The sequence below is a fragment of the Malania oleifera genome, chromosome 13 (genome assembly GCF_029873635.1).
Source record: "Malania oleifera isolate guangnan ecotype guangnan chromosome 13, ASM2987363v1, whole genome shotgun sequence".
Classification (NCBI taxonomy): domain Eukaryota; kingdom Viridiplantae; phylum Streptophyta; class Magnoliopsida; order Santalales; family Ximeniaceae; genus Malania; species Malania oleifera.
Genome location: NC_080429.1, coordinates 391,407 through 509,232, shown reverse-complemented (window position 1 = coordinate 509,232; position 117,826 = coordinate 391,407). Strand labels below are relative to the sequence as shown.

At 36.4% G+C, this 117,826-nt stretch overlaps 3 protein-coding genes across 15 annotated transcripts; 1 reads left to right on the top strand and 2 right to left on the bottom strand.

The window, feature by feature from the left end:
* The first annotated feature begins 48,951 nt into the window (after positions 1 to 48,951).
* LOC131146096 (DNA-binding protein BIN4) lies at positions 48,952 to 91,307 on the top strand. Of its 12 annotated transcripts, none has more exons than XM_058095397.1 (15): positions 49,034 to 49,049; positions 49,200 to 49,246; positions 49,416 to 49,524; positions 50,719 to 50,825; positions 51,849 to 52,146; positions 52,369 to 52,427; positions 71,222 to 71,336; positions 73,544 to 73,605; positions 73,695 to 73,748; positions 79,761 to 79,878; positions 80,850 to 80,896; positions 81,048 to 81,074; positions 81,173 to 81,248; positions 90,580 to 90,719; positions 90,829 to 91,307. In XM_058095397.1, the coding sequence occupies exons 3-15, from the start codon at positions 49,509 to 49,511 to the stop codon at positions 90,928 to 90,930; spliced, it is 1,221 nt and encodes a 406-aa protein (XP_057951380.1). In that variant the 5' UTR covers positions 49,034 to 49,049; positions 49,200 to 49,246; positions 49,416 to 49,508; the 3' UTR covers positions 90,931 to 91,307. The 12 variants fall into 12 exon arrangements, with proteins under 12 accessions (XP_057951384.1, XP_057951383.1, XP_057951392.1 ...); XM_058095398.1 differs by having other exon boundaries at positions 49,035 to 49,049; positions 51,849 to 52,137; XM_058095401.1 differs by lacking the exon at positions 49,416 to 49,524 and having other exon boundaries at positions 48,952 to 49,049; positions 51,849 to 52,137.
* A 4,958-nt stretch (positions 91,308 to 96,265) lies between these two features.
* LOC131146094 (pathogenesis-related thaumatin-like protein 3.5) lies at positions 96,266 to 98,136 on the bottom strand. The gene is made up of 3 exons (XM_058095395.1): positions 97,397 to 98,136; positions 96,967 to 97,240; positions 96,266 to 96,799 (listed from the first exon to the last, which is right to left on the bottom strand). The coding sequence occupies exons 1-3, from the start codon at positions 97,932 to 97,934 to the stop codon at positions 96,658 to 96,660; spliced, it is 954 nt and encodes a 317-aa protein (XP_057951378.1). The 5' UTR covers positions 97,935 to 98,136; the 3' UTR covers positions 96,266 to 96,657.
* An 882-nt stretch (positions 98,137 to 99,018) lies between these two features.
* Positions 99,019 to 101,010, bottom strand: LOC131146095 (uncharacterized). Of its 2 annotated transcripts, XR_009134220.1 has the most exons (3): positions 100,475 to 100,936; positions 99,394 to 99,531; positions 99,019 to 99,250 (listed from the first exon to the last, which is right to left on the bottom strand). XR_009134220.1 is itself a non-coding variant. In XM_058095396.1 (2 exons), exon 1 carries the CDS (start codon positions 100,934 to 100,936, stop codon positions 100,496 to 100,498), a length of 441 nt encoding a protein of 146 aa, XP_057951379.1. In that variant the 5' UTR covers positions 100,937 to 101,010; the 3' UTR covers positions 99,019 to 99,531; positions 100,475 to 100,495. The 2 variants fall into 2 exon arrangements, 1 of the variants encoding a protein (XP_057951379.1); XM_058095396.1 differs by having other exon boundaries at positions 99,019 to 99,531; positions 100,475 to 101,010.
* Between the last annotated feature and the right edge of the window lie 16,816 nt (positions 101,011 to 117,826).

Genomic DNA, 117,826 nt, shown 5'->3' with positions numbered 1-117,826 from the left:
ATCATAAACTACAATCATGCAGCGAAAATAAATAAACAATTTCAATTTAAATATCAGAATCTATTTATAAACTCTAAAAAAATAACTGCATTTATCTCTTTATATTACAACCCAGTATTTAAAAACATAAATTGTTCTCACAGTCACCCCAAAATTTACCAAAAATACTACCCTACTCGGAGCTCTAAGCTCGATCACCAGATGGACCTAAAAATATAATCATTTGTTAGGGTGAGACACAACTCAATAAGGAAGAATAAACCATAACAGTGTGTGACAGAGAGTTTAATAAATACAAAATATAATCATTTGTTATTCAATATCAATAGAGGAAGCACATACATATTACACTCACACATGCATAATTATTTATAGTGATAGTTCCTGAGAATATGGAAGATTACCTGCCCATACAAGTAGCTTCCCTCTATTCTAATACCAATACCAGGGCACTCACCTTACTCAGTAAGCCCTCGAGTTATGTATATAGGTAAAGTCTTCGAGAATAGGGAAGATTACCCGCCCATACAAGTAATTTCCCTCACCTCTAGTACCAGACTAAAAATTTACCAGGGCACTCGCCTTTCTCAGCAAACCCTATGGCGGAGAGTTTTACTTTATCATAAATATTTATGTAATTGAGTTCACACACATCCATTATAAACCATTTCACTGAGATCTATGTGTACACATAATTACAAACATCCACATAGAAAATACCGTCCACACATGACTCATATCCACACAGGAAATACCGTCTACGCAGGACTCACATCCACACAGGATTCTATACAAGTTCTTCCCCGCCAACCATTATTGTCATACTTTCACAATGACCTATTCATAGTATATCAGTAAAACAACCTCCTTAGGCCTGCCAATGTTATATCCCAAAATATAATGACAATATAATGAACTTCTTAGGCCTGCCAATGTTGTATCGTGATTATATCTAGGCAACATAACGAACTCCTTAGGCCTGCCAACGTTATTGTGATACACACGAATAACCATTCGCGCACATTAAAGTATTCATCACACAGTAATCACAAGTAGTCAGTATTCGCAACCAATCTATGTTCACAAATAAACAGTAACCACAATCAGCCAATATTCACAAGCAGTCAGTATTTATCACCAATCAGTATTCACAACAGTTAGTATTCGCAACCAGTTAAATTATGAAAGTTATATTCATGTCACACAATTTTTCCCATATATGATATATAATCGAAAATCATTATTTTCCAAATGCCTAATGTGAAGACCCGAAAATTATAATAATTAAATAATAGAGAAGAAGGAGAAATTTAAAAGGGCAAAACAGGATTTGTCGACGAATGCCTTGGTTTAGTCGACGAACTCCCTAAAGGATTCGTGGATGAAGTTCAGTGTTCGTCTACGAAGAGGTACCGAGAGGGGGTGTTTCGGACCCATTGATTAGTCGACGAAATCCTTACCTTCGTCGACGAACTCCCTTCTTCACTTCGTCGACAAAGTCGCGTGTCTTATCCACGAAGCCACATGTCAAATGGTTTATAAATACGCAAAAAATCATATTTTGGCGAGAAAATATTTATTTCATGGTTTCTCTCTCTAAAATTTTGGCTGCTCTGACTTCTCTCTACAAATCCGGCCTCGTTTCTCCTCGGTTCGACGATTAGAAGCTACCACGTTAATCCTGGGGAGATTCTCTACAACTTAACATGAGCAAAATTTCAATTTGAGAAGTTTGGGCACCATCCCAAAATCAGGGTAAGTAGATTATTTCAGGGTTATTTCGTTTGTAGGTTTTTCTGAACCCATATTTAGTAGTAGATGTTGTTATACTGGTGTTTGGGATGACTTATGTGGGTGTTGTGAATTCAGGGTTTTGGGGTTGTGATACCCCATGGAAGAAAGGCTTAAAAGATTTAAATGTTACTACCCATATCAATAAGGTGCACCTTTCTTTTCGGGAGCCTTCCCATAAGAACTCCATGGTTAAGCGTGCTTGGTTTAGAGTAATCTTGGGATGGGTGATCTTTTAGGAAGTTTTCTCAAGAAGTGTGTGAGTGAGAACAAAACACACTGAAAAGGACACGTGTTGGTGTTTGATAAGGCCCGCCCCCTATTGTCTGGTCTTGGTGGAGGAGAAGAGACGCAGTGCTCCCTAGTAGACCCGAGTCGAGGCGTTACAAAATGGTATCAGAGTCATTACCCATATAGAAGTGTGATGAGATTCACATCACGTGAGTTTGGAAATATGGGTTCGCAACGAGGACTTTGCGTTCTATAAGTGGGGGAGAATGTGATACCCCATGAAAGAAAATCTTAAAAGGATTAGATGTTACTACTCATATCAACAACGTGCACCTTTCTTTTCGGGAGCCTTTGCATAAGAACTCCACGGTTAAGCGTGCTTGTCTTGGAGTAATCTTGGAATGGGTAACCTTCTGGGAAGTTTTCTTAGGAAGTGTGTGAGTGAGAACAAAACACACTGAAAAGGACACGTGTTGGCCCGTGGGGCCAGTCATTAGTCCAATAAGGCCTGCCCCCTATTGTCTAGTCGAGGTGGAAGAGGAGAGACGCAGTGCTCCCTCGCAGTCCCAGGTTGGGGTGTTACAGGGGCTTTTACTGTAGGGAACCTAGTGGGTGTTCCCAGGAATCTAGGTAAGATGATGAATAGTTTATAATTTAGGTAATGTAGGTATAGAAATTATTCTGAGAATTCACTTATTTGACAAGAATATATATATATATATATATATATATATATATGTGTGTGTGTGTGTGTGTATGTGTGTGTGTGTGTGTGTGTTTGTGTGTGTGTGTGTATAATTTCAGGATTATGGAATTATAAATGCTGTGGACGTGAGTTAGAATTAGTAGACGAGCTTATATTGTCAGGTAAGGGAAATATGCTATGCTAGTAATTTTGGAAATGTTATCAGAAAATATGTGTGTTACAGGGAAAAATTCTATAGGATATAAATTACTTTTATTATCAGGAAAATCCAGATTTCAGTAAATGGGTTTAATTTTTATTTAATTGTGTAGCATGAGTAATTATCAGATTCAGCATGAAATTTATTAAGTTTACAGATATCATGTTTTACAATATATATATATATACAGACATATTTTTACAATTTACGTTCAGATAGATATTTTACAGTACTTTCAGATATACCATGATATTCAGATTTTACAGATTATTCAGATTATACAGCATATTCAAATCAATTATTACAATGTTATGGTTATTTCAGATATATCAGAATCATGGTAAAACAACAAGATAATATATATAATAATATTATATAGTATCAGACCCTGATGAATCATATCAGTTATTAGTAGGGTATGGTATCGTAGCTATTTCAGATCAGAGTGCAACCACATATCTCAGATAATATGTGGATTTCCGTCAATCGAGCCTATGAAGGGATTGCAAGCTCCCCAGAAGTTTGGGTTGAGGAGGTCGGTTTGACGAGGTAGTCAGTACCGTGTCTTTGAGGGATTGCAGTTGGCCGATCTGATGATTGGTAGAGTTTCAGTTGACTTACCTGGTAGGCCAACCAATGTTAAGTCCCGCCTATGAGCCGCACAACCCTGTCATGGGGGGTTAAATCATAACTTATAGTTTTTCAGGGTAATTATCACAGTTATTGATATGTATACAGATTTACAGATTAACAGCAGATATATTATAATACTAGAAGTATGAATAAATAGAAAACTCAGATATTACAGTTGTATTTTAAACTATATAGGTGTGAGTTGTATTGCATATTGTTTTACCAACTAACCCAGTTTCAATAAATTATCAGTATATTATTTATGTGAACTCAATTGCCACACACTAGTAATAACATATTTCATCTTATTGAGCGTTGTTTTAGCCCAGTGATTTAACATTTTTCAGGTGATCCAGTTAGACGAGCAGATCAGGCTTGTAGGTAGAGAGGTCGTCTACACTACCCTATCTGTAGGGTAAGTGTTATCAGAGGGTTGTATTTTTGAGTAGCGTTCAGGAGTTTTTGGGTAGAAGATGTTGGGATGATGTGTAATTATGAATGTATGTTTTAGGAAAATACTGTATTCTGGTATTGTAAACATGGATGGATAATTTTATGTTTTTCGTTGCATAGGTATGTTATTTTGTGAACAGGATTTTCCTCAGTGCCCTCCTGGGCCCTGAAATGTTATAGCAGATAATAAAGGGGTATTATAGTATTTTATTTTGTAGTATATTTTATGAAAAAAAATGGTATGAATTTCTGGGTCGTTACACCTAAACTGTTCAAAAAATCATACCTAAGTATATAAATTTGTATAATCGAATTTAACTAACTTCTAATAGAGCACACTTTTTTTAAGTGCTTTCATGTGATAAAACTAACTATATTACGCCTTCATTTTTTTCTTTGAACCAAGTGCAGACAATGAATGACTTACTGAAGGTATAGTGCAAAAATAGCTACTTGTCCAACTTCAAAGGTAAGAATCTAATAACCTTTAACGTGAACCACAATAACAACTCACTTTGATTAACTTTTTCCGAAGAAGAGTTATTGAAGATGGATAATAGTAATACAAACCTAGCATTTGCTTCAATTTTACCACAAATAGAATTATCTTATGTGGCTTAATTTCGCAACAAACTAAAATTGAGGCAACTGGACCAAAAAAATCAAAATATGTGGAGTTCCCATGAAAATTTCCTTTCTTTTATGCGACAGATTTAGATGGAACCACTTCAGGTTTCAGGCATGTGTAAGTTGGTTGCTAAGCTCAAAAATGCTAAAGTTGCTTTAAATAGGTGGAATGTAGAGGTCTTTGGCCAGATGAACCTTATTATCAAGGATTTAGACAATCGAATGATAGACCTAGAGGAGCATTTACAAAGGGGATATAATCAAGAGGTGGAGACGGAGTTCCTGATTACAAAATGTGAACTGGATTATTAGGAAAAGAATGGAGGAAGTCTGTGTTTCTCAGCTTGCGAAGAAGTGAGGGTTGGTGGAGGGTGATCAAATTTTCAAATTTTTTTATACGATTATTAATCAAAAATGAAATTCTTCAATGATTAATTCCATGGTCTTGGAGGATGGTACGTTTCTGGCGTCCCTTGAGAAGATTCATGAAGGTGCGGTTAAGCATTTTCTCTTTAAACAGTCGACTAGAGCATTACCTGATTTGAGTAAGCTTATTTCTATGGAGATCTCGGATGAAGAAAATGAGTGTTTGGTCAAAGAACCTTCGGAAATGGAGTTGAAAACAAATCTAAATTTTATCCCAAAAGATAGTAGTTTAGGACTCGATGGTTTTGGTTCAGGATTTTACAAATCTTGTTGGGACTTTGCTAAAGAGGATTTGTTGGAAGCCATCAAGGAATTTTTTAGTGGAGCGCCTCTCCCCAGATTTTCACTTCTTTTTATTTTGTTCTTATCCCTAGGGTGAAGGATCCTAGAAGCTTTGAAAAGTTTAGAGCAATTAGCATGTGTTCTGTCGCCTACAAAAATTTTTCAAAGATTATTATAGGTCGATTGACGCGAGGCTTGAATAGAATTTTCTCTCCGGAGCAAGGGGCTTTTCTCCTTGGTAGAAGTATCTTTGAAAATATTACTTTAGCGTAGGAAATGGTTCACTCAATTAACAGAAAAAGCAAATGGAGAAATGTAGTATTAAAAGTGGATATGGCAAAAGCTTATGATTGGGTTGACCAGAGATTTTTGATTTGGATCTTGGAGGGTTTTGACTTTTCTAAACAAGTTTGTAACTTAATAGCAGAATGTGTTAAGACCCCATGGTTTTCGATCATGATGAATGGTACGTATAGGGGGTTTTTCAAGTCCCAACGGGGCCTTCGGTAAGGTGATCCACTATTTCCATATTTATTTATTTTGAAAGAAGAGATTCCTTTTAGACTATTAAAAAAACAATTGAGGAAAGCAGGATTGGAAATTTTTATCTTTCTAGGGGAGCTCCTTTAATCTCTCATTTATTATATGTGGATGACTTGCTTTGTAAAGCTCTAGAAAATTATATACATGGAAGTGTAAAAAAAAAAAAAGTAAATATTAAATATTAAATAATTATTATTAAACTGAATTAATTAAATAAATTATATATATATATATATATATATATATAACATATATCTTATCTCGTGAAGCTTCTTTAAGCTTCAGGAGAATTGAAGATTGAGATTGGGAAAGAAATTTTCCCCCAAGCCGTGGCTACCCTCTCTCTCATCAAGCTTTCTCTCTCCTTCGTCTCTCTCTCTCTCTCTAGATTTCATGGCAGTCTCTCGGCCAAATCGAAAAAAGAACACCACTACAAGATCCCGACTTTAAGTCTTAGCAAGTTAATTGGAGCGAATTTTAGGTTTGGGCTTCCTAGGCACCACTCCTGGGATAAGGTAAGGGGAATAAATTATGTCAATTATTTTAGAAATTCACCCATTTAAAACATGGTATATAATTACTAGAATATTGTATATGGTTTTCTGAGTAATTTTATGGATATGAAAATTATGGTTTATTCATTAAATTGCAGCATTTGATTAAATTAGATTTCTGGGAATATTTTGGAATTAAGTTAAACTGTAGGGATTTGATTAAATTAGATTTTTGGGAATATTTTGGAATTATATTAAATTGCAGGGATTTGATTATATTGGTGTTTTTAAATATGTTAGAAATTAAATTTAAATATGGAAAGTGGATCATACCCGCATTTTTTTTTAGAATTTAACTGGTTAATGGGAGCGTGTGATGTAGTGACCCGAAGAATAATGGTATTTAAATAATAAAGAGGGAGAGAAATGGAAACAGAAACAGAAGGAGGCAGCCGACTTGCGTTCGTCGATGACGTTGCATTTTGAAGGTGAGGGTCCCAAGAAATTTTTCAAGTCTTGTCGACAAACACAGGGGTTTCATCGACGAGGGTTCTTCAAGATCTCGTCAACGAGGTTCAGTCTCGTTGACGAGAAGATGCCGAGAGAGGATTTTTGGAAGTCTAAAATTCGTCGCTAAGGGTGTAGGTTCGTCGACGAACTTTCTACAGGACTCGTCGACGAGGTGACGTGACTTGTTGATAAATCCCGCAGTATAAATAGTGTTTAACTCGGTTTTCTCGCAGAAAAATCGACCGAATTCACTCTTTCTCTCTCTCCCACGGCTCCACCTCCATCTCTCTTCGATTTCAGCCCCGTCGTTCTCCGAATCGAAGATCTGAGGCCACCAGGATGGTCTTGGGGAAGTTCTCTCCAAGTTTGTTAGAGCTGATCTGTAATGACCCGAAAAAAAATGGTATTTAAATAATAAAGAGAGAGGGAAATGGAAACAGAAATAGAAAGAGGCAGTAGGCTTCATCAACGAACGTGAAGCGTTCGACGACGACATTACACTTTAAAGATAATAACCCGAAAGATTTTTCCACAAGGCCTCGTCGACGAACACAGGAAATTCATCGACGATCGCATAAGGGGACCTCGTCAACAAAGTTACGTCTCGTCGACAAGAAGATACTAAGAAGGGTTTTTGGGACAGTTTGAAATTTGTCGACGAGGGAGGAAGTTCGTCGACGAAATTATTAAAGGACTTGTCGACGAGGTGACATGTCTCATCGATGAATCTAGCTCTATAAATAGTGAAAACCCGGATTTTTGATGAAATTTCAGCACAAGAAACCCTCTATTTCTCTCTCTACGCCCCTCCCCCTTTCTCTATTTGATTCCAGGTTCGTTTCATGCCGGATCGACGATCTAAAGCCACCACGACACTCTTGGAGAAGTTCTCTGCAAGTTTACTGGAGCTGATCATTGGTGGAATTGGTTTGGATTTCGTCCCAATCTCAAGGTAAGGCATTTTATTCGGTATTTGTCTTTCCCTTAGTTATAAGAAATACAATACACGAAGAAATACTGATGTTTTGTTCTAGGGGATTTGATTTTTAGGGTGTTGAGTGGAGAACCCTGCGGGTATAGGGCTAGAGTACAGTAGAGACTTTTCAGAGATAAGGTAAGGGAAATATGCTATGCTAGGAATATTTATAATGTTATCAGAGATTTTGCACATATGTATATACCAGTTTGTTACCTAGTTTTACAGAATATGAGTTTTAAATGCTTGTGTGGCTTGAGTAGATATTTATATGATGAAGAACTTATACAGTTTTTACAATATATCATACTATACAGTTTACACAGATATAGACAGTATATTACAGATATTTTATCCAAAACAGTATATTATAGTTTTACTCAGATCAGTATGTTATAGTTTTATACAGATCAGTATATCACAGATATTTATCCAGAATAGTATATTACAGTCTTACTCAGATCGGTATATATATTACAGCTTTATACAGAATAGTATATACAGTATTTATAGTTTGTCATGTTTCCAATTACCATAACATACAAAGTATACAGACGGAGTATATAGACAAAGTATAAAGACAAATATATAGAGATAGCATCAAGATGCAACTGATACAGAATATAGAGATTACAGAGTTTATAGTACATAAAGATAGCGTTATGGTAATTTTGGAAACATAATGAAAACAATAAAAGAATATATTTGTATATATATAGTATCAGATCCCTGAGAAAGATTACAGACAGATACAGTACAGATAAAGAATACAGAACACGATACCATTGCTAGATATAGATAGAATGCAACCACATATCTCAGATAGTGTGTGGGTACCGTCGACCGTGCTTAGAGAGTATGCAGCTCCCTAGTTTGCTGGGTGGAGGGGGCCGGTTTGACGAGGTAGCAGCCAGTCCCGAGCCTAGGAGTGGATGCAGTTTGGCCGAACTAAGGTAGTGTAGAGTATATTGACTTATCTGAAGGGTCGACCAGATTAAGTCCCGCCTACGGGCCGCACAACCCTGTCATGAGAGATCAAATCATGACATATAAAGTTCCAGGGATAAAGCACAGTTATGCATATGTATACAGTTTTACAATATATGATGAGTATAGTATGATATTAGCAGTATAAAAAGTAAAAAATACAGATGATACAGTTATATTTTAAATTGCGAAAAGAAAGATATGTTTTACAGATTTACTATTGTATTATAGTTCAGTTGTTATTTAAACAGTATTCCTAACTTAGTTGCCACACACTAGTAATAGCATATTTCCAAATATAAATCATATATATAAATATATTTATTTTTCCTGAAACCAGATGCTATATATATATACATACATTTTCTCAAAACAAAACTAGCTTAGTTTATCCCCTTACCTGATTCCTGAAAAGCCCCTAAGAAAATCTTCCCCGTACCCACAAGGTTCTCAACTCAATACCCTGAAAATGAAAACTCGCAGAATTAAAGTTTAGTATTTTCGTACCTACAACATTTTCTATAACTACCACTAAGTCAAATTCAACTTAAAAAGTCTTACCTCAACTTAGGGATGATTCCCAACGTTCCCAATCAACACCCTGGAACTGAAAATTTTCAGTATTAAAGTTCAGTATTTTTACGCGTATATCACTTTTTTCAACTGTCAAAAATCCAAATATTGATATAAAGCCTTACCTTGGATTTGGGATGAAATCCAACTTCGTTTTCCTGACGATCCGCTCCGGCAGACTTATAGAGAACTTCGCCAGGAGCGTCGTGGTGGCTTCGGTTTGTCGATCCGACGTAAAACTAGCCCGGAATCGAAGAGAGAGAGTCGTAGGAGAGAGAGAGAGAGAAGAGAGAGAGTGAGAGAAGAGAGAAAGCACGCCCACCAAAATCCAAAATTTGATTTCCAAAGCTTCTTAAAGAAGCTTGTGCTAGTTTATAAATATATATAATAATAAACCTTAAGTAAAGTAAAGTAGAGTAAAGTAAAACTTCTTTAAGAAGCTTTCATACTTTATATATATATATATACACACACACACACACACACACACATATATATATATATATATATATATATATATACATGCTTTAATATTTATATATATATATATTTGTTCCTTATCATACTGTTCATTTTACTTGTTAATTTAATTAATTAATTTTATTTTATTATTATTTTTTAAAAATTTTATTTTTTTCCCGGTTACTACATTCCTCCCCCCTTAAAAGAATTTCGTCCTCGAAATTTACTGTTTCCGTAACCCGCCATCCTTTAATTAGGAAAAAGGGTCTACTCATTTTATTACCTACCCTCACTTATGGCGGAGGAATACCGTGGTTACATTTCGAGTCTTGAAAGATTACATATACAAAAGAAAACCATTCTCCCAAAACTAAAGTACTACATTATTCAACCATTACATGTACTTGCAACAGAAAACTACTTAACTATTTACATTTATTCACTCAGACTTCTTGAAATAAATGCGGATACCTCTGCTTCATCTGCTCCTCAGACTCCCAAGAAGCCTCTTCTACTGCATGATTCCTCCACAAGACTTTTACTTGAGGAATCGTCCTGTTACGTAGCTCTTGCACTTTCTTATCCAGAATCTGTACTGGTACCTCCTCATATCCCAGTGAATCACTAAGCTCCAACTCATCATAATTGATGACATGAGAAGGGTCTGGGACATATTTCCTCAACATAGCAACATGAAATACATTGTGAATCCAGGACAATACAGGTGGCAAAGCTAGCCTGTAGGCTACCGGTCCCACTTTATCTAGAATCTCAAATGGACCGATAAACCTAGGACTAAGTTTACCCTTCCTCCCAAATCGCATAACCCCTTTCATCGGAGCTATCTTCAAAAATACGTGATCACCTACGTCAAACTCTAAATTCCTGCTGCGATGGTCGACATAACTCTTCTGTCGGCTCTGAGCTGCACTGATCCTATCCCTGATAAGACGAACTTTATCACACGCCTGCTGAACCAGCTCTGGTCCCACTACTCAACGCTCACCCACTTCATCCCAGAACAAAGGAGAACGACATCTCCTACCGTACAAAGCCTCAAATGGTGCCATGCCAATGCTAGACTGATAACTGTTATTATACACAAATTCTACTAATGGCATGAACTGAGTCCAACTACCCCCAAAGTCTAGTACACACGCTCTGAGCATGTCCTCTAATATCTGTATCGTCCTCTCAGTCTGCCCGTCTGACTGAGGATGGAATGCCGTACTAAACGATAACTGAGACCCCAGAGCCTCCTGCAGACTCCTCCAAAATCGTGATGTGAATCGTGGGTCTCGATCCGACACAATAGATACAGGCACCCCATGAGAACGTACTATCTCCTGAATGTAAATCTCCGCTAAACAGCTGAGGGAGTAGCTGATCTTGATGGGAATAAAGTGGGCGGTCTTCATCAATCGATCAACAATCACCCAGATGGCATTATGACCATGTAACGCCGTCGGCAGTCCTGACACAAAGTCCATCGATATGTGATCCCACTTCCACTCCGGGATGAATAACGGCTGCAACTACCCTGTCGGTCTCTGGTGCTCAGCCTTTACCTGCTAGCACGTCAAACACTGCGCTACATACTCGGCAATCTCTCTCTTCATACCACTCCACCTGTATGACTCTCGCAGATCTCTGTACATCTTCGTACTACCGGGATGAACTGTATACAAAGATCTGTGAGCCTCCTCTAGAATAGTCTTCCTGATCTCAGTATCGGCAGGAACACATAATCTGGAACGGAACCACAAAGCTCCGTCATCTGCGATACTGAACTCCTCCCCCTGCCCACTCTGTACTTTGTCTATCACCTCCACTAGCTCTGGATCTTCCTTCTGGGCAGCTTTAATTCTCTTCTGCAGGGTAGGCTGTACCACTAGGCTGGCAATACATACTGGGAGATCACTCTCCACCAACTCTATGCCGAGTCTTTCCAGATCCATTCTGATCGGATGCTGGATCCCCATAGCCGTCAACACTGGCTGCCTGGATTTCCTACTCAACGCATCAGCTACCACGTTTGCTTTCCCTGGGTGATAACTGATGGTACAATCAAAATCCTTAATCAGCTCCAACCACCTTCTCTGCCTCATACTCAGTTCTTTCTGCGTAAAGAAATACCTCAAACTTTTATGGTCGGAGAAGATCTCACACTGCTCACCGTACAGGTAATGCCTCCAAATCTTCAGTGCGTGTACCACTGCAGCCAACTCAAGATCATGGGTAGGGTAGTTCTTCTCATATTCTTTCAACTGCCTGGATGCATACGCCACTACCCTGCCATGTTGCATTAATACACAGTCAAGTCCCTTCAAGGACGCATCACTGTAAATGGTATACCCTTCACCCCCACATGGGATGATCAACACTGGTGCTGTGACTAGTCTCTGCTTCAACTTTTGAAAACTTTGCTCACAGCTATCATCCCACTCAAATCTGACATTCTTCCTCGTCAGTCGTGTTAAAGGCCCTGACAAAGCTGAGAATTCCTCAACAAAACGACGGTAATAGCCTGCTAGCCCCAAGAAACTCCTGATCTCGTGGACATTTCTTGGTCTAACCTAATTCACTACAGCCTCAATCTTGCTAGGATCCACAGAAATACCGCCTCCAGATACAACATGCCCCAAGAACACGACCTTCTCTAGCCAAAATTCACATTTACTGAACTTCGCGTACAACTTCTTTTCCCGAAGTGTCTGCAAAACCTGCCTCAAGTGCGTCTCATGCTCCTCATAGTTCCTAGAATAGACCAGTACATCATCAATAAAAACAACAACAAACTGGTCTAGGTATTGGTGGAAGACTCTATTCATCAAGTCCATAAATACCGCAGGAGCATTCGTCAAACCAAACGGCATCACTAGAAACTCGTAATGCCCATACCTAGTCCTGAAGGCCGTCTTTGAGACGTCTTCTGCTTTCACCTTCACTTGATGGTAGCCAGATCTGAGGTCAATCTTTGAATACACCCGTGTACCCTGGAGCTGGTCAAACAAATCATCGATACGGGGTAGAGGATACCTATTCTTGATTGTCACTTTATTTATCTCCCTATAGTCTATACACATCCTCATAGTCCCGTCTTTCTTTTTCACAAATAAAACTAGAGCTCCCCACGGAGATACACTGGGCAATATGAAGCCCTTATCTAGCAAATCTTGCAACTGATTCTTCAATTCTGCTAACTCCACTGGCGCCATTCGATAAGGTACTTTAGAAATCGGCGTTGTACCGGGAGGAAGATCAATAGAGAAATCCACCTCACAATCGGGTGGCAAGCCTGGTAACTCATCTGGAAAAAAATCCACAAACTCCTTCACTACAGGCGTGCTAGCAAGTTTCGACTCATTCTTTGACATCTCTCTCACAACCGCTACAAACCCCTGACAACCACTCAGCAGTAGTCTCCTGGCCTGAATAGCTGAAACTAGCTGAGGCGGGGATTGTACATGCGACCCTACAAACTTGAATTCTGCTTCCCTTGGGGGTCTAAATATCACCTCTCGTGCACGACAATCTATGCTGGCAACATTAGCTGCTAGCCAATCCATGCCAAATATAACGTCAAACCCATGCATGTCTAACACTATCAAATCAGCAGAAAATGTTTTCCCCTGAATCTTTACTGGGCAGTCGCGGAGTACCCTACCACACCTCACTACCGACCCAGTTGGTGTAGATACTAACAGTTCAACATCTAATGATTGTGTTTCAGCCTCATATAATTTAATACACCCCAAGGACACAAACGAGTGTGTAGCTCCTGAATCAAATAATGCAATAACTTTAAAAGAAAGCATAATGACCATACCTATCACCACGTCACCTGACGCCTCAGCCTCACCCGGCGTCAGAGTAAACACCCTAGCTGGAGCCGTATTCCTCTGCTGGCCCCCTCGTGGTGCCTGATAACCTCCCCAGTATGGTCTAGGAGCTGGAACTGCATCTGGTGGAGTAGGACAGTCTCGTACCATGTGCCCCGATCTACCGCAGCGATAGCACATCGGAGCTGCATCTGGCGGGGTAGGACAATCTCACACTATATGTCCCGATCTCCTGCAGCGGTAGCACACTACACCACTAGCTCGACACTCTCCCCAGTGCCTCCTACCACAAGTCTAACAAACTGGAGGACCCTGCCCTGTCTGCACCTTGCATCCTCCCGTCTCCTGTCTCCGCCCTCTACCATGATTACCTCTCCTCCACTAACCCAGCCTGTGACCCTGCTGGTAGCTCGTAGATGCAGATCTCTTCCTCTGTCCCTGCTCATCCGCATCAAGACGCTCACCAATCTCTGCCAAGGCCGCCCTGTCGACCAACTCAGCGAAGTCCTGGATCCGCAGCACCACCACCTGCCTAAATATACTCCGCCTCAAGCCTCTCTCAAACTACCTCGCCTTCTTCACCTCATCAGGAACAATGTATGGGGCGAATCAAGAGAGCTCGATAAAACGTGCTGCATACTGCTGGACGGATAGCTGTCCCTGCTTCAGACTCAGGAACTCTTCTACCTTAGCCTCCCTCACAGTAGCTGGAAAATATCTATCAAAGAATAGATCTTTAAACCGGTTCCATGTCATAGCTATTGGAGTCACCCTCTACTACTCTAATAGTCTCACCGCAGTCCACCACCTCTCAGCCTCTCCTGTCAATTTATAGGTGGCAAAGAGGATCCTCTGTTCCTCAGTACATTGCAGCACAGCCAAGATTTTCTCAATCTTCTGCATCCAGTTCTCAGCGGCTACAGGATCAACTCCACTTGAGAACGCCAGAGGATTCTTCTTCGTAAATTTCTCTATAGTGCACCCATGGCCTGTAGATGGACCACTCTGCTCCCTCGAGCTCCTAGCAATCTCAGCCATAACTTGCTGAGCCACGCTACGTAATACCGCATCAGAGTCGGTCCTAGCGCACCTGATGGTCCTGCTCCATCACTGCCACTCGCATGGGCACTATGTCCTTCTAGATCCATCTTGGAAAATAGTAGTTGCAATTCAGTAATCCTATCCTCATAATTTACCCACCTATCCTCACCACTCATCTCAACATTTCTAACTTACTATTAATCCCCAGTCCTACATTCTAGGAACACAACCCGACAATAGCTTACTATGGTTTTCCTGAAATCGTCACCCCAGGAAAAACACCGAAACTACCATGGAAGTCCTGCCTCTAGACTGTAGAACAAAACCTCAAAATATTTCCTAAACTCTGGTATTGTTCCTGCTGCACTCTAAAGTCTACAGAACCTAGCAACCTAGGCTCTGATACCAACTATAACGACCTGCCCCTTTTTCACATATATATATTTTTTTATATAAATAAATTATCATCACATCATACATTCCAGCTCAGCAGGTCACAATCAACCTGGGCCCGTGGGCACCAGGGATATAACAAAACATACAGCAGAAGCCTACGCAGCAAAAAGTATAAAATCATATACATCTCATCATAATGTGCATAACACATACCAGAGTCACTACAATTACTATCTCACAGTATATACATCTCAAAAATGAAATCTAGGGACAATCCCCACAAAACCTAACTGTCCCTACCAAAAACTTACCCTTCCAAAGAGGGCAAACAATTGATCTAGATCAGCGGGGCTTTTCCCGCTGTCTTATTAGGGGCTCCTGAAAAGTTAATAAGATTTAGGGGTGAGACACCTCTCAGTAAGGGAAATAAAGTAATATCAGTGTGTGGCAATATGAGTATTCTGTGTTCTACATATACCATACATAACATATTCAATATTGTTTATCAAATCTGGGAAAACATATGCATATCAAAACGTGACAGAACATACTGCATTTTCATAAACATTTCTCGTCTCATATCATAATAATAATAACATAAAAACAATCCTGGTAGGTTAGCTGGCTGTTGTCATGTATTACCCCCACATGACTGGGTTGTGTGGCCCGAAAGCGGGACCTGACAATGGTTGGCCGACCACTACCAAGTCAAACAGTAGTCTGTAGGTCCGATGGGTCTACCCAAACTGGTCCGTACACCAGGGGCGATAACAGCACACTTCTTGAAAATAACCACATCGACCATCCAATCTCACACCACTCCGTACAGCGGCGTTAACACAGATATCATGATCACGAGGACCATGGACACATAGCAACGGTACCGTGCAAGTGCTAGCCTAGACCAAGCCAACCAGGTTCTGATATCATATACATATACAAAAACCGTGATATATAAATATCTCATATCATTTATTTTCACATCAATCATATCATTTCACATATATACGTGTATCATAAAAATCATCGGCCCGTGCGCCGGTATTACACATTTTAACATAGCACGGCCCGTACGCCGACAAATCACATAGCACAGCCCGTACGCTGGCAAACCACATAGCACGGCCCGTACGTCGGCAAATCACATAGCACAACCCGTACGCTGGAAAATCACATAGCACAGCCCGTACGCTGGCAAATCACATAGCACAGCCCCTACGCTGGCAAATCACATAGCACGGCCTGTACGCCGGCAAATCTCATCCACATAGCACGGCCCATATGCCGACAAATCACATATACATATAAAAATATCTCGGTCCGTACGCCGGTTTTCCATCATAGAAATCCATATCATCCCCATGCCAAAAAAAAATAGTATTTCATAACATTTTTATACTCATGCCACACTAAACAAATTTTCTACGTATTCAACATATCATCATTTAAGCAGTATTTTCCAAATATAAATCATATATATAAATATATTTATTTTTCCTGAAACCAGATGCTATATATATATATACATACATTTTCTCAAAACAAAACTAGCTTAGTTTATCCCCTTACCTGATTCCTGAAAAGCCCCTAAGAAAATCTTCCCCGTACCCATAAGGTTCTCAACTCAATACCCTGAAAATGAAAACTCGCAGAATTAAAGTTTAGTATTTTCGTACGTACAACATTTTCTATAACTACCACTAAGTCAAATTCGACTTAAAAAGTCTTACCTCAACTTAGGGATGATTCCCAACGTTCCCAATCATTACCCTGGAACTGAAAATTTCCAGTATTAAAATTCAGTATTTTTACACGTATATCACTTTCTTCAACTGTCAAAAATCCAAATATTGAATATAAAGCCGTACCTTTGATTTGGGATGAAATCCAACTTCGTTTCCCTGACGATCCGCTCCGGCAGACTTATAGAGAACTTCTCCAGGAGCGTCGTGGTGGCTTCGGTTTGTCGATCCGGCGTAAAACTAGCCCGTAATTGAAGAGAGAGAGTCGTAGGAGAGAGAGAGAGAGAAGAGAGAGAGTGAGAGAAGAGAGAAAGCACGCCCACCAAAATCCAAAATTTGATTTCCAAAGCTTCTTAAAGAAGCTTGTGCTAGTTTATAAATATATATAATAATAAACCTTAAGTAAAGTAAAGTAAAGTAAAGCTTCTTTAAGAAGCTTTCATACTTTATATATATATATATATACACACACACACACACACACACACACACACACACACACACACACATATATATATATATATATATACATGCTTTAATATTTATATATATATATATATTTGTTCCTTATCATACTGTTCATTTTACTTGTTAATTTAATTAATTAATTTTATTTTATTATTTTTTTTTAAATTTTATTTTTTTCCCGGTTACTACACCATGAGTTTAACATTTTTCAAGTGAGCCAGCTGGGCGAGCAGATCAGGTTCGTGGATAAAGAGTATATTGATTACCCTGGTTTTGAGGGTAAGTTTGTGTAGGGTTTTGTATTTTGGGATAGGTATTTTGAAGAGAGATGTATTATATAGTTATGGTTTAGAAATATAGATTTCTGGTATTGTATGATATGTATGGATGTATGGATTACGTTTTTGCAGCATAGGTATGATTTTATATTCAGATTTACCCCGGTGCCTTCCGAAGCTCGAGTTTCATTGCAAGGGGTATCAGAGTAGTTCATATATATATATATATATATATATATATATATATATATATATATATATATAAGAGGTTGTTATAGGATCGTCTGTGGGGCGAAGTTGGATTTCATCCCAAATTCAGGATAAGGTTTTTTAAGAAAAATTTGGTTTAGTAGCAGTTGTAGGAAATGTAGTAGACGTAAAAATAAGGATGTTTTGTTCTGGGATTTATGGTTTTCAGGGTGTTAAGTGGAGAACCTTGAGGGTATAGGACCTGCTACAGTAAGGAGATTTTAGCAAAAATCAGGTAAGGGAAATATGATATGCTAGGTGATTCTAGTATGTTTCAGTATAAATTATACATTTTTACCAGATTATTGTTCACAGCAAAAATTTACACAGTTTATCAAGTATGTTAAATATGTTTTAAAAATTACTGTGTGACTTGAGAATATAGATATAGTACAAAAATATGTTTTACAGTATTTTCCTGAGTTATATTTTACAGAATATACAGACAGTGGATATGTTTTATAGTAATTACAGAATACCATGATTATATAGTTGATACAGATACAGATTACAGTACCATGACATACAGTTTTACAGTTTATTTCAAAAAATACAATTGATACAGATACAGTTTATCACAGCGTCATGGCTTATATAGTTATTATAGAATCATGGTAAAATAGATTGTTGTATATAGAGATGCATTATATAGTATCAGACCCCATTGGACCATACAGTTTACAGAGCACGGTACCGTAGCTACATACAGTATAGAGTGCAATCGCCTATTCAGATAATACGTGGTATAACAGTCGATCGTATAGAGCCCACGAGTGGACAAGCTCCCCATCAGATATGGGCTGAGGAGGGCTGATCAAACTGATGGAGTATAGTGGTTTATCCTGGTCGGCCAGCCAGGGTAGATCCTGCCTATGAGCCGCACAACCCTGTCATGAGGGGTTAAATCATGACACACAATTATCCACAAGGAAGATTTCAATTACTATTATGTTTATATAGATTTACAGAGACAAAAAAAATACATAAATATATTGGAGTATTTTGAGTAGAAACCTAAAGTATAGATATGTTAAGCAACAGGGAAAAGATGATGGTTTATATTACTGGTATTGTATTTACAGATTCAGTGATACATGATTATATAGTAATAGATTTCCATAGTATTGTAACTTATTTGCCACACACTAGCGATAACATATTTCGTCTTACTGAGTGTTGGCTCATCCCATTACTTTAACATTTTTCAGGTGATCCAGATAGGCGAGCAAATCAGGTTCGCAAATAGAGAGATTTCTTGATAGCCCTGGTTTTAGGGTGAGTTTTGTATTTTTGGGATTGGTGTTACTGGAGAGAGTTATTTTATATGACTATGGTCTGAATGTATTGAACTTTGGTATTATATAGCATGTATGGATGTATGGTTTATGTTTTCACTGTGTTGGTATGAATATTGTATACAAGCCTGAGTTTCGTAGCAGAGGGTATCAAAACAGTTAATATATATATATATATATATATGATATGAAGGAAAAAAAATGATGATATAAATTTTGAGGTCGTTACATATGAGCCTAGGAATGTTAGGATAGTAATTATCCTGGGGTTCAGCTGATTAAATTAGGATATGTGAATACAAGATTTGTGCGAACGCTATAGGCACTGCTTTAGGATCCCTACAGGCATTTTTCTAAGAATCAGGTAAGGGGAATTTCTCTGCAGGCATTTCTCTAAGGTTATGTCACAAATTTTTAGAAATATTATATAAATATTTTTCGGATTATATATGCACGTGGAAAATGATATTTCAGCAAAATCTATATTATTTTGGGAAGATAAAATGTTATAATTTATTAGATAAAATTTGTGTGGCATTAGGATAATTTTTATGGCTTGGTTGCGTATGATGATTTTACCAGTGATGATATGATGACTATAATGCCGAGTATGATATATTGATTTATACTGGAATTGAAAATGATGGTTTTATACTGAGATGTGTTTTAATTGGTTGTTGATTTATATTGAACCTGGGAATGATGGTTTTATATGAGATGTGATTTGACTAGCCGTTTATGGATTTATGAAAATGAGATTTTGATACTGTTGTTATGAAAACCACAATATAACATTGGCAGGATATAAGGCGTTCGTTATATTGTTGGATATGAAAATGACAATGTAACGTTGGCAGGATATGAGGATTTCGTTATATTGTTTAATTTTATGAATTTTATGGAAACCACAATATAACATTGGCAGGTTATGAGGAGTTCATTATACTATTGGTTATGAATTTGTAATATAACATTGGCAGGTAATGAGGAGTTCGTTATATTGTTCGTTATATGTATATACCAATATAACGTTGACAGGATATTAGGAGTTCGTTATATTGATATTATATAACACTATGTAAATTGCAATATATATATATATATATATATATGAATTAAGAACCCTGGTGGACTATTGATGTATAGAGCATAGTACCGTAACTACAGAATTAAAGGAGTGAGTGCAACCATATTGATTTGGTATGGTAGTGTTGGTGATTGACAGTCGATTTGGGCCTGCGGAGAGATGTTGACTGTCCTGGGTCCGGACCAGTTGCGGTAGGTCAATCGTACTATAGGCATATCTTGAAGTTGACTAAACCTGGTGGTGGCGAGCCTTGGTTAAATCCAGCCTTCGGGCCGCACAATTCTATCATGAGGGGAAGTATAACGTTAGATAGGAAAACCCTAAAGGGGAAGTTCTTTATGAATATGAGTTGGTTTATTTACATGGAGGCATTTTATTGAAAATGAACATGTTTTGAGAAAAGCAAGTGTTATCAATATATATATATATATATATATGCATGCGTGAGTACAGTTTTATACATTTTCTTAGTTGAAATTAATGATTTAATGGATGTGTTCGATTATATTAAAACTCTTGCTGTCACACACTGATAATAACATATCCCGTCTTACTGAGAGGTGTCTCACCTCGATATTTAATCTTATATTTCAGGACCTCGGGAGGATCGAGCTTAGCGCTCCAGGGCAGGGCGTAGTTAGTATATTGAAAGTAAGTGCTAGTGAGTTTTGTTTTGTACGTAGTGATGTTCTGTACACCTAGGATTGTGGTAACTGTTGACCCTATGGGTCATACCCTATTTTGATTATGACAAATACTCAGGTATTTACTGATTGTCAAGTTGATGTGCAGGTTTATCTTGGCAGTTTCCTATGATGGCACTCGGAGACCCGGAGGAAAACAAAGACTCTAAAGACCCTTGATATAATTGATTTGTTGTAATTTATATTCAGGTCTGTAATATTTAAGTAGGAAAGGTCTGTAATAGTAAATAGGTCTTTGGTTTGTAATAAGCTCACACACATCACATGCATGATAATACGTAAGCTCAAACCGAACCATGAATGAGAAAGGACCGTAGATAGGACCTTAGGGTGCACCTTCGGTCGACCGAAGTCCGGTGTTTCCAAATTGGACCCCAAGTGACCTTAGGACACTCACCTTTGCACTTGTATGTAATAGGCACTTGAATAGGGTTTATATATTGCAAGAAGGGACCGAAATGCACACTTGGTGCACTTTCGGTCGACCGGCCAACTCAGTTCAATTTGGCCCGGTCGACCGAAACCGGTCCAGGTCAACAGTTTGACCCAGGCCCGGTCGACTGAGACCTTGTAGGTCATTTGACCTCAGTCGACCGAACCACCTGGGAGTCAACAGTTTGACCTCCCAGTCGACCGACCAGATTTGAACTCCAACTACCTGGTCGACCGAAAGGTCTTGGGAGAATTCTCAGCGGTCTAGTCGACCGAGCCCTGTAGTTCAAAAAGGCCCCGGTCGACCGAACCTCGGTGTTTTTTGAAAATCACCCTTGCCCGGTCGACCGACCACTCAGTTCAAAATACCCTCGGTCGACCGAGCTACTTGAGTCCTGGTCAACCGAACCACTTCTGGTCGACCGAACCTCTCAGGTTGGTCCCATTTTTACCGTGGTTAATATTTTTCTAAACAGGGTTAAAATGCCTTAAACGTCATTAGACTTTTCTAATAATACCCTATAGGTCCCCAACGGTCATATTTTCTCCCTTGCCTATATATATGAGTTCATTTGCAAAGATTAACAGAGATTAGCCACCTTGATTAGGGAAAACTCTTTGAAAAATCAAAACCCTATAATACTCATATTCAATCCCCATTCACTCAAGCTTACCTGTTTTTAATCTCCTAAATCCTCTGTAAGTCGATTGAGTGTTTATATTCAATAGGTTTGCTCTCCCATTTGTAGTTGATTGATTTATTTTCATTGAGAGCCAAACCTAAGTGTTCTTAGGAGACTTTGTTAATAAGTCTATCCTAAGAAGACTTTGATAGATCTTTTAAGATTTGCACCTTCATTGCAACATCTTAAGAAGATTATGTTTGTACTTTGGTTGCAAAAACATTTTCAAATATCTACCGTGTTTTATCTTGAAAATATTTGATGAGATATTTGCTAGTGTGATAAAATCTTTGTTGCAATATTCCTTAACCCATATATCTCTTGCTGAGTACAAAGATTGAATATCCCTTTTTGCAAACCAAATTTATACATTGCTAGAGCTTCATATACATATATGTACTGAGAAAACTTGTTGATTGAAATATATGAAGTTTGGATAATATCTTTGTTTGAGCACTTAGATTGAATATCCTGTGATACAAATATCATTAAGGTTTGCACTCTCACGCACTCATTAGAACGATAGTAAATCTACTTGAGAGTTGACATCTTAGACCACATTGAGCTTACATATTATTTCATATTTGTGGTGTATATCATTGCGCGAATTTGGGTACATATCTGCTTTACTTGAAAGCACAATCACTGTACCATTTCATTGTAATACACTTTGGTTGTATTTCCAGGCACGGGCCTGAAGAGGGAGACTAGCCTTGGAATAGTCCCGGATTGGCTTAGACCCGGTTAGGAAAGCTAGGTGCGTCGTCCTGTTAAGGCGTGTAGGTTGAGGTCAGCCCCGCTAATTGACCTGGTTAAGGTTGAGGTCAGCCCTGTGATAATTTGACCTGGTTGTAAACGGTGTTGCTCCGCCCTTAAGTGAGCTATTAGTGGAATCCTCCTGCTTGCGAGCTAGAGGCGGGGACGTAGGCACAGTTGGCCGAACCTCGATAACATATCGTGTGTTTATTTACATTTTTGCACTTTACATTTACTGCACGCGTATGTTATTATGTGAATGATGCGCTTAATTTAAATTTCCACATATCTTTTATATTCGCACATTTGGAATTATATAGACCGACCCTAGGTTGTTTTATACGAGTATTTTATTTAACCTAGGTGATAAATTTGAAAATTCCAATTCACCCCCCCCCCTCTTGGGTTTACACCAATCCTAACAGTAACATTTTGGAGAGTGACTTATGTATATATGATAGTACTAGAGCTCTCGTATTGTATTCTGGATTTGATGTTAATGATTCTACTACATATATATATATATATGTTGACTTTTTGAATCCGATCCCTGGTTTTGATAATAACAAACCACAAGTTTCTTATGTGCGTATCTAGTGTTTGAACAGGCTTAATATGTTGGCGCACACATAAGGGAAAGGATAGTGGAAGCCAGAAGACCTTAAAGCTCACATCAACTGGCGTTTTCCACGGAAGACGGAAGAGCAAAGAAGGAGATATTTATTCTTATTGTAAATGCATTTTAGTTTTTAATTTGGTTGGTAATAAATGCATGACATGCATGATGTGGATGTAAGCTCAATATGACCATAAACTGACTGTAGGGAACCAAACCAGACTTGGTCGACTGACATTGGATTTTTAGGGTCAAATTGAGGGCTAAAATTGTACCTCTGAGTAGCTCCGGTCGACCGAACCATTTTGGTAATAACCGGTTTGGTCAACCAAATACATTATTAGCTAAAAAGACAACCTCGACCGACCAAATCCTTGGTAGTGTAAAAGCCTTGGTCAACCGAACTGGTCAGAAGTCAACAAGTTGACTTCTCACGGTTGACTGTTCTAAAATGAATGTATCGTTCTTGGTCGATCGAATAGGAATGTGTCTGACCCCTAACTTTTCTGCCAACCGATTGTATAGTTCAAATTGACCACGGTCGATCGAACCACATGAGCGGTCAACCAAACCTTAGCTATGGTCGACCAAACCTACGAAGGGTTCAAAATCGCTCTAAGATGATCGACCAAATCCTAAGTTCAATATTGACACGGTCGAACAAACTTAGTAACATGGTTGACCGAACCTTGAATTTAGTCGACTAAACCTCTCGGGTTGGTCAAATTTTTATCGTGGTTAACTGAGGTTAAAATTAATTAAACTTTATTAACCTTTTTCCAAATTGACCTCCATGTCCCCAACAGTTATAATTTTTACAAAATCTATATATACCCCTTCATTTGTCTTAATTAGCATAAGATTAGCAAAAATCATTAAGAAAAATTTTATGAAATTTTTTATACTCATACTCCTCTTATTACTCAAATTCTTCCAATCTTTTCAAAGCATACTACTTCTTTTCAAAGCATACTACTTATACTCTCTTACACTCCTTGTTTTAAAATCATTTAGAAGAGAGCATTTGATTAATCTTTGGGCATTTGTTTTCTTCATCCAAAGCTTTTACTCTCACTTGTTCTTTGTTTGTGAAAACTTATTTTGGAGAGTTAGCTTCTTGGATCTCCCATATATTTTATTGATAAATATTATTGGGAGAAAATTTATATTAGTTATTTTTGAAAGACTTGAGCACATATAATTTGTGCTAGGAAAGTCTTATTGCAATTGTGCTTACACTCACACATACTATTTTTGTAAGTTCATTTGTAAGCAAAAACCCTAAATTCTCCTACACTTTATTTGGGAAAAAACATATTTGGAGAAATATTTTGTTAGGGCTTAAATCCTTAAGCATCCATCATATATATTTTTATTTAAGGATTATTTTAGTGAGAAAATCACCACATTCACATTGAACTTCATTTCAAATCATACGTGAGGCCATTGTGCATATTGTGTACACATCTGCTTAGTATAGAAGCATTCATTGTTGTATGAAAAATATTTCATTTGAATATTGTTGTATTCCCAATGGGTTGTCGGAAGAGGGAGACTAGCCATGTGAATAGTCTCGGACTTACTCAAACCCGGTTAGAAGAGCACCAGACTGGTTCAGACCTGGTTAGGAGAACTAGGTGTACCATCCTAGTAAGGTGTTGAAAACGGTGTCGCTCCACCAACAAGTGAGCAACTTAGTGGAATCCTCCTACTTGTGTGAGCTTGAGGTGGGGACATAGGTAGTATTGACTGAACCCCGATAACATATTGTGTATCTGCTTTTAATTTCTTACGTTTTATATGTAACAACCCGAATTTAGAATGGTATTTAAATAATATAGAGAGGGAAATGGAGACCGAAAACAGAAGGAGGCCATCGACTTTGTCGATGAACGCTATGCGTTCGTCGACGACGACATTGAACTTTGGGAGGAAAAACGAAAAAAGGGGATCAGCAGGACTTCGTCGACAAACACAGGGGGCTCGTTGACGAGAAAATACCAAGAGGGGTCTTTGAGCCGACTGAATTTCGTCGACGAGGAGTGGATTTCGTCAATGAAATTTGTGATGGACTCGTCGACGAAGGACGGACTCGTCGACGAAATTCCCTGTTCTATATATATATATATATATATAAATTCGATTTTTTTAACTTATTAAAGAAGCTTTCTCTTCTCTCTCTCTCTCTCTCTCCCCTTCAGTCCTCCCCCTTTCTTTCATCAATTTCGGGTCAGATTTTCGCCGGATCGACAATCCGAAGTCACCACGACGCTCCTGGGGAAGTTCTCTCCAAATCTACTAGAGCGAATCGTTGGTGAAAGCAAGTTGGAAATCATCCCAAATCCAGGGTAAGGTTTTTTACTCATTATTTGGACTTTTGATAGTTGAGAAAAATGTTATACACGTAGAAATATCAAAGTTTAATATTGGGAATTTTCATTTCCAGGGGTGTTGAATTGGGAATGTTGAGAATTATCCCTAAGTTGTGGTAAGGCTTTTAAGCCGAATTTGACTTAACGGTAGTTATAAGAAATGTTATGCATGTAGAAATATTAAACTTTAATATTGGGAGTTTTCGTTTCCAAGGTTATTGAGTTGGGAACCCTGCCGATGTAGGGAAGATTTTCTTAGGGGATGAGATTTTATTATTGTCTATAAAGCACAAAGCGGGGCCTCATATGTTTATTTGGAAGTCTTCCATAAATGGAAAATTTTCAACCGCATCGGCTTGGGAGGCTATAAGAAATAAAAGGGAGAAATGCCAGTGGATGGAGTGGGTCTGGCATAATCTACTTCCTAAGAAAGTATCGTTGTGTATGTGAAAAACCATGTTCCAATGTATTCTTATAGATGAGAGTGTGGAAACTGGGAGTTGATATGGTGTATTGACCCGAAAATTAAAACTATTAAAATAATTAGGAAGTATAATAAATGAAATGGATTAATGGATAATAAGGAAAAAGGAAAGATTTTAGAGGAAGGAATAGCAGGCCTCATCGACGAATGTTCTATCTTCGTCGACGAGTGTTATTCTAGAGATCGTGGACGAACTCCAGTCCCTCGTTGATGAAGAAATCCCGAGAGAGTAATTTCAAACTCTGAATTTCGTCGATGAATGTATCTTCTCGTCAACGAAGTCTCTGCAGTAGTTCGTCGATGAACCCTGTCTTCTCGTCAATCAATCCATGTGGCAGCAGCATTTATAAAAGGATCCAAGGTTGCTTCCACGCGAAGAATTCAGAAAATCTTCGTTTTATCTCTCTAAAAATCGCTTCCTCTACCTTCTCTCTTCAAATCTGTCCCATATTTAGCCCGAATCGCTGAACGGAAGCCGCTACAGTGTTTAAGGGAGGATTCTCTATACATTTAGCGAAGCAAATTTTTAAAATGGGCTATTCGAGAATAGTCCCAAGTTGAGGTAAGGGCTAGGTTTCTTAGTCTTGGGGGTTTTAAATGCTTATTTTAGGTTTATAAGTTGATAAAATACTGAAATAATAGGTTATTTGGGGTATATCTAACTAAACTAGGGTTTTGATTCAGGGTCCACGTGAACGTCGCGGGTGTCGGTCCACGTTAAATGTGAGTTTACTTATTTTACAAGGAATATGTATGAATTTTATTGCCAAATTGTGTGGCATGAGTAAATGTAAGTTCTGTGCAAATATATGTTAAATGTACGAGATGCAGACTTAGTAAGTAATACATTGAGAACGAAATATGATATGAACTATGTTGCTTGTGTATGTTAATGCAACCATGTAAATGTAAGACAACTGAAAAGAGTCGTATCAGCAAATTATAGCCCAATTCTATGTGGACAAACAACCATGTAAATGTATGACAACTGAAAAGAGTCGTATCAGCAGATTCTAGCGCAATTCTATGTGGACAAACTGATGACAATTAAAAGGAGCAGTGTTAGCAGATTCTAACGCATTTTTATGTGGACTAATTGATGACGGCTAAAAAGCAGCTATAGTAAGAATGAATGAAATGAAAATGGAATGAAATGATAATGGAATGAAATGTGAAATGTGAACGTAAATGGGAAAGAGTCACTCATAGTGAAATGCAATGAAATGTTAAAGTTATGAACATGAACAAATGTGAAGGGTTGAATAATAATAGAAAGAATGATATAATATGATATTAGAAGTATTTATGCTAATAAAATATGTTACAACTGGGGTGGGGCATACTTTTCGCCCAAAGGCTTGCTAAGAAAGGTGAGTGCGCTAGTAGTATCAGATGTAGCAGTAGGCTACATAACGCATTAGGGAAGAGGGAATCTACTTGTATAGGCAGATAGATTTCTCTATCCTTGGGGCCTTCGCTGGTAAACTTTTGTATGAACTGTGTGAGTACGAGATCAATCTAATACTTGAGGGCTTACTGAGTAAGGTGAGTGCCCTGGTATGCTTCAACAGCGACCCTAGGGCTGCCAAAGTATCAGAGCAAAGGGGTGCTACTTGTATGGGTGGGCAATCACCCATATCCTTAGGTAATCTCATGGGTTAAATCTTTTGTATGTGATTGATTAGGTTCAGAGAATGATTTCAGAAATTTTTTTATCGATTTTCAAATATTAAATATTATGTTGTTATATAATCTCATATTAGCCACACGCTGCTTTAATATATTATTTCTTCCCTTACTGAGATGTGTCTCACCCGAATATGAATATTTCTTTTTCAGGACATCCTCGAGGCCAGGCTTAGAGAGCTCGAGGGTTAATAACATTTTTTAGCATTATAAAGAGAAAGGGTATTTTTGATAATACTGTTGGGTTGTATAAAGTTTAAGTTTATGTTTATATGTTTTATGTTTTAATTCCGCTGAGAAAGGAATGAATCGGAATATTGGTTTTGTGGAATGAGTTTTTGGAAGTATATGGATTTGTGAATACAAGTGGATGAATGGTTAGTATGGATTATAGATAGAAATAGTAAAGTTTGTATTATATTTATGGAGATTTATGTTTTTCGCTGCATATATATTGATTTATGAATTATCAGGATTTTACCAGGTATAACGCACTGGACCCGGGATTAAGGGTTCGGGGCGTTACATATGGTCTCATGTTGCAACTGCTGCGTAAATAAAAAAATATGAGTCTCTCAATCATGTTTTGAGTATTGAACCATCGCAAGTATGGTATGGAAGAGAGCAGCGTCTGTCTTGGGAATTCTAAATTTTGATGCTGAACCATGGAGGGTGAAAATTAGTAGATGATTTAGATGTGCAAAAAAATCAACCCATAAAGGTGCGATTATTGGTTTGTTACCTACTATAATTTCTTGGATACTATGACTTAGACGTTGTAAAGTCTGCATAGAAGATAAGTATGAGCCAGGGAATGCAATTTGGTTATCTGTAAGGTTTTAACTTGGAAAAATTGCAGAAGGCATGAAGGGTTCTTTGCCCTCTATATATAAGACTTTATTGGAAGAGTTCCGAGTAAAAATGAAAATGTCAAAACCTTGAACTCCTCGAAAATTAGTTTGGGAAAAGCCTCCAGTAGGTTGGTTGAAGATAAATATTTATGGCTCTTGTAGAGGAAATCTAGTTTCTTGTGCTGATGGTGGTATCATTTGCGACTCATAGGGTAATATTAAGACTGTTTTCTCTGAAAAATTTGAGCCATGCACAAACAATGGAGCGGAGTTGAGGGCTTTTACTAGTGGTGTTCAGCTCTGTAAAGAGTTGGGATATCATTTGGTTTTCCTCTGATTTTCCTTTGGTTTATGTTTGCAGGTAATTGACATCATCTTGCACGTAATTTGTTTATGTTTGTTTTTGTTTGGTTTTGATTCCATATAGACATGTTTAGATTGTTTTAGTTGGATTATGGTACGGTTTTTTTATTATTGGTTTTGATGCCAATGATGGTTTTTACAGTTTGTTTGTAAATCTCATGTGTTCTGCTTATAACTACGGTATTCCTCCTCCATAAGCGAGGGCTATCAAAAAAATTGAGGTATTGTTTAAAAAAAAAAAAACTAGGCCACAAATTCCTCGACATCAAAACCCTTAACCAAGGGCACATGCATTTTTGAACTTCCTTTCTTCTATAGTCCTCTTTTTTTGTGCTAACTGCTTACTTTAGACTTACAAACTTGGGCATTCATGTACTTCCTTCTTGGCACTAATTGAAAGAACAAACAAGGTATAATAACACTAGAGTAATAAAATTACTTTCTAGATATTGTGCTTACTAATATTTTTGTCTTATTTTGTTTAAAGGCAGCTAAATAGATCAACTACAACACATATGGACAATTGCCACTAACTTTAGTAAGTTTTACACGTGCACTTGCGTCAATTGCAAACAATACTAATTGTTGTTTGCATTAAAAAAAAAAACACAAAACCTCAAAAACATTCTTGAAATATTCAATTGTAAAATTAACACTATGATAAAACTAGTCAAATTCTACTACTCATACAAATTGGTCTGTTGAGATTTGCTTTTGCTTTTGAATTTTCTAACTATCGTCTCCCTTTTTATTATTCCACGTTATCGGCATAACAATTATATCAAAGAGAAATACCTACACATCATTCAAATTCTGTTGTACTTATAAATCCCCATAACTTTGTACGAATTTAAATATTACTTACAAATTTATGTAAAAAACATAATGGATGTTTAAGTGTGTTTTGTACTTAAAGCTGAGCAACAATGTAACGCCTCGACCCACCACGTGGGGCCTAAGGTGCTACTTAGCAACATCTGTGTACCTGATACCATATCATGATAAAATTGCAACGGAATTAAATAATATATTCTCCAAACACATTACCAGAACTCTAATTACTATTATACATAAATCTCTCCAAATATCCATATTATAACTCAAAATACTCAACCAAAAAGGAAACTCAATCTCTACACTTTACATGCATCAACTATATGGCAAGTTCGACCTCTCTAGCCAACTAAACACAATCCAAGGGGTTTCTTGAAAAGATAATTTGCATATTGAGGTGAGACACTTCTCAATAAGGAAAACTAAGTTAATATCAGTGTGAGACCAACATGAATCTTAGTGTATATAGAAAATAACCCATTCTTCATTTAACCAAAAATAGCATTTAAATGTATAATCATTATACACAGTTGAAAATACTATTTTTCCTTCCCACAGTATAAATTAGCTCAGTAAATAATTAACCACAAATATAAAATCATTCTTAGCTCATACTCACACACACACACACACACACACACACACACACACACACAATTATTTATAAGTAAAAGTTTCCGAGAATAGGGAAGATTACACGTGTAACACCCCGAACCCTTAAACCCGGGTTCAGTATGTTATACCTGATAAAATCTCGATAATCCATAATCCATAATATACGCAGCGGAAAATATAAACATAATCTTCATATAACATAATACCAGAGTTTACTAATTCTAACTATAATTCATAATAAATCATTCATCACCTGCATTTCCATAAATCTACATAACTCCCAAAACATTTAAGTATTTTCACAATCATTCCTTACTCAACAGCCTTAAAACATAAAGACATAAAATATAAATATTTAACATTTGAAAATCGTTAACATCATTTCTGAAATCATTCTCTGAACCTAATCAATCACATGCAGAGATTTAACCCACGAGATTGCCCAAGGATAGGGGTGATTACCCGCCCATACAAGTAGCACCCCTCTGCTCAGATACTTAAGCAACCCAAAAGTCACAACTAAAGCATACTAAGACACTCACCTTACTCAGTAAGCCCTCAAGTGAGAAATTAATCTCGTACTCACACAGTTCATACAAAAGTTTTCCGGCAAAGGCTCCCAAGAATAGGGAAATCTACCTGCCCATATAAGTAGTTTTCCTTTGCCTTAACACGTTATGCAGCCTATTGCTACACCTGATACAACTAGGGCACTTGTCTTTCTCAACAAGCTCTCAGCCGAAGAGTTTGCCTCACCCAAATGTAACATGTTTTACTAGCATAAATACTGCTAATACCATAATACATTATTTTATTTGCCATTGTTTTGCATCTCTCAACTGTTCATGTTTTCATCTTCTACTTTTCATTTCATTTCACTTTACGTAGCTCTTTCCCATTTTACATTGTTCACATTTCACATTTCATTTCTATTTCATTCATTTCCATTTTCATTTCATTTCATTTCATACCCAGCATCTTTCACCTATTTTACCCAACATTTTCAATTGTTTTACCCAGCGTCTTTTAGCTATTTTACCTAACATTTTTCAGCTGTCATATATTTACCCAACATCTTTCAGTTGTTTTACCCAACGTCTTTCAGCTATTTTACCTAACATTTTTCAGTTGTTATACATTTACCCAACATCTTTCAGTTGTTTTACCCAACATTTTTCAACTGTCATACATTTACCCAACATCTTTCAGCTGTTTTATCGAGCATATTTCAGCTGTTTACATGGTTGCATTAACACACACAAACATCATAGTTCATATCATATTTCATTCTCAATGTATTTCTTACTTAACCTGCATCTCATACATTCAACATATATTTCCATACAACATTCCTATTTACTCATGCCACACAATTTAGTAATAAAATTCATACACCGCCTGTAAAATAAGTCAACTAACATTTAATATTTATATACTGAAAATATCTTTCATTCCTTACATAATTATCCTGAAAATATTTTTCCACTTTCATCAGTTCATTTTTTGCATATACATATCTAATAAATAGCCCTAAACTCGAAAAAATATAATTTCAATAGTTGGCATTTTAAACCTATACCGAAACATATACACGTACATATAACATAATTTATTTTTCATTAAATTCATAAAAATTCTGATTTAATATATATTTTTTCCCTTACCTAGTTTCTTGAATTACGCCAACAGGGATGTTGAAAAATACCTGCGGGGCTCACCCGGACCCTGAATCAAAAATCTTAATTCCATTAAATTAACCCTAAATAAAATATTATTTTAATATTTTTTAAGCCCAGAAATTCTAAATAAATAAGTATACCCTTAAATATAGCCAAATTACCAAATTTCTCAAATCTCACTCTCGCTTTGGAATAGGGTTTAGAAAACCCCAATTGAAACTTTACTTATGTCAAAATGACGACGATCACGACTAGGACCACGTGGTGGTACCTGATCGTCGATTTAACTGAAGATCTAACAAGAAATTGAGAAATTAGGGGAGATATACCTTTCCCCAGGAGTGGTACCTACGCAGCTCCCACGACAAATTCGCTCGAGTAGAAATGTCGGTGGCGGAACTAGAAATCCAACGGCACCTTCCATTTTTCGATCGGCGCTCGTTAAGCCGACAAAATTAAGGAGAAAGAGGAGAATGACGGAGGTAGTGAAAGAAGAGAGAGATGACGCTTTTAAATTTACAATCTTCATGGAGCAGAGCTATGCTTCAGGAAGTAATCTTATCTATACATATATATACATATATAATCTTATACTAATCTATACATATATATACATATATAATCTTATAATATAATATAATATATTATATTATATTATTTAATTAATAATTATTATAATAGTTTAATTTTTTTAAAAAAATTTAATTTCAATTTTTAATTTTATTTATTTATTTATTTATATTATTTTTTTACTATTCCTTTTTATTTATTTATTTATTTAATTCAATAATATTTAATTAATTAATTAATAATTAGTTTTAATTTTTTTTCATACTATTTCGTTTTACTTGTTTATTTAATACATTAATTTAATAATATTTAACTAATTAATTGATTAATAATTTTAATTAATTAATTTTTTTTAAAAAAAAATTTTCAGTTTCTTACAACACCCCCATACATGTACCGTCTCTCTGCTCTAATACCAGGGCACTTACCTCACTCAGCAAGCTCTCGGGGTTGTGTTAATAATTAATCTCATTTACATAAATTAACATATATGCATATAAAACATCCTTTGTGACAGACACACCATTTACTTCTCCCATGGTATGGGTTGTGCGGCCCGAAGGCTAGACTAAGCCTGGGTAATCAGCCCAAACAAAGTCAAAAACAACATCCTCTATAAATACGTCTACAGGCATCTATAGCAAAGCTGCAGGTCCGACGCCCTTAATTCAACCTCACGTAGGCAGTCGGCTGGGACCCCCTACACTTCTATCCAAAATAGTGTGGGTGCACATAGTCTAATAATCAATCACTAGCAACAGTATTGTGCCCACAATACACTAGTCCCCAGGGTTCCAAAAGCATATTATACAATTTAAATAATAAAAACTGTAGTTTAAATCATTTCATATAAAACATGTCACTTTATAAAGCCCGGCCCCCCGCTAAAAAATACAACCCGGCTCATAGCTGTTTAAACAAAACCCCAACCCTCGGCCGTCATATCAAATCCCTGCATTATTCACAAGTAGTTCCAGTATTTCACAAACAATTTCAGTATTTCACAAACAGTTCAATATTTCAAAATCCCAAAACTAGATATACAATAATCCATACCAATTAAATCATCTGCCACACGATTTCCACATTTTAACATAACCATATAAACAATCAAGCTTTCCACCGTTCATTTTATTCAAAAATATTGTATTGTATATCCTAAGTTTGTAAATCCCTGTTGAACGGTTGGTTTTCAAAATAACTTTCAAATTTTTAAATAAATAAATGTATACATATATAGTAGTTTAATTGGTTCAAATGTAATAAAATAATCCTAAATAAAATACTATTTTAACATTTCCTGGACCCATAAATTTCAAATAACAATTAAACTCCCGAAAATAACCAATTTTCTTAATTCCCTAAATCTCATTCTCGTTTTGGAGTGGTGCCTAGGACCCCCAAATTGAAAGTTTGCTCCAGCCAAAATGATGACGATCGAGACTAGGACCCCATGGTAGTGCCCAATCGTCGATTTAGTTGAAAATTTAAGGAGAAATTAAGGAAAGAGAGGGAGTATACCTTTCCCCATGAGTGGTGTCTACATTGCTCCCACAACAAATCCGCTCTGGTAGAAATGTCGGTGATGAAGATAAGAATCTAGTGGTATCTTTGGTTTTCTAATTGGCCGAATATTGACCGAAAAAATGAGGAGAGAAAGAGAGAAGACGGAGAAATTCAGGGGGCGGCGGCGACGGCTTCTTTGTAAAATCAAACCTTCCTTTAGGAAGGATTGAGATATATATGTAATTTAACTTTAGATAAGTAAATATATTATTATATTACATTATATTAATATATAATTATATTATATTATTTAATTAATAATTATTATTTATTTAATTTAATTATTTAATTTAATTAATTTATTTATTTATTAATTGTTTACACTCCATGCATATTTATTTTTTGGGGCATTACATTCTCTCTTATATAAATTTCGTCCTCAAAATTTGTTGAATATAACTTCAAATAAAATCCATCGTCAACCTTACAAGTTTGAGTTATATATCTAAGAGATAGTTAGACTCCATGGCGTCCCAGTGTCCATATTTTCAAATAGAGACCCATGGTTTGCATCTTGTTTTTGGAGGAGTTTGCAAGGGGTCATAGGTTCTTAGTTGTCGTTCAGCACATCTTTTCATCCTCCGACAGGTGGGCAGATGGAGAGGATGATACAGATTCTAGAGGATATGTTGCGAGCATGTGTGCTGGACTTTGGAGATCGTTGGATACAGTATTTGCCACTGGTCGAGTTTATAATAACAGCTACCAAGCTAGCATTGGGATGAGACCGTACGAGGCATTATATGACAAGAGGTACCGATCCCCATTATATTAGGAAGAGATTAGGGAAAGACGGATTCTGGGGCCAGAGCTAATACAACAGACTTATGATAAAGTCAAACTCATCAGAGATAGGATCAGAATAGCACAGAGCCACAGAAGAGTTATGTAGATACTCGCCAGCGATAGTTGGAGTTTGACGCAGGAGATCACGTCTTTTTGAAAGTGGCACCATTGAAGGGTGTTATGAGGTTCGGGAGGAAGGGTAATGTAATGACCCGAAGAATAATTGTATTTAAATAATTAAGAGAGAGGAAAAATGGAAATAATAAAAAGGCAGCACCAAACTTAGTCGGTGAACACTTCGTATTCGTCGACGACATGGTGTTTTAGGCTCGTTGATGAGGGTATACTTCGTCGATGAGAAAATACCGAAATGATGTTTTTGACAAATCTGAATTTCGAGGGGGAGAGTTTGTTGATGAGATGCCTTCTTGATCTTGTCGACGAGGTGACGTGGCTCATTGACAAAGCTCATAGTATAAATAGACTAAAACTCAGATTTTTACGCAGAAAATCAGCAAAAATTTCCTCTCTCTCTCTCCTTTACGGTTCCTCCCTCTTCTCTCTTCGATTCTGGCTATGTTAGTCACCTGATCGATGGTCTGAAGCCACCACGACACTCCTGGGAAAGTTCTCTTCAAGTCTGACGGAGCGGATCGTTGGTGGGATAGAGTTGAATTTCATCCCAAATTCAGGATAAGGCCTTTTATTTAATATTTGGCTTTCCAGCGGTTGTAGAAAGTGTAGTAGTCGAATAAATAGTGATATTTTGTTTTGACAAATGTTGTTTTCAGAGTGTTGACTAGGAAACCCTGCGGGTGTAGAACCTGTCAAAGTAGGGGACTTTAGCAGAAATCAGGTAAGGAAAATATGCTATGTTAGGAAACCTTATTATGATTTCAGAACAAATTATATGTTTTCATCGAATTATTATTCATATCATAAATATAGTTTTCAGAACCCGATAATATGGATATTTAGTTGAGCGGCATGAGTTTAATATTAGATCAACACATAATTTATACAGTTTTCAGAATACTATGATTTATAGTATACCTACAGAAACCTGTATTTGACAGCATTCTTAAAATATTATGATATACCAATTTCAGAACCATAACATTCAGTTATCACAGTTAACCAGATATTTCAGTTATTCAGTTATGGAGATGTCTCAGATATTCAGTTATTATAGTTTATTCAGATCAGTTTATATAATGTTATGGTTATTTTAGTTGTTACAAAATCATGGTAAAAGCACTATTTTAGAAAAATCAGTTATTTATATATACTATCAGACCCTGATGGACCATATTCAGCCAGCAGAGCACGGTATCATAGCTATATTCAGTTCAGAGTGCAACCTCTACTCAAATAGTACGTGGTATTCAGAAGTCGATCATGACTATGTTGTGGACAGGCTCCCCATCAAATATGGATTAAGCGGGGCGATCTGACTGTCGGAGTTTAGTTGACTTACCTTAGTCGGCCAGCCAAGTTAGGTCCCGCCTTCGGGCTGCACAACCCTGTCATGAGGGGTTAAATCATGACTTTCAGTTATCCATCTAGGGAATTTTCTCAGTTATTATATATGTGTATGATCTGATTTCTAGAAAATAGTCATACCTATAAATATTAGCAGTATTATGAACAAAATATTCAAAAAAATCAGTTCATATTAAGCAACCTAGGTATGATTTATTTTGTAGCAGGTATACAGATTTTATTCAGTTGTGTTATTTATGGTATTTTCCTAAATCAGATTTTACAAGCGTGTAGCTCACTTGCTACACACTAGTAATAACATATTTCGTCTTACTGAGCGTCGTCTCATCCCAATGAATTGACATTCTTCAGGTGATCCAGTCAGGCGAGCAAATTAGGCTCGTAGGTAGAGGGGCTACAGTGCTGCCCTGTTAGTAAGGTGAGTCTTTTTGGGGAAATGAGTACTGTTGTGTAGCCTAGTTCGGTTATGTATGTGTATTTTGAGAGTAACCTAGTACTCTGGTATTGTAAATATATATTTGGTTGTGGATATATGAATTCAGCTTCTCGCTGCTTAGGATGATAGATAGATTTATATTAGAAGGTATTGGAGCAGTGTAAACTTCAGTATATATGTATCTTTAAAAAAAAAAATTTAGCAGGTCGTTATAGGTAAGTTGAGCACTAGGTATGTTGGACCATTCGAGATTCTTGAACAAGTAGGTCCAGTTGCTTATAGGTTGGCATTGCCACCGGTCCTATTTAGAATCCATGACGTATTTCATGTTTCTATGTTGAGGAAATACATTCCAGACACCTCCCATGTGATCGGCTATGATGTAGAGATCTAAAGAATTATAGTAATTAAAATAATAAATAAAGAAGAGGAAAAGGAATTTGTAAAAGGGGATTTCAATAGGGTCTCACTGATGAGTGTAGAAGTGCTCGTCGACGAGCAGGGCTTTTGGGCTCATTGACGAGAACGACTGTCTTGTCGACGAGAAATTACCGAGAAGACTATTCCAGAACTTGAAACTCGTCAATAAGGAGAAGGTATTCATCGATGAGCTCCCTTCATTGACTCGTTGACGAGGCGACTTGTCTCGTCGACGAGTCCACGTGGACAAGCTTTCTATATAAAGCTGAAAATCATTTTTTTTTCTACGAAAATTTTAGGCTCATTTTTTTCTCTCTCTCCCTAAAAAATGTATTCTCTCACTTCTCTTTAAGTTTCCGACTCCGTCTCTCCCCGGTTCGAAGATCAGAAGCTACCACGGTGATCCTGGGGAGATTCTCTACAACATAGTCGAAGCGAAATGTTGATTTGAGAAGTTTGGAAATCATCCTAAAACCAGGGTAAGTAGATTATTTGGGCATTGTTAGTATTACCAAGTTTATTTGAGCCTAGATTTTGTATTATATGAGAATATACTAGAGTTTTGTGAAGTAAAATTAGGGTATTATATTTTCAGGGTTAGGGTATTTTGGGACCCTGCAGAAATGGGTTGAGGACCTCAGTGGATATCTTTTCAGAAGCGTAGGTAAATAATGAATAGTTTATAATTCATAATACTAAAAAATGAAGAATATTCTAAGTATTTAGTTGATTGTCAGGGTTATGGAATTATAAATGTCAGAAGTGTAATTTAGAATGTTAATAGGCGAGCTTAATCATGAGGTAAAGGAAATATACTATGTTAGGAACTTTTAGTATGGTTATCAGTAAAAATTATATGTTTTACCATATTATTATTCAGATCATAAAATATTAGTATAACAAAAAATACAGACTTCAGAATATGTGAACCTAATTATTTAATTGTGTGACATGAGCTTGTAACAGATTAGTACTGTAACACTCCGAACCCTCAAACCTGGGTCCGACACGTTATACCTGATAATATCTTGATAATCCATAATCAATATATACGTAGCGGAAAACATAAACATAATCTCCATATAACATAATATCAGAGTTTACTAATTCTAACTACCAACCATAATAATTAATCATTCACCTGTATTTAAATATATATATGTCTCCAAAACATTATCCACAAATACCAGTATGTTTCACAACCATCCATATCTTATAAAACTTAAAACATAAATCATAAAACATAAATTATACATATCAAAATTAACATAAACATATACCATTTTCTCTTTCTATTTACCAAAAATGCTATAAAATCTCGAGCTCTCTAAGCTCGATCTCGAGGAACTCCTGAAAAAGATAATTTCATATTCAGGCGAGACACATCTCAGTAAGGGAAGAAATAATATATTAAAACAGTGTGTGGCCAACATGAGTTTATATATGACATATTATTTAACATTTGAAAATCGTTAACATAATTTCTGAAATCATTCCTTGATCCTATTCAAACGCATGCAAGATATTTAACTCATGAGATTACCCGATGATAAGGGTAATTATCTGCCCATACAAATAGCACCCCTCTGCTCTGATACATTTAGCAACCCGAAGGTCACAATTTAAGTATATTAGGGCACTCACCTTACTCAGTAAGCCCTCGAGTGTTAAATTGATCTCGTACTCATGCATTCAACCATAGTTTACCAGCAAAGGCCCTGAGGATAGGGAATTCTACCTGTCCATACAAGTAGGTTCCCTCTACCCTAGTGCGTTATGTAGCTACTGCCGCATCTGAAACTACTAGTGCACTCGCCTTACTTAGCAAGCCCTCAGGCGAAGAGTATGCCTCGCCCAATCACATCATGTTCTACGCACATAGATACTTCTAATATCATAATACATCATTATTTCCATCGTTATTCAATCATTCACATTTTTTCATGTTCATAACTTAACATTTCCTTACGTTTCACTTTAAGTGACTCTTTCCCATTTGTATCATTCACGTTTCACATTTCATTTCATTGCATTGTCATTCCTTGTTATTTCATTTCATAACATTTTTATTTCATTCATTTGTACTACAGTCGCTCTTTAGCCGTCATTAGTTAGTCCATATAGAAAATGCGCTAGAATCTGCTAACCCGGCTTTCAGCTGTCTTACATTTACCCAGCATCTTTCAGCTGTTTTACCCAACATCTTTCAACTGTTTACATGGTTGCATTAACACACACATGCAACATAGTCCATGTCACATTTTATTCATAATGTCTTACTTACTTAGCCTGCATCTCATACATTTAACATATAATTTGCACAAATTCTCATGTCACACAATTTAGTAGTAAAATTCATACATATTTCTTATAAAATAAGACAACCCACATTTAACATTTATATGCTCAAAATACATTTCATTTCTTATTTAATTCATTAGAAAATTCTTTTCACTTTCATTCGTTCATTTTCACATATGCATAATTATATCGACAATCCTAGGCTCAGAAAACATAAATTTCATGGTTGGTAGTTTAATCCCACATAAAATATATATACATAAATAACACATAATCATTTTTAATTCATGAAAAACCTGATTTAATATATAAATTTCACCCTTACCTGAATTCTCGAACTACACCGACAGGGACTCTGAAAAATACTTGTGGCCTTCACCCGGACCCTGAATCAAAAATCCTAGTTCCATTAAATTAACCCTAAATAAAATATTATTTTAGTACTTCCTAGGGCCATAAATGTTAAATAATACATATACCCTTAAATTTAGCCAAATTGTCAAATTTCTCAAATCCCACTCTCGCTTTGGAGTAGGGTTTAGAAATTCTCAATTGAAAAATTACCTACGCCAAAATGACGACAACGACGATTAGGACCCCGTGGTGGTGCCTGATCGTCGATTTAACAGTAGATTTAAAGCAAAATTGAGAAAATGAGAAAAAATTACCTTTTCCTAAGAATGGTGCCTACACCGTTCCCACGACAAATCTGCTCTAGTAGAAATGTCGGTGGCGGAGCTAGGAATCCAATGATACCTTCCGTTTTCCGATCGGTCAAATATTCGTTGAGAAATGAGGGGAGAGAGAGAGAGACAGAGACAGAGAGGCGACGGGGACTGCTGAAGAGATGCAGAGAGAGAAGGAGACGGCGGCTGGACTTCAGGTAAGCTTTAATCTTCTTTTATCCTTTTTTTTTTTTTTTAACTTACTTAACTTAACTTATATATATATATATATATATATATATATATATATATATATATCTTTTTTAAATTTTTTTAATATTTATTTATTTAATTAAATAACATTTAATTAATTCATTAATTAATTAATAATTATTTTTTTCATACTATTTATTTTTATTTGTTTATTTAATACATTAATTTAATAGTGTTTAACCAATTAATTAATTAATAATTTTAATTAATTTTTTTTTCGGGTTATTACAAGTACAATATTAATACAATTTACAAATACCATGTTTTACAGTATATTAGCGGAAAATATCATGGAATATACATGTTCTATAGAATGATGAATTTTCAGTATACATACAGAAAGAGATTTTAAGAATATTCAGAAACATGATTTATAGTATTTCCAAGATACCATGATTTACAGAATACGTACAAAAACATATATTTTCAACATTTTCAGAATACCATGATTTCAGAGCCATAACACCCAAATACTCAAATATTCAGACAGATATTCAGATATATAGATATTAAATATTCAATCATTATTACATATTTTCAGATTATTTAGATCAGTTTTATAATGTTATGGTTACTTTAAAATCATGGTAAAACAGTAATATAGAAATATCAGTTACATATATAGTATCAAACCCTGATGGACCAGATTCATTCAGTAGAGTACGGTACCGTAGCTATTTTCAGTTCATAGTGCAACTACATAACTCAGATAGTATGTGGATTTTCAGCAGTCGATCGTGCCTATGTTGTGGACAGGCTCCCCGTCAATTAGGGTTGAGGAGGCCGACTTAACTTTTGGAGTTCAGTTGACTTATCCTGGTCGGCCAGCTAGTGATAGGTCTCGCCTGTGGGCGGCACAATCCTATCATGAGGGGTTAAATCATGACTTTCAGTTATCCATCCAGGGAAGTTTTCTCAATTATTATATATGTATCCAGATTTATAGAAACTGTAGACATATCTATGGATATTAGAAGTATTATGAATAGAATATTCTGAAAAACAGTTTATGTGAAGCAACATAGGTATGAGCTATACTGTGAATTAATTATACTCGTTTTCTCAGACTCAGTTATTTATGGTACTTCTAAATCATATTTTACAATTATGTAAACTCATTCACCACACACTAGCATTAACATATTTCGTCTTATTGAGCGTTATCTCATTCCACTGATTTAACATTTTTTAGGTGATCCAGTCAGGTGAGCAGATTAGGCTCGCAGATAGAGGGGACTACAGTACTGCTCTATCTATAAGGTGAGTGTTTTTGAGAAGTCATTTTTAAGTAGTCCCTATGTTCAGATAAGGGCATTTTGGGAATGACTATGTATGCATAATTTGGAAATTTTGACACTCTGGTATTGTATATATTGACGTGGTTATATGTATTCTGCTTTCCGCTGCATAGGTAGTTTATTGTGTCTCAGATTCCACGGTTCCTATCTGGACTGTGATGATGGTTTGACTTATATTAAAAGGTATTAGAGAAATGAAATTTTATAGTTATATATATATATAAAATGACATGAAAAATCAGGTCGTTACATATGAAGCACTGGAGTTGGGTGATACCTTAGCTTATAAAGAGGTGCCAGTACAGATTTTAGATTAGAAGGAACTGGAGTTACGCACGAAGAAGATTCCACTGGTAAAGGTACTATTGCACAATCATGTAGTAGAAGAAGTTTCATGGGAATTAGAAGAACATATGAGCTAGAGGTACCCACATCTATTCAGTGAAGCTTAGAGTTGAGTTAGTCAGAATAAAAGTGAATAATAATGTTGTATTTTGATTTGTATAGTATAACGTTTGATAAATAGAGCTTTTGGTTTTGGGATGTGAATGACTTTGAGAGAATTTTGAATAGTTGTAATCTCCTAGAACCCTCTTTGTAACCATGGTGTCCCTCCGCCATAAACAAGGGTAATTAATAAAATTGGAAGTGTTCTCTCTAAGGATGGGAAGCAGATCAATAGCAATTTCGATGATGAAATTTTTATGAGGGGAGAATGTAATAATCCCAAAAATAGTTATTATTGATCAGGGTTATGATACTAAATAATAATAAAATATTAATTAATTAATTAGTTAATTAATATAATGTAATAATATTTTAATATAATATATATATATGTATATGTTAAATGGTAACCTGAAGCTTTTACCAAATTCCTGCTGAAGTTGCGCCTTTCCCCCACCCATTTCGTCTCACTCTTGTCTTTCCTCGTCTCTTCTCCCATTCTCCTCAATTTCTCGACAAATATTCGGCCGATCGAAAATCGAAAAATACCACTGGGTTCCATTCTCCGCCACCGACATTTCTACCGGAGTGGATTTGTCATATGAGGGACGTAGGCATATCTCCTAAGGTAAGGTAAATTCTCATTTTTACCTCAATTTTTCTTAAATCTTAAGCCGCATTGACGATCGGATACCACCATGAGAGTCTAGGGATGATTCTCTACAAGTCTAGTAAAGCGAATTTCTTGTGGGGTCGTCATAGGCAAACCCCAAAATTAGGATAAAGGGGTTATTTAGAGATTAATTTTTATTTAATTATTGTAGATTTGGAAATATTAAAATATTGGGTATTTTGGGATTTAACTAGGGTTATTGAATTCAGGGTTCGAGTAAGCGCCGCGGGTATGATTTCGGGATCCCTGCAGACGTAGTTCAGAAAACCAGATAAGGAGAATAAATTATAACAGTTATTTTGGAAAATACTGAATGAATTATTTTGTGAAAATGGAATACGATGAGTTACCTAAAAAATTAGTATATTGTGAGTATAAGACAAAAGTTGGGTGGCATATGACGTATATTTAAAATGTGAAATATAGTGATGGGGAATTTCTGAGAAAATAATGAAATGAGAATTATTGATATATCAATGGAAATGATGAAATGTGGAATTTATATGTGAATAGAAATGATTTCTATGAGAATAAGAATGTGTGAACTACTGATATGAGTGTTTTGAGAAATATTGAAACACGAGAATTATGATATATGCTAGTATGTGAATAAAATGAAGATATGTTTTAATGAGAAACATTGGAATTTCTGAAAAATGATGAAATATGCAATATAGAAATGTTTTTACTCAGAAATGTTGAATATTGTGAAATGAGATACATACATATATATATATATATATGTATTATTATTATGAAATGAATTTTGAAATGTGAATATTAAAAATGGGAATATTGCAATGTAAATTCTGCAATATAAATATTGAAAGGTGGAAATTGAAATGTGAATATTGCAAAGTGCGAAAGCTGCAATGAGATCATTGAAATATAAATGATGAAATACCAATACCGCATAATAATTGCAGGTATGTGGTAATTATAACCCTGTCGGACGTTTATGGATACCCTAATGATAGGTTGTGATATTGAGGATGATACCGTTGCTAGTGGTGTTAGTGCAACCACACGAACTTGTGGAGCATGACAGTCGACTGAACTGTTTAGTAGAATTGTTGTGCCCCCTGAGTCTGGATCAGGATTATAGGTCGGCTAGTCGTACTACAGATACGGGATATATGATATGGTATTTTGATCTAACCGGGTCGGCCAACCGTGGTTAGATCCAGCCTTTGGGCCGCACAACCCTGACTATGGGGGGAAGCATGGTGTGGAATATGGAGTGAGACCTCGACCATGGAGTGAAGCATGGCGTAGCGAATATCCTCAAGGCAGTCGTGAGTTACAGACATGGGTATATTGGTTACCAAGCACACTCATGAGCTAGATGAAAGTGGAAAGGAAATGAAATGGGAAATGGAATGAAAATGGGAATGAGAAAGAAAATGTGAAATAAAATTGTGTTAGTTAACATTATAAATATATAAAGCGAAGTAAAACTCACCGCTTGAGGGCTTACTTAGTAAGTTGAGTGTCCTAATAAGTATCAGTTGTGGCCGAACCCGAGTTATTCGGGTAAGAATACAAATGATATTAGGGCAAAGGGAAACTGCTTGTATGGACGGGTAAGCTTCCTTATTCTCAGGAGCTTCGCTGGTAAACATGAGTTGTGTACGAATGATTTTGTAAACAGAATTAAAAGATTTTGAAAGCTTATATTGTATATCTATATGACTGTATATATGGAATGATATATTTTTTCAAAAGATACAATCATTGATATGTTTATATATTATGATATAATGAAACTCATACTATCACACACTGTAAATAGTTTATTTTGTCTTACTGAGATGTGTCTCACCCAAATTATCTAAACTTTTCAGAGAATAGAGATAGACTAGGTGATAGAGCTCTGAGACAGTAGGGAGCTGAGATTTTAATACACAAGGTGAGTTTTTGGATTAGGAAGGTGTAATTCCCCTAGGGTTGTGTTGTTTTTGGGTATGATAGAATGAGTGTATATGTATATTGATACTTTGGATATTGTATTCTGGATGGTATGTACATTATGTCTTCCGCTATTAGGTTGTGTATGTGATATGCATGTTCACTCGATACCCAATGCGGGTCAGGTTATGTGTATGGTATCAGAGTTGTTGAGGTGACCGATATATGATTGTTCAATATGGTATCAAATTGTGATACCCCGTGGGAGAAAGATTTAAAAAAGATTTGATGTTACTACCCATATCAATAAGGTACACATTTCTTTTCGAAAACTTTCCCATAAGAACTCTATAGTTAAGCGTGCTTGACTTGGAGTAATCTTGGGATGAGTGACTTTCTGGGAAGTTCTGTGGGGCCAGTCATTAGTCCGATAAGGCTCGCCCCCCTGTTGTTTGGTCTTGGTGGAGGAGGAGAAACGCAGTGCTCCGTGGCAGACCCAGATTGAAGCGTTACAAAATGGTATTAGAACAATTACCCAACCAGAAGTGTGATGAGATTCACATCGCTTGCGTTTGGAAATGTGGGTTCGCAATGAAGACGTTGCGTTTTGTAAGTGGGGGAGAATGTGATACCCTGTGGAAGAAAGGTTTAAAAAGGATTTGATGTTATTGCCCATATCAACAAAGTGCACCTTTCTTTTTGGGAACCTTTCATAAGAACTCTGCGATTAAGCGTACTTGGCTTGGAGTAATCTTGGGATGAGTGACCTTCTAGAAAGTTTTCTCAGAAAGTGTGTGAGTGATGACAAAACACACTAAAAAACACACATGTTGGTCTGTGGAGTCAGTCATTAGTCCGATAATACTCGCCCCCTTGTTGTTTGGTCCAAATGAAGGAGGAGAAACGCAGTGCTCCATAATAGACCCAAGTTGAGGCGTTATAAACAATATGTGCTATATATTACAAACAAATATTACATGCAATTTTTTGTATTTATGTAATGACTGCATTCAAATTAAGCTGGGCAAGAAATTTTTTATGATAAGAGTTAATACTTCTATTTTGAAACACAAAATATATGCTGTATTATGTGTATTCTACTTTTAAAAGGTGATATACAATGTACTTAGGTGGTGTTTTGGAGCATGAATTTTGATAAACTAAATTTAAGATGCATTTTTTTATGCTGGCAGGTTATTATATCTTAATAAATATTTTACATGATTGTATGTAAAATATAAATATAAAAAATGGGATTGAATTTGTTAACTCAGTGAATCCATTGGCAAGAAATAAGAATGGATTATTGTATTAGATCACTTCAGTTAAAAATTAAGGTTTGCTAAAAGAACAATTAAATAGAAAATAGAATGGTAAACAGCCTTGCTGCAAGCATTTCAGTTAAAAATTAAGGTCTGCTACCACTATTTATGCATTCCCTCAAAAATGTCTTTTTATGTGTGTTTCAAAGCAGCTCACTGACAAGAGATATGAATAGTGACTTCTTTTTCTCATTTTTTAGTCATCCATATATTTTACTTTTTTATATATTTAGTTGTCTTAGAGTTTTAGTGGAGTTCTATGTAAATCATTTGCCATTTGAGATTGAGTAATATTCTCCTACTGTACATCTCCCCAATAATTGCAATAATTTAGGTGAGTTGATTCTTTGATTATTTCTCTTTTAAATATTTACAATAATTTAGGAAATCAAATATGATTGCAAACGGTTTGGTGGCCATTCAAAAAATACTAACTTGAACTAACCAAGCAAATCATGAAAAGAAATATTACAAAGTTCTAATTATTTTCATGATCTAAGTTTGAATTATCTTTGTTTATTGTTGGATTTAGAAATGAGTTTGCATCTTCACTGTGAAATGGTTTGGCTACTATTGTAGGTATAACATAAGGGCTCAGTCATAATAATGGCTAACCATCTAGCTAAAACTTGGATGAGTATGCTAGGTATCATGAATTATGTCTTTAGTCTAATGAGAGTAATAGAAAGATACCATGTCAAATTCAAAACATTTATATTCCTTTTTATGGAAAATTTAGGTTTACTATAGAATTTCATGTAGGGGTTATATGACAGAATTTCATATGGGAGTTATATTGATCCTTAGAGTATGCAATAGAAAAAGGATTGTTGATTATGATGGTCGCTTATATGAAAAAAAATATATATACAACGAAAAGGGAAATACAGAGAAAATATAACTTTTCTTTACTTTGAAAAAAAATAAAAAAAAAACTTTATGTAAAAGGAAAAAAATAAAAATGAGGGGTCCAGGTTCTTTAGTTCCTCATGCTGGCACCTGTACACACACACAAACAATGACAGAAGTAAGAATCGAAAGCTAATTGTCAAGTTAAAATTTGATTAGCTAATGAATCAATCTATTTTAAGTTTGATTGATCAACTTAAAAGTTGATTTATCAATCAAATTCAATACAAATTGATTCACTAAATTTATAAATAGAGGCGTCCCAAGGGTGATAAGGGCATACAGAATCAATCAAGGCTAATCTCACACCCAACCCAACTTTCGGTCCAAACTAAACCAATCCCATTTAATCAAAGCCCAATACAAAAACTTGGCCCAATCAAGGCTCGCCCCAAAACCCAATCTCAAACTCAACCTAGCCCTCAGCTCAAACTAAATCAGGCCCATAATCACTTCAGGGCAAACTAAGTTAGGCCCGTAACCACTTAAGCCCAATTCGAACGAGACCAAGCTCAAACTCAAAAAACCTCAAGTTTAATTCAAACTTAATTTAACCAAACATGACCTTAAAACTTAACTTAGGTGAGACAACCCATTTTGTTTGTTTCAAAGGAAAAGTTTGGGAAAAATTTCTTAAGAAAATTCAAGTCAAATGAACAATAAAAAAAAAATGAAGATAGAAAAAAAAAAAAGAATTTATCTAGCAGCCAAATTTTCAAAGCTCTCTTTGCTTTAGGTCCAGATTTGCAAAATCGAAAGAAGGTGGAGTCATTTGAGGAAAAAAAATAAAAGAGAAAGATCTACAAAAGAGGAAGAGAAAAAAGAAAGAGAAAGAAAAACTTAGAAGAAGAGAGGGAGAGGGAAATCAGAGAGAGAGAGAAGGAGAAAAGAAGAGAGAAATGAAACGAAAGAAAGAAAGAGGAGGGAGAAAAATGAATTTATATATGGGTGTTAGTGGGTGGCGTAACTATGACCGCACCTTCCGAAGTCGATGTGTCATGATCCTTAAAAATCTCGTATATCCATACTTATCATATATCAAATTAATTAGTATAAGTTTTATTTGTTAAGGTTTAGTCCCATACTTTCAATTCTTGCATCACTGTATGTATTTTTGGATTTGTTCTATGCTCATATTCAAACTCAAGTCCCGATACTTAATTTTCTCGTAATCAAAATAAAAGCCTCTAAATTTATATTGTTGAAAAACAAAAAAATATAATTTTATGATTAAATATTAAATGCTAAATGTATTACTAAATTATAATTTTAAGAATAATTTTAATTACTATATTACGAAATAAGTTATTCATCCTGAAAAAATATTATATTGGGACGAATTATTTTATTTGAATCACATAAATGAGTCACGCATATGAATTGTAATATACCATTCGAGTCCGCTTTTCAAGTATCGGGTGGAGTGTCAAATTTTTTTATTTTTTATTTTTAACTTCCAAGAAAATATTCGTAGAAAACCCGATAAAATAGGCCAACTCTTCTTTGGCTCGCTGGCTGTCCTTCCCCCGAAACTCCATTGCGCTCTCTAATTTCTGCGACTCCCTTCGTCGAACAGCCACCAATCTCTCAATTAGCTTAATCCCAGGTGCGCACTCCCTCTAGTGCTCGATTTTTCTCACTCTACTACTCAATTACTCTCTATTTGCCGTAATGGCCCTAGATTCTGTTTTTGTTCACTTTTTTGGCTGCAATGATTTGTATGTCGTGCATGATCCGAAACGCATTCTGACGACAGAGGGCAGCAAGAACTGTGGATCCAAAGTTGGCAGCGTGATCGACCAGGTAAGCTATTATCACTTGTTGACCAAAAAAAAAAAAAAAAACAGTTGTTTCCCTTGTACTTTCTCATATGAGTATGACTGAGCTTTATTCATCCACATCCACCACTTTTGGATCCATGTGCATTTGCGGCTGAGTGTTGATTTCGAATAATATAAGAATGCTATTGCAGGGTTCCTGGGTCATGAAATGGTATCATCAAGAGTTGTGAACATTCTTTAGTGCCTTGCCTGAAAAATCGTTTTGTTTTCTCTGACAGTTTCAGATGGTTTTCTTTGCAGGTTATACATCTTATGCTTTTCTGGGATATATTCTTTGCGTGACCATTTGCTTAAAGCTTTATTCCCTTTCTTTCGTGAACAGATTATTCAGCATTTAGACCTAGACCTTTCCAATATTTGTTTAAAATTTCTTGAAGTTACTGTGTAAACAATCTGGTAGAAAGTAGAAACTGCTTAAGAATGATGGATTTTGCAAATACGTGATTACTTTAACTGATGTTGGATCTTTGCAAGTATAATTATTTTTTGGCCCCATTTCTCACTTGAAAGAACTATTTTGCGCTCGCCGTAGAATGTAATATTTGATAGAATGAAATACAATATGGTTTGTTGTATTCAGTTACTGTCTCACCAACCAGTTTCTAATTTCAACCGTATTCTACTTCCTACATAGACTATTTTTGCTGCCTGGGATCTGGTCTGCTTTTGGGTGCAGTTTGTGCTGCATAATATCAACTTATGCTAGCTCCTTTTGTGAAGATCAGTAGCATTTTATTAGGACATACCCGTGATGAACCAAACCTATAGTTAGATCAGATGAAGTAGGATCGGGATCAAGTTTGAGTGGAGTGCGGGAAAATGGAGAGATGTGTACGTGTCATAGATTAGAACTTTCCTTGTAAATTGACATAATATAGGCAAAAAAAATAAAAATGTTGAAAACAATAAAATACAAACATATAATATTTCAAAGAAACATGTAAGCCCAACATGGTAGCTACTAGCTAATATAGCTACATAATGACAATATTTTCACATAAAACTGCCAAAGAATTCGCAATACATATTAACTTGGTTAGCAGAATGTTTGTTATTAGGAATAGACTGGTATGAGATGGGAATGTAAAATTGTGTAGGAGTATAATTTGATCTTCCTATTCCTATGCTAAATGCTTACCCACCCCATATTGCCCCAGCTTTAGGGAGGACTTCTCATCTCCAGTGGAAGAGCTGATGTATGGTGGCCCAATTCCTGCCAACCTAGTCCTCCTCATTGCCCTTCAGCCCCTTCCTTGCATTTAGGAAATTTTGAGATACTATTTCACCGATGTGCATATTATCCAAAGTAGCTTATAGAGTTTAGGAAAAATACAATGAACTACCATTGTGACCCTTGATAATTAAATGACATGGGGTGTAATTATTATTATAATACAGAAACAGGGAATAATATACAACTAACTTATGCTGCAGGTCGGAGAAGACCTTCTCTCTTATCAGAGGGATCTGTTCTCTCTTGGTATAAAGTCATTATGAGCAGTTCCAGGGAGGGATCTCCAGATTGGTTGCGTTGTTTCCAGGTACAACTTAGAACGATCGAGTTCTTCCCTCAGAGTCTTCCCTCAGTTCTCTGATTCAGTTCACGTCACGATCTCATATTATAAAGTTGTAAATAAATGTTTTTACTTATTTGTAGTCAATAGTGTCTGGGAACAGAGAACTTGAATAAATATTTTGCAAATGAATGTATGTTTTGTTTTAAAATAACTGAGAATTTTGATGATTCTGTCCATGGATGGGCTTTTGAAAAGTTGACTGTTTGGCTGCTTTAGGAGGTAGTAAGGTGTGATAATGTAACCTTGAATTTAGCAATTGTCATTTATGACTACTTCGTGGTTTGATCCTTGATTGCCCTTTTTCATATTGCTCTGTGGTTCATGGATAGACTGCTTCGTACCTCTCTCTCCCCCAATTTGCTCTGTTAAAATTGCCAAATATGCCAAATAATTGTTTTACAAACTCCTTGTAATGCAAATAGAGATGCTGCCAGCCTGCCATATCAGTTGAACGTACAAAGTTTTTGTAGAACCTAGAAACTGAGGCAGGCTCATATTTATGTCCTGATAGAAGTAATACATACTTTTAAGAGAAGTGTTATTTATGCCTTAGTTCTTGGGGCACATATTGAACTGATGTAAGCACATATGTGGCACATGTCCTTGGGGCAGGGTTTGCATTGTTTGCTTGGTAAAGTTTGAAGTATCAGTTTTTTACACCTGCTCTCAGCATTTCTTTCCTACATACATACACAGGAATGCTCATATATGTACCTGGTTGTCTGTGGTATTGGGCTGTTTGGTATTGGTTGATCTATTGGTATATCAATATTCTTGGACCTCTGTGTTTAACCCTTGGTTATGCATCAATTAGATTATTCTCTTAGCTTTGCAATCTACCGTCCACGAACCATAATTTCAATGTTCAACAACACTAGAAAATTTATTGGTTTCTAGCTTAATATAATGTCTAAACTATGCTGAATTTTGATAAGGTCATCCCCTGTATATTTTTGGTTAATTATTATAATTTACTTTGATGAACAGGCCCCCACTAATTCAACTTTAATATTGTCATCGGATTCTGGCTCTTCTCCAAATGATAGCCCCCTAAGGAAAGATGTAATTGATGATGAAGAACCACCCATTGATAGAAATTCTCAATTTCAGGAGGACAAAGACCAAAAGATAGGTCTCAGTGACAATGTTCATGTGTCCCAGTCGCATAAAAATTCAAAACCAAACAAGGAGAAGAAACAGCTGAAGGCAGAAAATGACTTACCAATGAAAAAGAAGAAAATATACAATCACAAGAAAAGGCAAGGTATAACAGTGGGTAAGGATGGTAAATTCATTATCCCTCATCAAGTTGAATTGAATAAAAAACTTCCCGATTAATAAGTGATAAAGTCCTAGGTGAACTGAAAAAAACAAATATATGATGTCAATTTTTTGTGCTAGATTTTGATGCTGTTCTTATGGATTTTTTGTTTTTTAGTCTTAAAAAGCAGTCTTTAAAAATATATTTCTCTTATGACTATTTCATCTGTCCTTATGAATAATGCAGGGAATGGGAGAGATGCGAAAATTACAGGGGAAGAAACATTTAGAAAGCGTATCAAGCCTGTAAGAAGCTTCTTATTGAGATCTTTCATTCCACACCCCTCCCCACCCCACCTGTACTGTGGGTGGCATTTTAAACTTTGCATATGAAGTTTCTCATTCAGATCTCTTATCTTTTTCTCCAGTTCTCCCCCCTCTCATGTGAAACATGATTACATGAACAACAATATTAATTAAAGAAAAGGAGGAAGATTCTTTCCGTACAAGGAGCCATGACAGAGATAGGAAACATATGAAAATCAACCCCAAAAGAAATAAATGCAAATAGGAATTTCTTCCTTAGAGATGCATTTGTAGGTGTTGATATAGATCTTACTGTTGGGATAGAGGAGTGAGGTTAGTGTAGCTTGAGGGCAGCCTCCATGTGGGTCCCGTGTGAAAGAAAATAGAAAGTGGGAAGAGCCTAGAGAACTTGAGGGAGAACTCTTTGATGTATTCCAAGCTGAGAAGGAAATAACCAAGGTGCATGAGGTGGAAGTGAACAAGATGCAGTGTTGGTTAATGTTAAATAGTTTGCAGTATGCCAGTATCTATTGATTGCATCCTCTCGTACTAGTCTTGGACCAGAAACTTTCGGAACTTGGCCACTTCTCTGATCAGGCAGCAGAGTAGGTTAATACCAGAACAGTGGAAGGTAGTTATGGGGTTGGAAAAGTATATACTCAAGGAAGGAAAGGAGGAAGCTTTGTTGCTCACTCCCCTTGCATTTTTTTTTTTTGTGCGGAGAGAAAGAAATAAGACAGCTTTCAGAGGATTGCCTATGCTCTCACATGTTAGCAAAGACCAATGGTTTGCTATTGACACTAGTTCGCATGGTGGACTGTTTTTGATTGACACTGTTGTAATTCTTGACTTTTTTGACACCTTGCAGTGTGGGTGATTTCCGTTGTTTATATTTGGGTGGCAATTCCTTGATGTCTTTTATGAAGTTTTCTTTGCTTACAACAACAACAACAAAACCAAGCCTCAGTCCCATTAAGTGGGGTCGGCTATATGAATCATTTTCCGCCAATTTATGCGATCATGAACCATTTCTTTTGATAGATTCAAGGATATTAAATCCTTACTCACTATCTCCTTCCAAGTTATTTTAAGTCTATCCCTACTCTTTCTACTGCCCCCCACAGTATCCAAGTCACCCTTCCTCACAGGTGCACTATAAGGCCTACGTTGCAAGTTTTCATACCATCTGAGTTGCCCCTCCCTTATCTTATCTTCTATAGGAGCTACACCTAGCTTACCACGAATATGTTCATTCCTTAATTTATCTTTCAATGTTATACCACTCATCCATCTAAGCATTTTCATCTCGGCAACAATGAAGTTTGCTTTGCTTAATAAAACAAAATGATTATTAGTTTGCAGTAAACTTCAGAGAGTTACCTTTCAATTTTTGACTAAATGAGTTGAAGGTGCAAGAAACACTTTAGCACAAAGGGCACTTGGGGTCTTGGCCAAGGGGCAAGGTGTATGCTTGATGAAGGGGAAGCACGTATTTATTGAAAAAGTATGTAAAATGCTCAAAAATATTTAGTTTGTGGACTAATTGCTAATATCTATGTCAATGATACATGTAAACTCTACTTTATACTCTTAGTTATATGTGTGCTAATTAAAAAGGAAAGTTCTATAAGATGGCTATAAGACCAGCCGTGCTCTATGGATCAAAATGTTAGCAACTAAGAAACAACATATCCAAGAAGTAAAAGTTATCGAAATGCAAATCTTTAAGGTGGATGCGTGGTAGAACATTGAAGGATAAATTATGGAATCAACATATTTGCCATAAGTTACGCATAACATCTATAGAAGATAAGATAAGGGAGGGGTTGTTTAGATGGTTTGGACATTTGAAATGCAGGCCAAGCAGTGCACCTATCAGGAGTGAGCTAGTTATTTTTACTGGTATTTGAAGGGATAGGGGTAGACCTAAAATAACATGAAATGAGATAGTGAAGAAGGATTCAATAGCTCGTAAGCTAGCTGTTGAAAATGCCCTCGATCATGTGAATTTGGTAGAGAATGATTCATGTAGCACACCCGACCTAGTGGGACTTAAGGCTGCTTGTTGTTGTTGTTGCTACCTTTGTTAAGTCAACACACAATGTTTAGTAGGGCACTCATTCGAAAATTAAAATTATCTTATTGATTTAGAATTTAATTATATGTTTTTGTGGCTTTAAATTAAAATTCCTCTCTTTATTTGGCTTAATTTCATGGTTTTGAAGTTGCCAAAAAATGTTTGTATCAAGTTAAGATGAGTCATAGGTAATTGGCGATATAGGGGATTACATTTTTGAAAATGATGATAAAAAGCAAAAAGCAAATGGGTAATGATGAATTTTGCCCACTCTCGTAGAGGATATTTCTGGGAAGGATCTTGAAGCTTAGCTTTTGATGGATAAATTGGGTTTACGGATGTTTGATTGTGTGGAGGGAACACAATTTGGGTAGATGGTGGTAAAACTAATGCGAAGAAGGGAAAGAGGGAATTGGAGAATTTTAGTTAATTTTTTTTGCTAAGTATATTTATTTTTTCTTTTTTGAGGATTTCATATACTCGTTTAGGTTATAATTTCTTTCTCTTAATATTTCTTCTTCTTCTTCTTTTAAAATAAAAAGGGTTGATCTAGTCTAGACTTTGTCTAAAGCCTAAGAATATGCATCTTTGATGAAACATTGACAAGGGCGTTGTTGTTTTTTTTTGGTTTGTTCGAGAGCTTTTTTAGGAGATGTCTCATTCTCTCTCTTGTAAATTTTCTTTTCTTTTTAATGAAATTTTTTTTTTGCTGTAACAAAAAAAAAGAAAAATGACCAAGGTGTTATAAAGCTTTTTGAGAAAAAAAATTACTATTTTAATTTCTAGTCAGTTTTGGCTAAATAATTTTTTGACGCCTTGCTTTTGAGATGACTCGAACATTGAAATAGGGGGGGGGGGTCAAACCCCTTCAACTCTCTCTCTCTTTCTCTCGCTTACTTGTGTCTTACCTCTTTTATGGTGATGAATGGTATGCATAATGTCAAAAGATATTCTTTGGAAAACAATCTTCATGGAAGTGAAACCTTGGACATGCAATCAGATAATGGTGTGTGGGGGAGGAGAGATTCATTTATTATTACTGTAAGTGAAATAGATGGATTAAATGGGAATACACGGTTAAGGTAGAAAGGTGTTTTGAATACCACATCTTGCATTCCTAAAGACTTCAAGATGCTTACCTTATAGAGTTGGAACTCAACCAAATATATGCAAACATGTAGAAGGATTTCAATACCTAACCCTCTTCAAATGCAACTAGTGTTGAAACAAACATATACATAACCTTCTTAAGGAAGGATTCTGAGCAACCATGGGTGACTAGTAGAGAACATAATCTCGATCAGAAGGAAATGATTAATCTTCAAGGGAGAGAAGATCATGGTGCATCACATAAGTAACTAAATGATGCTGATTCTTCATCTCCCTCCCACGGGAGGAACTACGATGGTTGGTGACAAATTATGCTTATTCCTTTTTTTTTTTGGAAAAACTTTGAGGGCAAAAACTTCACTCGATCACATCGTTATGCTTTGGTTGTGAGCTAATAACTATGGCTGATTCATTGTGATGGAGATAATATTGCATAAAGGGACTATTCAATTGGTTTGTCTACCAGGCAGAGAGGAAGCGTTAGGTTGGAAGGAGGTGTGGGAAGTTTCAAAGGGAATGGAACCATCATGAGTTGCGATGCCTTAATTATAGCTCCTCGAACATGCACAAAGCTCTTGAGCCTGATGAATGGTTAGTGTTTTTCAAGAATCACGCCTTCGCTTTGTTGGCAATGGAGGACATCCAGTGAGCGTGGCTAGGAAGGGAGAAACCTCAAAAACATAAACCAAGACAAAGTCTTCTGCAAGGGGTTTCGAAATGAGTGACAAACTTATGTTTTTAATTTTGGGTTTTAATTCGAGCCCAACAAAGTTTAACCTAGGTAGCTTCGAGCCCAAGCTTAGGACAGCCCACTGCAATTTGTATGATGGGCCAAATATGAAGTACCTTTACCAAGGAAAGGAAAACACGAGTGGGTAGAGGCTCATGTCAAAGCCCAATGAAGTTACAGAAAGAGTTGCTCGTGAGGGGGCTGCGTAAGCCCAATCCTCTAGAGTCCTTTAGAGTCGAGGAAGAAACTAGGGCTTGTACAAGCAAGAAAGAGGGTCTATGCGGAATGGAAATGTAGAGCTACTAGAAGTGACTTTGTAAAGACTTTTTGAAATCTATATGAAGGTAAAATTGAATTTGGGAGCAAAGGGTTTTCAATCCACTAAACAAAGGGAAGTAGATAGTTGACTTGGAGGGGTAGAGTTTGATGCTAGCTTTGAAGAGGATGTCAATGATACTCTTGGTTTGCACTCTATTGAAATCAAAGTGCTCCTAATCGAGCATTTGTGTTCAAAAGGAGTGGTCTCAGAGGCAAACGTGGGAACATATCAAGAAAGATATTTTGTAGGGACTTTGGAGTTTGACAAGGATTGTGATAATGCTACTATGAGAGGTATAGTCCCATATGAGGTTCAGAATCGAGAAGATCTTAGCCAAACTACTTTGGGAACCCAACTTGCGGATCAACCATAAATTAATAATTTCCTTGTACCCCCAATTCCTCCCTAATTTTAGCATCTCATGAGCACTTTAAGTCATAAGGAGTGAATTGAAGAGGAATCTTCCAAAATTGTGGACTTTTTAGATGATGAGAGAGATAACTAGGCGGCTTAGGACCTCTTGGACAAGCTCGATCTAAATTTGGTGAACTCTAGAGGAGAGAGAGTTAGGTTGAGGATAGAGGGATCTGGTGATAGTAAAAGGGCTAAGAAATTGAGTGGGGAATTGGATAAGCTTGTTTCGTTTGCTAACTATGACAAAAGAGGCAAGTCATTAGGGTCCTTGGCAGTGTAAAATGAAGCTTCTTTCTTGAAATGTTAGGGGCCCAAGGGATGGGGTTAGAGGAGAGTGGTAAAGGACTTAGTAAGTAAGGTTAGGATCAACCATAAATTGATAATTTCCTTGTGCCCCCAATTCCTTCCTAATTTTAGCATCTCATGAGCACTTTGAGTCATAAGGAGTGAATTGAAGAGGAATCTTCCAAAATTGTGGACTTTTTAGATGATGAGAGAGATAACTAGGCGGCTTAGGACCTCTTGGACAAGCTCGATCTAAATTTGGTGAACTCTAGAGGAGAGAGAGTTAGGTTGAGGATAGAGGGATCTGGTGATAGTAAAAGGGCTAAGAAATTGAGTGGGGAATTGGATAAAGCCTGTTTCGTTTGCTAACTATGACAAAAGAGGCAAGTCATTAGGGTCCTTGGCAGTTTAAAATGAAGCTTCTTTCTTGAAATGTTAGGGGCCCAGGGGAGGGGTAAGAGGAGAGTGGTAAAGGACTTAGTAAGTAAGGTTAGCCTTGACATTTTCTCTCTTTAGTAGACCAAGTTGAGAAAAGTTGGAATTTTTCTTCTTAGAAGCATTTGGGACTCTAGGAACGTTTGGCTGGCTTTACCTTCTTTTGGGGAGCCTAGGTGAAAATGTGACTTGGGATAAAAAAGTGGCCTCAATTCAGGATTGTCTTGAGGGGTCTTTCTCTTTGTTGGTCTTGTTAGAGTTAGAGGCTTTGGGGAGTGGTGGACAATTTATGGTCCGAATTCATCCTCAAGAGCTTTTTCTTTGATGAGTTAGTAGGTGTTTTTGGCCTATGCAGTCCACATTGGGTGGTGGTGGGGGATTTCAATGTTGTTCGAAACTCTAGAAAAAAATTATTGGGTTGAGGATCTCTGCAAGTATAAGGAGGTTTGATTTTAAAAAAATTGGGGTAGTGGGCTTAGGGACATTCTTTTTAGCAATGCTATTTTACATGGTTGGCATATGGAGATAAACATGCTTCCTTTGTTATTGTCAAATTCATGTTTCCTAACATGTGGGAAGACACTTTTCCACTTCTAGTGTAGGTAATCCTTCCTAGACCTTCCTTTGACCATTGCAATTTGCTTCTTGATCCCAACACCACTTAATGGGAATCCATCCTCTTCTGTTTCGAGAACAAGTGGGTGACACATCTGTCCTTTTGAGAGTGTGCAAAAGAATAGTGAGGGTGAGTGTCATGTTTAGGCATGGGAGGGTTTTAAATTGATGAAAAGACTGAAGTATGCCAAGGTGAAGTTGAAACAATGGAAAAAAGAGTTCTTTGGGAATATTGAGGAGACAAAAATTGGTTGGATAGGCTCGAGGAGCGGGGATTGTCTGATGAGAAAGCAAGGGGAAGGAGATCTACCCTTTGCAATGAGTTGTAGGTGCTTTTATTGAGTGAGGACATGCGTTGGTGTTAGAAAGTGAAGGTGAAATAGTCAAGGAGGGAGATTGCAATTCTTGCATTTTCCATAGGGTGGCATGTGGGAGGAGGAGGAAATATTTTATCAAGGAGTTGGAATTTGATTTAGAGAATTTGATGAGGGGGCATTCTGAGATATTGGTGTCGAGATTACTAACTTACAAACAACTATTTATAGAGGAAGCTGTTGAATAGATTGATGGTGGAGGTAGTTACGTTAGTGGCTTGAGAGGTATTTTGCCAAGAAGTTAAAAAAATGGTGTTTTGGGTTCAATTGCTTTAAGGGAGCTAGTTTTCCTGATATTTAGAGAGATTTGAGGAATCTTCTATTCTGAATTTTGTGTGTGCGCGCGCGTGTGTTTTTTTTTTTTTGAATTTTGTTTTTGTTAAGGTTATTTAGTCTTTTAGTATTATTATTATTATTATTATTATTTGTTAGAGTTTTGTCAGTAATATGTATGAGTTAGCAAGGGTATTATGGTCATTCCCATTGTACTTACATATATTATAAATAGAGGGGGAGACCTATCATTGAGTTTAGGTCGTCCATTTTACCGAATTACTCAATATGGTATCAGAGTGTGATCCAAACTAAACCCTACTCTCCTTAGTTGGAGCCAGAAAGCACCATCTTGCGGTTGTACTTCCTAGATTCACCTCCACCCCTTATTTTTTCACAAAACCAACCATACACCCATAAATAGATCCCCTTGATGATTCACCCCACAAAACTCCATCACTGGAGGAGCCCCCATGCGTCCCCACGTGCCGGCCAAATGCCGACAAGGCCGACCCTATGCGCTAGCGCGTGAGTGAATTTTTGGCCACCTTTTTTTTTTTAACCTCTGTCTTGCTCTGATTCCTTCTCTAAACTATATTATCAAGCTGTTAGGTCAGTTTTATTGACGATTTCGGAGCCGTCACTAATAATTGAGTGACGGATATAGGCTGTCACTAAAGGTACCATCACTAAAACTAACACTATTTTTGAACTAAAAATCGTCTCTCAAAACCTACTATTAGTGACGGATATAAATTCGTCACTATTGTTGGACTTTTAGTGACAGTTCTTAAACCGTAACTATCAGTTTGTTTTGTAGTGACATTTTTGAAACCATCACTATTATACGACTTTTATTGATAGACTTTTAGTGACGGTTTTAGAACCGTCACTAAGAGTTTCATACAATTTAAATATTTTTTTTTAAAGATCAGGTATTCCTATGAAAACCCTGTTATTACATTTTATCACCCACCATATTCAACCATAATTATTGGTCCATTGTTGTAATTGTTAAGAAAATGAAAAATATATACATAAAAAGTGTTATAATGTACATAAATATCATATACATGGTCTTTCTACATAAAAAAATACAAAAAAAATGGTGTGCATCATCATCATTATGGTCGTTGTTGTCATCCTCATCATCATTCGACAGATCGCAAACCCTAAAAAATAATATTTATAGAAAAAATTAGTCTAAAATTTTAGAATAATATAAGTAGAAATTATTTGATAGCAAGAATGATTTCTACTTATTTAATGAACAAATGATACAGTTTTAAGTATCTAACTTTGATTTTAAGTGTCTATCTTTAAAACCAGGATGAATTCTTAGTGTCCATCTTTAAGTATCTAAGTTATGAAACTCAACTTGTTTCTAAGCGTCTAATTTTCAACTAGAGAGCAGTTTTTGGGTACCGTGAGCTCTGGCATGTCCACTTCAATGTCATGGACGTGTTGGAACTGACCCCACTCAATTTGGACCTCGTATGCCCGATTTGGACACTTGAGTTCCGAAATCAACTAAGTACCTAAGTTATGAAATCAGTTTGTTTCTAAGCGTCTAATTTTTAACTTGAGAGTAGTTTTTTGGTACCGTCAGCTCCGAAACGTTCACTTCAATGTCATGGACATGTAAGAACTTACCCCACTCACTTTGGACCTCATATGCCTGATTTGGACACCTGAGTTTCGAATTCCTTTAAGTATATAAGTTATGAAACTCAGTTTACTTCTAAGCGTTTAATTTTCACCGGAGAGCAGTTTTTGGCTACCGTCAGCTCCGACACGTCCACTTCAATGTCGCGGACGTGTCAGAACTAACTCCACTCAGTTTGGACCTCATATGCCTGATTTGGACACCTGAGTTTCGAAATCAACTAAGTACCTAAGTTATGAAACTCAATTTGCTTCTAAGCGTTTTTCAACTGGAGAGCTATTTTTGCTTACCGTAAGCTCCAACACGTCAACTTCAATGTTACAGATGTGTCGGAACTGATTCCACTCCGTTTGGACCTCGTATGTCTGATTTGGACACCCGAGTTCCAAAATCAACTAAGTATCGAAGTTATGAAACTCAGTTTGCTTCTAAGCATCTAATTTTTAACTAGAGAGCATTTTTGGGGTACTGTCAGCTCTGACACGTCCACTTCAATGTCACAGACGTGTTGGAACTGACCCCACTCAGTTTGGATCTCGTATGCCCGATTTGGACACCTGAGTTCCAAATTCCTTTTAAGTATCTAAGTTATTAAACTCAGTTTGCTTATAAGCATCTAATTTTCAATTGGAGAGCCGTTTTTGGTTACCGTTAGCTCCAGCATGTCCACTTCAATGTCACAGACTTGTCAGAACTGATCCCACTCAGTTTGGACCTTATATACCCGATTTGGACACCAGAGTTCCAAAATCAACTAAGTACCTAACCTATGAAACTCAGTTTGTTTCTAAGCGTCTAATTTTTAATTGGAGAGCAGTTTTTGGGTGCCGTTAGCTCCGACACATCCACTTCAATGTCACAGACGTGTCGGAACTGACCCCACTAAAATTAAAATAGCTTCAATGTGCCAAGCTTCAATATGCCTAAGTGACTCTCAAGCAAACCACGTGCACACCCACATGGTAGACTATTTATGCTTCTAAGCACACTCTCACATGCATGGACATAGACACATGTATGCACATACTACCATAGTCACACAAAACCATGCATGCATGAACAGACATGCACTTATACACAATGCAGAAGACAATGCAAAAGAAGTAATATTTAATTTAAAAAATGCATACTAGTCTTCCATAACCTCCACATCAGTGAGGAGAGGAGGAGCCACCTGCAACATCTCTTTGATGTTGGCGGAGCATTTCATCAATCTCTGCTTTCTAGCGCATCATGGCTTCAAGCTATCGCAATATTACCTAGTTGCTTTGGACTACCTCCTGCAGCTGCTGCGTCATATTACTCTCATGATTTGTTGCCTTCCAACACACTTCCTCAATCTCAGCACGACATGCAGAATGATCTATTGATGCTGATGCTGGGGCTATGTATCCACCCCCAAGACATTTTACATACCTGCCTAGTCGATGCCCAAGAACCTGATCGCTGATCTCATCATTTGTGGGTTGCTGACTATCCTTAAGAACGTCAGCATCCCTCATCTAGACCATCCTTTCCTATTTTCATTTAGAAAAAAATTAGAAAATGATTAAATAACAATGCTATAAACTAGTTGAATTCAATAACAAACTAAATAACTACAACTATAATATACTAACATGTTTGGTTTGAGTACCCTAACACCACTCCCTTGACTTCCTCTGATGTGTTCTCTGATACAAACTGGACCTGTTCTCTGGTTGTCCAATGCTTGGATCTTGCTACATTATCATATCAAACCTTATATATTAATAACTTTGCATGTGTAAATAGAAAATTTATAATGTAATATTATGCTCGTTTTATAGAAATTACCTCTCGATGATGCACGAATAACCTTGACCCACCACAATGCGTCGCATCTAATCTGCTTCGGTTTTCAACATTTATTCGACATATTTTCTATAGAATACATTTAATGAGTTCATAATCCACATCAGTTTTAATGCATGGCAGTGAAAACATAATATCGATACCAAAAAGTACTACTAATTTAAACACATCACTTGGTAGTGAGGATCACGAAAATGTCGATACACTAGCTCCCAAACTTCATGTGAAATCTTATCAAACGAGTGTCGTTCAGCTCTCCCATCTTCTTGAAATATTTGTGCATGTTATGCCGGTAGCTCTTAAACTGAGCACATAAGTTCATGTTCACTGCTTTTTTAACGTGAGGGTTGGTGAAAATGTCATTATCAAAGGACTCCTAAGTATGAAATACATATAGAACGTTAGAGAGTAAATAAATAATGTATATTAAAATTAATGCAACTTGTTGGAAAGCTCACCAATCTCTGCTCCTTAGTCACTTGTGGCCAGGTTTAGCATGTAACTAGAGCAAATTTTCGGCATATAATGTTGACCTCACGTACCCAAGTCTGACACCAATCATCCATCAGTGTCGTGTAGTCGACCGAGATCTCAATTTGATTGTCTCGTCATTTGCAAATGCTTTCGGAGCATGGTGTTTTTCACTGCACCATGTCTTCACCTTGTTTCTGATGAGGTCAATGCTAAAAATAGATTTTGAGGATTAGTAATATATACATACGTATCTAAAATAATCAATTTATTAAAAAAGTATTGAATCATAATCTTACTGACGCTACTGGTGTGGGTGGGCAAATCACCCTGGGTCTCCCCAACCGATGGTGACCCCTTGGCATGTGTTGCCTTTGGCTGTATTGTCACCGCATCATTGTCCTGAGTTGTAGCGTCGATCAGCGTACACCTCATGCGTCTAAGACCTTTTGGTACCATGTTTGCATTATAGATAACACTAAATTAGATAAATGCATATTAAATGGAATTATAGTGAACTTATTTTCAGTTATTTATACATATCAAATATATGAAATGTAATATGACAACATAAATGCGTACCTATGAACTGTAGTATGATAGCATGCATGAAATGATTACAAATCCTCTATATCTATATCATTATCACTTTCTAATATCTCTTCCTCCTTAGTACTGTAATCCACCATTGTTTCATCTTCTACATTAGTATCATCATTGTTGATGAAATCAACATGTACATCATCAATTTGAATTTGATTAGTCCCTACTTGCTCTGCTGTGGCACCAACCCTATTCAATGGTATAGGATTAGCTTCTTCCTCATCAACATCATTGTTACCAAGTGAGGCCTCATTGGAATTAGATTGAATTGCTGCACTGACAGATGACTCAACTTGTTGGAAAGCATCCTCGATTACATTCTTCTCCCCATTTTTGACTAATGTTATATCATACAAACTTCTGAGCATAATTTTTTGTACCACATGCCAATCACCCTTCAGTTTTGTGTCTTTAAGATAAAATGCTTGTTCGGCTTGCGTTGCTAGCACAAAAGGGTCATCTTGATACCATGTACTATTAAAATTGACACTAGTAAAGTAGGTATCTGTGTTTATCTTACTCTTCTTATTGCTAATATCCTACCAGTCACATTTGAACAAGTAGCCGAGTCTATTGGTTCCATAGTTTAGCTCAATAATGTCATTTAAGATACCAAAATAGTCAATATCCTCATCTTCGTCTGTGCCTATCACGGCAACACCTCTATTTTGGGTTCTTCTATGCAGCTCAAGAGACTTCGTATAAAACCTTAAGCCATTAACAATGCAACCAGTGTAATATGGTTAACTTGTTGGTCGGGGGCCTCATGCCAATGCGTACAAATTTTACTTACCGTATGTTCTATATTATAATATATGACTTTCATATGGTAAAACTAAGTTTAGATGAGTTAACAATTAAAGAAACTTTAATTATTATCAAATTCACAAGAAAGTTGTTATTTACATGTGTCCCAAACCACTTGAAAAATTCTTTCTTATGTCTTTCTTCAACATTTCTTTCATTTTCTTTCTCAAGTTCAACTTTATGTTCATTGGATGCAACAACAGTATATGTTTATGGCAACTAAGTACATATGCAATATACAATGCAAAGTATGGATTAAGAAACCACGTTCTCGATATATGGAACAACTTCATCACAATTATTGAGCACGTCAAAACGTGCATTTGCCAGGTCCTCCATATCAATGAAATCATATACCCAGTCTGCCCAATGATCAAACATTTGCTCGAATTATGGAGCTTATGGGTTCTTTGTCTTCATCATTACCATTGATGTCTGCATTTCGCTCATCACAAGTGAATCTTGTGTCAATATCATGTAGATATATTGAGCAAAATTTAAGACATTCACTATCAAAGTATGGCTCAATGATTGAGCCTTATGGTTGTGCCTTATTGCGCACATAGTTCTTTAAAGTGACAAGATCTTGTGCATTTTACATAAAATTACGACGTTTGAGAATAGAGCAAGGAAATCATGTGGAAATTGTTGCATCGTAAAAATTACCTGTCAGTTGTATACATCCAGCGATATTGCACTGGTCCTGCAATTATGACCTCCTTTGGTAAATGGACGGTTAGGTGGACCATAACATCGAAGAATGTTGGTGAAAATATTTTCTTAAGCTTACATAGTATGATTACAATGTCTTTCTCTAAACGGCGAAGTACATTTAATTTCAATTTTTTTGAAACTCCCTAAAAAAGATTCCTAGCTCAAATCAACGTTAAGCGAACATCGTCAGTCAAGTATCCACAAAGTAAAACTGGTAGAACCCTTTGAAGAAGGACATGACAGTCATGGATTTTCATTCCAAACATCTTACCTTCCTTTGTACTTATGCATCGAGATATGTTAGATGCATATCTATCAGGGAACTTTACTAATTTCAACCATTCAAAGAAAGTAATTTTTTCATCTTTCGACAATATGTAACATGCTGATGGCATGAGAAGCTTGCCCCCATCATGAATGAGGTGCAACTCAGGTCGTATTCCCATTTCCTCCATATCCAGGCGAGCATTTGCATTTTCCTTCGTCTTAATGCCCCAATCACATTCTCAGAATCTTATTCTAAATGTGCATAACATTTAAGTTGTGGCGTAGTGAAAGATCTTCTAAATGTGCATAACACCCAAGTTGGATTGTTCCTAAACTTATGATTGGATGTGGGTCTAGTAAGGGTCATGATGTTTTTGTCTTTGTACCCAAAGTGATGCAATTCTTCAATCTTAATTTATTTTCCTGTTTTATGTCAAGTATTGTTATTTATGGGTGCTAGCTTTATTTTTCTAATTTCAGAATTTTGATGTTTATTTTGGTCAAATTAGCTTTGGGGGGTTATTTTGTAATATTCAGGGGTATTTTCTGATGGGAATTATTTTTTGTGGGGCTTTAGAAGATAAATGGTTTCAAGAGGGGGTCATGTGCAAAATAGGACTTGGTTTCTCGTGGAAGCCTTACCCACAGTATAAATGGAGTCCTCAGCCACTTTTCCCGTGGGTTTTTTGGCATTTATCTTTGAGAATATTCACTCCAGAGATCAGCTCTAGGCTAGCTAGGGTTTGAAGATTTGGAGGATTGTTTTGAGCATTCGAATCTGCATTGTCTACCATTGTTTCCATTGATGCTAAAGTTGCGAGAGGCAAGCAACAAGCTGCTGTTATTGTTCTGAAACAGTGCTAAAATAGGTATTGACAAAAGGGCTAACTTGCTGTTGTTCCTAATAATTGCCCTATTTCTTTATTGTGTCTAGAAATAGAAGTAATCTCCTTATTATTTTGAGAATCCAATAGTTATTTGAATCAAGAAAGGTGGCTAAACACTATTGAAATTTCAGCTTTTATTTGTGAATTTTTTTTTTCCTGTTCTACGCCCATTTGTGTCACAAAAGCATGAGTAGTTTCCTTGTTGTTGACATCAAGATCATATAACCATGGATGTTGTAACAGGACATGGGCCACATCCATGTTCTTTTTGGGATCTTGTTTTTGAGAGAGTGGCTAGGAGACTGGACGGGTTGAAAAAAGCGTTCTTCACCTCAGGAAGTTGGATTACTCTTACCCATTCGTGTCTATCTTCCATTCGGTTTTATTATCTTTTTTTTTTTTTAATAATTCTTGTGAGAGTGGGGTGAGGCTTTAGAAATTAATGAAGTCACTCAAGTGGGGGAGAGAGTAAAAGAGATCACCTTATAGGTTGGGAGACAGCATAGGTCTAAAAGGGGAGGGGGGGGGGGGGGGCGGTTTGAGTCTTGGTAATTTGGTGTCCAAAAACATTTCTTTGGTGGGGAAATGGTTATAGCACTTTCATTTAGAATCTAATTCTCTTCAATATAAGGTAATTTGCAATAAATTTGGTCTACCACAGAATGGGTGGGATGCTAAAGTTGGAGTTAATGTTACTCGTGCGAGTCCCTAGAAGTTTATATGTCAGATTTATGATTATTCCTTTCCTAAAATCCAGTACATGGTGGGTAATGGGGAGCAAATTCGTTTTTGGGAGGACCTTTGGATTAGGGAGATGCCATTAGCTTTTGCTTTTCCCCATTTTTATCGAGTCTCTATTCTTCATGATACCCCTATTTCTGGTTTTTTTTTTTTCATTTTCTTTTGCAAGGGGATTTTGTTCTTTTCTTTTGCAAGGGGATAGTCTCTCTTGGAATTTCCATTTCAGGAGAAATCTCAATGATAGAGAGATTGATGAGTTGGCTCTTTTAACCAGTTTGCTTGATTCATTTCACGTTTGTTTGAGGAATGATAAAAGGGTTTGGAGTTTAGGTCCTTCTTGGGATTTCTTGTGTAAATATTATTTTTCTCTTATTTGCTTGGAAACCCTAATGAGGTTCCTTTTGGTTTGTACTTTTTGATTTGGAAACCTAAAGCTCCCTAAAAAATAAAAGCTTTTATTTGGACTGTGGTACTTGATAGAACTACTACTAATGATGTGCTTTAGAAGAGAAGGCCTAACAAGGCCCTATCATTGGATGTTTGTGTCCTTTATTTGAGTATTGAGGAGACTTGCTCACACTTGTTTCTTCATTGCCCCTTTACTTGGGCTGTTTGGAATAAATTATTTGGTACATGTGGGGAAGACTGGATTTGTCCCTCCACTTTGAAGCCTTTGCTCTATCACGTTTAGAGGCTTTGGAAAAGGGAAGGATTGGAAAGCCTTGTGTCATTGCACTATTATGGCTGTTATTTGGTATGTTGGGTTGGAGAGAAATTCCAGAATTTTCAAAGGGGTGGCCATAACTAATAATTTGGCTTCTAGTAGAATGGTTTATCTTGCATCTCTGTGGGTGTTGGCTAATGGCTGTTTTTGTCATGTTTCTCTGGGAGACCTGCAGCGGAACTGGTTGGCTCTACGTCATTGACTTAGCTTTTAAAAGTATGATGATATCCTGGTGTAATTTTCTGTTATTGTTGTAAAGGGAGGATTTCTTATGCTCCCGGTTTTCCTTTCTTTGTTTATCACCCTCATTAAAATCGTCTACTGGCTCATCCTCATCTTCCGAGTACTAAACAACATCTACGGTCTGATCCTCACATGCAGGATGTTATCAAAGTGCTTTTTTGGAGACAGACAGATTCTAAATGCAGCATTGATTGTGAATGCAGAGATAGAAGATGTAGTTTGAATAGAAAGAGAGGTATAGTTTTGAAATTGGATTTTGGAAAAGCTTACGAACATTATACTTGGGGTGTTTCTTGGATAAGGTGATGGATGGAAAAGGTTTAGGATGTCTTTCTTTGTTTTTCTTGGATGAGGTGATGGATGGAAAAGTCTTCGTAGATTCTCTTTCCCCTTTTCTTTTTACTATTGTGGTAGGTGCCTTGAGTAGGATGATTGATCGGGTGTTAGAGGTTTAGTGAAAGGGGCTGAGGTAGGTTATGAATATTTATCCATATCGCAACCCCAATTTGCAAATGATATCATTGTATTTCTTTCAAAGGATATGGACTGTTTCTCTAGTGTGCTAACCATTTTGTGGGTGTTTGAGAAGTGTCGTGCTTAAGAGTTAACTTTTCTAAAAGTGTGTTGTGGGTTAGGCATTGATCCAAGTCCTTTTGGTATGTTTGCAAGTTGTGCCATTATGAATTCACCAATTACCTATTGAGGTGTCCTCATGGGAGGTAATCTTGCTGCTGACTCATTTTGGGACCCAGTTTTTGAGAGAGTTGCTAGGAGGTTGGATAGGTGGAAAGGAGGGTTTTACATTTAAGGGTCATAGTACTCTTATACATGCTTATTTGTCTTCCATTGTGTTGTATTATATTTCCCTTTTTAAAATTTTAGTAAGTGGTGTGGAGATTGGAGAAGTTGAGGGATTTTTGGTTGTCTGGAGTTGGGGAGAGGGTAGAAACCATCTTGTTGGTTGGTTGACTGTGACTGTAAGTAGATTTAGAATGGAGGGAGGTTTGGGTCTAGGTAATTTGGAGTCTAAAACTCATATCCTTCGTGGGGAAGTTGTTCCATTAGAACTTAAGTCTCTTTGGCATAATTTATTTCACTATAAATTTGGTTTTCTACAAAATAGGTGGAATGCTAAAATGGGAGTTAATACCACTTATTTGAGTCCTTTGAAATCTATGTTTTAGATTTATCAATCTTTCTTTCCTAATGTATAGGACAAAGTTGGCAATGGGGGAGAGAATATATTTTGAGGAGGTCATTGGGTTGGGGAAATGCTTTGGCTCTTGCGTATTTGTGTTGTTCTTGGTTATCCACTCTTCATGAAAGTTCTAGTTCTACCTTCCTCCTTTTGCAAAGGAAAGGGCATTCTTGGGATTTCCATTTGGCGAGGAACCTAACTAAGAGAGAGAGATGATTGAGTTGGCCCTATTGCTTAATGTGCTTGATTCTTTGACCTTTTGGGGAGATGAAAGAGTTTGGAGCTTTAGATTCTTCTAGGGAATTGTCGTGTCAGTATTTCTTTTCTTATTTGATTTGTCATCCTATTGGCGTTCCTTTTTCCTGTTATTCTATGGTCTGGAAAGCTAAGGGTGCGTTTAGTTGCAGAAAATAATTTTCATATTTCATTTTTTTAGTTTTCCAAAAGAATTACAAAAGGTTAGCTAAATTTTCAATTTGCAACGTTTGTATAATAAAAAAAATGAAAAACTATAGAAAAAAGTTTTACACTATTTGTTTGTGAAAATAGTTTTATTTCCAATTTCTATTTTTTCAAATAATAAAAATACCTCCTTAATTACCAATTTTCTAGATTTATATTGGGAAGTTGGAAAACATCTTTTTATTGTTTTCTAGATTTCTGATTTCTTACCTTGTGTTTGGAAGCATGAATTTTGCTCTTGGATTTGAATTTTTGTGGACTGAGACAAAATATAGTATAAAATTGCATGAGTTTCGTCCAAATCCACACAAATCCAAATCCAAATCCAAGTCCCAAAATCCGCGCTCAAAAACACTGTCTTACATAATTTTTGGAAAATTGAAAAATAATTTGTCTTTTTTGTAACTATTTTAAAATATAGAAATAAAAATATAAATGTATTTTGCACTACTAAACAGACCCTCTATTTTCTACCTTTTTAATATGAATTGTGAAAAATTTAGAAACTAAATTGTACTAAACACCCCCCTTTTTATTTTCTACATTTTATATGAATCTGGAAAAACTTAAATAAATTGGAATTTTTATAATTATTTGGAAAATTAAAGATTGGAAATGGAAAATATTTTCCACAATTACATGGACTGCAATCCTTGAGAAAATCAATACCAATGACTTGCTTCAAAAGGTAAGACCTAATAATGTTGTGTCACCTGACATTTGTATTCTTTTGCTTTTTTAGGAGTAGCAAGACTTGTCATTTGTTTTTACACCCTCCTCTCACTTTGGCTCTTTGGGATAAGTTATTTAGTATTTCTGTAGAGAACTGGGTCCGTGCTTTCACTTCGACGGTTTTTGGTATTATTAAGTTTAGGAGGTTTGGTGAGGGGAAGGAGATGAAAGCTTTCTGGAAGAGCACTGTTATGGTGATTTTTTGGTGTGTGTGGCTGGAGAGGAATGCCGTAATTTTGAAAGATGCGGCTACTTCTATTAATTTTCCTTGGAGCAGATTGGTGTTTCTTGCGTTGCCCTGGGTTTCAGCTAATGGATTCTTTCGACATGTGTCTTTGGAAGACGTATGGTGGGATTGGTTGGTCTTGCTTCTTCCTTGTTTTCATAGCCGTTTTCCTTTTGTAAAAGGAGCGCTTCTTGTTCTTGTTTCTTTTTCCGTTTTTTGTTGTGCCCTTTCTTTCTTTGTCTAAGACTAGTACAATTTTTGGCAAGAAAAAAAAAGAAGAAGAGGAAGGCTACATAAGGTGCTTTTAACGTGAGTGAGTCTTCAACTCTTTTACACCAGTCCATGCACCATGCAATTATCATATTATAGTCAGGGCATCCTCTCGCAATGACTCTCCAGCTTCTAATTTTGTTCTCTTGCCAGTAAAGCCCTCAGTATTTGTTTCCTAGCTATAGCTTAAATGTCATAAAATATTCTGAAGCTTGATATATATTTGGCACATGTATCAGATAGTAATACTTTTATAAGAAACTATTTTTTTCCATTACTCTTTGGATTGCTTATTGTCAGAATTTGCCTAATGAGCAGGTAACATCAGTATGGACAGTATCATCGGATTCTGAGTCTTGTCCGGATAATAGCTCTGCGAGGGACAAAGAAGTATCTGTGCATAGAACATCTCAATTTCCAGATAAAGGAAAGGGTGAGGATGTAGTTCTTATTGACAGACAACAATGGTGTAGAGACTGTATTTTAGCAAGAAGCTTAAATGGAAACATAAAAGGGTGTCCCCAGGCCATAAGGTTCCCCGCTTTGCGAGGGTAAAGGGAGGTTCGTCACAGTGTACGCAGCCTTACCCCTACTTTTATTTAGAGAGGCTGTTTCCTTGGACTCGAACCTATAAACAACCTGTCACAAAGGAGCAACCTTACCATTGATCCAAGACCCACCCTTAAATGGAAACATATAATGAAAAAAAAGAAAAGAGATGGAAGTGGACAATTATGTTCCCTTGTAGAGGGACAAATCGAACACTCCTATGAAAATGAGTGGTATAATTGAGGGCTGGTCTTTCCCATTTCATAGATCCATTTGGAAGGCTCAAGTCCCCTCTAAGATTAAGGATTTTATTTGGTTGGTTGTTCTGAATTGAGTTAACACTAACTATCTATTGCAGAGTGGGAGGTCTTTGTTTGTTCCTTTTGTTTTCAAAAATCAGAATCTGCTTCTCACCTTTTTGTGCATTGCTCCTTTTCTTGGAGGATTTAGAACTGCCTTTTTGGTTTATTTGGAGAGAATTGGTTGTCCGGAGCTGGTGAATGATTTGTTGGCTATCCGTTTTTCAGGTTTTGGAAAGGGCAAGGATGCTTCAGCCTTGTGGAACTGTGCAATTTTTGCAGTTTTGTGGTTTTTCTTTTTGGAATGGCATGCTTGTATTTTGGGCTTAATCAAGTCAAGCCAAGCTGATAGCATGTTGAAGCTTGGTTTGTTTAATAAACAAGCCTTTAAAACCGAGCTTGAGCTGAGCTCGTTAATTGAACGATTTGAGCTCAGCCTTGTTCATGCTCAGCTCATTTATTCATCGAGCTTCAAAAAGTTTAAACAAGACAAGACTATCTTGTTAAAATTTTGATTATATATTAATGTACTTTAAAATTCAATCTAAAATTATTCATTAATATAAACGAACAAATGATTTTGTTCATTTAAAACATAACATTAATATTTTAAAGGCAGACACTCACCTCTCTTGAGGTTTGGAAAAAAGACAAGGACCACCTTTGAGGTTTCAAGAATTCCATTGACCTCTTCTTAGGTTTAAAAAATGCCATAGACCTTCCCTGAGAGTTGCTATAAGAAGATATAAACTTTCCCTTAAAATACTTGTCTTTTTGCAAAATTTAAGGGGAAGTTTGTATTTTATTGGAAAACCTTAGGGGAGGTCCCTAGAATTCTTGAAATCTCAACAAAGGTCCTTGAAATTTTGAAATCTCAGGGGGAGGTCAATGTCTTGTGTTTTTCTTTCCTGTGCCATTAAAATTTTTTTTAAAAATAAATAAATTATGTGCTTAGTGATGATTAAAGAGAAAAAGCTTTTAAATATATGTGTAAAATAACGACAATTTAAAATAAACTCTAAATCAAATATATAAGTTAATAGCCTCTCAACAAGCAAATAGATTAGTCTATTTTTTATCCGATATACTAAAAAGTTAATGAACATACTTCATCAGTTAACTTCTAAGCCCTATTAAACAAGCCTTTTACTTGAGGTTTTAAACAATCAAAGTTGCAAGCTTGTTAAATGAGCTAGCTTGCGAGCATAGCAAGCTGAGTATTGTCAAGCTCAAGCTCGAGTTGTTTAATTTTTGACCTCAAAATCTAAGCTTGAGCTTGGCTCATTTATCCTAATGAATGAGCAATTATTGAGCTGAGCACCGGGTGGCTTGTGAATGGCTTAGCTCATTTGCAGCCCTAGCTATGATTTGGGATAGGATGCAGTATTTGGCCTCCTTGTGGGTTTTTGCAGCTGGGTGTTTCAAAGGATTTTGTTTTCTGATTTACAGCGTGATTGGTTGGCTATGCTGTTTGATTTATTTTATTTTGTTTTGTATCTTTGAGGATTACTTATGCTCCTTCTTGTAATTATTCTTTCTTCTTGATAAGATATTATTTTTAGATATATATATATATATATATATATATATATTTTATATGCATGTCATTTAGAATTGATTTTGGAAATTTGTAATAAGTCTTACAGTTTGATTGGATTCTTGATTCTTGATTCCAAAAACTGGAATTTTGATTCTTGATTTGACAAATACAGTTTTTATATGATATATTTATTTATATTTTACTATATGTTCTATTTATATGTATTATATGTTCTTTTTTATATTAATGTAGGGAGTGCTAATGATGTACAAGTTGCTGAGGAAGAAATTGTTAGGAAGCATATTGAACCTCAAGTAAGAAGATTCATTCAATGTTTGATCAGAAAAATTTCCTATCTAGTCTTGAGTTTGTTAAATTGCCTCGGTGATACTTAATTTTGCAGGTCTGTTCATCGAGATTACCTTTGGTGCTCCCTGAGAAAGTCCATCTTTCAAAAGTAAGAACCTACATATTCTTGTTATTATAGTTTTTGTGGTTTGGTTGAATTTTGGATTTTAACTCTTCAGATTTGAAGGAGTCTAAGGATGTTGGAGTCTTTATGTTTATGGGGGGTTTTGTTAATTTTATATTTATTGCAATAAATGAGGGTGGGCCTTGGATCAACGATAAGGTTGCTCCTTTGTGACCGGTTGGTCATGCTTTTGAGTCCAAGGGAACAATCTCTCTGCATATATAAAAGTAGGGGTAAAGTTGCGTAAGCTGTGACTATCCTCCCCTACCCTTGCAAAGCAGGGAGCCTTGTGGCCCAAGGACGCCTTGTTGTTTGTCAACACATGCGGATTGGGGATCAGCCAGTTGATAGGTGGCAAGACAAATATGTGTGAGATTAGGTTTTATCTAACTTTTTGAATTGAATGAAGTTGCTTGATGTATGAGATTAAGGTTTATCTACCTTTTATTTTACCTAGATGTGGTTTTTGACTACAAATTTATTAAATCCTAAGTCAAACATAGGTTGCAACCCTTGCAATAAATGCGTATTCCAGTTCCAAAAATTTCTGGGAAGGACCTTGAAACTTAGAGTTTGTTGGATGACTTGGGCCTCATGTTGTCTAGTCAAGGAGGAATGAAGTTAGGCTTGACTCTGGTAAATCTAAGGTGAAGAAGGGTCTGAGGGAATTAGCTAAGCTGAAGTGTTCGGTGAACTATGATGGGAAAGAGGGGTTTTCTGGGCTGATTATAGCAGTTTTTATTTTTTGTTTTTGTTTCTAATTTTTTCTATTTTTCTCTTTTTTGCTTTTGTTTTTTTCCTTTTATTTTGAGAATTTAGTATCCTCGCTATGATTGTACATACAAGATCCTAATATATCTTCTTTTATCATAAATAAAAATATAGGTTGCAAAACTAGTATGGTTTTTCCCAAGTAAGATTTTAGTTTGGGAGTACGGTTATACGAGGGAAAGGTACTTGGGCATCCCCAAAACACCCTTTCCACGAATGTTATCTACTTCACCAATGCATGATCTCCAAGTCTAATCAATTGTCCTTAAATTAGCCTTCATTACTTTTCCCTTAAATATTGAGTCACCTTCCATTCTTCATGGTAGCCCAATTAGGGATGCTAGTGTTCGCTTATCTCAAGAAATCTTAGGGAAGCTCAGTGCGCCCATTTAGGGAGTCTGTCATTGGTTTGATTCAATTAGGGTTTCCAAGATTAGAAAAGCAACGATAGTATGAGAATAGATCTTAAAGAAGTAAAACATACCAATCAAACAAAAATAGCAATCCTAGGTGCCAAAATAGGAAATAGTATCAACTAAACAAGAGGAAAATGTGGAATTCATCATTGCTTAAAAGAGACTGCATTTAGAAAGAGCAAGTGCAATATTCTATTAAAACAAGGAAACTATAGTTATTGCTCAACTTTTGCCCTAAGAAAGATGCTACCTAAAATAATTGCCAAACCTTCATCAAAGATACCAGCCTTCCTAAGACAATAAAGAAATAAAAGCAAAATAAAAACTTTCTCAAGGGCAAAGACAGTTATGTGCAAAAGAAACTTTTCTTTTTGTATTCTCCTCTTTGTAAATTATTCTCTTATCAATGAAAGCTCTACTTCTGTTATCAAATAAGATACCTTTTTTCATTATACAAAATTTTCAATTTTTTGTATTTCGGAAATTTTAAACTCTAATTAAGCAAAAAGCAATATGAAATCCCTAGGGTTTCTGTAAATTATTACTCATTTTGTCTTTTTACAATTTTTTTTTGGACTTTTCAGGAATTTTAAGATTTTTAATAGTGGATAAAAGTCAAACAATAATAATACTACTACCTGTAATAAAAATAACCCTAAAGCTTTATTTTTTTGTAGTTTATTTTGTATCTGTTTTTATAGAACAAAATCTAACAGAGGAATAATGATTATGATGATGACGGTGATGATGATGCTAATGAAAGCCACAATAAAACCTAACATATAACCTAAAAAGAGCTTTTTCTCATTTTTTGTTCTTATTTTTATTTTTTTGGACCTTTTTGATTTTTTAAAATTAAAACTCAATAAAAAAGCAAGCTTACCACAACCTAAAAACAGCAACAACATAGAAAAATGGGTAACATTTTAAAAGAAGGAGAAAGGCAACCCTATCTTAAAACTACAATTAAAGTCATGCAAATCGGACCATGCAAATAGTAACCAATAATGAACAACAACAACAAACAACAAATTAAGCTTAAGTCCCATAGGGTTGGCTAAAACTCATCAGATCTCTATGTTTTGAATTGTTACCCTTAAATAAAATAAATAAATAATTAAAAAAAAAACTCATCTGAGTTAAGGGTTACCTGAGAACTCGTTTGGCTATCTTCCTCCTCACACCAGCGCCTGCACATAGAGCGGAGTTGAGCAGCAGCTGAAACCCATCGCCGCACCAGCCAAACACAATCCCCTGCTGCCATTGCAGCCACCCTTCATAAGAAGAAGAAGAAGAAGATTTCCTTCTATTACATCTTTCCGCAAGCGTGCTCTTTACAATCATCTCTATCATTCCTCCATCTTCAAAATCATTTCCACCATTCTCAATTTCTCATGATCTTGCAACCCCCCCACACACAAACAGGCCTGCAACCTCCCATGAGCATCCCCATGATCATCATCATATATTCATATTCCGTGTGTCCCTAGTTTATGCAGCAAACTCCACACATGCATACAGCATCTGGCCTTGAACTGAAGAAGTAGAGGAGGAAGAGGAAATGATCATCATCATATATTCATATTCTGTGTGTCCCTAGTTCATGCAGCAAACTCCACACATGCATACAGCATCTGGCCATGAACTGAAGAAGTAGAGGAGGAAGAGGAAGAAGGGATGATGGTGTTATTGAAGTTGCATGGCAGAGGACCTGGGAAACTCCAATAACATATGCACATGTCCGATCCTACGTGCCATAATTCCTGGCATGCAAAATGAGGTGGTTGGCTAAATGAGCCCGATTGCTTGTGTACCTTCTGCAATATGGCCAGATGCTGTATGCGTGTGTGGAGTTTGCTGCATGAACTAGGGACACAGAATATGAATATATGATGATGATCTAGTGATGCTCATGGAAGGTTGCAGGCCTGTGTGTATGTGTGGGTTGCAAGATCATGAGAAATTGAGAATGGTGGAAATGATTTTGAAGATGGATGAATGATAGAGATGATTGTAAAGAGCACGCTTGCAGAAAGATGTAATAGAAGGAAATCCTCAGCTGGAGTAGCAGCTAACAGAAGTTGGAGCCCAAATTGAGGGAGTTCAAGAGCAGCCTACATTTCAAATCCAGTTTTCTCTCATTAATGGGTGCAGACAGCCAAGAGACTTAAACAGATATGTTGTCTTCCAAGCAGAATCCAGGTGCAAACCATATCTTGCAAAGCTTATTTCCTAAGCAGAATCATGATGATCAAGATGGTTCTCAATCTTCCTTAGAAAGAAGCAAGAGTACCGAGAGAATTAAAGGGAAAGTGGCGGTAAAGGAAAGTTTTGCTCTGAGCAATTCTGGAATTTTTTGTTGATGATTCTATTCTTTTAATATGGGACAAGATATTCCAGTAGTAGAAAAGACATCCACTGGGTCATATAGTGTGGTTAACAAGGGAAGGGGTTTCATAAAAAATCATGATTCTTGTGAGGTCGACAGTTGGGGGGGGGGGGGATCAAATAGTAAGAAGGAAAATTCAGATATGTTCAGGGTTTACACTTGTTGGAAAGCAGTACTAATGGGTGCTGAAATGAGGAAAAAATTTGAAGAATACCAAGCTACTTCTGCTGAGATTTGAGGACAGATGCAATAGGTAATTTGAGCATACTGGAAGAATCCCTTGGCCGGAAGGGTGGGACCATTGACGGGTTGAGTAGCTGCAAGGAAAAGAAAATTGGGAGATTTTTCAGATAATAATAGTGTGGACATTGGTGACTTTGATTGTGATGAGGGTTTGCTTTTAGATGAAATTCGGGAACAGTATGGTTATGTTTCTGATTCATCTAATAAACTTGGGGATTTAACATTTGTGCCACCTCCTCCATTGTAAGGATTGGAGGGTATTCGTATTTTTGAAAATGATGGTTAGGAAGAAAAGCAATTGGGAAAAGATGGAGTTTTGCCCTTCCCTATAGAGGAAGTTTCTAAGGAAAATCTTCGAACTCAGCATTTGTTCGATGAATTGGGTCTACATATGTCAGATTACAGACGAAATGAAACTCGGATGGATGCTAGTAAATCTAAGGTTAAGAAGGGTCAGAATTAGAAAATTTAAAGTGTTTAGTGAATTATGACAGGAAGGGTTTAAAGAGGGGTTTTCTTGGGTAACATCTGTGTAGTTTTATTTTTATTTTTATTTTTTGTTTATTTTTTGCTTTATTGAGGAATTCTCGTCCTTGCCTACGATGTAATTTCTCTCTTTCTCTTAATACATCTTCTTTTATCATATATATATATATATGATGATGATGACCATGGTGCTGAAAAAATTGAGCAAGAAACAGAATCCTAACCTACATGCAGTAGAAGAAGAAGAATGTTGTACATCCTCTTTTTCTGAACCTCCTAACCTTATGCCCTTCATCAATTTCTTCCCGAGCTCTCTTATGTGAGAGCTAGGGGTAGGGTCCTTAAAATCCTTGCTTTTTCCAAAATATCTTTAAAAATTCAATATTTCAGTAACTTGCCAAGGGGATGAACTTGGACAATCTCAGTCCCAAATGCAACACAATTTATTAAAAATAGCCTGAATTCGCCCTCATGGGCAGAAAAAGGTGTCCTACCCATTAGGATATGACATTCGGAGTCCGGAGCAAGCTTGGGCAAAAACATCTACTTATAGTGTTTACTTGGGATTATTGTGAATTTTCTCTTGTAATTTTTTATTTTTCTATTAAAAAAAAATTATCCTTATTTGGGGTGACCCCGGAAGCAGCAGATGACATCATGTTGGTGAAGTTTTAGGGATTTGGGAGAAATAAAAATGGTAAAATTTTGTTGAGTTGTGTTTTATACGATATTTTTTGGCATTGTGGATGGAAAGGAATGTGAGGATTTCCGAAGCTGAGGAAGCACCTTCCTATTTGTTATGGGGTATGGCTGTTTTTCCTTTTTCGTGATGTTGGAGGTATTTTCGGGGATTTGTTTGTCTCATTGGCTGCCCTTCTAATTTTATCTTTTTGTTTCTTTAGGAGGACATCTTCTTCTGCAACTTGTATTTTTACTAGAAAGTTCTTGTTTAAGTAGTTTGGAGAATCTTTTCCTTATTCATATAGGGGAGAGCAAATAAGTCAATGGCCCTCTACATGAGTGCATCCTGTGAACTATAACATTTTAGTTGATGTTTTGTGTCTAAATTAGTTGTATTTGCATAATAACTAATGTTTAATTGATTTATTAATTTCATTGTATTAATTGATATTTAGTATGGTTATTACATTACATTTATTGCATGCTATACAACTCAATACTTGTCATTAATATATTTATTTATATTATTTTGGTCCTAACTTAAGCATTATTATGTTTATTAACAATTTCTAGAGTATATCATAAAAATTTCATGCTTCACTGTTAATTTCCATCAATTTAAAAAATTGAAATCAATATTGGCATCAAACTTTCTATTGAAATTTCCATACTTCTAAAGCCTAGAAATTTTAGTTGAAATTGAAATTTAAACCTGGCATACTATACCTGCTACAACACACATTATAATTAATATCTCATCTAATGAGCTAAATTGATACCATGAGACTTTTTGTTGGATGTTGATGGTTAAATATCCCTGGACACATACTCTCCTGGGAAGAGTTTCTGTTTTTTTTTTTTTTTCTCCTGTGCACTTGCATATGTTGCCTTTCAGACAGCCACCCTAGGCTATAAATGCATTCACTTAATGTTTTCAACCTAATGTGGATCTAACTGCATGATCAAATGCAGTTGAGACAATTTCCAGTTAACAGTTTTTTATTGGTGCAGGCACTTACTGAATGTGAAGGTGAATCCATAGATTTGAGTGGTGATATGGGTGCTGTGGGGCGAATAGTAATTTCAGATGGCCCTTCTAAGAATCATGAAATGTTCTTAGATCTAAAAGGTATGTTTTTATTCTTCCTATAATACATGCAGTTTTGGGTCAGTATTTATTTCTATTTTGTAATTACTAACTAAACATTTCTTTGCACATGTAATTGACATTAAATGTCTTGACTTCCATTGAAAGTTTGAAACTGGATTTTAAATGAGATCAGAAGGCTGTTGAGGAAATTGTAACGTGCAAGAAATCCCATAATGTGCTGTTTGAAATTGATTTTGTACATTGCTTAGTTCTTTTTCCCTTTAAAAAAAAATACAAAAAAGGCTTTGAGATTCAGTTTCAGGAGGAGGTTGGGAGATATCCTTTTTACTGTTGCTTTTCATTGCCTGTACTATCTTCTACTCTTCATAATGCTCCATGCTCCATGCTCCCACTTCTCTCTTGGTCGTTGGAGGGGATCTGGTTTCTAAGATTTTCATTTTCAAGAGAATCTTAATGATACTGAGGCTGTTGAGCTCTCATTGTTTCTCAGTTTGTTCAACTTCTTTTTGCTTTCATTCTATGAAGGAGTCTAGGATTTGTCTTTTGGATGGTTTTGGAGTATTTTGTTGCAAGTACTTTTATTCCTAGTGCATTAATCTGTCTACTCTTTTTCCTCTTATTAATCATCTGGAGAGCTACGATTCTATCCAAGGTTGGGGTTTTCATTTGGTTGGTTATCTTTAATAGAGTTATTGTCAGCAATCTGCTGTAGATTAGAAGACCCCTCTGAATCTCATATCCTGATACTACTGTATTACTGGTGGGTGCCTTATCATCCTTTGCTTCTGTCACTAAAATTTCTTTTTCCATATTTAAAAGCAAGTCCCAAATTATTTATTAGCATAAATGCTCCCTGGATTTTTTTTTCTTGTAATTAATTTAAATTGGAACATTTTAAATAATGTGCCTTTCATGAATATATCTGTTATGCAGGTTCCTTTATATATGGCCTTACATTTGATTCTTTTAATGCTTGCTTGAAATTTCAGGAACCATATACAAAACCACCATAGTTCCATCCAGGGCATTCTGCGTTGTATGTCATCTATATATTTTTCACATTTACATCTCTTTCCCTCTCACTGACTATATATATATGTATGTATGTATGTATGTATGTATGAGTTTTCTATTGTTATAAAATAATTTGATTGCTTCGATGTAACACGGACCTCTTCCTTGTCCAGGTCAGTTTTGGTCAATCAGAAGCAAAGGTTTGTTTGCCCGTTTTGATTTTATCCTTGACCTGCATCTGGTGAATGGCGTAAATTACTTCTTTTGTGGGGTTTTGACATGGTGCTGTGTTGATCAGATAGAGGCTATAATGAGTGATTTCATTCAGCTGAAACCACAGTCCAATGTCTATGAGGCTGAAACAATGGTTGAAGGTTAGACTTCTTTATCATAGAGTTTGGGTGAGAAACGTAATATCTGTTGGGAGGATTTTGTAAATTGGAAGATCAATCAAAATGATAGGTCGCCCTGTATTCATAATATATGCTAAGTGCATAACAATGACCATAATACCCTTACTCACACTTAATAAGTAAAAAGAACTAGTAACACTCCCCTCAAGCTAGAGTATAGATAATGCTCTTGGCCTATTAAAAATAGATTTAATATGGGCATGCTCAATACTTTAGTGTATAAATCAGGTAGGTGGAATTCAAACTGCATGAATGGTCATAACGAGCTTTTGCGCAAGTTTCTCCTGAAGAAATTGGCAATCAACTTCAATTTGTTTTATCCGCTCTTGAAAGACTAGGTTGGAGGCAAAGTAGCAACTTGATTATCACCATGGTCTTAAATCACGAAATTGTCGAAATTTCCGTCGAAATTTTCAATTTCTGTCACCCTTGAAATTGAAATGGCAGCCAATTTCCGTCTTGCATAATTTCCGTTGAAATCTCAACAATCATCCAAAATTTATTGAAATATTGAAATTTTAGCGAAAATTTTAACTATACGATGAAATTTTGTTAGAATTCAAATGAGAAATTTAGGAGTGAAGTGAAATTTCTATCTTAATTATTTTATTTATTTTATCGAAACGAAAGATTATTACAAGTGCTTTTGAAATTGTATGAAAAAATAAACTTACAGTAATATTTTATTTAGCCATTCATGTCTAAATTATCATTATTTATATAATAAATAATATTTAAATTATTTATGAATTTCATTTGTATTAACTGAATATGTTTAATGTACATTATCTTGCAAATATGTTTGATACACATACTATTTTACAACTTTTCCACCTCATACGAAACATAAATGTATTTAATTTGTAATATATTAGTCCTAAAACTTATATTATTATGTTTGTTAACCATTTCTAAAGTTTCACAAAGAATTCCATGCTTTATTACTAATTTCCGTTATTTTTTCAAATCGAAATTGAAATTTCCGTACTTTTGGAGCTTCGAAAATTGAGTCGAAATCGAAATTTAAGACCTTGATTATCACACATCAAATGTATGGGGCGTGAATATGGGAAACCAAGTTCTTCCAACACGTTCTTTATTTACAAGTTCACAATCATGGCCTATTAAATACTCTTAATAACACTTTATTGGGCTGCTGTAGCTTGTTTCTTACTTTTCCAGGATGCCATTCAAATTGAGTCTTTTGATTCAGAACAAAAGACAAAAAAGATATAAAATGACTTAGAATGATCCTTTATTGAATAAAGCAGAGTCATCTTTGAATAGTCATTTACATAAGTTATTAAATTTCAGAAACCCAACTTGGATACAACCTATAGGACCATAGACATGAAAATTACTAACATGGAAGGGTTTTTTTTGCCTATTTATTGACAAGGGAAGCAAATGGAACACGATGATGCTTCCTTTTGAAGATTCACACTCAAGACTAGACATAAATATCAAAGTAGGAACTAGTTTTTAAAACTTGTTTTGTGGTGTAGCAGCCCTAGGGCATGTAGTAGAAGGGGATTGTGACTCAAAGTAGTAAATTCTACTAGCCTTTGTCGTTGTCTTGCTCATTTCAAATCCTAAATGACTATAGATTAAGGAGAGATTGTTATTGAACAATACGTGGATTTTCTAATCTTACTAATTGACATAAGATTTGAATGGAAACTTAGGAATATGCAAAATAGAAGAAAGACTAAAGAAGTGGATTTATTGTCCCTATTCCCTTAATGGTAGTAGTGGACCCATCCGCTGGGTAACATGAGGTAAGCATTTAGAATAATGGAAAGTAGAAAATAACAACAATAACAAAACTAAGCCTTAAGTACCACTAGGTGGGGTCAACTGCGTGAATCCTTTTTTGCCAATTCACACAATTGAGAACATTTTCCTCAGTCAATTTAAGAGCTATTAGATCCTTCCTCACTATCTCATTCCATGTTATTTCATAATCTACCCCTACCTCTTCTACTACCAGTTATAGTAACTAGCTCACTCCTTATTGGTGCACTACTTGGTTTATGTTTCAGATGCCCAAATCATCTAAGCCGCCACTCCCTTATCTTATCTTCAACCTATGGTATGCCTAACTTATTGCGAATGTTTTCATTCTAGAAGTTATCCTTTAATGTTATACCACTCATCCATCTTAACATTCACATTTTTGCAACTTTTAATTTTTGGATATGTTAGTTTCTTAGTTGCCCAGCATTTTGATCCATAAGGCATAGTGGGTTATAGCCATCCTATAGAACTTCCCTTCTAACTTTAAGGTTATTTTTATGATCACACAACACTTCTTAAGCACTCCTTTATTTTAGCCAGCTAACTCTATGCATTACATCTTCAATTTCTCCTTCCGTTTGCTAATAAATCCAAGGTATGAAATATAATAGTGCTATTACTTATCCTGAAACCTCTAGACTCTAAAGCTTCTCTTCGTAATTCTAGCTTAGATTTTACTCTGCTCCTACTTTCATCAATCAAAATAATACCATCTGCAAACAACATAAACCACGGTAGCTCGTTTTGGATACTCCTATTGAGTTCGTCCATCTCTAAAGAAAAAAGATAAGGTCTTAAAGAAAATCATTGATGTACTTCTAATCATGTTAAACATATTCAATTAATATAAATGAAACTCATAAATCAATTGAATTTTTTTTATTACAAATAAAAAAAGATAAAGCAGGATAGAAATTTCAATTAGAGGTGTAATCGAATCGGTTTAGAAGGGTTTTTTTTTTTTTTTAAATCCTTTAACAAAACAAATTTTTTTGATTCCTGAATTGTATGAACCAAAGTGAACCGAATTATGGTCTTAAACTAAACCGAACCGAATCGAAAATATTGGTTTGGTTTGGTTTTTGTTGGTCGGTATGGGCCTTATTATGGGAGGGGAGGAGGCATGCTTGCTGCAATTTGAATAAGTGGGCAGTAGGATCTTTACCTAGTTTCCTTTTGGATTTTGGTTTTAAGGCTTGTTTTTTAGTTTCATAATTTAATCACTATCCAATAAAGGCAGGCCACCTATATTTTTAAGGGTCATATATACCCTTCTCGATTCGGTCTGGTTTGGTTCTTTTAGTTTCATAAAACACAAAACTGAAACTGAATTGAAGCACTCATTTTTTGAAATTTTGAACCGAACCACCTACTAGCATGAAAAATTGGATGGTTTCAGTTCAGTTCAGTACAGTTCAATTGGTTTCATTAGTTTCAGTTGGTTTTGTTGCACCCTAATTTCAATTTCGGTTTTGAACCTCAAATTTGAATTTTAAAGAAATTTCATTCTAAATCCTAAAATTTCGACGAATCTTGTTGAAAGTTTGAGATTTTGATAAATTTCAAATGGGTTATTGAAATTTCAGTGGAAATTTTGAAAAATGGAAATTATTTGCCGTTTCAATTTCAAAGGTGATGGAAATTGGAAATTTCAATGGAAATTTTGATTAAAATTTGGATTATTTCGTGAAAATATAAGACCATCCGAAGGACTAGTGGTAAAATAATAGATGAGAGGCAAACTGTACTAATTGGAAGAGAGGCTTTCTGAGATTCTTGACATTACTAGAATGTTAAATACTTTTCTTCTGATATGATGAACCCAAAGAGTATAATCTATGGTGGTTGCATTGGCGATGCAGTTTACCTTGAAGATTCCAACATTGCTTATTCGTATGACCTCACGTCCATCCCTTCCACTGGGACCACTTGAACGGCCTTGGGAACGTTGGAGGAAAACCGAACTGCCTCGTGTAACAAAAGCAATCTTCTTGGAGCTTGAGGTTGAAACACAAGAATTAGGGCTGAGGGATGTGTCATGTGTGCTTGAGGAAGCATGAAGGTGTGAGAACGAACATCAACAAAGAATGGAAACTCCATACTACCAAGGATTTGGGACCAGACTGCATTGAACTCAGGATTCAAACCTACTGAGACTCGAAGGACTATCTTCCATTCCTGCTTTTGCATCTCATAAACATAGGCTGTTATAAGTTGCATGATGTTAAGTTCATCGTGGATGTGCTTCACCTCTGCCAAGTACTTTTTGATACTCTTATCTCCTTGTAACTGAAAGTACTCTTGGGACATATCATAAATATGTGTAATGTTAATGGGATATAAAAGCTTGACATAATTTGAAATCTCCATGCATACATCCAAAGGCATGCACATCTGTGCAATCTAGAATTCCATCGAATTCTACAATAGGGAGATGATGTACGTCAAGAAGCAATTGTTGGAGACTAATTCTAAAGAATTGAATGAAGGGATTATTGTGTTTAGTTGTTTAGTCTGTTACATGTGTTTAGCTTAAATGGTAGAAGGATTATGTGTATTTGGGTGTTTATTTGAAATATTTCTGTATTTTAGGAGTTCTTTTGTAATTTCAATTGAGTGGTATATGCATAATTTCTTATATTTTTGGCTTTCTTATAAAAAGGTTGGGAAAGCCATGTTAGAGTTAGTTTTATGATGATTTTGAGTTGAAAGAAGTGTGATTTCTCCCCATTGTATCTTCTTCCTTCTATTCCTTCCTCCTCCTTCCCCTCGTCTCTCCATCTCTCCCACATTATCTCTTGGCTGCAGTTCCTTGATGCTGTCTTGCATCAGGAGACAAGCAGCACATCTTCCTGAATCCGTACTTCTTTCATTTTTTGGTCATTGGGCCCAGTTCGAAACAAGTGCCAGAATTACTGTAGCCTGTCAAGTAGATCTTGACAACCTAGACCACTGCTTATAATTTTTTTATGGCTGCAATTCCTTGATGCTGTCCTCCATCATTTGGTGTCAGAGCCCTTTCACAGTCACACCATTCTTCCATTTTCAATCACTCATTTCCCCTCTCTTCTCTTTTCTTCTTCTCCTCCTCCTCTCTCTCTCTCTCTCTCTCTCTCTCTCTCTGTGTCTGTTCTTTTTTTGTTTCTCTATTCTTCTTCTCCCTCCTTTCTCTTCCCTGTTCTGCTTCTCCACTTAATCTGATCTTATGATCTAGTGTCTCTGTTCTGTCCCTGTTCTAAATTTTATCCTGCTGTCCCTCTTATTCTTCTCTTCTTTCTTCTCTAGAATTCTCTCTTAGTTTTCTGCTCTGTTTTTCTCTTAATTCTATGTCTCTATTGGTTTCTGAATTTTTGTTCTTGTCCTACATCTCTGTTTCTGGATTTTCTGATATCCTGAAATCTCACATTATGCAGCTCTATCTTGTTCTTTCGTCTATCATGCTCTCCATTTATCTCTCTCTCTCTCTCTCTCTCTCTCTCTCTCTCTCTCTCTCTCTCATTCTACACCATCCACAAAGGCCCCTTCAATCATCATATATGCCCTAAAATTTCAGTAATTTTTTTTAAAAAAAAAATCTGCAATTTACAGCCAAATACGCAGTTGTGTCACTAATGATCCAAACACCACTCTTCCGGAATATTTTAACTATACCTCCACTACCATCAATAGCACACTCCTAAAAGGCTGATCCCCAAGTTTGTCAATGTCTAATGACAGAGTGGCCGCAGGGGAATGAATCTTTGGCCGTCTCCCATCTTAAAACATCTAACATCCTGTGCTTTTTTTGTCACACTACCACCATTATTGCAGTCATCATCCCCTGATCTAAACTTCACCATAAATATCATTGCTGGAAAGTCTTGCGCTGGATTCTTCGAGTGGTGCAAACCAGGTTCCTCTTTCCTTTTTTTTTTCCTAATTTATCTGGCTCTTTTATATATTGCAAGGCCCAAAAAATCTCTTCTCAAATCAGCCTGGTGCTTTTCCCTATTTGCAAGCCCAAGTAAAACAAAACCAGCCCATATGTTGAACAGCAAGGCCTGTTTTTCACGTGCCCTGACCAACTTCATCAAACCCAACCATATCAGCTGACATGTGACAAGTAAGCCACGATGTCTCACATGTTGTCAACAACATCATTAAACATGCCATCAGATATGCCATGTCATTAACCCTGCCACATGAGCATATTGTTCTAGTCTTCTAGACAAGAAAACCCCTGAATCCACTTTCTAGGCTGGGATGAGCTGGACTGGGGAAATAAAGCAACATGGTGACAAATTATTGAAAAGAAGAAGGGATTTTCTCAATTCATGTCTTTTGTGCTATCAAAGAAATGTTGTTTGTTGCACTTGAGTACCAGCTTTCAAGATTCCAAGTTCACTACTTCTTATCTTTTGAATCTCCAACATATTTTTCAACTATGGGAAATTGATGAAAGATTATAAGCTGGACAGCAGATCCTTGTTGGAGACTAATTTAGAAGAATTTGATCAAGGGATTATTGTGTTTAGTTAATTAATTTATTACTGTTTTAGTTTAAGTAGTTGTAGGATTATGCTTATTTGGGGATTGGTTTGAAATGTGTAGTTTAGGGGTTCTTTTGTAACTGCTTGTATGTTTAGGGGTATATGTATATTTCTTGTGTTTAGGCTACCTTATAAATAGGATTGAGAAAGCCATGTTAGAGTTAGTTTTTTGATGAATTTTAATTGAAAGAAGTGTGATTTTCTCCCCATTGTATCAATTTCCTTCTTCTTCTTCTTCAGTTCTGCGGGCGCACAAGACAGGACCCCGCGGATTGGTATTCTGGAGTACAGAGGAGGTTGTCTGGAAGAACTCAGGGCAAAAACAGTACTCAATGAAAAAGTCTCATGTGCCGGCTCGTGGCATCAGAGTAGTAGGCCATCGTCCGATGCATGTGGGTGTGTGGCTAGCCCTCTGCCAATTAAAAATTTGAGGGGATTACTAATCGGTAGTGTATGCCACTCTTGGGTTTGGTTCTGCAAAATCTTGAGGGATTCTTGAGGTTCTAAAGTTGTAGTTGACTCCATGAATTTTCTGGTGGCTGCTGTGATTTTTGGAGCCTTTTTTGGTCGGTGGTGTGGAAAATCCTCCTACAGTGGCAGATTTGCATAAGATTATGAGGTTTGGGGTTTGGTTTGGCAGTAGTATGCCAAGTACATAACGTTGACTTGGTTGTATATATATATATATAAGAATAATTGCAGTTATTTTAAAAAGGGCAAAATCAGTTTATTACAAATAATGCTAAGGACAAATCAAATAAACCATGTCAAGAGATAATTTGAGAGTGCTTACTTCTTATTTCTTCATTAATGTGATACATGAACAACATTGCACCTAAATGGTTTTCTATATGAACATTTTGACTAACTTAGAAGTAAAAGGTTGTTAAACATGACTTCGTTTTCTATATTTTAGAAACAAACCTAATGTTTAATGACTGGATAATTTAGTTGGAGAGGTAAATCATCAGAGAGAGGAAGTACAGAAGATAAGCATCGATAGGTAAGTGTTTACAGTATCGGGTTATCATTAGGAATTGTGGAGATTGATCATCTATGGTGTTCCTTTCTCTTGCTAGGAGAGAGCAATCAATTGTTCATTTTGCTGTTGGATGAGTCATGCTTTGCTAAGAGATTGAGCCATTGGCAAAGATTCTCAAAAACTTAACTTGCTTTTTGGTTTTGTGATTGCTGGTGAATGACAAGGGTCATCTTTTAAAAATCTAAATGATTTCTCAGAAGGGTGAACTGCATTCTCTTGTAATTCCTGATGGGAAATGAAACTTCAAAATGGTGGTGCTTGAGAATTTGTGGCAGTTGAGAATTTAGAGAGGGAGAGAGGAGGGTGTGGTAATGAGTCTTCAGAAAATTAAAATATATTTTGTTTGATAAAAGCATCATTTTCTCCCAATTAGAAAGAATTCAACCTCAAATTTTATAAATTCGAAGGATGAAGAATCGATATTGTGACTAGTCTTGAAGATCAAATGTATTGTGCCCATTGCCAACTTACAACAACACAACAACAACAAGAAGCCTTAAGTTTCTCTAGGTGGGGTCGGCTACATGAATCTTTTTTGTCAATTCTCCCGATTGATATCATTTTCCTTTATTAGATTAAGGGCTATTAAATCCTTCCTCACTTCCTCATTCCAAGTTATTTTAGGTTTGCCCTTACCCCTTTTAACGCCAGAAACAATAACTAACTCATTCCTCCTAAGCCTGCATTTCAAATTCCCAAACCATCTAAGCGCCCCTCTCTTATCTTGTCTTAGACTGGTGCTATGCCTAAATTATTGCGTATATGATCACTTTTTACTTTATTTTTAATGTTATACCACTCATCCACCTTAATATTCGCATTTTATTAACTTCTACTTTTTGTACATATTGTTTCTTAGTTGCCCAACATTTTGAACCATAAAACATACCCGGCCTTATAGTCGTCTTATACAATTTTCTTTTTTCCTTCAAAAAAAAATTCTGCTATCTGGCTGGTTCAAGTTGGACTAGTGCGACTGAACCAGTTGGGTCCTGAAGTGAACAGTTTTAGAAGATATTTGACAAGTTTAGGCTAAAACTTTTTGCAGACAACCTTGTGAAACATTTACAGCTGCAGTTAAAATTGCCAGCCCTGTCGAAAACACTGAAAACCACATCAGATCAGAGTCTGCTCCAATGCAACTTGATGCAGGACCAATTTCTCATAACTTAAGATCTCATTTATGGTGTAAATAAACTTAATACATAGGGCGGCTTTTATATGCCTACAGTTCTTGGAGAAAAGAAAACTAATTAAAGAAATCTAAATAAACTAAAATAGTAGTTCCCTTGATAATAATACCTTCAAATCTTGCTTCCTGAATATTGAAGATATGATCCTAATAAAAAATACTCTAAATAAAAAATAAAAATATAATAAAAATATGAAAATCAAAATAGCTCTTTTTTTTCAAGTTGCATCAATGGGGCCTACCTCTCTCACCAGATACTCTTGCGTGTGCACATACACACCTGAAAAAAATGCTTACTAGGGATTTGAGGAAGATATATGTGGGCTTGTGGTGGTGCCGGCATAGCAGGGCTAAATTATGTGCCCTGTAGCTATTCTTACGAGTATGCAACTGTGGGTCTTCACACACACATTAGTGATAGAACATACATAAAATGTGGCTATTCATATAAACTGCACACACATACACACGCACACATATATATATTGGTGAGAGCACGTACCTAAAATGACTGCCTTGCCGTACAAAGCACATCCAAGGTGTGTACCCCAGGTGATTAAGGTGTTTACCTTCCTGGTGCAGCGTATTTTTCTGTGCCTTTGATGCTGTTTAGCACTGAAGCATGCCTCAGATATGCCAAAACATTGGTTACAATGAGTTGTATTTTATGTCCTTAATTTTGTAGGAAGACAATTTGTTCCTTATTTATGCTCTATCATTCCTTGTGAGTAGGAACACTGGAGGGATTTTCATTTGATTTGGATGACGAGGTTGACAAGATGCCTAAAGCCGTCGCTGGTCAAACTGGTAAAAAAGAAAGTACTGAAGAACAAAACAGCAGCAAATGCAAGGGGATAGCGGAGAAAACATCAGTATGCTTCAGATCCATCTTGAGTATATGTTCCATGAAATGACAGAACCTTGGTTTCATATAATCTCTCATTATCAATGCATGCTTATTTTATGAAAATTTGGATGCAGAGAGTAGGACAAAAAAAGGGCAAAAAAACTGCTGCTGGAAAGTTGCCAAAGAAAGCACGAAGGAATGCCCAAGTTTCAAAGAAGGCTAAGGCTAAGAAATGAAATGTCAAGTGTATGGTTTATTGTTTCTGATATATTCCATAAACCACAAGACAATAATGACTGGACATCAACTCTTCTTCTTAAATGGAAAGCAGTGGAAACAGTACTTTGGAACAGAAACTGTGTTGGTTCTGAGACTTGTGTACATGGGAATTGCAATTCTTTCCAACCTCCTGTTTTCTTCAATTTGGACCATTTGCTGATCAGTTTGAGCTGTTACAAGTTGTAGGATGGTTGATGGAAGTGATGTGATATGTTCTAACTGGCTTCTTACAATTAAACAAGAGCTCATTTTGTGTTTTTTGGGGATATATTCACTGTATAATTCATGCTGTATTTCAATTTTATTTGCATGATAGTAATTTTGAACATTCAAATGATCCTTGTTAAATTGGAAAATAACGCTTTAACCCTAATAAAATGTATTCAGCTCTGGATGTTGTCATGGAATTTATATTGTGTTGCTCAGAAAGGACAATCACCAAATTCAAGTGATCTGAAAAATACAGAAAAACTTTGGAAAACAAAGAGAAAAGCAAGAAGAATAATATTTATTATCTTCATTGAATTGAATTATATGGTGTACAAGTAGGCTTCTTATATAGATACAATAACAACCATTGGGCAACTAATCTAACTGCCCATATTAGTTATAACAGTTTGGTGTATTTAGTTTGGTTCTTGATCTTGCTCCAGGTCATCTTGTAAGCTCTAACACCCCCCTTAAGAAGAGAATGGTCCCATTTTATGAATAAGATGATGAAAATGGATTGAACCAAGAGGCTTGGTTAATATATCAGTTAGTTGGTGCTTAGAAGGAATATGAATGATAGTAATGAGGTTTGCTTGCAGTTTTTCTTGAACCAAGTGGCAATCTAGCTGAATATGCTTAGTCCCTTCATGGTGTACAGGATTAGAAGCAATTTCAGAGGCTGGTTTGCTGTCAGTATATAATAAGGCAGCTTGATAATGAGAAATATGTGAATCAGCTAATAGATAAAGAAGCCATTGAATTTCACATGTAGTTGTAGCTAAAGCTTTGTACTCAGACTCTGCAGATGATTTGTTGATAGTGGGCTGCTTCTTTGATTTCCAGGAGAAAAGAGAATCCCTAATAAATACTGTAAACCTAGTCACACTTTGGTGAGTGTCCAAGCAACCACCCTAGTCACTATTTGAGTATGCCTTTAGATGAAGAGATGAGTTTGCAGATAGAAAAATGCCCTGACTTGGTGTAGATTTAATGTATCTGAGTACCCTTTCAGCAGCTCGAAGATGAAATGTACTTGGATTAGCCATAAATTGACTTAATGCTTGAACAAAATAAGCAATATCAGGCTGAGTTATGGTTAAGTATAGCAATCGACCTATGAGCCTTCGATATGATGCAGGATCAGTGAGAGGAGGAGAGAGATCTGTTGTGCTGAGTTTCAGAGTAGATTCCATGGGAAAATTTGCTGGTTTACAGCTAGAAAAACCACTGTCTTGGAGAATATCGATGGTATATTTTCATTGAGATATAGCAATACCTTTAGCTGATCTAGCTATTTCCAACCCCAAGATGCTTTTAGTTCACCAAGATCCTTGATTGTGAAAGAATCATGGAGAAATTTCTTGACTTCATTAATCTGAGCAATACTGTCAGAAGTAAGAATAACATCATCAACATAAATGAGTAAAGTTATAAAAGCTGAGGGGGTTGTTTTTATAAAGAGAGAAGAATCTGATTTGCCCCGAGTAAATCCAAGTTGCAACAAGGAGGTGGATAGCTTGGAGAACCATTGTCGTGATGCTTGTTTTAGTCCATAGATACTCTTTTTGAGCTTGCATACACAAGGGTCATTTGCTGAAGAGTAGCCTGGTGGTAATTGTATATATACTTCTTCATTAAGATCTCCATGTAAGAAGACATTATTTACATCTAATTGATGTAAATGCCAGTGTTTTATAGTAGCAACTGCAAGTAATGCTCGCACAATTGTCATTTTAGCAACAGGAGAGTATGAATAAAAAAAATCTAACCCTTCTTGTTGAGTGTAGCCCTTGGCCACTAGTCTTGCCTTATGCCTTGCAATTGTGCCATCAACATTGAACTTGACACGATAAACCAATTTACAACCTATTGTAGTCTTATTTGAAGGTAAAATGGCAAGATCCCAAGTATTGTTTAATTCAAGAGCTTTTATTTCTTTTGCCATGACAGTTTGCCATTAAGGATGAGCAATAGCCTATTTGAAGGTTTGGGGTTCGAACGTGGAAGTAACAGCAGTAACAAATGTTTTATATTTAAGGGATAACTGAGAAGTAGAAAGATAATGAAGAATAGAATGAGGGTTACCTTTATTATAAGTTAAACTACAATTGGGAGATGATTGAGAAGCTGAAAGTGTTTTGAGCCATATTACCACAATAAAAATTCTTTAAGTATGTAAGAGGATTTCTGATCCTTTGAGATCTTCTGAGAGTGTCAATATGAGTATGTTCAATTGAAGTGTTCTCAAATTAGGGAGGATGTGTAATAGAAATTGAGGAATGATTGGGCTCTAAAGAATCAAAATACTGAGGAAAATTAGGAAAAACAAAGGGTGTATGAATTGTGTTTGGTATGGAAGGAAATATGGATTCGTGAAAAACTACATTTCTAGAAATAAAAGTTTTAAGAGTAACAAGATTCAGAAGTTTATACCCTTTGACATTTGGTGGATAACCCAAAAAAATACATTTTGAAGCTCTTGGTTGGAATTTTCCTCTATGAGCTGTGAGTGTGCTAGCAAAACACAAACACCCAAAAACTTTTAGATAGTTATAAGTTGGATGTTTTTGAAATAAAAGAAAGTATGGTGTTTGATTTTGGAGAATAGAAGAAGAGGTTCTATTTATGAGATGTGTTGTTGTTAGCACACAATCTATGCAATAAGAAAGTGGCAATTTGGATTGGAAAAGCAAAGCTCTAGCCACATTAAGTAGGGTGTTGATGTTTTCTTTCAACTCTACCATTCTGTTGGGGTGTTTCAACACAAGATAATTGATGTATTATGCCATGACTATTGTAGAAATCAGGCATGTTAAACTCTTGGCCATTATTAGTTCTAAGAGTTTGAGTAGATGTGTTGAATTGAGTATGAACATAAGAAACAAAATTTGTGAGAATGGTATGAGTTTTTGTTTTGGTTTTCATGAGATAAAGCCAAGTAAATCTTGTATAATCATTTACAATAGAGAGAAAATAATGAAAACCTAAATATGAAACAGGTGAAAAAGGACCCCAAATATCACAATGAACTAATTGAAAAGCTTTATTTGAATAGCTACTTAATGCAAGGAATACAAGCCTTTTCTATTTGGCTAAAGGACAGACTTCACATATATGAATTGGATTTGCTAATACATTGGAATTTATATCACTAATAAATTTCAATCTGGTAGATGGATTATGTTCTAGACGAAAATGCCAAATATTAGCATTGGTAGTACAATTATTTACTGAAGAAACAGAAGATATACAATTGAGATCATATTTATTCCTTGCTGGAACAGAAGGTTATTGTAGGTGATATAGACCAGACTTCACTTCAGCAGGAGCAATCATCTTCCAACTGATTAGGTTCTGCAAAATACATTTGGATTGAAGGAAAAACAAACCAATGGAATTTTCTTTAGTAAGTTTTGAAGCAGATATGAGATTAACACTGAATGAAGGAATGTAAAGAGCATCATGTAAGATAATATTAGCTGAAAAATGTACAGTTTCAGTGAAAATAACGAGAGCAGATTAACCATTTGGTAAATGGACTAGAGATGATTGTTTTGGTAGATGAATTGAAGTGAAAAAATGGGGAGAACAAATCATATGATCTATAGCTCCTGTATCAAGAATCCATGGAGAATTATTTTTGTTAGCTGAAACAACATGACATGATATGATACCTGATGTAGAGGCAGTATTTGTTGTGGAGTTTATGTGTGTATTAGAAAGACTATTTGCAAAGGACAACAAGTTCTGAATTTGCTCTTGAGAAAATATATTTGAGATGCTTGAATTTAACTCCAAAGAAAAAGCAACATTTGCATTGGACAAATTTGTATTTGTATTTCCATGTTGAGCAAGAATAATTTTCTTGCCTCATGGACCTTTCCATCCAGGTGGAAATCCAATCAAGTGGAAACACTTATTTGCAAGGTGACCAGGGAACAAATAACATTTCCTTTGGCTTTTGATTTTGTGAAACGAATACTATTAGTAGTAACAGACTTCTGTGTTTGTGCAGCAGTCATAGCATGAGAATCTATGGAAAAACCAATAGCATTAGACAATGATCTTTGACTTTCTTCTTGCAATAGCAAAAGAAAAAACTTTGCTCATAGAAGGCAAAGGTGATTGGAGAAGTAATTGACTTCGCATCATAGAGTAAGAATCATGCAAACCAATGAGAAACTTCATCACATAATCTGATTGCTGCCTATCTGTAAAATTCTTTAAAAGATTACAAGAACACTTATCAAGAGTTCCACATCTGCAGCTTGGAATTGGTCTGTAGCTGATATATTCATCCCAGAGGATCTTGAATTCATTGAAGTATTCAGTGACTGATCTTGTTCCTTGAGCAATCGCACTGAGAGATTTTTCTAGGGTAAAGACTCTTGGACCATCACTTCAAAGGTACCTTGTCTTGAGTTCTTCTCAAACATCACATATAGCTGTGAAGTATAACAGACTCTCACAAATTTCTTTGGCTATAGAATTCATTAGCCAAGATAGAACGAGATTATTTGCTCTCAACCAGGCAATTCGAATCCGAGAATCACCAAAATTGGATTGAGGCAGAGTACCATCTATGAATGCGATCTTATTCTTAACTGTAAGAGCAATGGAGATAGATCTACTCCATGCAACATAATTTTCACCAGTCAAGATTTTAGAGACTAGAAGAGCTCTAGGGTTATCCGATGGATGCAAGTAATAAACACTTGAAGAATCATCCGATGGATTTCTTGAAGATTCATCAGCATTTGCCATAGAATTAGAATGCATAGAAGAATCAGGTTCCACCATAGAAATGGAATAGAAAAGAGAAAAATTTTTTTTAATAGAATAGCAGAAATTGAATCAATTAATTTCTGAAATTTGAAACTCCCTTGGCCAACCACAGCTCTATCTATAGTTGATTTTCTTCTCCCTGGTTTATAGCGAGAGATAGAAGTTTGGTGAAGATGACTATGCTTCTTCTACAATAAGCATTTCCTTGTGGAATTCAGTCAGTGCACTATGAAGCATACGGCAGAATTTTGCCCTAATACCATGTTAAATACAGAAAAGCTTTGGAAAACAGAGAGAAAAGCAAGAAGAATAATATTTCTTATCTTCATTGAATTGAATTATATGGTATACAAGTAGGCTCCTTATATAGATACAATAACAACCATTGGGCAACTAATCTAACTGCCCATATTAGTTATAACAGCTTGGTGTATTTAGTTTGGTTCTTGATCTTGCTCCAGGTTATCTTGTAAGCTCCAACATGATCCATGAACAGTTTAGCACACCCTTGCAGGTGATAATCTCTTGAGAAGCTTTTCTGAAGATGAATTCTCTCTTTTCCCTCCCTTCAATGCCATTGTGTGCTGCTTGATTCTTTTTTTTTTACCCCAATGCTTGGAGCCACATGGAGGTTCTTTTGCATTTGAATTATCAGTTCACAACAGCGTTGTTATGAAGACATGTTCTGTTTAGAGTTGTATATTTAAGATGAGAAGGGTTGACATCGAAAAGGCTAAAAATATAAATGCAGAGGAAACCATCCTTCTGGTCTCTGCATTACTGCTCTCTTGAATTGATGAAAAAGTAAATCCACTATTTGATCTCTTCATCCTGCATCACAAAATTAATTTGTTCTCAGAAAATGACGTTTGAAGGGAAACAGGCCGACCAAAGAATGCAGGCATAGGAGAGATTTTTTTTTTTTTGGGGGGCGGGGGGGGGGGGGGGGGGGGGGGGTTTGTTTCATAAACAGGAGAGAGAGAGAGAGAGGTTATTACCCATTGACATCGGGACAGAAGATAATATCATAATCATATGCTTTGCATGTGAATGTGCTGGTGCCATCGTCAAAAGCGTAGCTATAGGCCCTGGGACAAGCCCTTTTGAATATGCTCGAATAGAAGGTTGGTCTGCACGTTGTTGGGTTGGCAAACTCTCCACTGCAGCAGTACTGATCTAGCCCAAATGCCTCACACGCACTCCTACATGCGACCACTCCCTCTCGCTCTCCCTCCCCACCCCCTCCCACCACCTGCAGCTCCTTTGGGCATCCTGCTTTATTTTCCGATTTCACACAAATTAATTAACCTCATTGCTTTTTAATTTAAGTTGGTGCATGCATGCTTGCTAGAGAGAATAGAAAAGATAAAAAGAGGCCGGAGGGAGCATACAGTGCACGTGTGATGTAGGTTAAAATTAAGATTGTACCCATGTTGATATTGGAGGTACAGCCGGTGGCATTGCAACCCCCAAAGACACCGTAGGGGGCAGCAACAAGCGGCAAATTATACCCATCCACAATGCTCACGTCGTAGAAATCTTTATCGTTGCCTCTTCCCAGGGTAATCTCAAAGAGCGATGCAGGCGGGGTGGCTCCATTTCCGTCACACTCCAGCCTTCCGCCGCAGTCACCAGTTTGGCAGGTGCCAACTCCCAACTCATTAAATACGCAGCCCGTCCTGCCCCATATTCGACCAGACCATCCTGGAACGGTCGGAATCCTAATGGTTTGACCAGAGTCCAATCGGAATCCGGTGGTCAGAAGCTGCGCTGAGCTCGAACCGGCTAGTGTACCTGGCCATATGGTATGGGGGCAGTTGTTTGTTATAGTGAATGTGCAGGAGAGAGAGCCAGAAGAGAAGAAAGAAATAAGGAATAGAAAGAAAGTGGGAAATATCCAGGCAAACGAGGGTGCACTTCTCACCCTTGCAATAAACCCATTGGTACCAGAGCGTTTTGTCAACATCTTTTGGTTCCCTCTCTGGGTTTATTTTGTGCTATGGTCGCATAGAAGGACCATTAATTAGTACATATAATGTCATGCAATTTGAAGAGAATAGAGGAAGGGAATGTGTGGTATGGCTTGCTTCTCTAAATCCCTCGGCTGCAACTCAATATCATTGTGCTGGGTTTAGTATTTCCATGTCTTTGGGATGGCCTCAGCAGTAAGCAATTCCTTTCTTACATCCAGCTAAAATCTCTCAATCGAGTCAAAATACGCCATCAATAAATGAGGTGCCTCGAATAATCTACAAATGATTTGTCCCAGATATGGAGAAGCATAATTCAACATTCTTTTACGGGGGGTGTACAAGTTACATTCCAATTTGACTACCTGTAGAAACAAGCAGCAAGCGTGGCTAACTTCTCTCCTTTACAGCTTGCACTCTCCTTCACAGGCCCCATCGACCTTTAACCCCCATCGCTAAGATTCAGTAACCATGTCCACCTCACAGGGTAGAAAATAATTAAGACTGCTCCAAGGTGGTTCCGTGCCCTCAAAACTTGGTGTTAATAAGAAAATCATTGCTCCTTGTAGCTATTCAAACATGATCTCCCGGGTTCAAAATTCTTTTCAAATTTTTAAATATATTTCTTAATTTAACCTCACAATGGGGCAAGCATTTATGCTCCAAAAAGGAGAACTGGGAAGAGACGAGAAACAAGAAAAGAATGCATGCTTGCTTCCATGTATGATGTAGGTTAAAAATTAAGTTCGTCAGTTTTTTTTTGTATGTTCTTTCTTATACTTTCTTTAGTTTACTGGATAGAAAGTTCTTCTGCTTTCTTTTATATATTTGCTGGATGGGATGGTGTTAAAATTAAGATTGCACCTATCTTGATATTGGAACTTGGAGGTGCAACCTGTGGCAGCATCCACTAAAGACACCACATCATGATCAAAGCACTAGTTGAAAAAAAAATAAAACAAAATAAAAAATTAAGGCACGTACAATAGGGTTCATAATCTACAGAAGTTAGGTCCAAACAAAACGTGGACCACACTTCCTTACCAAGCCATTAGGGGGTCATTAGTGTAACTCATGATGGATCTAATAAGCTCGCTTCATCCAAGAAAAATGTTCTGCAACAGAAGTTCAAAACAACCACCACAACCATTTTCACCAGCAAAAGAGAGACCGAGTTAGTTTCTCCTAAATCCACCTAACAAGCAGACCCTAGCACAAATGGATCAGAGAACTATGATACAAGAATATGTCGCCACTTTCTACGAAGCATTCCCACATCCAATTGACATGTCAGTCTTGCCACAGAATGCACCTACCACCGAAACACAGCAGTGTGAAAATGCAGACCAACAAAGTCCATTGGCAGAAAGGCAGGGAAGGTGCTTCGCGGATTCCTCTAGCTCAGAACATAAAGTTGAACAGTGGGTTAAAACTTTCCATGTTGGAGACTCCTACCTGCTTCGATACAGCCAACATTTTGAAATTGATCTTGAATAAAGAAGAATGGATCTCCCAGCAGCAACTGCATCTCTCATTTCATAAGCAATTATCAACTTGAAACCTTTCTGTGCTGCAACCAAGGGCTGAATATCCCTACATAAAAAAGAAACAACGGAACGTATCAAACACTCCTTGCCGTCCATGTAAGAGAACTAGAACATAACAATTCATTATTGCAGCAACAATTTCAACTATCCTGAACAGTGCATGATTGAACCTGCAAAATCAACATCAACTTTAGGAACCCCATAAAACAAAACCACGGGAGAACATGAGCAAAAGAGCAATTAAACAAAAATAAGTTTGAAAATAAACCTGACAAACCGTCAAAAACCTGCTATAATGAGGAATAGTAAAGGATACTAGATCACAACCCAGTATGATCACACAAGAACTGTGCTGCATACACTCAACAATATCAAGACTAGCTAAAATCCACTATGTTGTAATATCCTTCACAAAATCAAGGGGCAATGAAATTATATGCAATAAAAGACAAATGAAAGCAAGCACGGAATTGAATAAATAACCTAAATCATCACATATTACAAGTCCTATATGTAACAATGCATATAACCAAAGGATGCAAACTTATGAACAATAAATGTATTATGTTGACAACATAAATATCAGAACTGTAATAATCAAGCACCCCACCACACCTCATCACACCACACTTGATGTGCAGGTTCAAATGAACCCATATTTTAAACCTTCAAGACAACCTGGAACCATCACGTACTAACTGGGATTTAGGGTCTGGAGCAGTAAGGTTGAAAGAAGTAGAAACTAAATACAGCTCAAATAAGTTTTTGACAAGAGATCCCTTATGTTGGACAGTGGGGCACAAAGCAGCACACCTCCCTATTAATGGTCAAACTACAATTTATTAAAACAAGAAATATAAGCTGTTCCTACAGAGCGGTAGGACAATCAGGTCCACCATTTAAGTACTTATATTAAGTTCCGCTCATATTAGCATCGAGATAAAAGGGAAATTCCAAAGAGAAAATTAGAAAGAAAAAAAAAAGAGTACGAGTTTGTCAATTGTATAGATCTAGCTCAGATCCATGCCATCCCCAACTTGACTGCAGATTGGACCGAAAGCAGAAAATGATCTCTCAAAGGGAGACGGATGAAACTGAGTATCCCGTCTGATGCGCTTAAAAGCACAGTTATCAGAGGGAGAATTCTCAGCATCAAGCTTCCTGCGGACTCCTCTCACTGCCTGTTCTTCCACCGATGTAAGGGGGAAAACCTGCCCGCTCGCTCTGCAAAGTGAGCTTTGGTTATCATACAGAATTCTCTGGTCACAGTTTTTGTCACAGATATGTGTGTGTCCAGTCAGTTTACAGCGGTACATGTTTCCACACACGAGTTCGTTTTCACATTTCCAGTCGCATTTGTGAGAAGGGATCGCCCCGTCTTGCCCAAGAATAGTTGACAGAAAAATAACGTTTGTAGCCCCTGCTACCAAAGATTTGCCACATACCTCCATTGCTTGCTCCCCTGGGTTATTAAAAAAAGAAAACTTTGATGCCTTTCTGCCGCCTGTAGCTAGGTCTTGCCCCAATCGTTCTGCAGAGCCCAACACAACACAAGAAATGGTCAAACGCCCTGGATTTTTAAGAATGAGGAGTGCCCATCGGCTACATCTACTCGGTTTTCAATCTATTTTTTTTTTTTCTCTTTTCGCTGTCAGGAACAAATTTATTTTTTTTTTTCTGAAAGAAACAAAATTCCCACGAGAGTTGATGCCCGAACAAAAGAACATGCGGGGAACTGGAGATCAAGCAGAAGCAAGAAAGCAAGGAAAGAAAATAGAGGCAAGTTTTGGGCAATGGGTTTTATGTCTTACTAGCACTGCCTATCCTAACAAACTACTAGCGTACGTTATTGCATACTTCTTTGGAAAACGAACATTGCATAAACACTAAAGAAATTCGCAGATCTGGCCTTCACAAGGCCACAAGAAGGAAAATGAAACCCGCTTCGGTAATAACCAAGTCAAACCGATGAACAGGCACTCATTCCGCGGGCGAGGGACCAACCGAGCAACCAGCAAATAGCGCCCATACTAGCACAAAAACAATACGATATTGCACCACAGAAGCACATAATTTTCACATATTTAGCTGAGAAGCATCACCAAGAAAGAAGAGAGAAGAATCGTGGGAGGCAAAAAGAGGGTAGCAGCGGAAAAACCCTAAAATGGGAAAACAGAAAAACAAGAGAAAAACTCACTTGTCTTTGGGCGGGTGCTCGAAGAAGGGGCCGAACCGGAGCAGTATCAGCTACCGTGCTCTCTCTTTTTTCTCTCTCCGACTCTCTTGGCTGCAGCGCAAAGCCTAATGGGGGAAATGGCGAAGAGGGAGGGGTGCGTGGCTTTGGTATTTATAGAGAGAGAAGAAGAGGATAAGGGCACAGGGCGACTCCGAGATGAAAGTGCAAGTGAAATTTCGGTGAAATGAGAAACTTGTGAATTTTGTGCTTTATGCCTAAAAATATATAAATATAGCTATAAATAAAACCAAATAAACTCGTGCACTTGCATGGCATGAGGTGTAAATTAATAATACAAATAATTGTGCGCAGAAAAAGGAAAAAACCAATTGACCAATCTCATTTTTCGTCTTTCATTACTTACATGTGTCAATTCATTATGATTTTGAAATATTTTAAATTTTGATCAAGTTGACACGTACTATTATTACCATTCTTCCCGTCCCATCCTCTACGCTTGATAATTGAGTTGATAGTGCCTTTTCAGTTTATTTAGTTGACCAAAACCACGCTATACTTTCTTCTTTAATTTTTTAAATATATTTTGCTTTTAAAATTTTTTATAATTATAATAGTTGTGCTCAATTTTTATAATTTTTCATCATTCTCTCAACCACTGGTTAATTTTTTTAAAAATAAATATTAGATACACTCAGGGATACTCTCTCTCTTGGAGAAAAAAATGGTGAGGTAGAGCTAGCTAATAGCATGCCTTTATGACTCCGGCTAAATTTGTTGAGTAAAGTTAGGAGAGAGGGGAAGGGTATGATAAGAGTATTATTATATTAATAAAAAAATTTATTTCATGGCACTTACTTTGCAAATAAAAAAATCGACATCAAATCTGTCATTTTATTATGAAAATTGAGAAGGAAATTTGTAGTTTAATAAATAAAAATAAATGTAGGGTGATGATATATATATATATATATATATTTGGCTACAAATACATAGCATATCCATTTAAAGTTTAGTCCCCCTATTGCTTAAAGATCTTATCTCCACCATTGCTCTTGTTAAAATTACATGAATTGTAAAGTTAATGACGTACGGAAAAATACTAGGGAGCTCATATCTAACCATAACTATTTATAAGAAACAAACCATTTGTGGTATCAAGTTTTACACGAAAAAATTACAATAATTTATAGAACATAAGAAAAATTTTCTTAATGTATAAAATTAAATAAAAATAAAAATAAGAATTTTGTTACGCATATTGTTGTGTTCAATAGATAGTGATGGAGAATTTCTATAAGAACGATGTTTAACTTATTTTACAAACCATAACCAAGTAAGGATATAAAAAGTATTAATTATATTTTACACCATTTCACTAAGACAACTAAACTTCGATGTAACTACTTCTTTTTTGTTTCTATTCCTTTTGATCAAATATCAATTATGTGAAAAATATTTTATATTTTCTCCTCTTTTACTCTCTCTCATGTTCATTTAGTAATGAAGTTTTACCAAACCTTGATTCAGTAGTTCATAAATGTATACATAGGCTTTTTTCATTCTCCAAAGTAAACATACTTTAATTTTCTTAATTTATAGTGCTAGCTACATTCCTTAGTGATGTAATGATTAAAAACATCCATGATTTTGGTTGTTGTATCATGTTATTTCAATGCATCTTGAGACATTTTTCACTAATCATTGTCTCTAGTTATTATTTTCACATCCATAAATATGGTACTTGACCTTAATAAATGTATCTATCTATTCATGAATTAAAATATAACTAAATGCTTGATTAATTATACAGACACATGTGATTATGAATGTCATACACAAATATATACTAAAATCCAACATTCTCCCACTTGATTGAGTGATCACATCAAGAATCACATACCTTTAACCCTTAACTAAATGAATAACTAATTTGGATCATGACAGTTTTATGTCAATTATTAAACGTAATTTCTTCAATGTATTACATAAATAACATTTATCTAGGTAAGTCATAATGAGGAAAAAAAAAAAAAACTATTCACTTATGTTTATATAAATTGGTTTCACAATAATGTCAAAACATCATATTCATTTTCTATCATTTTAATTTAAAAAATGTCCACATACATAAATTATAAAATATTAGTCAAACTCATAATTTAAATGCTCTTAATGCATTGTAGGCTTTGTTATCATTATTTTGGCATTAATATGTTCAATCAACAACCTTTATCACGTTTCCTTTTTCAAACGATAAGATATCTCATCTTTATGTATTTTGACTTTCTTAAATACTTGTTATTTTTAGAGCAGAAAACAATGATTAAATTGTCTTACAATGTGTTGACGTGTCCCATAAAGGGAGTCCGCACTAACATAGATGGTGACCGCGTGAGTGATATGTATAGTGTGAGACATAATAGGTCTAATGGGTTGTATGGAGTCTCCACTCCACTAACGTTTTATTTCCTTAGGTTTGGTTAGTTCGCCTAAACTTTTTCTACTACTTTCTAGTATCTACATTAAACCTATGTGTAGGAATCAATAGTCATGGTTTATGTTACTAAAGTAGAGTTTAGGAGTACGGTTATGCAAGGAAAATGTATCAATACCTTATATACACTCGTCTCATGAATAATACCTAATTAGCCTACTATTATCCATTTTATACTCAATTAATTAAGACTCTTGACCCTTATGTGTTTATTTAATTACCAAACCTTTAAATATTGAATAGTTTCACCATAGCAAAGATTGTTTAAGCTTTAGAGTCTTGAAAGGATGTCATCAACCCACTTTCAAGTTTTCTCATCAGATTGATTGACAATACTAGTTTGAAATAGGAAACATGAACAATTATGCAAAAACATAGAGAAAATCACACAGAAAATGTAAATAAGAAAGAAATTACGTGAATCTTGCAGAAGTACCATAAGTTGTCTAACGCAATAACCTAGGTGGCTCAAAGTGATTGAATTAGACATAACATCCTCTTAGAGTATAAACGAGGCTTAAAATGCCCGTTTCTAATTCTCCATCCCTAAAGTGGTTCACATGCATGCAAAGACGATAATGTCATCCAAAAACTAGTTTTGAACAAGTTTTGGGTTTTTCATTTAAAAGACATCAAAACAACAAAGGAAAACGAATAAAAACTTTTTTTTTTTTTTGCAATTTCTCTATGATAACAACAACAACAATATTAAAGAAAAGGTTAATAATCATGAAATTAAGTACACATCTTTAGTACTAAGGTTTCATTAACCGATTTTGATCATAACAAACTATTTTGTGCTAATGACTTTGTGTTTAAGTTGTGTTTAATAGGTCAAGTGTAACGACCTGAAAATTTTGCTCTTTTTTTTTTAAAAAAAATAAATAAATCTGCCCTGATACCAACTGTAATGCCCTGTGCAATACTTCATCCACTATATTTGTATAAAATACACTATAGTATCTTGTAATGCTCAAAATGGCACCAGGTACAATAGTCCTCAAGATAACATACTACACAGCGGAAACACCTACATATATATACATACATCCAACAATGATACCAGAGTTCTACTATCTTCATAATTATGCATGTACACCCCCAAAATCTATAAAACATCCTCAGGATTACACAAAAACATATCTCCCAGCTCAAACACTTACCTTGAAACTAGGGTAGTACCACAACCTCCTCTACCTCGGAGCTCGCTCCGCTTGTCTTTCTGGATCTCCTGAAATGTTTGAATTCTTTGGGTGAGATACCTCTCAGTAAGTGGGAATAAGTTATCATCAGTGTGTGGCAATGTGAGTTTTGGTGTTCCAGTTATCCAAACATAATTTACCTTTTATTTCACTATGAAATCATGTAAAACTGTAAACACTTTTATACAAGTATATTTCAAAATACATACTTCCATTTCTCATTATACTTTGTATAAAACAATAACTCTGTATAAGTAAATGTGCATATATGCATAGAAGAACTGCCTTGGATGGATAAACAATAACGTCATGTATTAACCCCGTATGATCCGGGTCTTGCGGCCTGAAGGCTGGACCTAACCATGGTTGGCCTAACCAGGCTAAGTCAACTGTATTTGTATTTGTATCTATATCTATAACTATGAGTACGATTGGCCTACCCAGCTGGTTCGAACCCCAGGGAGTAATCTCTACATTTCTATGAGACAATCGACTATGTCACCAACACTCTATCTAAGAAGTGTGGCTGCACTGGCAACTATGTGGCTACGGTACCGTACCTAGCTATGGTCCATCAGAGTTCTAAAATCATATAATGTGATTTCCAAAACAATATAATCACATGATTTCATTTCACAAATCAGTATAATCTGTTATATTATAAATTTGTATAAAATATTATCATATTGTAGTTTTGTATAGAACGCTATCATTCTGTAATTCTGTATCAAATGATGTACTATAGTTCTATATAGAACGTTCTAGTCCTTTATAGGACGCTGTAATACTGTATGAAATCTGTATTGTAGTCCTTAATAGGACGTTATAATGCTGTATGAAATCTGTACTATAGTCCTTAATAGGATGTTGTAATACTATATGAAATATGTACTGTAGTCCTTAATAGGACACTATAATTCTGTATAAAAATTGTACTGTATAAAATCATATCTCTGTATATATATATACTTCTCCATAAAAACTGACGAATTTATTTATACATACTTTCAGACTCATGCCACACAGATTTAGTGATACTTTATGCTATACATTTCTACTGAAAAATAATGATGTGACTATCTCTAGGGTTTTACTCAACCCAATAACCCAACGTTCTCAAAACATATATATTTGTATTTCATTTCCAAAGTTCCCATTTTCCCAAATCAGTATACTCAGGAAAATATCCATATTACTCGAAAATCACATATTATAATTTATTCAATAAAATTTTTGAAAACTCCTTACATAATCTATTCCCCTTACATGTTTTCTGGAGCTATGCCTGCAAGGATCCCAAAATTGTGCCTGCGACGCTCGCACAAATCTTGTATCCATATATCCTAACTCAATCAGCTCAACCCCAAAATGTTTACCATTTTAATACTTATAAGCCCATATTCTTCCAATAACCAATTAAACTGGAAAATAACTTCCTTACCCTAGTTTTGAAGTGGTGCTTGGAAATCATCAACCAGCTAATCCGCTCCAATTAACTGCAGAGAAACGTCATCAGGTTTTCACAATGACGTTCCTTCTTCAATTTGGGTTGAAACCAGGCCAAAAATCGAAGAGAGAGAGAGAGAGAGAGAGAGAGAGAGAGAGAGAGAGAGAGAGAGAGAGAGAGAGAGAGAGAATTTGATGTTTAACAAATAAAATGAACTTAGGGCTAATTATTGGTTGTACCCAGTGAAACCGTCGACGGTTTGGTTTTTAACCAAACCCCCTTTTCACCATTTTACCCTTACCTGGCCTCTGTAACTCAAAATCGTCGACAATTTTCTGCACTCCCACAAAATCGTCAACGTTTTGGTTTTCACCAAACCAATTTTCCTTTTTCTTTATTGTTTCATTTATTACTATTTTTCGGGTCTCTACATCCAGCCACTAGAGTTGAAAATTGAGAGAATAGTTGAAGTCTTTATTTGTTGTATTTGTATTGATTTCTTTCAAATTATATTGCGTTTTATATTGTAGATCTCTAAGAATACGAAGGACTTGGCACAAATGAACTTAAAGTGGAAAACTAGAAATAAAACTTAGACTGTTCCAGGTTGCCCTGCCACAGGTGGTCAATCAGCCAAGAGGGGTAGTCAATCAGCCTGAAGGGGTGGTCGACTAGCCTTAAGGGTCGATTGCCTAGCTTAGGCAGAATGCCCTGACAATCAACTTCCCATTGGAAAATGACTGGCCCAAGTGAGTGGTCAACTGATCTTGCCTTTTAGAGACTTTTTAATGGTCAATTTTGTACTTTAACAACTAGTGGTTGGTAGACCGAACTATGAGACAAGTCAACTAATCTAAACAACATACTAACACTAACAAGAAGAAGAGGGCTGGTTTGACCAAGTGCTTCCTCTTAAACCTAATGAACATTAGAGAAATTATTTATATTAGTTTCCAAGTGTTCTAACCCTTTCTTCTCTCATAATCTCTTTTTCTAATTGTCCCACCGGGGAGTATATAGAGTTAAAGGGGGGGTGAATGGACTCTTTTCGCGTATTTTTATTTTCTCTACAAAATAAATGTGACGCTCCGATTGTCATACCATTTTTTTCTCTCTAGTAAATATTAAATATCAATCAATCATCGGTCGCGTCAGAATCTCTGATACCGTATCAGCATAAACCAACTTGAAACGGGTACCGGGTAATCAGTCAAACTTATATAAACAACCCTAATAGCGGAAGTCAATAATTACAAACCATCCAGAATACAAATACCCTGAGTAATATACATCCATATATATAACACATTTCCAAAACAGCAAAACACCCTAGGGGTAACATACATCCCTAGCTTAAAACACTCACCCTGTTTATTAGGGTGTATGTAGAGACCCGAAAAATATAATAATAAAAAAATAAAAGAAATAAGGAAAAGAAAAGAAGGAAAATGAATTATATTAAGGAGCATCAGTAGGAGTTCGTCGACGAACCCAACGTTCTCGTCGACGAACATCCTTTTAGATCTCGTCGACGTAGTACATGTGTCTCGTCGACGAGAAGATACCGAGACCAGAAAAATCAAGTCATTAAGGATTCGTTGATGAACTCATTATCTTCATTGATGAACACCCTTCCGTGACTTTTTGATGAGTACACGTGTCTCTTCGATGAGGCCACGTGGACAACCGCCTATATATAGCGAAAAATTAGATTTTTTTGGCGAGAAATTCATTTCTCTCTTCACTTTCTCTCTCTACTTCAGCTCTCCCCCCTTTTCTCTTCAGATTCGACTCTATTTTTCCCCGCTTTGATGATCGGAAGTTACCATGTTGATCCCTAAGACATTCTTTACAACTTAGTCGGAGTAGATTGCTGATTTGGGATTTTTGAGCATCATCCCAAAATCAAGGTAAGTAAGTTATTTTAGAGTTTATGCAGTCATTTGGAATATGTGAATCCAGGAAAGGGGTTAGATGGTAATGTTCTGGGGTTTATGTTGTTTAAACTGGCGCTAATGTAATTTCAGGGTTTGGAGTTTTGGACGCTATAAGCGTGATTTAGGGTTTTTTTATAGGCTTCTCAAGAAACAGGTAAGGGACTAGATTAAGTCAGGTATTTTTAGAAAGTTATTAATAAATTAATGTAGTTTTTGTGAATACTGATATTGAATAGAGAAAACAGATTTTATAGCATGTTATAGTATAATATGGAGTAGAACTCACTCGTGTGGCATGAGTATACGTTTAATGTAAATAATCGTATGTCAGAATATATTATATTACATAGAATGAGTATGATTTTACAGTAATTTTTAGAAAGATTATAAACAGTGCAAAAGCTAAGATATTTATAGTATATTATGATATGATAGCCAGAGTAGATGCCATGATCAATTTTAATATGACAGTTTATTTAGAAATTATGAAATGTCAGCTTTTATTCAGAAATATGTGAAACCCATATTTTATATGATAGTTCATTAATAAATTATGAAATGTCAGCTTTTATTCAGAAATATGTAAAAGCCAAATTTTATTTTAGAAATATGAAAGTGTTATTTAAGAACAGAAATATATTATGTGAAATGTATTAAATAGTAACAGAACTCCAATGGTTACGTATGTTAAGTGCACGTTACCGTAGCTAGCTAGCCAGTTCGGAGAGAGGATACCCGTTGTGTGCCGACCCGTTAGAGGTTTGATGGAGAGTAGGATGGGCGGACCAGATTGGTGTATAGCCAAAAGTGCAACAACACTATTTGGGAAGTGTGGGTCGGAGGCCGATTAGCCCCAAAGTGTAGGCAATGAGTAGGATACCCTCTGTGTACTGACCCGTTAGAGGTTTGATGGAGAGTAGGATGGGCAGGCCAAGATGGGTAGGCAATCGTGCGTAGATATGTCATGTTTGACTTAATCTGGTAGGCTAACCAGCGTTAAGTCCAGCCTACAGGCCGCACAACCCGAATCATGGGGGGTGAACTCATGATATTCAGTTATACATTCAGGGTATAATATATCAGTAATATATAGATTTAATAGATGATTTAAATGATACAAAAATTTATTATGATATAGTTTATTATCTTTAAAAGTACATATTTTATTGTGTTATCAGTTACATCTTAAGATAAATATTAAAGTTATATTATTTGCAATATATGTCTATAATATGATAAAACTCATGTTGTCACACACTGATATTAGTCCATTTCCATTACTGAGAGGTGTCTCACCCCAGCATTACAATTATTTCAGGAAATCTCGACAGACAAGCGGAGCGAGCTCCGTGATAGAGGAGTTCATTGGTATTATCCCAGTTGCAGGGTAAGTAATCGTGTCAGAGAAAGGATGGATTTTTGGGGTATATATATGAGTATATGTAGAAACAATGAAACTCTGGTATTGTATATAAGTTAGGCATATTATAGTTCCCCTGCTTAGATGACATGTATGTATAAACAGGTGAATCCCCGGTACCTATAGGTATGGGTTGACTTTGACTTTGCCTATGTTTTTATGGTATTCAAGTACTTATAGTATGTGGGAAAAAAAATAAATTAATAATAATATAGCAGAAATTGGGGTTGTTACAAGTTTGGTATCAGAGCCTAGGTTTCTAGGTTCCATAAACTTTAGTGTACAACGAAAATAATACCAGAGTATAGGAATAGATCAGGAATTTAGTAAGTTAATGCTGGGAAGTTAAGATGAGTACTTAGGGTTTTGTTTCATAATTGAGAAGCAAAATTTCCATAGTGGATTCTGTGTCTTTCCTAAGGTGACGATTTCAAGAAAGCCATAGTAAACTATTGTCAGGTTGTGTTTCTCAATTGCTGGACTGAATCTTAAATTAAGAATAAGGACGTCAGATTAAATTGATAATTTGAGATTTCAGTTAGACAAATATGTTAGTTAAGTTATGCAGACAGGGTCCTCAGACTATGTTTATTATCTTTTCAGGATGGACCCTGGGGGTAGCAGCGCTCATGCTAGTGGTGATGATGGTGCAGGCCCCTCTAGTGGGGGTGGCGGTGATTCAGACGCAGTTTTGCTTGGTGTAGCTCAACAGGTTATGGTTAAGATTGCACGGAGTTCTAAGGAGTAGAGAGGACCATCAGCAGACTAGGGTTGCACTACAGAAAAGTTTGCCAAAATGAATCCTCTGGCATTTTCAGGAGGAGCTGATCCTGTAATTGTTGAAAACTAGATGCAGGAGATTGAGAAAATACTAACGGTGCTTCACTGCACTGATGAATAGAGGGTCTTATATGCTACGTATAAGTTGATAGGTGTGGTTGAGAGATGGTGGATAGTTGTGAAATTGCTTGCGGAATAGAGACTCGTACTAGTGGCCATGACGTGGAACTGATTTAAGGAAATGTTCTTTGATCGTTATTATCCTCCCACTGTTAGAGAAGCTAAGATAGCAGAATTCTTGAATCTGACACGGGGCCGACTAACGGTTTAGCAATATGCAGCAAAGTTTATTGAGCTGTCACGCTTTGCTCCCTACATCGTTTCAGATGAGGTTAAGAAGGTGAGAATGTTTGAGAGGTTTGAGGTATGACATCCATAGATAGGTGGTAGTCCTAAAGGGGCGGGATTTCTCTAAATTAGTGGACAGAACCTCAATGGCAGAGGAGAGCAGTCAAAGGGATGTAGAGACGTCGAGTCAGAGAAAGAAGTCCACGCCTTTGGGATTCCAAGTAGGGTCCAGTCGAGGCCCTTGGAGGGGATACATATATGGTAGAGCTCCAAGGCAGGAGACTGGGAGACGGGAGATTTAGGGCAAGCAGGCATATCCAGTTTGTCCTACATACAGAAAGAGATACAGAGGAGAATGTCGAGCAGGGAGGAATATCTACTACCGATGTAGTGGACTGGGACATGTAGCACCATATTGTCGTGCATAGTATAGTACTGCTCCTGCTCCCAGTCCATTTCTTGGAAATATCCAAGCACCTAGGGGTGGCAGCCAGTAGAGTAACATAGCTCTGGCGAGGGTCTATGCGTTGACACCGGAAGATGCTGAGGCTGCAGGTGACGTCGTGACATATATGATTATTGCTTTATCATATAAAACTATTGTTTAATTTGATTCAGGTGCTACCCATTCACTCGTGTTGTTGGGGTATGTCAAGTTAACTAAAGTTGAGATGTAGTTGTTAGATACTGATTTGTCAGTAGCCGCACCTACCGGGTCGGTAATGAGATATAGAAGAGTACTTAAAATCTATCTAGTGGGCATTCAAGAGAAAATATTACCAGCTGATCTTGTAGTATTAGACATGTAGGGATTCAATATGATATTGGGTATGGACTGGCTGGTAGCTAACTACGCTAGCATTGATTGCCATAAAAAAGAGGTGATCTTTAGACCCTCGAGAGAGCAAGAATTCAATTTTTTGGGATCGCGTGTGCGTGCCTCACCACAGTTAGTGTCAGCCATTCAGGCTAGGGAGCTACTTCAGGATGGCTGCCAGGGGTATGTAACTTATATAAAAGAGATGCTAGAGGAAGAATTGAAGCTTGCTGATATTCCGGCAGTCAAGGAATTTTTAGATGTATTCCTAGAAGAGTTACTTGAGTTTGCCGTGGAGTTACTTCCAGGAACAACACTAATATCTAAGGTACCCTACAAGATGGCCCTAACCAAGTTAAAGAAACTGAAAGATCAGTTGCAGAAGTTGTTAGATAAAGGGTTTATTAGACCTAGCGTGTTGTCCTAGGGAGCGCTAGTGTTGTTTGTAAAGAAGAACGATGGAACGTTAAGAATGTGCATCGATTATAGGGAGATAAATAAAGTGACGATCAAGAATAAGTATTCTCTTTCTTAGAATTGATGATTTATTTGATCAGTTACAAGGAACTCAGGTCTACTCCAAGATTGATCTTCGGTTGGGATATCTTTAGGTGAAAATTAAAGCAAAGGATATTCCGAAGACAACATTCAGGACTAAATATGGCCACTACGAGTTTCTAGTTATGCCATTTGGTCTGATTAATGCACCCGCGTTGTTTATAGACTTGATGAATTGGGTATTCCATCAGTACTCAGATCAGTTTGTTTTTGTCTTTATTGATGATATACTGGTCTACTTGAAGAGTTTTGAAGATCACGAGGATCATCTGAGACTAGTGTTGCAGGTACTGAGAAAAAAGAAGTTATACGCTAAGTTCAAGAAATGTGAGTTTTGGCCAAGAAAGGTCACTTTCCTCGAACACGTGATCTCTAGGGATGGTATATCAGTGGATCCAAGCAAGATAGAAGTGGTGGTGAATTAGGTGAGATTGGGAAATGTTCAGGAGATCAGAAGTTTCCTAGGTCTGGCGGGGTACTACCGACGCTTTTTGGATGGTTTTTCCAGATTATCGGATCCACTGACACAGATCATAAGGAAAAATGTGAAGTTTGAATGGACTGACGAGTGTGAGCAGAGCTTCAGGAGTTGAAATAGCGGCTTGTCACTGCACCGGTGTTATCTATTCCATCAGAAAAGGATGAATTTGTTATATACAGTGACGCATCCCAGAAGGGACTCAGATGTGTGTTGATGTAGCATGGTAAGGTTATTACATACGCTTCTCGACAACTTAAGGAGTATGAAAAGAATTACCCTACCCATGATCTAGAGTTAGCTGTGGTGGCCTATGCGCTGAAAATTTGGAGACATTACCTCTATGGGGGTAGGTATGAAATTTTTACTAATCATAAGAGCCTGAAGTATTTCTTCACACAAAAATAATTAAATATAAGGTTAAGGAGATGGTTGAAGCTTATTAAAGATTATAACTACACCATCAGTTACCACCCGGGAAAAGCAAACATGGTGGTTGATGCTTTGAGCCAGAAATCAGTGGGAGCAGCACTATCAACAGGGATGATTCAGCATCCGAATCATATGGATTTGGAGAGTCTCGGTGTGGAGTTGGTAGAGGGTGAGTACCAGGCATTTATTGCTAACTTGATGCTGCAGCCTACCCTACAGGAGCGGATTAAAGCTGCTTAGAGAAATGATATAGAATTAGAAGAGCTGATGGGTAAAGTGTAGGACGAATAGGGGGAGGAGTTTAATATTTTAGATGATGGAGCTCTAAGGTTCCGTATCGGACTGTGTATACCTACAGATGTTGAAATTAAGAGGACTATCCTAGAAGAGGTGCACAGATCCCTTTACAAATTAGATCCTGAAAGCACTAAGATGTATCAGGACCTCTTGGAGTCATTCTGGTGGAGCGGCATGAAGAGGGAGATAGCCAAGTTTGTGGAGCAGTGTTTGAATTGCCAGCAGGTAAAGGATGAGCACCAGAGATCAGCGGGATAGTTGCAGCCACTCCACATCCCTGAGTGAAAATGTGATAATATCTCTATGGATTTTGTTATAGGGTTACCGCCGATGTTGCATGGGCAGAACACCATTTGGGTGATTGTAGACCGGCTGATGAAGACTGCTCATTTTCTCCCTATTAAAGTCAACTATTCCATGAGCAGGCTGGCCGAATTATATATTTAAGGATAGTTCGACCCCATGATGTGCCGGTATCTATAATCTTAGATCGAGACCCAGGATTCACGTCACAATTTTGGAGAAGTTTGCAAGAGGTTTTGTGTAGTGATCCTAAAAAAAAATTTTAAAAATAAAAAATAAAAAATAAAAAATAAAAATTATTAAAAAATTAAATTAATTAAATAATTAATAATATTAAATAAATAATATAATATAATAATATTATATTATATTATTATATAGGATATGTATAAGGAAGCAATCCTAAGACTTCAGATTGCAAGAAAGTAGAGGCCACCCTTGTTGCAGAGCTGCGTCCGTTCCTCCGCCTCCTCTCTCCCACTCTCCTCAATTCCTTCTCTGATATTCGGTCGATTGGAAATTCGAAAATACTGTTAGGCTCTATTCGCTGTCACCGACACTTCTGCTGGAGCAGATTTGTCGTGGGAGCGATGTAGGCATATCTCCTAGGGTAAGGCCAATTCTCAAATTTACCTTAATTTCTCTTAAACTATAAGCTTAATTCATGAACAGAAATTGCTAGGAGATTTGTGGGGAGATTCTCTACAATCTAGGCGGAGCAGGTTTTCGAATTGGAGGTCCGGTGTACCAATCTTAAATCAGGGGTAAGTTTAATAATTTAGGCTTTACTAGGCTATTTAGGGTATTCAAAGCCTAGGGGAATTTTAGGGAAAGTTACTCTAGGGATTGTGATGAGTAATGTAGTTGAATTTCAAGGTTTTAGGGGTTTAGAACGTCATGGGGCATATGTTGGAGTGTTAGCGGGCTTTTCAGGAATCAGGTAAGGGGATTAAGTTAAGTCAGGAATTTTATTTAATTTGAACTGATTAAATTAATATATATATATTTATATATTTAAAAGTTTGAAGGTTATTTCGAAAACCAACCGCTCGAAATGGATTTTACAAACTTAGGATATATGGTATGGTATTTTTAATAGAAACGAACGGTGGAAAGTTTGGTTGTTTGTATGGTTATGTTTAAATGTTAAAATTGTGTGGCCGATAATTATTTGGTAGGATTTATTGTTTAACTGGATTTGAGATTGTTTGCGAAATACTAGAACTGTTTGTGAAATACTGGCATTTTTGTGAAAATACTAGAATTGCTTGTGAATAATGCAAGAATTTGGTATGACGGCCGAGGGTCGAGTTTTAATTGACGGCTATACGCCGGGTTGTATTTTGTGGTCGGCGGTTAGGTTTTTGGAATAACAAGAAATATGTGAGAAATGATGTTTTAAATGGCATTTTCTATTATCTAAATTGCATGATATGCTTTAGGAACCCTTGAGACCAGTGTATTGTGAGCATGGTATCATTGCTAGAGATTTGTTATGTGGTCGTGTGTGCCCAATCTTGTGCTGAGAGGTGTAGGGTGGCATTGTCTGATTTGCCTACATGAGGTGAATGCACCCTCCTGGGTGAGGGCAATCGGACCAGCAATTGGAGCTGCGTATACCCGCAGAGTATGTTAGCGGAGAGTATAGATAACTACTATCTGGGTGGATCCCCTAGGACATTAGTCCAGCCTTTGGGCCACACAACCCGTGCCATGGGGGAAGTAAATGGCGTGTTTGTCACAGGGAGTGTCTTATATGCATATCTGTTAATTTATATGAATATAAATAATTAATAAGATAATTCCGAGGGCTTGCTGAGAAAGGCAAGTGCCCTAGTAGTACTAATGGTATTAGAGAAGAGGGAAGCTACTTGTATGAGTGGGTAATCTTCCCTATCCTCGGCTAATTGTGTGTGTGAGTGTAAAATAAGAATGTTTTCATAAATGTATTTATCTACTTAGTGAACTGGTTATTTTCTTTACACTAAATGCATGCTGGCCACACACTGACATTAATTTAGTCTTTCCCTTAGTAAGTTGAGCCTCACCCCTACTTTACAAACTATCTTTTCAGGAAATCCTAGAGATCGGATCTAGCGGGCTAGAGGAGCCGGGCTAAAGGTGTAAATTTATGTAGGTAGTGTGTAGATAGAGATTTTATTTTTATTTAGTTTTATGGGATGTAATTATGTGAAAATGGATATATTTGTGTATAAAGATAGTTAGAACTCTAGTACAGTAATTTGAGGATTTTGTATTTTATTTTCGCTGGATATATGTGTTTTATTTATGATGAACAAGGTATTAGGTACATAGAAGTCACTAAAGTAGCACTCCGGGTGCACGTGGCGGGTCGGGGTTGTTACAGGTGGTATCAGAGCCTAGGTTTGTTAGGTTCTGTAGGCTTTGAGGATTGATAATTACTAGAGTATAGGTTGAGATAAGATAGGGATAGGGTTGGGTAGGTTAAAATGGGTTTTGGTCTGGAAGCTTTGAGGCAGAAATCTATTGACGGACTTTTGTGATTTTCTGAATTAGTCGCGAGTTTCAAAAAACCATGGTAAATCCATCGATGGTTTTTTTTCTAGGTTGAGGGACTGGAACTCAGAAAATTTAGGTTGGAATGTTAGTATGAGTGGGTATGTGTGTGAAGTTAATATTGGGATGGAGATTTTTTTTATCTCAATGGTTTTGTGATAGAATTGGAATATGTGTTATTAAATTAGAATCTATATATTATATCAATTCCATAATTCCATATTTGCATTAATTATGTTAAAGGTGAAATTTTTAAGTCGGGTTATGTCCTATTTACATACAGTTAGATAGTGTCATTGTATTATTTGATTCAGGTGCAACCTACTCGTTTGTGTCTTGGGGATTTGTTAAACTATGTGGGTTAGAGGCTCAATTGTTAAAGACAAAGTTAGTAATGGGCACACCGACAGGGTCAACGTTAGTATGTAGAAAGGTGATCAAGAATTATCTAGTAGAGATTTAGGGGAGAGTGCTGCTTGTTAGTTTGATAGTCCTTGATATGCATGGTTTTGACATTATTCTGGGCATGGACTGGCTAGCATCCAGCTACGCGAGCATTGATAGTTGTAAGAAGGAGGTAGTATTTAGACCTCCTGAGGAGCAGGAGTTTGTATTTGTTGGATCGTGTGTGCGTTCGGCACCACAGATCCTTTTTGCTATTCAGGCGAAGAGGTTAATTTTGGATTGTGAAGGAAGCGCCGAAGGAGGAACTCAAGTTGAAAAATATCCCAATGATAAGAGAGTTCTCTGATGTTTTTTCAGAGGATTTACCGGGGTTGCCTTCCGATCATGAGGTGGAATTTGCAATTGATTTGATCCCAGGGACATAACCAATCTCCAAAGCCCCATACAGAATGACTCCAACTGAATTAAAAGAGTTAAAGGAGCAACTACAGGAGCTTCTAGACAGGGGGTTTATCAGACCGAGTGTATCACCTTGGGGGTGCATTAGTTTTGTTTGTGAAGAAGAAGGATGGGTCGATGAGGATGTGCATCGACTACCGAGAGATTAATAAGGTAATGGTAAAGAACAAGTATCCATTATCCCAAATTGACGATCTGTTTGATCAACTTCAGTGTAACGACCTGCCTA

Bases quoted from the DNA above. Each gene is read 5' to 3' on its own strand.
- LOC131146096 (XM_058095397.1), top strand. The intron at 52,147-52,368 runs GTAAATTCATTA...TGAATAATGCAG, and splicing joins TATAACAGTGGGTAAGGATG to GGAATGGGAGAGATGCGAAA. The intron at 73,606-73,694 runs GTAAGAAGATTC...TTAATTTTGCAG, and splicing joins GGAAGCATATTGAACCTCAA to GTCTGTTCATCGAGATTACC.
- LOC131146094 (XM_058095395.1), bottom strand. From the start codon at position 97,934: ATGTTGACAAAACGCTCTGGTACCAATGGGTTTATTGCAAGGGTGAGA. The intron at 97,241-97,396 runs GTACAATCTTAA...AAAATAAAGCAG, and splicing joins TACCTCCAATATCAACATGG to GATGCCCAAAGGAGCTGCAG. The intron at 96,800-96,966 runs GTAATAACCTCT...TTTGTGATGCAG, and splicing joins TTCTGTCCCGATGTCAATGG to GATGAAGAGATCAAATAGTG.
- LOC131146095 (XM_058095396.1), bottom strand. From the start codon at position 100,936: ATGGAGGTATGTGGCAAATCTTTGGTAGCAGGGGCTACAAACGTTATT.